At 46.0% G+C, this 118,096-nt stretch overlaps 1 protein-coding gene across 2 annotated transcripts; it reads right to left on the bottom strand.

The window, feature by feature from the left end:
• Nucleotides 1-27,539: 27,539 nt before the first annotated feature.
• ISM1 (isthmin 1) lies at nucleotides 27,540-117,155 on the bottom strand. Of its 2 annotated transcripts, none has more exons than XM_027976478.3 (6): nucleotides 116,714-117,155; nucleotides 59,563-59,802; nucleotides 50,000-50,264; nucleotides 39,875-40,018; nucleotides 35,391-35,480; nucleotides 27,540-29,248 (listed from the first exon to the last, which is right to left on the bottom strand). In XM_027976478.3, exons 1-6 carry the CDS (start codon nucleotides 116,849-116,851, stop codon nucleotides 28,731-28,733), a joined length of 1,395 nt encoding a protein of 464 aa, XP_027832279.1. In that variant the 5' UTR covers nucleotides 116,852-117,155; the 3' UTR covers nucleotides 27,540-28,730. The 2 variants fall into 2 exon arrangements, with proteins under 2 accessions (XP_027832279.1, XP_060252831.1); XM_060396848.1 differs by lacking the exon at nucleotides 116,714-117,155 and adding an exon at nucleotides 87,057-89,866.
• Nucleotides 117,156-118,096: the final 941 nt, after the last annotated feature.

Genomic DNA, 118,096 nt, shown 5'->3' with positions numbered 1-118,096 from the left:
TCAAAAATAGCTGGCATACCAAAAGGTGACAGAAAACTTATAACAGGTTAAAATAACACACAATAGTACAGCAGTTCCTACAAGTACAAACAAGTTTCAAAAAGCATAGCTGCACTGAAGTGTAACACTGGTGCTCTCTTATTATTATAAAAGCATCTTCAGCGCCCCATTATCTGTAGACATAATATTTAATATTCCTTCACTGTTTCATATATTGCCAAACATATGACCTGAGGTTCCAACAAAATGGGCTTCCCTGGTGACTCAGATGGTAAAGAATCTGCCTGCAATGTGAGAGACCCAGGTTCTATCCCTTGGTAGGGAAGATCTCCTGGAGGAGAAATAGCAACCCACTTCACTTTCACTTTTCACTTTCATGCACTGGAGAAGGAAATGGCAACCTACCCCAGTGTTCTTGCCTGGAGAATCCCAGGGACGGGGGAGCCTGGTGGGCTACCATCTTGGGGTCACACAGGGTTGGACACAACCAAAACAACTTAGCAGCAGCAGCAGCCAGTATTCTTGCCTAAAGAATTCCATGGACAGAGGAGCCTGGTGGGCTACAGTCCATGAAGTCACAAAGAGTCAGCCATGACAGGGACTAACACTTTCACACTTTCACTTTTTACTTTCAATAAACTACTCTGCAATGTTTCACACCCATGAATTTCCATTTCTGACTCATGAATTTCTTACATGGCACACCCTTTCTTGCCATCACAAGTCATCCTTTAGGACCCATTTGGGTTCCATAACATTCTCTCCCTCTCCTTCTGTGTCCCCATGGTACTTGTTTAGCCTTATGCAATAGCACTTGCTGTGTTTTGAGAGGAATTTTGAATTTACACATCTGCCTTGTCTCTCCAGCTGAATCATAAAAACCGAAGAGTGGGGCCATTGCAATGAACTGACGGTATCCCCACAAATCCCACAGGTTGAAACTCTAATCCCAATGTGATGATATTCAGAAGTCAGGCCTTTGGGGAGCAGTTATGTCATGAGGGTGGAGCCCTCATCCATGAGGTTAGTGCCCTTATAAGAAAAGGCCAGAGCCAGCTAGTCTTCTTTCTGCTATGTGAAGATACAAGGAGAAGTTGGCTGACTGCAAACCAAGAAGAAGGCTCTCACCAAAAACCTCATCAAAACTTGCTGGTATCCTCATACTTCAAGACTGCAGAACTGTGAGAAATAAATTTCTGTCATTTATAAGTCACTCGGCCTGTGGTGCATTTGTTAGAGCATCCCAGATTGACTAAGACAGCCATTAAATGTCTTGGCACAGTGCCTTGCCTATAAATGCTCCTGAGTAAATGTTTGTTGAATCCAATCAAAAGTATGATAACTGATGTTTGACATAGTAATCCTTAGTCCTCTAGGAAAGGTCAAATAGGGATCTGAAGACTCTTTTTAAGAAGGTATATGTGTGATGCATTCTTAAAAGATTTCAAAAATAAGAATGAAGCAAAAGCATATTTTTATAATGCATAAAAGGTATATTACCTTTAATTTATCATAAGATTTATTTCTTGTTGGTAGAACAATGAGGTACTGTTTTTCACATGGACTACAATCCAGTTATTTCACTAAGCTGTTTAAGTTTGAACATTATAGCTTACATATGGAATATCAGCTCTGTCTTTTTGAAAGGAGACAGGGTAAAGGGATTGTGACAGGTGGAAAAAAATGTGAATATTTTTGTTTCAGGATGTTTTAGAGAGCGGCTATGTGTTCCTTGACATAACCGACCTGTTCCCAAAATGTTTGGGATCAAACCCTATCTTGCTATGGACTCATGTTGTATTTTCCAAAGTGCTTTTATCTTGCCTTTGGATTGATCTTTGATTAGGTGTGACTCCTGACACATTTGCTTTAAATTTCTTTCTCCTCCCCTGTCAAATGGTTAATGATCTCAGAATGTCACACTGGATTCTGCAGATTTCCCAGGAGTTCAAGTGTGGGGAGAGCAATAAAACAAGTACAAAACAGAGACTCACCCTATTGCTGATTTCGACAACATACAGGCCAGGCCAGCTTCGTGAGCGTGTGACTCAGGCAGCTGCACGGACCTGTGCTCCCAAGGGTCCCACACTTTGCTGAGTGCTCTGCCGTTGCTATGTTGGGCAATCTTAATAATTTTATCTTTTAACCCATGTAAGTGAAGTCTGGGAGGGCAATGGAGCTTGCACGGGAGCAGAAGAGGTGTGTTCAGCATGTGGGTCTGCTGTTTATTCTCATAGAATGTTCGTGATGGCCTGTGAGCACAGAATTCAGGTGTGCTGGTGCTGCATGGGAGTTCAGCAAGACTGGATGCCTGTACGCATGTCTAGGGCATACAGAGCAAGTCAGAGCACTGATATCCTGGGAAGCCACGCTTGCCGTTGAAACCAGAAGCTGCTTAGAATGCAGGAAGGAGGAAACGGCTTTGTAAGAAACATGCATAATCAAGAAATCTATGTTAGTCAACTGCGTGTGCGGAAAATGACATGAAAAGGAGGGAAAAGCTTGGACAATGTATTATTGCTCCTTTTCCTCTCATCCTTCCTAACTCAGCAGTGAGTCCTAAGTGGAGACTGTTAGAACACGAGTGTATGAAGAAGTGAAATTAAAATGTTTGGGTTAGTTTTTGCAGCATCTCCAATGTTCTGATAAGAATGAAATGTATATGCATGTACCAGTCGTGAAATGTAAACTGTGTAATTTGGTGATTCCTTACACAGGTTAAATGCTCTTACATTTACACTTAAAACTGATGGCATGCAAAGATGAGTGGTAAAATTCATGCTACTGACTTAAGATCTCGATTTAATTTTTCTCTACTTCAAATACCATTAAACAGTGAATAAAAAGCACTATGACAAGTCAAGAATTATTGTGGAAGAGAGGGAAAAACTTTATATCTTAGTACCTTTATTGGCACTTTTTTTACCTGCTTTTGGAACAAGGGCCCTACATTTTCATTTTGTACTGAGCTCCCCAAATTATATAGTCAACCCTGTATGCAAGTGTGGATTTTGACAGACAAAAATCATAGGCTAATTCAGTTATTAAGTAAATAAGTTCTATCTCAAAAACTGCAAAGAATACTGTCCGAAGTTGTCCAGGATGGCATAACATTTTTGTGATCTCTAGGGACATGGTGAATGAATGTGCAGTTATGGCCACAGTCCAAGAGAGGATGTAATGTGGGGAAGTGTCTGTGGACCAGCCCATTTGTGGTCAGGAAACATGTTCCAGCCTCATTACCTTCAGTGAGTCCACCAACCATTTGCACCCTGATACCAACCAACTCCAGATGAAGACCAGTGGCCCTTCATTTATTCCACAAATAAGTGCTGGTCATAAACCATTGTATGGTGTACAGGAGAGTCATCATTCTGGTCCTTGTGACATTTACAGACCAGTATCACAGAATGTAAAAAGTAAAGTAAAAAAATAAAGAAAGAAAACTTAAAAGCACAATGGAGCTTCCTATGTACAGGAATTTGTATTCATCATCAGGACTGTCTCTTTGCAAATGATTAAAAAAAAAACAAAACCTCACCTCAAACTGGTTTAAGCAAAAATTTAAGAATCTAAGTTCATATCACCCAAATCCCATGAACTATGAGTGGAGCAGAGGCGATTCTCTAACGGAAAATGGAGGCAGTTTTATCAGAACAGGGGGACTGGATAGTCCACTCTGGACTCTCTCTGAGTTTTTTGTTAATGTAAATCATCGCTCCTGTTCCATGGGAGTATGTGCTTTAAAATGTGAGTATGGTGGCTTTTCGTAAAGCATGAAACTCCTTCATTATCTTGTTATTTGGGGCTATGCCTTGAGTCAGGGGGACATTGACTTGTGGGAAATGTCTATCTGAGATGTGGGAAAATGTCTTGGAACTAAAACTATTCAATCAAAAGCAAGAAGGAAAGTAGAAAAGAAGGATTAAGGAATAAGGACCCAGAAGAGACAAACACAGAGAATTAGAAGATATGTAAAACAACAGAAATGAAAGCCCAGCCTGTCAAAATTGTGGAATGCAGATAGAGCAGATCTCAGATGGGAGTTTAAAGCATTAAATGCTTATACCAGGAAATAGGGAAGGTCTCAAGTCAGTCCAACTTCAAGTCTGGCGTTGTCGCTGAGTGGCGTCTGGCTCTTTTGCGACCCCATGGACTGTATTCCCCCAGGCTCCTCTGTCTATGGGATTCTCCAGGCAAGAATACTGGAGTGGATTGCCATTTCCTCCTCCAGGGGATCTTCCCCATCTAGGGACTGAACCTGAGTCTCCTGCATTGCAGGTATATTCTTTAACACTGAACCACCGGCGAAGGCCAACTTCAAGAAACTAGAAATGAGGGCAAGAAAAACAAACTCAAAGCAACAGAAGCAAGGAAATCCTATAGCTCTGAACAGAACTCAATGACATGGAATGAGAAAAGCAATAGAGAAAATTCATTAAACCAAAATCTGGTTCTTTAAAAAGTTCAATAAAATAAATCAACTCTAGCAAGACTGATAAAAGAAAAAAAAAGGGAGAAGATAAAAATTGCCAGTGTCAGGACTACAAGAGAGGATGTTAATACAGACCCCCACAATCATGAAAAAAGATAATAAGGGAATAGTATCAGCAAGTCAAGGCATTTAAATTCTACAATGTAGATGAAAGGAAGACATTTCTCAAAATCTATAAACTACCAAACTCGCCCAGTTTAAAAAAGACAACTGAATAGTCCCATAACTAGTAAATCAATTGAATCCATAGTTTAAAAGCTTCCACTAAAGAAAATTCCAGGCTTGGATTTTTTTTTTTTTTTTTTGCTGGCATAGTCTACTATGTCTTTGCTGGTGGCTCAGAGGGTAAAGAATCCACCTGCAAGGGAGGAGACCTGGGTTCGATCCCTAGGTTGGGAAGATCTCATGGAAAAGGGACCGGCTTAGCCACTCCAGTATTCTGGCCTGGAGAATTTCAAGGACAGAGGAATCTGGGGGGCTACAGTCCATGGGGTCACAAAGAGTTGGACATGACTGTGTGACTTTCACTAGTTCTATAAAATCTCCTCCAGAAAAAAAGGCAGAGGTAACACTTCTTCTTTTTGATACAGATGGCACAGGGAGCTTTAGTTATTTATTTTTGGCTGTGCTGTGTCTTTGTTGCTGCTCAGTCTTTCCTTTAGGTGCCGTGTGTGGGCTTCTCAGGGCACTGGCTTCTCCTGGTGTGGACCGTGGGCTCTAGGGCGCTCAGACTGTGGTAGTTGCAGCGCCTGGGCTCAGCAGGTGCAGCTCCCAGGCCCCAGAGCACAGGCTCATTAGCTGTGGCACACAGGCTTAGTTGCTCCATGGCATACAGGATCTTCCAGACCCAGGAGTGGAACCTGTGTCTCCTGAATTGACAGGCAGATTCTCTACCACTGAGCCAAGAAAGCCCGAGATGACACTTCTAACTTCATTTTATGAGACCATTACGGTTTTGATACCAACATCAAAGGCATAAGAAATGAAAACTTCAGACCAATATCCCTCATGAATACAGATGCAAAAACCTACCAAAATACCTTTTAAAAATCTACAAAAATATTAGAAAAATCAGATTTAACCACACATAAAGCCAGTTGGGGCTTATCTAGCAAGTGCAAGGTCGATTCAGTATTTAAAAATTAATCAACATCATCCAATGTTTTAATAGTTAAAGGAAGAAAAGCCACATAATCATATCAATAGTTTAGGAAAACATCTGACAAAATTTAATATTCATTCATGATAAACATTCTTAACAAGGAATGAAACCAACATCTCCAACTTGAGAATGATAATTTATTGAAATCCTATAGCTAATATCATATTTAATGGATAAAGACAACATTTTTTCCTATAAGATTGGGAAGGCAAGGATATCTAATCATGTTATCCCTCTTCTGCATCATTCTTGAAGTCCCGGCCGTTGCAATACCAAGAGTGAGAAGTAAGGGCCATTCAGATTGGAAAAGAAAAGATAAAATTGTCCCTATCTGAGATGACATGATAGTCTATGTAGAAAGAACATTTCAAGGTATCACTAAGGAAAAACTCGTAGGACTCAGATTAGAGTTTGACAGGTTATGGGATATAAGTAAGCGCAACCAATCATTTTTCTAAAACTAGCAGTGAACAACTGAACTTTGAAAGAAAAAGTGTTGAATTAGTTTGCCACAGTTGCTATAACAAAATACCACAGACTGGATGGCTTAAACAACAGAAGTCTATTTTCTTGGGATCATGGAGGCTGAGATCAGCGTCTTGAGGGTGTTGGTTTCTTCTGAGGTCTTTCACTCTGGCTTGTCATGGTTGCCTTCCTTCCTGTGTCTTCACATCTCTGTGTGTCTTTGTGTCCCAATCTCCAGTCCTACTGGAGTAGGGCCTGCCCTAAAGACCTCATTTTAACTTATTTTCCTCTTTAAAGACTCTGTGGCAGAAAGCAAAGAGGAATTAACTTGGTGAAGGTGAAAGAGGAGAGTGAAAAAGCTGACTTAAAACTCAACATTCAAAAAATGAAGATCATGGCATCTACTGGCTCAGACAGTAAAACATTTGTCTACAATACGGGAGACCTGGGTTTGATCCCTGGGTCGGGAAGATTCCCTGGAGAAGGAAATGGCAACCCACTCCAGCACTCTTGCCTAGAAAATCCCATGGACAGAGTAGCTTGGTGCAGGCTACTGTCCATGGGGTCGCAAAGAGTTGGGCATGACTGAGCGACTTCACTTTAATCCCATCACTTCATGGCAAATAGATGGGAAAACGATGGAAACAATGATAGACTTCATTTTCTTGGGCTCTAAAATCACTGCTATCATGACTGCAGCCATGAAATAAAAAGATGCTTGCACCTTGAAAGAAAAACTATGACTAATCTAGACAGCATATTAAAAAGCAGAGGCATTACTTTGCCGACAAAGGTCCATCTAGTCAAAGCTGTGTTTTTTCCAGTAGTCATGTATGGATGTGAGAGTTGGACTATAAAGAAAGCCGAGAGCTGAAGAACTGATGCTTTTGAACTGTGGTGCTGGAGACGATTCTTGAGAGTCCCTTGGACTGCAAGGAGATCAAACCAGTCAATCCTAAAGGAAATCAACCAGAAATATTCATTGGAAGGACTGATGCTGAAGCTAAAGCTCCAATACTTTGGCCGCCTGATGCAAAGAAATGACTCCTTAGAAAAGACTGAGTGGGATGGGATGGGAAAGATTGAAGGCAAGAGGAGAAGGGGATGACAGAGGATGAGATGGCTGGATGGTATCACTGACATGATGGACATGAGTTTGAGCAAGCTCTGGGAGTTGGTGATGGGCAGGGAAGCCTGGTGTGCTGCAGTGCATGGGGTTGCAAAGAGTTGGACATGACTGAGCGACTGAACTGGACTGAAAGACTGTCTCTAAGTACAGTCACATTCAGAGATACTGTGAGTTAGGACTTGAACATATGAATGTTGGGGAAACAAAATTAAGCCCATAACAATGACTAACAACAGCTCAGAATAAGGAAATAATTTCTTAATCTAAAAAAAAAATGTGCAAAATCTATATGCTGAAGACTTTAAAATATTACGAAAGAGATCGAACATGTCCTAAATCAATGGAGAGCCATACCACATTCATTGATTGCAAGATTTAGTTCAGTTCAGTTCAGTCGCTCAGTCATGTCCGACTCTTTGTGACCCCATGAATCGCAGCACACCAGGCCTCCCTGTCCATCACCAACTCCTGGAGTTCACTCAGACTCACATCCATCGAGTCAGTGATGCCATCCAGCCATCTCATCCTTGGTCGTCCCCTTCTCCTCCTGCCCCCAATCCCTCCCAGCATCAGAGTCTTTTCCAATGAGTCAACTCTTCACATGAGGTGGCCAAAGTACTGGAGTTTCAGCTTTAGCATCATTCCTTCCAAAGAAATCCCAGGGTTGATCTCCTTCAGAATGGACTGGTTGGATCTCCTTGCAGTCCAAGGGACTCTCAAGAGTCTTCTCCAGCACCACAGTTTATTTATTTTTTGTTTTTATTTTTTTGTGTGTGTGTAATAAAGTTTTATTAAAGTATAAAGGAGATAGAGAAAGCTTTTGACATAGGCATCAGAAGGGAGTAGAAAGAGTACCCGCTTGTTAGTGTTAGCAATGAAGTTATATACTCTCCAGTAAATCCAAAGAATGTCTGGATGTTGTAAAGACCTCACCAGACCTACTCCCATAATTTACATTTTAAGATAACAGAATTAGCCAGAAAGTTTAATCCAGAGACTGTCCTCAGACAGAATACATTGTTGTTATATAATCCTTGTAAAGAACAGGTCTCCTCCCATAATTTACAGAATTAGCCAGAAGGTTTAATCCAGAGACTGTCCTCAGGCAGAATACATTGTTGTTATATAATCCTAAGGAATGTAGAGAAGAAAAAAGTTTGTCCTTTCTTCCTCCTTGAGAATTCCAGACCCCTCTCTCCTTGGGGACCCCTAGACTTCTTATCAGCACCACAGTTTAAAAGCATCAATTCTTTGGCGCTCAGCCTTCTTCACAGTCCAACTCTCACATCCATACATGACCACAGGAAAAACCATAGCCTTGACTAGATGGACCTTAGTCGGTAAAGTAATGTCTCTGCTTTTGAATATACTATCTAGGTTGGTCATCACTTTTCTTCCAAGGAGTAAGTGTCTTTTAATTTCATGGCTTCAGTCACCATCTGCAGTGATTTTGGAGCCCCCCAAAGTAAAGTCTGACACTGTTTCTACTGTTTCCCCATCTATTTCCCATGAAGTGATGGGACCAGATGCCATGATCTTTGTTTTCTAAATGTTGAGCTTTAAGCCAACTTTTTCACTCTCCTCTTTCACTTTCATCAAGAGGCTTTTTAGCTCCTCTTCACTTTCTGCCATAAGGGTGGTGTCATCTGCATATTTGAGGTTATTGATATTTCTCCCGGCAATCTTGATTCCAGCTTGTGTTTCTTCCAACCCAGCGTTTCTCATGATGTACTCTGCATATAAGTTAAATAAGCAGGGTGACAATATACAGCCTTGACGTACTCCTTTTCCTATTTGGAACCAGTCTGTTGTTCCATGTCCAATTCTAACTGTTGCTTCCTGACCTGCATACAGATTTCTCAAGAGACAGGTCAGGTGGTCTGGTATTCCCATCTCTTTCAGAATTTTCCCCAGTTTATTGTGATCCACACAGTCAAAGGCTTTGGCATAGTCAATAAGGCAGAAATAGATGTTTTTCTGGAACTCTCTTGCTTTTTCCATGATCCAGCGGATGTTGGCAATTTGATCTCTGGTTCCTCTGCCTTTTCTAAAACCAGCTTGAACATCAGGGAGTTCACGGTTCACGTATTGCTGAAGCCTGGCTTGGAGAATTTTGAGCATTACTTTACTAGCATGTGAGATGAGTGCAATTGTGCAGTAGTTTAAGCATTCTTTTGCATTGACTTTCTTTGGGATTGGAATGAAAAGTGACCTTTTCCAGTCCTGTGGCCACTGCTGAGTTTTCCAAATTTGCTGGCATATTGAGTGCAGCACTTTCACAGCATCATCTTTCAGGATTTAAAAGAGCTCAACTGGAATTCCATCACCTCCACTAGCTTTGTTCGTAATGATGCTTTCTAAGGCCCACTTGACTTCACATTCCAGGATGTCTGGCTCTAGATGAGTGATCACAACATCATGATTATAAAATGTCACCTGTATGCAAACTGACCTACAGATTTATTGCAATTTTAATAAAAATGCTGTCAGAATTTTTTATAGATAAGGACAAGCTGATTCTACAATGTATATAGAAAGCTAAAGGAATTAGAATAGCCAAAAAAAAAAAAATTCTGTAAAAAGAATAAAGTTAGTGAGCCCAACCTGATTTAATGACTTACCTTAAAGCTACAATAATCAAGACAGTATTGGGGAAAAGATATGCTTACTGAGAAACAAAACAGAATGGAACATCTGTGGATTCTTTACCAGCTGAGCCACAAGGGAAGCCCAAGTGTACTGGAGTGGGGAGCCTATCCCTTCTCCAGCGGATCTTCCTGACCCAGGAATCGAACCTGGGCCTCCTGCACTGCCGCAGATTCTTTACTGACTGAGCTACTAGGGAAGCCCCACAGCACTGGGGGAAAGGATAGGTTTGTTGAGAAACAAAGCAGAATGGAATATCTGGAAAAAGACCTAAACGAGTAAAATCAACTGATTTTTGACAAAGTCGCAAATATAATTAAAGAGAGTTTTTCCAATAAATGACATACTAAGCAAAAAAAGTAAACTTTGACCTAAACCTTATGCTTTATATAAAAAATCAACTCCAAATGAATCACATGGATCTAAATATAAAATTTAAAACCAGACAAAATTTTAAAAGAAAGCAAAAGAGAAAATCTTCCTGACCTGGGATTTGACAAAGATATCTTAGACCTAACATCAGAATGCCAATAGATAGGGAATTCCCTGATGGTCTAGTGGTTAGGACTCCATGCTTTCACTGCTGAGGACTATGCCCCCCCCCCACCCAAACCCACAAAATCCTAATAGATAAAATAATTTAAATTAGCAGTAATTTTTGCCATGCAAAATATACTCAAGAAAATGGAAAGAAAAACTGCATTCTGTGAGGAAATCTGTAAAAATTGCACATCTGACAAATAACTTGTAGCTAGAGTCTATTAAGAACTCTCAAAATTCAACACGAACAAAACAAACAGCCAAATTTAAAATGGGCAAAAGACTTGAAAAGGTAGTCAATTAAAAAAGATATCTGGGAGGCAAATAAACACATGGATAGATGTTCAACGTCACTGACTATCAAGGAATTTCAAACTAAGAACATAATGAGGTACTATTTACCTCTTAAAATGGCTAAAATAAAAATCTGGCAATACCAAGTGTTGATAAGGATGGATGGCAAGTGGAATGCTCATATATTCAGTATTTGCATACTGGTGAGCCTGCAAAACGGTGCAACCAATCTATAAAATCATTCATTCGTTTCTTACAAAGTCAAATTATAGACTTACCATATGACCCAGCTGACCTACTCTTAGATATTTACCCTAGAGAAATCAAATCTTATGTGTCTAAAAAAACTTGTACAAAATTATTTATAACATCTCTTTTCATAACTGACCCAAATGAATATGTCTTTTAATGGATGATGGATAAATTGTGGTATATTAAGACAATGGAATACTACTCAGCAATATAAAAGAATGAAACAATCAAGCTCTCTCTCACATGCACACACACACAAAACAACTTGGATGAATCCCAAAGGCATTATGCCCAGTGAAATAAGCCAGGTGCAAAAGGTAACATGCTGTATGTTTTTATTTACAAGACATTTCATACAGACAAACCTATAGTGATCAGTGATTGATTTCCAGAGGCCAGTAGGGCTGGGGTGGAGGAAGTGACCACAACAAGTGGAAAGAGAATTTTTGTGGGGTTGATGAAATTATTATTTTTTTAATTCATAAAGAAGCTTCTATTTCAAAATGCTGGGGTTGAAGAACAAGGTTTTCTTTCAAGATGAGTGTTGAATACTCCTAAAAAAATTATTTTAATAAGCAGCTCTACAAGCAGCCTATGGCATGTAGAGGAATAGTCATGCCCAAATACCCAGTTCATCAAATGAATTATGAATAAATACATATTAACCGCAAGTCAGGGCTTTGATGCAGGTGGGATTCATTGAAGAGTTGATTATTTTGGATCTGGCTTCTCCTAGAGGGAGCTTTGTCCTCTGATGGCAGAAGGAGTTTTGTCCACGGTCGTATCCCCGGGAACAACCAGATGACTGTTTCAAGAAACAGCTTGAGGAGTGGGATGAGTTACATCATAACCCTCTGCCCCCATCCCTTTTCCCGCAGCAGATCTGTGAATCCCCTCTTGGCATCTAATCTCAGCTCTCTTCTCCCTTGTTCTGGAATCAAAGTGACAGGTTCCTCTCTATTTTATTTATGGAGACAGATATCAGAAGAACAAGCAAGCAAACAAGAGCTCTAAACCTCAAGCACGAGGTTTACACATGTTGCAGATTTGCTTTCTCAGGACAGATGTGCAACCTTGCTTTTCAGAAGGGACCTGAGACCTCTAACCCCTCGCTAAGAACAAAAGATAATTGTCTCGGTTGCGGGATCACATGTGTTTCCCATGAGAAGGGAGACTCTCTGGGGTCACCCTGGCATGGTCGGGCTGTCCTCTGGGCACCCCCTGGTGGTCACTGAGGTGCAGTGTTTCTTTGTTCCTTGCCTCTGGCTGCTCTTTGGCTGGGACCCTCCTATAAAAACGAAGAGAAATATTCTGATTTGTTTCTTTGGAACAGCAAGAAAGAAGTAGCTGACCACCAAGAGAAGCAGCAGCAGAAAAGAAACAAGGTAGCTTCTCATCAGTGGTTTTAAATGTGATCATCAGAGCTAGGAGCCCTTGTGTTTTCTTCAGCTCCGTGAGCAGGACTGTTGGCCCCTGTTAGGCTTTGGCTTTAGTTTTCTCAGCTGGAAAACAGGACATTTAAACTAGATGATTTCTAAGGATGCTTCTGACTTTAAACTTATCTATTATCTAGTATATGTGTAATATATGTTTAGTAGGTGTTTTCTGCAGAAGTGTTGGAAGCCATTTTTGCCACCTGATTTGGCACCTGAGCTGCAAAGAGATCAGTGCCTGGAAAATTGAAGAAAATGGAAAGGCATCGTTTTTAAAATGTATTTATTTTTAACTGGAGGATAATTGCTTTATAATACTGTGTTGCTTTCTGTCATACATCAGCATGAATCAGCCATAAGCGTTCATATATCCCCTCCCTCTTGAGCCTCCCTCCCACCTCCCACCCCAGCCCACCGCTCTGGGTTATCACAGATCACCAGGTCCCCAGCAAATTCCCTCTGGCTGTCTATTTTGCATATGGTAAGGTCCATGTTTCAATGTTACTTTCTCAACTTGTCCCACCCTCTCCTTCCCCCACTGTGTCCTAAGTGTGTCCTTGGAAAGACCTCTTGTAGATATTGGTTTGACCTCCATTTTTCAGCCCTTTCTACCTGTGGCAGCTCACACTTCTGAAGACTTGAAATAGAAGATCATGATTAGGGGATAAAGCCCGTTGAAACTTAGTTTGCTGCTGCTGCTGCTAAGTCGCTTCAGTCGTGTCCGACTCTGCGCAACCCCATAGACGGCAGCCCACCAGTCTCCCCCATCCCTGGGATTCTCTAGGCAAGAACACTGGAGTAGGTTGCCATTGCCTTCTCCAATGCATGAAAGTGAAAAGTGAAAATGAAGTCGCTCAGTCGTATCTGACGCTTAGCGACCCCATGGACTGCAGCCTACCAGGCTCCTCCACCCATGGGATTTTCCAGGCAAGAGTACTGGAGTGGGGTGCCATTGCCTTCAAAAGGCTCTCATCCTGTCATGATTAAAACCTGCAAATCTTCAGAGAGACCGAAGGATGTAAGTCTGAATCCAGCGCTTCTGCTGAAAATAGACAAGACCCTCTTTCCACTCCTTTGAGTTCAGCCCATCATTTTAAGGCTTCATAAGTCCTGAAGTTAGAAATCATATTTTAAAAACATACCTCATATTTACTTATCTCTTACAGGGAGCAAAGCAATTGATCCCTACAGTGTCCTGTGTATTTTTAATCCAGTCACTTAATTGCTCTCACCTTTCATCTCCTTACCTGTGAGTGGGGGCCAGGAAAATCAGACAGCCCACAGGGACATGCTTTGTAAATGGTTCAGTTCAGTTCAGTTGATCAGTTGTATCTGACTCTTTGCAACCCCATGAATCGCAGCACACCAGGCCTCCCTGTCCATCACCATCTCCCAGAGTTCACGCAAACTCACGTCTATTGAGTCAGTGATGCCATCCAGCCATCTCATCCTCTGTCGTCCCCTTCTCCTCCTGCCCCTAATCCCTCCCAGCATCAGGGTCTTTTCCAATGAGTCAACTCTTCGCATGAGGTGGCCAAAGTACTGGAGTTTCAGCTTTAGCATCATTCCTTCCAAAGAACACCCAGGGCTGATCTCCTTTAGAATGGACTGGTTGGATCTCCTTGCAGTCCAAGGCACTTTCAAGAGTCTTCTCCAAGACCACAGTTCAAAAGCATCAATACTTCGGTGCTCAGCTTGCTTTATAGTCCAACTCTCACATCCATACATGACTACTGGAAAAACCATAGCCTTGACTAGACGGACCTTTGTAGGCAAAGTAATGTCTCTGCTTTTGAATATGCTATCTAGGTTGGTCATAACTTTCCTTCCAAGAAGTAAGCATCTTTGAATTTCATGGCTGCAATCACCATCTGCAGTGATTTTGGAGCCCCCCAAAATAAAGGCAAGCACTAATATGTGTTGTTAAAGGTGATTTTACAATAAGACACCGTAGATGGTGCCTGAAGTTGCATTGTTTTCCTACAGAACATCAATCAATTACTTCATATGCTTCTTGGCTTAAAATGATCATTCTTATTTAGTGCAAGTTGTTGTCCTCATTAGAAGAAACAGAAAACATTTCTTGGAGAAAAACGTATCCTAAGAGTAAAAAGCTGATCGCACAGAAACCCAGAAAGGTTCACAAGAAATATTGCGTTTCTCATCAGTTTGGCTATTAAAAAAAAAAAAAAAATTTGTCTGGAGGCGGGGACAGAAGAAAGATTTTCCATTCTTCCATGAGGAAGCCTCCATTTTAGGCTATTGGAGTTGAAGAACTAGGTTTTCTTTCAAGATGAGTGTTACATCCTCTCCTTGAAAACTTTGTTTTAATAATCAATGTTAGGAGCAGTACATGACACGTATAAGAACAATGAGATCCAGAATGATGAGGGCAGTTCGTCACATGAAAACTATGATCAGAATGTAGACATACAGATGAAATAGGAGAATATCTATTTTTAAAATTTTGTTTATTTTCAGTTGTGCTGTGAGGGTTGTCTCTTGTTGCAGGGAGGGGAGACAACTTTCTAGTCTAGCCTGGGCTTCTCACTGCAGCGGCCTCCCTTGCTGCAGGGCACAGGCTTAATTGCTCCGAAGCACATGGGGTCTTCCCGACCGGGGATCGAACCCATGCCTCCTGCACTGGCAAGGGGATTCTTTACCAGTGAGCCACCAGGGAAGCCCGGATAAGATGTTTTATAAGCCTAATGAAGTAAATGACTGAGAGGGCTTCACTTATGACTAGTAACGGATGGAGGGTGCTGCCTCTGTTTCGGAAGAAAAGGATGCAATGATTATCAGCTGTCTTGGGAGAGAAGGTGATGCGCTTTCTCTGTGGTAACGCACTGGAGGGGATCTGAGTTCCATCCTTTCTCTGAGAATCTCTCTCTCTCTCCATTTATAGTGTGGTTCCAATTTCCTGTCCCATTGCCCTGGAGCCCCTCCATTTCTGAGAAATGCGCCCCCTCCCTTTGAACCAGTCTCCTTAGCATCTGTCTTTACAGCAGGCAAGTCTCAGTGGATCTCCTGCTTTATGTGAATACGCCTCCCCCGACCCTGCCCATCCGCTCATCCTCTGGACCAAGGAAGATTTGGGGACCTCAGCTGTGTGTGGCAGTCCGGTTGCTCCCCCCTTAGTGCCTGCTTTTCCCCAGAGCTGTCCTGACACAATGCCTAGCAGCTTGGGGAATATGTTCGGGACAAGTGGCTGGGTACCTTTTGGGGCTCCTTTGATGGCTGGGGGATGCTGAGTGGCAGGACATTTAGGCAGAGAGACGAAATGGTGCCACCTTCCCCTAGAATGCACACCCACTTGTTCCACGGAGCCAGGAAGGACCGTGGCGTTTTCTACCCAGACACTGTCAAATGTTGTGTCTTCCTATGGTAATCCCGGGGACTCTTTTCATCCCAGGGTTTTATTCCAAATGGAATGTTAAGAGAGTTCAGATGCGGAGAGACAGGTCAGGGCGGTGGGGGCGGGGAGAGGTGTGAGCCTGTCCAGATCTGTGGCTTTGCCAGAACTGTTTTTAAGTTGACACAGGGCTAAATAAAAAGCGCCCCGGCTTTGATCTCAGGGACTTCCTGGGTAGACTGTCTGATTAGATAAAGATCACGTATCCACCCCCACCCCCATCATCTTTTAGGCAGTAATCTAAGCTCTGCAGCCAATTCCTTGTCCTGGGCTCCCTGTCTCTTTCTCAAAGGATATCTCTCTCTGTCTCATTGGGTTCCTCCCTGGGTCTTGGGTTTTTCTTTCTGTTTGAGCCGGAAAAGGAGCTTGAGTAAATAGAGTACTTCTTTTCCTTTAATTCTTCTTAAGTTGTTTAGAAACAAAGCAAAAGCTTTGTTTGACAGCCTCATATGGGCCTCGTCTGGCTCTGGGCATCAAAGGGAACTGGTCTCTGTTTGCAACATGGTCAGCTGCTGGGGTGCAGTGACTCGGTAGGTGGAGGGTTTGGAGAGAGAAACACCGTCCGTCTCTGCTCAACCAAGACAACAGAGTGTGAGGGGTGTGGGGGAATCTCTGCTCCATGACTCAGTAACTTAGAGCCGGTCACCCAGGAGATGTGCTGCAAACCATCTTTGATGATGATGAAGTGACTTGCTCTTGCCAGCTCTAAGAAAGCTGCCAGGTTGAAAGTCATCTATGCTGGGTGACACAGCTTCTAGCTTTGTTCAGAGGAGAATCTCTTTGTGACATTAAAAAAGGAGATTTTGCAAAAGGGGATTTGCATTTTTAATATTTTCTTTTTCTTAACTTTCTGTGCTGATAACGATTCTAAGGGACACACTCCCAGTTTACATAATATAAATGTTAACTCATGAAAACTTCGTGACAACCCTGTGAGCAACAAACAGTAACACTTGCTAATCACAGGACCCTAAGCACAGAGCAGTTAAGACTCTAACTCCAAGTCACACAGCCAGTTGTCAGCAGATTAAGGACAGGCGGTCAGGTCCAAGAATCTGACTCTGCTGCCTGCCAACCTCCTAACACACACACTTCGACATTCACTAAGAAAACACACAAGGATAAAAAGGTTATGAATTTATGAATTCAAGAATATTTTAAAATATTTACATACACATGAAAAATAGTCACATTTTTATGTGGGAATCAGTTGAATGTAGCAATTTATTCATCAGTTTCACAAACATTTCTTTGAGAGCCACTCAAGCCCTGGGCTAGGTGCTGGGGTTTGAATGGGGATTGAAATGTAGTAGGTCCCCGTGTTTAACTTAGGCTTCAAGGCACCAGGTCTGGGCCAAGAGACAAACATCACGTTGACATTGCAACATTTCTGAGGATTTTAGATGCTGTGGGGCCAGGCTCTGGAACTTCCTGGAACAGAGTGTTTCTCTACGTGGATCCCAGCAGCCAGCATCACTTTCCTGGAGAGAAGCTCAGCTCCAGGTGGCATGCTGCAGAAGGACCCTGCACCTACCGCTCTCACCTGCAGAGTTTATATGGTCTGTACCCCTGCGAAAGAAGCTGCTAATTTCCTTTACAGTATCTTCTTTATTCATCAGAGAATCCCTATCCTTAAGCTGAGGCACGTGGCTTCCCCACACAAACATGATATCCCTCATCATCTCTTGCAACTAGGTGTGGCTGGACGACCAAGTCCTGGTCAACGGGAAGCAAGGAGATGTGGTGTCTGCAACTTACGGGAAGTTCTGTTTTACTCCTTCCTCTTTGTACTGACAGGAATATGGACATGATGGCTGGAGCTTGGGCAGTCATCTTAGACCATGAAGTGGAAACTGCTCGCAAAGAAATGTAAAATAATGAGACTGAAGGACCTTGGAGTCCATACTTACCTGGGACTATTTACCTCGAGCTGTATTTTTCATAAGAGAGAAATAGATTTCTACCTTATTTAAGCCAATGGTCAGTTGTTTTTCTCTAACCTAATATAGCTAAATCCAATCCTACAAGATAGAGCATCCTTCTTAATTAACATGTGATGTGATTTTATTCAGTTGAATCTTTCTAAAGCTACCTAGTATCTACCCAACGTGCTTTTGGTCTGTTTAAATTAAGCAGAGTTAAGTTCTCTTGTTTTCAGGCTTGAACCCTGACTGGTCCCGTGAGTCTCAAAAGTTCTATTCTTGGGTTGGCAAACACGGGATGATGCTAATTCTTTTAGGGTGAAAATACTTCCTCAAAACAGGCTTCCCAGGTAGATCAGCAGTGAAATGAAAGAATCTGCCTGAAATGCAGGAGTTGCAGGAGACACAGTTTCGATCTCGGGGTTCAGAAGATCCCTTAGGGGAGGGCATGGCAACCCACTCCAATATTCTTGCCTGGAGAATCCCATTGGCAGAACAGCCTGGGTGGCTACAGTCTGTGGGGTTGCAAAGAGTCGGATGCGACTGAAGCGACTTGTCACTCACTCATCTCCTCAAACTAGCTCTACTAGTGAAGCCTGAACTGTCTTGGGAATTCGCTGCATCATCCTAAGGCTTTGTCTTCATTCTTAGAAAAAAAGACAACTTCCTGCTTCCTAGGGCCCTGGAGCCGCTCAGCTGTGCTGGGGTGCATTTGGGGGCTCTCACCGCAGGGCCTGATTAGTAGGGTCAGGGGTCTGAGTCCATTTCAGCAGGAATGGGAGCCCAGGGCCCCTTTCTCTGCAGAGCTACCTGCTGCTCCTTCATCTGCCTCTGACTCTGGGGACATGGGTCACCTCCTTAGAGTAGACTGAACAGAGTCCCTCTCTCCGAATCCTTACATGGGGTTTTCAAAAGGGCCAATGCTTTCCGTGTGATCGGTTCTGGTCAGATAGCTGCCTCCCTCTAAGTCGACCACGTGCCAGGCGCCCTGCTGGGGCTGTAGGCTGGAGGTGACAGGGTGCGATGCCCCCCAGGCCTCTCCCAGGTGAACACAGGGTCTCAGCACCAGCGTCACCCCAGTCAATGGCACGGCTGGCCACCTCCTGCTCTGTGGGTGCGCCCACAACTGCCAAGGGCTGTTAGAATCATGACCTTGCAGGAAGCCTCATAAGTCATCACTGCATTTAGTTTTCCTTCTCAGCTTTTGCTTCCTTTCAGTCCTTAGTTTAAAATATGTCACATATGCAGAAAATGATGTCACAGTTGCACCTTATGCACTTTTCAGGCTTAACCAGTATTAACGTTATGCCATGTGTTGCTGTTAAGTTGCTAAGTCATCTCCAACTCTTTGAGACCCCGTGGACTGCGGCACGCCAGGCTCCTCTGTCCTCCACCATCTCCCAGAGCTTGCTCAAATTCATGACCATTGAATCAGAGATGCTCTCTAACCATCTCATCCACTGCCACCCCCCTTCTTTTGCCTTCAATCTTTCCTAGCATGAGGGGCTTTTCCAGTGAGTCAGTTCTTCGTATTAGGTGGCCAAACTATTAGAGCTTCAGCAACACTCCTTTCAGTGAATATTCAGAGTTGATTTGCTTTAGGGTGAACTGGTTCCATATACTTGCTGTCCAAGTGAGCCTCAAGAGTCTTCTCCAGCACCACAATTCTAAAGCATTAATTCTTTGGCGCTCAGACTTCTTTATGGTTCAACTCTCACATCCATACATGACTACTGGAAAATCCATAGCTTTGACTATATGGACCTTCATCAGCAAACTGATGCCTCTGCTTTTTGATATAGTGTCTAGGTTTTTCATTGCTTTCCTTCCAAGCAGCAGGTATCTTTTAATTTCATGACTGCAGTCACCATCTGCAGTGATTCTGGAGCTCAAGAAAATAAAATCCATCACTGCTTTCACTTTTCCCCCTTCTACTTGCCATGAAGTGATGGGAAGAGACACCATGATCTTAGTTTTTTGAATGTTGAGTTTGAAGCCAGCTTTTCCACTCTTCCCTTTCACCCTCATCAAGTGACGTTTCTCTTCACTCTCTACCATTAGAGCGGCATCATCTGCATATACATGTGCACATTTTAGGTTTTATACTTACATTGCTGCATATTTATGGTTTCTTTTTTTGAAAAAGAAATAAAATATTACCTCTAAAATTTCTTTTCTTCTCCATCCACTCTCTATCACTCAGACCTAGAGGTGACTGTTATCCTGAGGTTTTATTTACCCTTCCCATGCATAATTTAATTCTTTAATTCCCTATGTCAGTGTCCAGTCATAATACAGTAATGTTTTGTGAGTGTTCAAATGATTGAAGACTGTGTAATACTTTACATACCCATTTGTAATTTGCTTTTTTATACATTATATGTTTATGGCACATCTGTGATGCTATGCCTAGCTTTAGATCATTTAATAGTTGGATGGTATTCTATCCTATGTATATAACATGGCTTATTTGTACATTCCTCTACTGGTGGGCAATTTTACTTGTTTCTAATTTTTGATAATATAAAAAAGACCTTCAGGAGGGAAATTGGGGAATTTGCTACATGACAGCTTCAACACTACTAGGGATAGTCAAATTATTCTTGTTTATATCACTGCAACCAGTGGTGATAAAGAGTGTCTGTTTTGTCACTGTCTTGCCAATACTTGATGTTATCAGCCACGTTGTCATAAATAAAGTGTGGCAACTCTGACTTGTTAATTAAAATCGCTCTGACGAGTCATGTCCTCATCAGTCCCCATGGTACCGATCACATTGTATTACAGTCATTTGGGTCAGTCACCCCCGTGGGACGGGGTCCCTGTCCATCTTTTTTCACTTTTCTGGTGCCCAGAATGGCAAATGGTGACTGTCACACCCTTCGTCAGTGCTCAGTACACATGCATTGACTTAAATATGAGAACGAAGAGATCAAGGAACAGAATAGTCGGAGAAGACTTAGTAAAAGGGGTGAAATGAAGATTTGCCCAAGAACTGGAGCCTTCACAAACTCTTGGGTAGAGGGCCAATTAATGTAATCGTTTTGGAAAACTCTGGGCCAGTGTCTGATAGAGCTGTGTACACCCTCTGGCCTACCAAATTCACTCCCAGTAGAAATGTTGTGCGCATGAGCCCCAGTGACATGCCCTGGACTGTTTATAATAGCACTATCTGTAAGAGCTCCCAGCTGGCAATCGCCCACATGCCCACCATTGGGAGAATGGCTAAATAGACATAAGCCATACGAGGCAGTGATGGGCATGCAGGACCTATGGCTGCAAAGAGCAGTGAGGGAAACCCCACAATGCGGTGCGGAGCAAAAGGTGCCACCTCTCAAGGAGCATAAGCTGTGTGCCTTTGCGCTGAAGCTCTGCAGGACTAATCTAGTGCAGAAGTTGCAATACTGATGACTTTTGTGGGAAAGTCAGTTCCTACTGGAAGGGGACACGGAGTGCCCTTAATGTTTTGTTTAGTTATTTCATATTGGGATAAAATTTACATATGATGAGATTCAGTCTCCTTAAGTGCAGAGTTCAGTGAGTTTCGACAAATGCCTACAGTTGTGTAGCCACTACCATGCCCAAGATGTGGGACATTGGCATCGCCACCAAGATCCTCTCATAAACCTCATACTCCACTTTTTGACTTCCGTCACAGGTGTCATGACCGGTGATGGTTCATTTTTGTGAAAATTCACTGAGCTGTGTCCCTATGACATGTGTGCATTTTCCTGGAGGTATGCTTTCGTGTAATAGCATTTGAAGAGCATCTTTGACAAAAGATTGGCTCCAAAATCGGCAGTTGGCTGCAAGATGGCCAGTTTGGTGGCAGAGGGGCTGCAAGAGGAGTGGTCAGAGAAGTGATGGGCTGTGCATTACAGCAAAGCAGAGTACGGGCTGCAAAGAGGGAGGCTGCAGCTTTAACTCAAGCTTCGGGTCCTGCCACTTGCCGCTGGTGAGTGGTGAACCAGCCTTTATCTTTCCAGCATTGGATCCCTGCCCTCCTCTTTTTGCTTCTCCCTTTAAGTGTGTGCTGAGTCACTTCAGTTGTGTCCGACTCTTTGCAACCCCATGGACTGTAGCCTGCCAGGCTCCTCTGTCCATGGGATTCTCCAGCCAAGAATACTGGAGTGGGTTGCCGTGCCCTCCTCAAGGAAATCTTCCCCACCCAAGGATTGAATCTGCGTCTCCTGCATTGCAGGCTGGTTCTTTACCCGCTGAGCCATCTGGGAAGCCCATTTTTCTCTTTATAATATCCTGTAATAGCAGGAGGGAGCCCCCAAAGGTATCTTAGAGGCAGGCTTCTTCTTGGAAGCAATGAAGGACCTTGAAATGTTCTTGTCAGAAAGTCCTACCCTTCCCAGCTGATCAGCACAGGACACTTTGCTCTCTTGCTCTCAGGAATCCTGAGCACATGACTTTAAGTTGGGCCATCTTTGAAAATCTCTTCCTGGTCTTGGCTGGGTGGCTGGCTGGGTGGGACCCAGCCATCCCTGCCTGGGGATGGAAAGTCTCCTCGAGGGCAGGCGCATCAATGGTGTGGGTCTCTCCAGCGTCCCCTTGTGAGACTCTTACCTTAGTTACATTAATAGAGGTTCCAAAGAGAATTTCATCCTGGAGATCCTGAATTATTCTTCTTTTTTTCTTTTTCATTTCCCTTTTAATCTTTTTGGCTTTTCTCTTTCTCCATTTGTTCATCTCTCCAAGATTTAAACCCCCCCCCCACCCCAACAACAAACCTAAACCCCAACCAAGTTGGGATTAAACAGGTGAGGGGTACAGCTAACCAAATTGAACCTCCCTGTCTACTGGTGTAAAATTTTAAAATGGTGCCTTTCAAGATCTGCTACCATTCCTTTTCACTAAGGAATTAAAAGTTTACTTCATTTAGACCATTCCTTTCCATGGCAAATAAACCTAACTTTGAGCCATGACCTTTGCGAAAAAATAAACTTAGGAACTTGCAGAGAAAAAAGAATTCTTTTTCTTCTTTGAAAGTCAGGTTTGAAATTTTTATATCCTTTGAGTCATATTCTTGAAGCTATTGGCTGATTAGTTCAAGAAATGTTACTTTCCCAACTCAAACATGACATTTTGAAAATCATCCATGAATTGCATGCCTCAAGAATGAAAGGTTTTTCTGTGCTGTTTGAAAGTTGTTTTTTTTTTTTTTTCATTTTAAGAGCAATCATGAATATCTATAAGGGCACATTTATGACTCCCAGAACAGATAGAAAATTAGCAAAGCCATAAAATTCTTACCCAGCTTTGCTATTGCAGCTGTGTCTCAGTCCAGTCCCCCACAGATCCCCCTGCTGCTAAAATGGCTAAGGATGATGTTGTTTTTGCCATTACCAGCAAAGCACTGGTCTTTATATGTTGGCTTTTCAAATCTCTACATGAAGATATGAAAAAAAAAGTCTCTATCTAAGCTTTGTTCTTCTGGAGCAACAAAAAGTTTGCTGTTTCCATAAATTTGTTCCTGAAAAGTCTTACCTTCTGATTCTGGAAAAACACCCCACTTCTTCTAATCCTATACAGTAAACCAATGTTTAACCTCAGAAAAGCAACTGGCTGTAAGCTTTCTGCCTTAATTTACACTACTGTATTCAGGATCTGTAGACATGGATGTATGTTTCTGTATATATCCACCCAGTAATTACTGAGGCAAGCCTTTAATTTGTCTGAAACCATGCAGGCATAATGGTGACAACCCACACATTTTTCCATTGGAAATTGTAAATGGAAGACAAAGAAAGAGCCCCAGCTCCTCTCTCCCCACCCCCTCCACTTCCTGGGAAGCTTTTTCATGACTCTTTGTCCATCGGGCCAGAATTAAGTCAACACTCAAGGGGTGTTGATCACTGTCACTCAGGTGCTTAAAGCAGTATTACTCAAAGTGTGGTTGGTCCCTTGAAGCAGGACTTGTCTTTAGTCAGCAAGAAATGAAGTTAAAAATTAAGAAAATGTGTTCAGAAATGTTTAGAGGGATTTGGCAGAATCATTTCCTGCCTGTTGTACCCAATGATACACTAAGTTGCTTCAGTCATGTCCGACTCTTTGTGACCCCATGGACTGCAGGCCGCCAGGCTCCTCTGTCCACAGAATTCTCCAGGCAGGAATACTGGTGTGAGTTGCTGTGCCCTCCTCCAGGGAATCTTTCCTGACCCAGGGGTTGAACCAGCATTTCTTATGTCTCTAGCATTGGCAGGTGGGTTCTTTACCACTAGTGCCACCTGGGAAGCCCCTCGTCGTAAAGACCAGGGGTTTATTTTCATCTCGTAAAAACTACACGGTATGGTATTGAAGTCTGGTAGAGCTTCTATTGGGCTTCCCAGGTGGTGCTAGTGGTAAAGAACCTGCCTGCCATTGCTGGAGATGTAAGAGACACGGATTAGATCCCTGGGTCGGGAAGATCCCTTGGAGGAGGGCACTGCAACCCATTCCAATATTTTTGCCTGGAGAATCCCATGGACAGAGGAGCCTGGTGGCTACAGTCCATAGGGTTGCAAAGAGTTGGACCTGACTGAAGTGACTTAGCATGCATTAGGGCAACCGAGAGAGTCACGCCTTGAAGAAGGAAAGAGCTGGGGTCCTTAGAAGGGAGCCACTTGACCAGAAACATACTTTGTTGGAGGTTTTTGTATTAAGCCATTGTGATTTTGAGGCTTATCTATTACAGCAACTAGCATTAATTTAAATAATGCAACATACACATGTGATCAAAAAACTTATTTTTCTGGCTATCACTTATCATTATCTCAGATCAGGCACTTATTTATTTATCAGCCGTCTCCCCTCCACCAGGAAAACTTGGATTTGTATGCCGCTGCCTCCCTGGCATCTAGAACAATGCCTCGCAACTAGTATATGCTCAGTAATTAATTCTCCAATGATTCAACACCAATGCACAGGGTCCATGACAGGCCCCATGCTAGGAAATTCATATCTCTTATTTCATTCTCCAAACGACTGTTTGAGGAAACTGGAATATGCAGAGACTGATTGAATTATCCAAAGCTACCCAGCTGACAACTGAGGGAGCCAGGACGGGGATCTAGGCAGTCTGACTCGGTCCTCACACTCTTCTGCCCCCATCCCTTGCCTGATGACATCCGCCAGGTACTGAGCCCGAGGCTGGGAGCCAAGGAACGCATGAAACCCTGCATCTGCCCTTAAGGTCTAGCCAACAGCAGTGGTTGACACGGGGCTCAGGTGTAGCAGGGGAAACAGGTTGGTCTCTGTTCTTATCCGTGGGGCAGGCTGTCTTTTAGAAAGTCAGGCTCTGCTGATCACCCAGCCTGAGAATGGGCTGAGATATAGGATTCAGATCCTCTTGTGGAATATGGAAGGACCGGGCAGAGCTGAAGCCAGGCCCTCCGTCACCAACGTGAGACATCCTGAAGGTTGGTGGAGGGACATTTGGCAGATTTGAACAACCTGATCAAAGGCAGAGTGAGCTGGAGCAAAGCCCCTAATCCTGAGTGGTGGGAAGAATTAGAAAGAGAGTTGAGTAGGGGATACAGTTAAGAACATGACTTAGTGATCAGACAGAACGAGCTGCAACCAGCTTTGCCGTGTACACAGCCTCATGAGCTTGGGCAGGTTAGAGCACCTTATTGGGCTTTTTGTGCCATGTCTGTAAAACGGATGTAACCTGCTTAACTCCATGGTAGAGTGATCAGCACAGAGGAACAAAGTGTGTCCTCTGGAAGGGTGGCTGGTATGGTGCCTATCCTTGGATCTGTGGTCCCTGGTCTCAGGGTGGGGAAATCTACTCCTTGGCCACTGAGCTACACAGTTGGAAAGACTTGGAGACTAATGGTGGATGCTTGAATCGGGTCAGGAACCTGCCCAGCTCCTTGGGGGCCTCGTCTTCATCCTTCCCACACACGGCCACCAGAGGGCCTTGGCTCCTCTGTCCAGTGCTGTTGGCTTGCTCAGACACAGCCCCCCAGAGCCCCAGTGGGTTGCTGGAGAAACGGCTCTCTTTCCAAGGATCAGCCAAGGAGCAAGGCCTTCAATGAGAGGTGTTTGTAGTCACTGGTGCTACAGGCGAGGGAGCAGACAGACTACTCTGCGGTGGGCGAAGTTGGCCCTTGAGCACATGATCTGCTTTCCATGAAGCGATTACCCAAGGTTACCCTGGGGCTGGCTTGGGGCCCTTAGTGAATGAGGGACATCTGGATAGAGGCAGATTATAGTTCAGCAAATTTCCAGACGGGATGGCACCGTCTGGATGATGGGTGAGAGGCTAGCAGTGTTCTCAGTAGGTGAAGGGCCCAGGAACCCTCCCCAGCTCCCAATTCACCTCATCTTCTAACTCTCAGTTTATTATGTCAGTAAGGTCTGATGTTAAGAGGCAAGGAGCCCATTGGAAATGTTGCTCATATCAGCTATTCGCACTGTAGTAGGAAAGAGCTTTCATTTTCCATGCTAAGTGAAGTAAAAGTGAGTGTTAGTTGCTCAGTCGTGTCTGATTTTTTGCGACCCCATGGACAGATTCCTCTGTCCAGGGGATTCTCCAGGCCAGAATACTGGAGTGGGTAGCCTTTCCCTTCTCCAGGGGATCTTCCCAACCCAGGGATCGAACCCAGGTCTCCCGCATTGTGGGCGGATTCTTTACCAACTGAGCCACCAGCCCATATAGGAAGCCCATGCTAAATCCTTAACAAAAACACCTTAGACATGGCTCCATAACCTGCCATTCTTATCCCTCTGGCTCATCACTCTAAACATCCCAGTTTTCAGAAATCACCACGCTCTTGCCTGGTTTCTTGCCTCTGCCCGCTGTGTTTCCTTATTCTGAATGCATCCACCTGCTCTCCTTCTAACATTCCTCCCTTGGATCCAGCAGGTACCGCCCTGTTTCCTGCCTCTATTTTCCCAGAAGACTTTCTACTTATCCTTTACAGAACACTTATCAGAGGGGGTGATTGCTGGATGTTTGTGTCTCTCCTCGTCACTAAAACGAGCCTCTCATGTGACTCATCTTCACACACTCTGCTTGAATACCTGTCCTGAGATGCTCACCATCTCGAAGGCGGTACATTCCATTGCAACCAACTCTCTTGGCAAAAGTGGTTTTCCTATTATTAGGAACCACATCTTCCCTGATATGAACCTACTGACCCCAGCAGTTCAGTTGCCTAAAATTCTTTCAAATCGGAATAAAGATTCTCTTCCCATAATTAGGAACAGATCTCAAATATAAATATCCTGAGAGTGGGCAATACCTGTATAACTTATTCTAAAGTACAAATGATAAGAGCTTTTCCATAAAACAAGATCTTACTAAGAGAACCTAAGGGTAGGATTAGGAATATAAGGACATGAAAAATTTGATATAGTAGAGCACTGGGCTAGGAAATGAAAGATGGGCCCAATTTGACTTGTTATTTCTGAGTTTCCTCATTTGGAAAAGGGATCACTTACAGGATGAAGAATTCTATTTATTACTGTAATTGCAAAATTTTGTGTGGAAGTGGTCCATTCACCTGGGCTTGTCTTAAGCCTTTGATTTGGCTTGGCTTTCTCAGAGCTTTCTTAGCTCTGGATGGGCAAAAATTTGCACGTGTGTCAGTGAGCTTCAGTCTCCTGGGGACTGGGTTGATGTTCTTGGTGCCAAAGATGCTGACTCACATCACTCACCATTACATCAATCAATGAGGCTTTTATTCCCGCCTGTTTTGAACCTTCCTCTCCCCTGCCTTGAAACCCTGTTTTACCATGGCTATTTATGGAATTTGTATCATAAATATTTGCAGGTAACACATTTACTGCAGGTAACACATTTTATTATGATTTTATTATATAATCTCTTTTCCTGGAGTTTTGCAAGTAAAGACTACATAAGAACCAACTCTTTATTTGTCCTAAGTTCCACCCTACAGAACCAGGCCAATATTATAATTGCTTGATGCACAAGACTCAGTGACTCAATAAATACTTTACAAAAATAATGTATTTTTTCCTTTCTTAAAACATAAAAAATCAGGATTTTCTAGATGAGTTCCCGTCCTCATTTTTATATTTATTTACTGGAAATATATTGGTGGAGAAAAAAATTGTTAAGATGGTATGAAAATAAAATAGATGAAATGAAGTTCATGTTCTTTTTCCATTTATTTTGCAGTTTTCTTTGGAAAAGTGCTACTCCTTGTTTTTAACTCTGATCTTCCTGTAGCCTTCTGAACCTATTAAGGCATGAACAGAAATTCTACCATTCTGGGGTCTTTTAGTAGAATTACAGCATTGTGCTAATATCATCCTTTATTTTAAAGCTGATTTAAAACTAGGCCTCAGATTTGCTCTCAAAATATCCATCTGCTCCCCCTCTACCCCCTAGCAGTCTGAGGGAAGGGCATTTTGGCAGCTGAGACTTAAGCAAGGTACCTCACTGGCTAACTCACCTTTGGTTTCAGGTTTTCTTATGCTGATATCTTTCTATTGCATTTCTCGTTTTAAAAGAAGTCATTCCTGGAAAATTCCCTTTCTCTTCCACCTCCCTAAGCCTCTTTCTGAACTCTCACGGAAGTGATTAAATAATTTCGGGATGACAACTCCAGAGAAAAGGTTATGCATAAATCACATTCATATTAAATAAGTTATACATAAAACTGCTTATCACGTTTACAATTTCAGTCTCTTTGCCCCATTGCTTCTCTGGGAACCACTGAATCCGAGGTGAGTTGAATTCCACCCACCACGACTTCCAGGTTCTTCTTCCGGCTTCTTTCTTCACATCCTCCTGAGAACGTCCCTTCCTCGGAAGAGATCCAAGGGGACCGTTGACATTGAAGATGGCAACGGTGGCTTCATATGGCAGTTGCGAGGGCCTGGCGCCAAGCCCTCGTGTAACTTACGACAAATGCTCGCGTGGTATATACACCTGTACATGTAAGCTGGCGAGAGCGGCTCTCCGCCGGGCTGCGATTGGCGCGGGGCGTTTGTGTCGGGAACACCAGGGGCGGCGTCTCTTTAATACTCCCTGGCCTCTTGAAACTGCTTGATGTAATCTTCGTCGGAGGGGCTCTCCGTGCACTTCTGTCCGTTGTTGGGAGGCCGAGCCTCGTTATACCTGCTCCAGTCGCCCTTGCAGAGGATCCAGGGCAGGATGTCCACTTTGTAGTGGAGCTCCGCTGAGAACTCGGTGCTGATGAGGTTGGGCGTCCCCGCCCCTTTGCCCCTGGTGATAAGCTGCATGTTGTCGCCGTAGCAACAGTGCTGGGCAGCCAGCGTGGTGCTCTCCAGGGACAACATGGAGCGAATGCAATACCGGGCTGTGGGTTTATAGATCTCCAGCTTCTCCTTGGGCCCGCTGGCGTCCTTCCAGCGGAAGTCCTTGCGCTTGACGCGGTCGAAAATGTCAGCTGTGCTGTAGGCCACCTCGGTGGGGTAGGAGCAGGGGCAGCTGGGCAGGTCGTTGATCACCTTGTGCATGTATTTCTTTAGGAACTCGCTTTTGCAACTCATCCAGCGCTCACAGCTGTCTGTGTCTGAAAAAGGCCACAGAGAAACTTCTCATCAGGTGCAAAACTGGGAGCAGGATGACGTTAAAGTCAACCTCTCCATTCCCCGGGGGGCAGCCCCTGGTGTGGCGAACACACTCACTGTCCTTGAACTTGGGAATTTCTTTGTCCACAAAGTTCTCTGCACCACCAATTCCTTAGTTTATATTATGAAAAAATTTTCAGATACATAGGAGAGAAAATATACAATGACTGCCTAGATGCCATCACCTAGACTCAATCATCATTATATTACCCTCATTAAAATTTTCTTTTGGAAACATATAATATTATTATTCCCAAACTAGTCAATGTTAAAGGAAATCAACCCTGAATATTCATCGGAAGGACTGATGCTGAAGCTCCAATACTTTGGCTACCTGACACGAAGAAACAACTCATTGGAAAAGCCCCTGATGCCGGGAAAGATTGAGGGCAGGAGGAGAAGGGGGTGACAGAGGATGAGATGGTTAGACAAAATCACTGACTCAATGGAAATTCCAGGAGATGGTGGAGGACAGAGGAGCCTGGCCTGCTGCAGACCATGGGGTCCCAAGAGTCGGACATGGTTTAGTGACTGAACAATAATAAGTTTTAGTAGGCATCTACAAAAAAAGGTGTATTTTCTATGGTTTCCTGAATAACCATAAGCCCATTATCTATCACTCATAACTAACTGAACAATAATTCAGAGATCCATTTTGAATCTTCTCTTTAAATGAGCAATGAGTGATAGAAAGTACCTCAAAGTAATATTTGTAAGACTAAGTTATATTCTACCACTCACTGACTTGGAGATCAGTCCTGGGATTTCTTTGGAAGGAATGATGCTAAAGCTGAAACTCCAGTACTTTGGCCACCTCATGCGAAGAGTTGACTCACTGGAAGAGACTCTGATGCTGGGAGGGATTGGGGGCAGGAGGAGAAGGGGACGACCGAGGATGAGATGGCTGGATGGCATCACTGACTCGATGGATGTGAGTCTAAGTGAACTCTGGGAGTTGGTGATGGACAGGGAGGCCTGGCATGCTGCGATTCATGGGGTCGCAAACAGTCGGACACGACTGAGCGACTGAACTTAACTGAACCTCTTAACTGTAGGCAGGAAACAGTAACAATCATTATATGGAAATCTCCATGAAAGATGCCTTAAAGAAGAGGCTGGTGGACCCTGGTTTTAGAGAATTCACCATTTGGCCCAAGGCCACTGACCTGCAGGCTTATAGCCAGAACTTGTCATCAGAGGTGTGTCATGTTTGGCCGTTACAGTATTTAAAAATAATGAATTAATTGCCAATATTTAAGAATTAGTTGATTCTATTTATTCCTGTAGATTCCCTGTTCCATTTGAAAAAACAAAAGATATACTGATGCTGATCATACATTGTTCCCATGGGAACAAGTGGTCCTGTGAATAGGGGACAAGTGGCTACTTCTTGGTCAAGGCAGGAGGTCCCCGGTCTGTCACCTTCCCTGCCTGATCCTGTCCCTGTGGGTGTTCGGTCTGGGTCATTCAGTCGTCAGAGTTTAGGGCTTCTGGGCTGGTTAATGTGTCAGTCTGTGTTTTCCCAAACCCTGAGACAAAGATGCAATGGAGACAGTTCTTTGGGAGGTGATTCTGGGAAACACCAGCAGAGAAGGGAGGCAGGACAGGGAAGCAGGGGGGCAGTGTGGAGTGTGGATCAGACACGTAACCACTGGAGAGACTGGAGCATCTTTTCACAGGACCTGGGAAACCCATTCAGAGTCAGGGTGGACCTTTACCCAAGGTCCGTGATCCTGCAAAACAGCCAAGGTTAAGAAATCTCCCCACTTTTGCACATTTTGGAAAACCACTTACTGTAAGAACCCTCTTCCCCACAGAACATGTAAGTCTCACCGCTGCCCCTGTGTTTTCCTACGACAAAAACAGACACAGGGACTTCCCTGGTGGTCCAGTGGTTAAGACTTGGCACTCCCAAAGCAGGGGACCCAGGTTTGAGACCCGGTCAGGGAACGAGACCCTGCATGCCGTGATTAAACATCCCACATGCTGCAACCAAGACCCTGTGCAGCCAAGTAGAAACAAAACAAAACAAAACCCAGACGTAGATGCTCCAGATTCCCTTTCTTTGCCTGATAAATGATTAGCTAAACTGCTCATCCCCACCGATCAATTAGAGCAAAATGTATCTGAAATAAACTTTAGTGAATATCCTCTCTTTCTTTCAAGTCCCTGAACTTGGGCCTGCCCTCAGCCTGGGCCAGAATACAGCCTTTCTTTAAGGGTGCCTCCCGAAAATAGGTTGGTCTCCCAGTAGAACATTCTCTCATGTCCTGTGTGACTCTGACACTCTTCCATCTCATGTCCCCTCACAGGGTTCTTCCAGCTTTATTTACTCCTCTATCAAAGAAAACTCTTTAGCCCTAACCCTTGAGAGGCTTGCAGGCCTCTAAATCCAGTGTTCTCTCTATCGCGAACAGGCCCCTTGCCCTTTGCACTAAATAATCCTTGGAATACAGTCTTTGAAGAGAGGTATTTTTATTTGGCAGGGGCCTGAGTATCAGTCACTGATTGGGGGCTGCTCCTGGACTTCTGGATGACTGTGCATTTATGGGCTGGTGGGCTCTGGGGGCCAGAACAGGCCCACAGCAGAGACCCCAGGGGCTGCTGGGAGGTAAGGATGTGGCGCGGGGCAGGTTTCCTGCAGCGTCTGGCTCAGGAAGCTGCACTGGGTTGGATGACCCGTATCTCAGGAAACCCTCCATGGTGGAATGCAGGGGTGTGTGGTGGGGAGCAAAAGCAAAAATATCCCACCGGTGTTAAACAATGTCATTTTCTATCAGGGCAAGTCAGGGGGTGCATCCAGGGGTGAGCGGCCCCGGGCTGGCCTGGAGGCTTGGAGGGGCGGCCACAGCTGTCTCGCTCAGAGCTCTGCAAGAAGGCCTCAGGGGTGCTTTGCTGCCTGGTGCCGTGCACCTGCCCTGGGGTTCACATCCAGCTTGTGCTCCCTTGAGGCTGCTCGTGACCCTTGACCCTGCTTCAGCCAGGGAGCTGCATGAGGGGGGACTCCCGGGTGAGGCAGCCTTTGCTGGCTTCCTCATGGGTGTAGGTGAGACTTTCTCCAGCTTCTCGGAGGCCCTTGCCCCCGGTCCTCTCTCCTTCCTTCCCTCCCTTGGCAGGGGTCAGGCCTGCCCCTCCATCTGAAAGCTCTCCCCGCCTCCTCTTGCTCCCACGCCTCTGTCCCTTGCAGGCGGGGGGCTCCCCCAGGGAGGGTTTTGAGTGTCCGATCCCATCTCAGAGGGCTGGACTGGACCCAGACTTCGTCCAAGAGCAGCGAGGAAGGCCAGCCAGGTTGGCGGTAACTGCGGCCCATGGTTAAGCAGAGAGAGTCTGAGGGCAGGGAACACGTTGTTTCCCCGGAGCAGAGGATGCACAGAAGGGAGATCACTGGTGTCAGGACCTGGGGGTCTTCAGTGTGGTTTAGGCCCATTCAGAGGGCACTAGGGAAGCACGGATGGTTTTTGAGCGACAGCAAGCTCTTCAAAGCCAATTGTAAGAGTCCCAGCGAGATGCTTGGCAGGTATGGAGGGTGGGATCAGGAATAGTCAGGATGGTGGGGCTGCCAGGCCTTGGAGGGCTTGGGGGGAGGGAGGGAGGTGTCAGAAGTGACTCCCCACCACTGTCCTGGGTCCTGGGAGGCTGGTGGTGTCAAGAGTGAAAATTGAGCGGTCAGGATTGGGAGCCAGCTTGCAGCTGGAGGGAAATGAGGAAGAGAGATCTGGGGTACCTCTCAGGAGCGTGGGAAAGGCCTGGCCTCAGATGGCATGTGTGGGCGCCTGGGACTGCCTGGGTCAAATCCCGGCTCAAGTACTTAGTAGCTCCGTGACATTGTGCAAGGCATGCTACCTCGGTAGGCTTCAGTTTTCCCATCTCTAAATAAAATGCTGGGGATAAAAACAGCACCCATCTCAAGAAAGTCCCAGGAGGGTTAAACCAGAAGGCAAGCAGACCATACACAGAACAGGGTGGGGAACGCCACCTGCAGGAAGGTGCCAGACTCTGGGGCTCCACCCTGGCGAGCTCCCAAGTGCGCTGCTGCAAGGAAGGGAAGTGTTTCCTGGGAAGCGCAGGTCTGCAGAGCCAGTGGGGGTCCTCCTCAGAGGGCAGGGTTTTCAGAAACACGATTCACAGGGGCTCCAGAAAACAGCTTTGCACTTTCCCTCCAGGGCATAAGGGCATCAAAAGTCAAGTACATACAGGACTTGCATCCATTGACTTATTATTATTTTTTTTGATCAGACTTACACGGAGTATTCAGTGTGAATGTTTTCAGTGCTTTATGAGTATCAACTCATTCAACTTTACAATAGATCTAGGAGGTAAGCACCATTAAAGTATGAAAGTGTTAGCCGCTTAGTTATGTCCAACTCTTTGCAACCCTATGGACCGTAGCCCACCAGGCTCCTCTGTCCATGGAATTCTCCAGGCAAGAATACTGGAGTGGGTTGCCATGCCCTCCTCCAGGGGATCTTACTGGCCCAGGGATCAAGCCCAGGTTTCCTGCATTGCAGGCAGACTCTTTACCATCTGAGGCACCAGGGAAGGCCATACACCGTTACCTTAGACCATTTTTCAGATCAGAAAACTGAGGCAGGAGTCGGTTAAGACATTTGACCTTAGGCTAGTCAAGCTTTTCTCACCCCTGCTGGGCATATTCCATTTGTCCTTCTGTCTCCTCATCTCCCTTTTCCTTGCCCTGGAAGGCTGCCCTGCGTGGGTCTGATTTGTGGACCCCATGAGCCCTACTTTCTGACTTGGGTACGCCGATGGAAGGACCAGGTTGAGTGGCAGAAGAAAGAAGGGGCGAGGTAAGGGTGCTGTCCTTGAGGCTCCTCCCTCCCTGTTAACACGTTGGCTACATCCTTCTGGGAGTCAGGAGTGTGTCCACTCCGCCCAGTGGTTCTGGGACCCTTCCCCTAGGCCCTTTAGTCCAGCGGGTGGTGCGGGCTCCCCACTGTTGCCAGTCCCAGAGTGCTGTACAAGCCCTTCTTGGTTTCCATCCACCTGCTCACACCTTTGCCAACAGATCCTCATCAAATGCTCCTCTGTCACCTGATTTGAGTGTGAACCGTGTCTGTTCCTGCCCGGAACCTGCCTGACATGCCATCCCTTCTCATCCGGTGTGTCCTGAGCTGCCCGGGGGAGGGGGGGTGCACCTGGTCCCATCCCCTGTGAAAGGGCAAAGCAGCTGCCTGCCTGTGGGGCAGGAAACGGGGGGAAGACAGAGTTGCTCTCTGCCCCCAAAGCCTGCCTTGCGGCTTTACTATTTTACGCAAAACTCCCACAACCTTTAAATTTTGGGGATTAAACGCACTGTGTTTGCAAAAGGCTTCTGCTGGTGGCAGCTGGGTGTACATGAAGGACTGTGAGGGAAGTCCTGGGCAACAGAATTTCCAAACTGATGCCAGCTTGGCTGAGGAGAGCAGAAGCGGGCGCAAATGAGAAATGGGGCAGAAGGAATCTTACCTTTCTGCAATATAAAATCACATCCAGAAGCACATGCAGCTATTTTTATACAGCAGGATTTCCCCTTGCTGAGTAGACACTTTTAACTCTGTTTGGACCATGTTTATTGTACTTGCTCTGGCACTTTCTACCAGAGGAGTAGCAGGGTGTTACAAAGGTTTACAGAAAACTCACGTGGTGGGGGGTGGGGGCGGGATTGGGATGGGGAAGGCAAAACGTTGAGGAAGTGCCCTTTCTCTTCCTTCTTCCCCGTGACCCTCTGCTGGGAAACTGACATCATCACTTCTTTATTTCGTTGGGGACACTTGGTGAGGGCTGCGAGAAGAGATTCCATGAGGCCTGAGGCCCCATGATGGGTGAGCCCCACGGCAGGGGCAGGGCGGTCCCACCCGCGTGCCAGGGCGGGTGCAGCAAGGCTGCTGGTCTCTGTCTGTCACTGCAGGAGGCTCCCTTTTGCTTGGTGTATATTTGGCAAGCAAGAAAAAGGCCAACAGCACTGGACCCCATAAGAGGAAGACGCAGTGCTTAAATGGGTCCAAGGATGGCATGGCAAAGGCTAAAGGAATCTCTAAGACACTAAATCAATATTTGGATGGAAAACGAAAAGAAAACTCTTCATACCGACTTCGAACAGTTTGGTGGCATTAAACTCTTCACTTCCTGCAAGCAGACTCACTTCGGTGGCAGCTGTCCTGAAGGTGTCTTCAATTCCTAGACACAGACAAGAGCTCTTTTTTCTCTAGTTATATGGAAAAAGTCACCCCCCTGCCCCCGCCCCAGCCCCACTGGCAAATAAAAAAACAAATACACATGAACAAAGCCTTTTTTGTACTCATTACTACTCATGGGCAGAAACCTGCCAACAGAGGAAACAGTAAAAAGCAGGTATAGAGCATAAAATATATTAAAACCCCAGATACCATTTGCGGCATGAAATCAGATCCAAATGTGCCTGAATGTCCTAAGGAGCTCATTCCCTGGTCCCAGGAGTGGGGTTTTGGGTGGTGCTAGACACACATCAGGATGTGTGTTTGTCTGGAGGTGTCAGGCTGGCAAAGTGAGCCAGAGACTGGAGAGTGTGTTGGTGTTGTGTGTTGTTGTTTAGTCACTAACTTGCGTGTGACTCTTTTGAAGCCCCATGGATTGTAGCCTGCCAAACTCCTCTCCCCATGGGATTTCCCAGGCAACAACACTAGAGCGGATTGCCATTTCCTTCCCCAGGGAATCTTCTTGACCTAGGAATCAAACCCATGTCCCCTACATTGGCTGGCAAATTCTTATCCACTGTGCCACTGTGCCACAAGTTAACAACTTGTCTAGTGGTTAACACTGGTCTTAAGGACTGACTCACTGGGGTTCAAGTGAGTGACTTGGGTAAGCCCAAGAACCTCTGGGTGATTCACTTTTCACATCCATAAATAGGGAGAACCAACAACCCTCCTCAGAGCCTTGGATGAATTAAATGAGTTATGCATAAAGAAAGCACTTAGCGTAAGAAGCAGTAAGTGTTAGCTGACATTTTCTCCTTGAATATTTATCTAGCTCATTCTGAGGTAAAAGACCCATTTCTTGTATGTTGGGACTTTCAGCACCGCTGATGATACTGCAAAAGAATAAACTGGGGGAGGGATGGATTGGGAGTTTGGGATTAACAGATGTAAACGATTATATATAGGACGGATAAACAACAAGGTTCTACTGTATAGCACAGGGAACTATATCCAATACCCTATGATTAAACCATAATGGAAAATAATATGAAAAAGAATGTAGTATAAATATGTATATATATGTATGTATAACTGAATCACTTTGCCATACAACATTGTAATTCAACTATACTTGAATAAAATAAATATTAAAAAGTTCAAAACAAAAAAATTCAATGTTAAAAAAAGAATATGCTGGGTTTGTCATTACTTGCTCTGAGCCACGGAACCTAGTTTGCCTCACGTTTCCAGGCTCCCTGCCCTACTCAAATGACCATCCGCACCCAAGCTTCCTTTGCAAAGGGGAATCCCACGCAAGCGGAAGCAGTCAGGAGAGGAAGGAACAGCGGAATGTGGCCTATTTGTTAGAGAACTTTGGCTGTCCTGCTAGGTGTGCGTTGATTTCGTTTAAGGGGTTCTCTCTGATTTTATGTGAGGCCCTTCGAGCTTATTTGTATGGTCAGCCTAGGGGACAGATTTTTACAGTGTCATCACCACCAGATCAGGGAGACTGCCTGGCCCTTAAGTCTTTCCAGTGAGGCTGAGAAGACATCAGGAAAGGAAAGAGATGGTGCAAAAGAAGATCCTTCATGTTCAAGGGAGCCCTGCAAAGCTGGGGGAGTCAGGAACAGAAAGGCAGAAAGGATGGAAGCCAGGTCAGACGAGAAGGAAATGTATGAACGGGGCTGCTGGCCATGCTGCTTTCAGCAGTGAGAGAAAACATTCAAAATGGGAGGAGAGGCGATATCTGCTACCAAGTTATCTAGGTCCACTGTTTTGTGTCTGCATGCCAACTCTGGAGGAGAAAGCAACAGGCAAGCTGCCAAGCCCTGACATGAAATGCTGTCTGTATTCACGTGTGCCTGAGCCCAGTACCCTTCACCCTGGTGGTGGTGGAAGAATTTAATCGTTAAGAACACGGATTCTTGAATCAGACTGCCTAGATTCAAATTCCCAGCTGGACCACTTGCTTCTTCTGCGACTCTAGACAAATTAGCCCATGCGTCCCAGTTTCCACAGCTGCCAAATGAACACCATCATCAGTGTTTAGTTCATGACATTATTGTTGGAATTAGACGAAATAACACATGCAAAGACCTTAGAAGTTTGCTTGATACTGAAATACTCAAAAAGCTCTACTCTTCATGACCTTCCGCATCATCTTTTTTCTTCTTCATCTTCCCAATCTTTACCTTCATTTTCTTTCGCTTCATCTTGTCTTCATCTTCTTTCCCTCTCCCGCTCCTCTTCACTTTCTTCCTGCCTTCCTCCTCTTCTTCCTTCTCGTTATTTGTTGGTTTATTTCTACCCATCCCACCAGACTTCTAACTGTTTCATTGTGACGAGTATGGGAAAGATCAGGACGAACCTCTTGATGGAAATTGATCAAGCACTTTCGGAAATCCATCCGCACGGCTGAGGCGGTCCGGAGCTGCCTTTTCTCATGCATCAGCCCCGTCTTCTGCGCATGCCCGTCTGTTACCACGCGCATGCCCGTCTGTTACCACGCGCATGCCCGTCTGTTACCACGCGCATGCCCAATCTGATCGTCTCTCTCCGCAGGAAACCCTTTGCTCCCCCACATTTTTCTTGTAAATCTCAGCCTTGTGGTTTGAGAACAAAGTTTCCAGGGGTAGCAAAAGGAAGTCTGGGGTGTGGGGAATCAAATGTTCTGTTTCTGAAATTTCTTTCAGAGGAAACCGTTTGGAAAGTGTGATTTCTTGGAAGAGCCTGAGGTAGTATTTTAGGCTGGTTTTCTACCTGTCTGTAGGGAACATGGTACGTGGAAAACCACAGACCAGGAGTTGATAAACTCTTAGGTAAAGTGTCAGAAAGTATTTTAGGCTTTGTAGGCCCACTCCAGTGCTCTTGCCTGGAAAATCCCATGGATGGAGGAGCCTGGTAGGCTGCCGTCCACGGGGTTGCAAAGAGTCGGACACGACTGAGCAACTTCACTTTCACTTTTTACTTCCATGCATTGGAGAAGGAAATGGCAACCTACTCCAGTGTTCTTGCCTGGAGAATCCCAGGGACGGGGGAGCCTGGTGGGCTGCCATCTTTGGGGTCGCCCAGAGTCGGACACGACTGAAGAGACTTAGCAGCAGCAGCAGCAGCAGCAGCAGGCTACATATGGTCTTTTAAAAATTGAAGTATAGTTGATTTACAATGTTGCGTTAGTTTCAGATGTACAGCGAAGTGATATATGTGTATATAAAATGATAAGAATATATATTTGGTATCATATGTATATCATATATTCTTTTTCATATTCTTTTTCATATTCTTTTCCATTATAGGTTATTACAAAATATAATAGTATAATTCGCTGTGCTATACAGTAGGTCCTTGTTGTTTATTTTATATATAGTAGGATATATCTGTTAATCCTGAACTCCTAATTTACCCCTTCCTCACTTGTTTCCCTCTTGGCAACTGTAAGTTTGTTTTCTATGTCCATGAATCTATTTACATTTTGTAAATAAATTCATTTCACATTCAGACTTGGTTGCATATCCTTCCTCCTCTTCCTCTCTCTTCACAGCCCTTTAAAAACGTGTGGGCCATACAGAAACAAGACTAGACAGCGGTTTGGCAATACTACTACAGTCACAATTGTTTTCTACTCCAATATGGCCTCTCACTAAGTTTGCAACTATTAGTTAAGTTTAAAAAAACATGGACGATGCAGTTTAAAGCAATAATTAAATGCCAAGGTGCCCCAATTTGCTCCCTCTGGAACTTTCAGCAACTCTCAGGCTAATGCATGGTTTTTCTTCGGATGGCTGTTAAGCCTCTGATTCTGGCTTCCTTATTAGCCCATGAACATCCATCTTCATGTGTCTCTTTAAGGTACAACCAATTCCACATCAAAGGACCAAGTTAACCAGAATCACGCCTTAAATTAAGTACATGGGAGCATTGTCTTCTAGGTCATGTTTACTGAAATTGCATATCAGGCTCAGAAAATCCATCTTTTTATCCTCCAAGCTCATTGTCTCTTGTCCCAGTCTGGTCAGAATTCTCATTAGGAAAATGGTTGTCTTGTAAATAGTCAATTTCTATAAGTTTTTAAATTTTTTTTAAAAATTTTTTTATAAGTTTTTAAATAGAAGCTATAACCTTACCCAGACTCACAGAGACAAAGAACAAACTAGTGGTGAGCAGTGGGGAGGGTGAGGAGGGGCGCCATAGGGCTGGGATGTTGGTGGGGTGTACAAACTCTCGGGTGTAAGATAAGCTACAGAGATGTATTATACAGCACGTGGAATATAGCCAATATTTTGTTGTAACTGTAAATGGAGTATAACACTTGGAAATTGTATAACAAAATAGAAAATAGAACAAAAAGGAAAAGCTTCTCCGGGAACGTAGAGCCACACCCCTGAGCGCACCCACCTGGGCAGTTGGGACGGTCACACGTCCTCGATTCGGTGGTGGTACACGCATAGCCACAAGACCTGGTCCGTTTCTGGTTGCCATTCCCACAGGTGACACTGCAAACAGACCAGAGGCTCCAGTCGCCCTCACCGTCTGTGGAATCTGGAAGGGAGCAGGGAGATGGTCACCAGCCTTGCCCAAAGAACCCTCACAGCCCCCATCCGGCTGCCTGCGAACTGCCCACTTGCAGCATCCCCACTGTTGGAGGGGACCAGGTGCCAGCCAGAGGCGAAAAGTTATGGCCCCAGTGCTCATTTCAGGGATTAGCTTCATGATGCAGGGCCTCTCTCTGAGGTTCTGACCCCTAGAAGATGCCTGTGTGTGTGCATGCTCAGTCAAATCTGACTCTTTGAGACCCTGTGGACTGTAGCCTGCCAGGTTCCTCTATCCATGGGAAGAATACTGGAGTGGGTTGCCGTGTCCTCCTCCAAGGGATCTTCCTGACCCAGGGACCAAATCCAAGTCTCCTGTGGCTCCCGCACTGCATGCAGATGCTTTACCACTGAGCCCCTGGGGAAGCCCAGAAGATGTCTGAAACTGAAAGTCACTCAGATGTGTCTGACTCTTTGCCACCCCATGGATTATACAGTCCATGGAACTCTCCAGGCCAGAGTACTGGAGTGGGTAGCCTTTCCCTTCTCCAGGCAATCTTTCCAATCCGGGATCAAACCCAGGTCTCCCGCATTGGGAGATTCTTTACCGTTGAGCCACCAGGGAAACCCAGAAGATGCTTAGTAAGTGCTTATTGAAAATGTACACATCCACAGAGCATGGGACCATGCAGTAATACGGTAAAGATTTTCCAAAATGACAGCCATCAGTTCCTTCACATGCACAGAGAGGAGTCACATGAAGGGCCCCAAAACACTCCACACGGGAATAAAGCCTTCTTGGACCTTCCAGACACTTCTCAAGGGACAGCTAAATGCAGCTGATGCCATTGGCACTGGAGGAGCTGCCCAGTGGAGCCCTGCCTGAAGTTCTGAGTCACAGAATTGTGAGAAGGATACACTGCTAATGTTTTAGTCACCAAGTTTGGAATGGTTGTTATGCAGCAGTAGATAACTGATGTATGCTTAGTTGCAGTCTGACTCTTTTGCGACACCATGGACTGTAGCCCGCCAGGTTCCTCTGTCCATGGGGATACTGGAGCAGGTTGCCATGCTCCCCTCCAGGGGAACTTCCCAACCCAGGGATCAAACCCAGGTCTCCCTCATTGCAGGCAGATTTTTACCAGCTAAGCCACCAGGGAAGCCCAGATAACTGATACATAACGGTAGAGCTAGATGGTTCTTTGAGGTCATCACTCAACATCCATCCAACAAATACTCTATTATGTGCCAGGTCCAATTCTGGGTATATGAGATATATCATTAAATAAAACTTGCAAGGATCTCTGCCCTGTGGTACTAATAGTTTTGTGAGAAGAGTCAGATGATCAAAAAACACACGCAAAAATGACTAAATTATACAGTGTATCAGAAATCAGTGAGGGGTAAGGAAAAAGGAGAAATGAACCAGACTGGGGGCTTGAGGGCCATGAGAGAGGTTGGTATGTTATCTAGACTAACTTGCTCTTTTCATTTTTTAATTTAAAAAAAATTAGAAAAAAATTTTTTGGCCACACTGCTCGGCATGTGGGATCTTAGTTCCCTGAGCAGGCATCAAATCCACACTCCCTGCCTTGGAAGCCTGGAGTCTTAACCACTGGACCACCAGGGAATTCACCTGATTTCCTCTTTTTTAAGAGTAAGGAAACTAAGTCCTGGAGTGCTTGGGTGACCCACTCAAGGGGAACGGGAAGAGAAAGGAAAGTGTGGGCCCCGGTGCTAAGTGCTTTTGCTCGAAAGCCTGCAGCATCTCCCTCTGAACTGTTTTTTCCCGCTTTATCCAAATCTTCCTCCAGCCTTGGGGCCTCTGCCAGTGCCAAGCATGCAGCCCCAGTCATTTGCCTCGCAGGGTAGGGTCCTGCTCCGCTCGGAACAGGTCTCGGTGATTGTCATTACGTAGGCCTGGCAAGAATGCGGTCCACACATGTTTCTACCTGAACTGTGGGACCCGTGCCAGACTCCCAGGCTGTTGTTTACAGTGTGTTCACTCTCAGGCAAACCCAGGGCCACTGACTTTAGCCCATTGTTAAGAGTCGGTGGGGGCAGTCCTAATCCTTTCCCCTAACCCACGGTTGAGGGTCCAGCCACACCTCACCTGCCCCCGAGGGCCCCATCCCTTTCTCCTGACTCCCTCAAAGGGGTTTTTCCGAATTTTGATTTCCTTCTAAGACATGATTTTCCAACAACATGGCCAAGCAGATGTTTGAAACTCCTGCCTCGTGCAAGGGAGGCAAGTCTGCTTCCCCTCCCACCCTGGCTGCCTCCATCTCTCCATCTCCTCCTGAACATCAGTGCAGGGGAACCCGAGAGATCGCTGAGCAGGGGGCCGGGGCTGGCACCTCCCAGGCCTCTTGGTAACTCGCCAAGAACACAAAGGACGTGCCTGAAACAATCACATGCTTGCACTCCTGTCGGTGGGTGTATCCGTGTGTTACATGCACGCAGGAACACACTCAGCACCTCCCGTGTGACTCTTCCTGGGGTCTGATTTGTTAAAAGGAACAACCACCACCACAAAAAGTCACCAGTCAAGATGATACTGTCTTCAGACTCATAAAAAGGGGGCAATGGGTAAGTCAGAGAAAGCTTATTAATTCATAGAGGAAGAGTTGCTGTCCACTGTGGGGTGGGTCTCAGCCTAAGACACAATCCAGGTGATTGATGCCAAGAGGTATCCCGCTTGGCTCAGCAGAAGCAAAGGGGCCTCAACCACCCAGAATTCTCTGGCAGTACGTCCTCCCTGGTATAATAAGAGGGAGAGCTAGCTTGGGGGAATATTGTCTCTGAATGTTGAGATTTTAGCATTAAACATACCATCTTGGAATCTCTGCCTGAGGTAATTTCTTATGTTGGTTTTTTTTTTAATCTAAATTATTGAATGTTAGTACTGTATCAAATTATGTGAAAGATGATTCCATAATTCTCTGGGTACCCACCCCCTTTCATACCCACGCCAGCCCTGGGCCACTGACTTGCTCTGCTGCTGCTGCTGCTAAGTCGCTTCAGTCGTGTGTGACTCTGTGTGACCCCAGAGACGGCAGCCCACCAGGCTCCCCCATCCCTGGGATTCTCCAGGCAAGAACACTGGAGTGGGTTGCCATTTCCTTCTCCAACACGTGAAAGTGAAAAGTGAAAATGAAGCCGCTTAGCCGTGTCCGATTCCTAGTGACCCCGTGGACTGCAGCCTACCAGGCTTCTCCATCCATGGGATTTGCCAGGCAAGAGTGCTGGAGTGGGCTGCCACTGCCTGCTCCGTGACTTGCTCTGGCCCCTGAAAAAACAGCAAACATGATGTAACACAGAGGCTAGAAAAGTGCCAGCGCCTCAGGGCTTGCCTTGTCCCTGAGGGAACTCTTCCACCGCCACGTGAAGAGCCTGGGTGAGTCTGGAAGGCATGGGGCCAGAGGGGGAGAGGCCCACCGGTCCCTGCACCCCAGCTGGCCAGCAGGGACCCCATCATCGGGAATGAGGCCATGCTGGAGCACACAGCCCCAGCCAAGTCAGCCCAGAGCAGAACAACGGTGCAGACAGCCTGTAGACTCTCTCAGAGACATTTGCGCTTTTAAGCCAGTAAGTTTTAGATTGCTGTTGTTTAGTCGCTCAGTCGTGTCCAACTCTTTTGCGACCCTATGGACTGTATCCTGCTGGGCTCCTCTGTCCACGGGATTTCCCAGGCAAGAATACTAGAGTCGATTGCCAATTCCTTCTCCAGGGGATCTTCCCGACCCAGGGATCGAACCTGCATCTCCTGCATTGCAGATGGATTTTCTTTTCTTTCTTTCTTTCTTTTTTTTTTTTTTTTTTTTTTACTGTTGAGCAGTTTCTAAAGTAGCAAGAATGGGAACTTCCCTGGTAGTGCAGTGGTTAAGAATCCACCTGTCAATGCAGGGAATGTGGGTTTGATACCTGGCCGGGGAACTAAGATCCCACATGCCACAGGGCAGCTAAGACCCAACACAGCCAAAAAATAAATACACTATTTTTAATTCTTAAAAGAAAACAATAAAGTAGCAATAGCTGTCACAGATACACCAGAACAACCTTTCCTATGAATGCTCTCTGAATGGCTTGGAGACTCTGGAACCATGAAGGATTTATTACTTCAGTAAGTGGATTTCTCCATGGCTTAAGAATAATAAAAAAAAAAAGCTACCAAAGCCATTTATTTTCCAAACACTTCTTTACACTGGGCCCCCAAAGTTAGACATGGAACATCGATATCCCCACATGGCTGATCATTCCTATTGGCCTAGAAAGGAAGTGAAACAAAAAGTCGGCATGTCAGTCCACTTGCCAGAAGTGTCTAGAGCACACAGCCCTGGAGGAGCATCCCAGCCAAGCCCCTCCTCCCAGGGATTTCTATTGTTTAATGTATTTGAAGGACAGAAAGGGAATTTCTGATGTAGGGAAGGTGACAAAGCTCTGAGGGCAGTCTTCCTTTCTGCAATAATAAAATAAGCCTGTTTTCATTGGCTTACCTACTAGGGAGCATCGCTGAGAGCAGAAGATGAACTTGAGCAGCAGTAATTACAAGGACGGCAATAAAGACAGCAGAATAGTCCCTGTGAACGTTTATGTGAGGCTGTGGCAGCCCTGTCTGTGACATCAAAGAGCTGAGTGAGGGCAGAGAACAATCCACAGGGCAGTGGGCTGGGAGCTGGGCTTCCAGGATGTCATTTGAAATTGTAAAGTGGTCATTATATACTTTCAGGGCACTCGAGTTCTGTGGTCCAGTTACAGTATTTGGGCAACTGAAGTGACTTGAGTCTTGGCTCAGCCACTGGCAAACCTCCACCACTAATCCTAGCTAGACGATTGTGACTGCCAATTATTGAAGCCCTGCCTTAACCAGCGGCTCTGTCTAAGCACCCTGATTGAACCGCTGTAATAACCCTGCAAGGTAGGTGGAAACACTCACCTTTTATGGATAAGGACACTGAGGCTCAGCGAGGTTAAGGTGCTTGATTAAGGTCACACAGCTCAAACTTGGTGGGCTGGGATGAGATCTCAGATCTGCCTGCTCTGGCCATATCCTGCTCTATATCCTGATATTCCAGCAGCTTTGATTCTGGCCCAAACAGCCCTTCCTTAAGATACCTATTGTGTGTGTGTGCTTAGTCACTCAGTCATGTCTGACTCACTCCTCTGTCCATGGAATTCACCAGGCAAGAATACTGGAGTGGGTAGCCATTCCTTTCTCCAGGGGATCTTCTCAAGCCAGGGATTAATCCCGGGTCTTTGGCATTGCAGGTGGATTCTTTACCATCTGAGCCACCAGAGAAGACCAAGATACCCATTAATGTGGCTATAATTCAACAAGACAAAGAAAAACCTTTCCAAAAAAATCACCGTGAAATCTATTAAAACAGGACCACAATCTGTCAGAGAATTGCAAAGAATTGACTGCCCGCCCAAATTACACTTCGCTGTGTTCATCTGATTGCATTATCAGTTTGCTTAGAGCAATCTTGGGGATGGTATACTATTAATTGACAGAAAGATACTTATTTGGACCCTTTCTTTGCCCTGGGTGACAACTTAAGTATCTCAAACACACAGAGGCCAAAGGTGAGCTGACTCATGGTCATTACATGCTTCCACCATCAAAAATTAGGTCTATCGTTTGTTGTTTTTCCAGTGGTCATGTATGGATGTGAGAGTTGGACTATAAAGAAAGCCGAACATTGAAGAACTGATGCTTTTGAACTGTGGTGTTGGAGAAGACTCTTGCGAGTCTCTTGGACTACAAGGAGATCCAACCAGTCCATTCTAGAGGAGATCAGTCCTGGGTGTTCATTGGAAGGACTGATGCTAAAGCTGAAACTCGAATACTTTGGCCACCTGATGTGAAGAGCTGACTCATTTTAAAAGACCCTGATGCTGGGAAAGATTGAGGGCAGGAGGAGAAGGGGACGACAGAGGATGAGATGGCTGGATGGCATCACCGACTCGGTGATGGACAGGGAGGCCTGGTGTGCTGCAGTTCATGGGGTAGCTAAGAGTCGCACACGACTGAGCGACTGAACTGAACTTTGTTGTGTATTTTATAATTTATTCTAAAGACACTGTTACATTCTACTTATTTCACCAAGGATTTTCTGAAATACTCTGGCTGCCGACATTTGCATTCTTATTAAAAACCCTAACTTCACATATTTGCGATTGATAGCCTCCACTAAGCCCAGTTCCTATGGTAACTGTAGCTGGCCTCAGACAGGGCAGCAAGTGCAAAGTCCCAGTGATGGGTGCTGCTTTGACACTGCATGAACCTCACCTTCCTGGGCTGAATGTTCTCTCCTTGTATCCTCCCCAGCCCCCGACACAGGGATAAACACTTAGAAATTGCGCTATGCTTTCTTGCTGATTGAAATAAAAGGGGACTTCGCTCATCTGATCCTGTAAATAATTCTGGAATCTGTATATTCCCGTCAGCCATACTGAGAAGCAGTAATGATTCATCCACATTGCAAATGCTACCGAGTGACTGTAGCTTGTAAGCTACACACTTACAATCTTGCTTCTCAAAGCGTGGTCTGAGGACCAGCAGGGTCGGCTTCACCAGGTCGCCCGCCCCTTTTCTTCATCTGTGGCTTCAGGTGCAGCATTTACCAAGTTGCCCAGGTGATTTGTGTGTGCATAAAGGTCTCAGAAGCACTGCTTTAGGGGTTCCATAAAGGGACCAGATTTTCTTTATAAAGTAGGAATCCTGATGTCTGGGGCTTCCCTTGTGGCTCAAACAGTAAAGAATTTGCCTGCAATGCGGGAGTGTGTGTGTCTGTGAGTTGCTCACTCATGTCTGACTCTTTGCGACCCCATGGTCTGTTCATGGAATTCTCTAGGCAAGAATACTTGCCTAGGAAATCCCATAGACAGAGGAGCCTGGCAGGCTACAGTCCATGGGGTTGCAATGAGTCAGACATGACTGAACCACAGTTTAATGATGGCAGTGTTACTAAAAGAGACCTCACAGTCATCACGATGGAAGTCTCTCTATGACCCAGGGATGCTGTAAGATGCAGACAGGGTACCGCCCCCTCCCCAGGTATTGTAGATCTAGAAAGCTAGGGTGAAGATAGCTGGGACAGCCACAGTAACTGCTCCAGCAGAGGCAGATTCTACCCTCAAGATGGAAATGGAGGGTGTGTGTGTGGGGGGTTCTTAATGTTCATAAATTCAGCAGAATATATTGTGTAAAAACTTTAGATGAAAAAACTTTCTAAGTGGTGATCATCAAACTTCCATGAGCATAAGAGTCACCTGCTGACCTTGACTAAAAAAAGAAAGAAGCGTACAAAGACTCCAGGTCTCACCCCTGCACATTCCGTGGAAGGATGGCAGTGGCCCTCGATCTGGGCTGCACCCTGGTGTCACTCATGGAGCTTTAAAAATCCCTGATGCCTGGGTCCCACCCCAGAGACTCCAAGTTAACTGATCTCGAAAGAAGTCCAGGCACTGGGATTAAAAAAAATAAATGCCCAGATGAGTATGGGCAACCATACTGAGAAACACTGGTGTGTGGGGCCTCGTGCTTCCAGATCAGGAGCTTCCCAGGTGGCTCAGATAGTATAGAATCTGCCTGCAGTGCAGGAGGCCCAGATTCGACTCCTGGGTCGGGAAGATCCCCTGGAGAAGGGAATGGCTGCCTACTCCAGTATTCTTTCCTGGAGAATCCCATGGATAGTAGTTGCAAAGGGTCGTACATGACTGAGCGACTGACCCTGTCACTTTCATTTTTCCAGTGTGTCTGAGATTAAACAGTCCTGGGGTGGGGTCTAAAAGTCTGCATTTCTATTATGGTCTCTGGGCACGCTGATCTACCGGCCTGGGTACCATACCTGGAGATATGTAGGGAAGGGGCTTGGGCCCAGGATAGGCATTACGTTTTCACAGGCAGTGGATGGATTCTGATGTTGAGGGTCTGAGCCTCCCTCAGAGAGACCATGTTCCACGTGGGCTGGGCAGGCAGGTGAAGCCGCAGTCCTGTGCAGGGTCAGGCCAGCACTCTGGGATCCTTGGCATTTCTCTTGTTCAACAGCTCAGCTCAGCCCTGGACTTCTACTACCATTCCTGTCTTCCAACCTAACTGTCCCTTTATAGACCCACTCTACTGCCCTAAAGGATGCGCTTCCCCCTCCACCCCCAAGAGGCAGAAGAACACAGTGGTGAAGAGGACAGACTCTGTACCTAGACTGTCTAAGATGAATCTTAGGTCAAAGTTGCTTCACTTCTCCAGGCTTCAGTTTCCCCATTTGTAAAGTGGGGTCTCTGCTTCAGTGAGCTGATTAAATGAGCTAATTTTTGAGAGCTGCTATGAAGAGGGACTGTGGAAGGCAACTGCTACCGAAAGGTTGGCTAATGTTCCCAATCCTTCTTGGAAAATAAATTGGACTTCTGGGAAAGGGGAAGGTTTTATGAGCAGTTGGGTGGGGCCTGGGAGCTCTCTTTCTGCTTCTCTAGCGTTTACTGTGTATCTCTACTGTGGTACTCTTTTGCTCCATCCATTAAGTTTTCTCCTTTTGTTCAAAGACAGGTGAGATGCTCTTCAGGGAAGGACCATGTCTTAATCTTTTTTGGATTCCCAGTACCTAGCAGAATGATGGGCAAAAGATGTGTTCAATGTCAGTTGCAACTAAGTGACGTGGTTGGGAAGAAAGTCCTACTCTTTTGGACATTGCTTAGCATCATCTGTTAGCAGGCAGAAATGACTTGCCAATATACAAGTGGTCTTTCTGCTGAAAATGGGGGTAAGGGTGAGGATGCAAATGGTGCAAAACAAGTCATCCTCATAGACCATCTGCTCTTGAACCACAAGGCCATCATCATGGTGGATGTATTTGTAAGCTATCAAACACTCTTATAACATGGGGCACCCTGCCTGATTCTTCATGAAGACTGGCCAGATGCTTTCCAAATCGGTTTCCTCTTCATCTAGTTCACACAGAAAACATTTCCCAGCTTCCCTTGCATCTACATGGGATCATATGACAAAGTCTTGCCAATAGAATCCAGGCAGATTTGTCTTCTCCAGGCTGAGGGGGTTGAAAGCATGAGTGCCTTTTCCAGACTCTGTCTTTCTAATTGTCTGCCAGCCAGAGGCAGAGCATCCAGTGGGTAATTCTCAGGCCCTCGCAGTTGGTGGGGCTTAAAGATGGAAGGAGTCTGGGTCCCCAAATGACTTGGTGGAGCTGCGTCCCTCTGACCCTGTCTTCCATCCCAGCTTAAGTGAGAAATGAACGTGGATTATTTTAAGCCATTGAACATAGAAATAGTTTGTTTTCTCACCTATCCTACTCTAAAACCATGGGAAACTGTAAGTTCCAACTCGGGGTCTTGAAATTTGTTGCTGGAGATGCCTCACTTGTCATGATAACTCGAGACATACATGTCCATGAGGGTTTCAAAGGGCCACTTCACTACCAGTGATAAACATAACATAGTTGCCTGGTCAAAGGAGACAACTGGGCACATCTTTTTCACTAAATGGATGTTCAGTACAGGTTTTTACAGTCAAATACATGAGGAAGTTCGGAGAAGGAAATGGCAAGCCACTTCAGTATTCTTGCCTGGAAATGTCTATGGACAGAGGAGGCTGCTGGGCTCCTGTCCATGTGGTCTCGAAGAGTTGGACATGACTGAGCATTCACACACTATTCGAGGAAGTTATTTCAGTGGTTTTGTCATTAAAAAAAAAAAAAAAAAGAAAGGCAGGACCTGAAAGATCCCTAACTTAAAAAAAATCTTTCCGAGGATAATTGGCATTATTTTAAAATTATAGTATTTCTAGAAAAATGTGGTGAGTGGGGCCTCTTGGGCCTTCTGTGGATGGGGTGGACAGAGTCTGTATGAGGCCTGCCTTGTTGAAGACCCAAAGCCACACACTGTAAACAGGGTTTTGCTTGGCTCCACGTCCACTGGCCTCATCGTCCTCGTTTATTCTCTACACTGATTTTATATTGCTGGGTGGTAAACTCACCATATTCTGGCTGTTCTTTGGTTTCAAATGTCCGGTGGCCCGGGGCCGGACGGTCCCAGCCGCCGGGGGGGCTGAGGAAGTTGCTGTCGTCTGAGGTGCCATCGTACTTGTAGTCTTGGTCACCGCCCTGGGCCCTCGGCAGGGCCAAGGACCTCTGCCACCAGGCCCGCCAGTCGGGGGATGGCACTGACCAGCCGGGTTTATTCTCTGGGTGCTGATCTTTCTCTGCTTCAGAGTCAGGACCATCCACCACCTCTATGGTGACCTGAGGAATTCAAAACAGGCCAGGGTCAAGGAGGAGTCAACAGCCTCCACGCCAGGTGAGCCTCGGGAGAACGTCTAAGAGAGCGGAGGGAAACGCGCCTCCCTTGGGAGGGAAAGCGGAGGCTGCACCGTGACACGGGGGGAGAACCTCCAGGGACGCCCGGAGGAGCTGACGCCCATGGGCCTTGTGTTGGGAGGAAGCAGAGTATCACGGGGCCCCTGATTTACGGATGACTACATTTCTGGGAAGTCTTTAATTCAAGGAGTCAACATGTACCATGAATGGCACAAGAACAGCCCATAAAACGGAACACTTACTGAGAACTAACCATGTACCAGGCACTGTTTTAAAGGCTTTCCATGTATTAATGTACTTAATCCTCACAATGTCTCTATGTTGGTTCTGCTGATCGACCCTCGTGGTTACTGATCTGAAAGGATGTTCTTGCCACTCCTCCCATTCTGGTCTGTGGGTGCTGCACCTCCCACCAAGAGGTGGGGTTTACGCCCCCTCCCTTGCAGTCTGGGCTGGCCTAAAGACTCACAGTAGAGCGTGGTAGGTGTGTCAACGTGACCAGCCACACGAGGTATTGAAGTTTCCATTTGCATGCTCTCAGAAAGTTCCTACCATTACGTATGGAAGCCCAGCCTAGACTACTGTGCACATGACCGTCACGTGATGAGGGAGCCATACAGCAGAGAACAAAGGCTCCCCAAGTCCCTGGAAAGCTCTGAGGCCCCAGTCAGTTGAGCGGGGAGCCATCTTGGGTCTTCCAGGCCAACTGGGTCACCCCAGCTGATAGCACGTAGAGCAGAGACGAGCTCTCCCAGCTGAGCCCTGCTCAAATTCCCGACCCACAGCACTCCGAGCAGTCCAGTGATTGTTGTCTCAAGCTGTTAAATTTCAGAGTAGTGGCTAGACAGCTTCTTACAGACAGAAGAACTGGACACAGAGAAGTTAACAAGCTGCCTAAGGCCACACAGCTAGTAACTGGCAGCCATGGGTATTCAAGCTCCAGCACCTGTACTCTTATGGACTTTGCCAAACTGTCTATCAAAAAGTCAGTCACCTAGGTCCTGTCCCCTCCTGTGACCGGGTGAGCCCAGAGACCACCGATGCCGGTAGGGGCTGGATGCCACAGGTCCTGTAGAGATGTGAGCACAAGGTCCATGCTGTCCCAGCTGTGAGTTTCACTCATCCCTGAAACTGGACCCAGAGCAGACTCCTCCTTAACCCACCCTCAGGGTCAGAGCAGACAGTCCCAGAGTCAAGGTCAGAACTCGCTCTTGGATTTACGGAGCCTCGTTTGGAAGTCACAGGGCTGAAAGAATGCAGCTTCTTGGCTCCGAGAGACAATCAGCATAGAGAAACTTGTTTTAAAAACATAATAAAAGACTCCTTGGGTTCCTCTGGCCATCACACGGCTCTTGCAACAACCCCTGGACGAGTTATGCGCAAATGAATCAGAAACATGCGCTCCGAGTAATCAGCGCAAGATGTACTGGGCAGATGCTCTTCCAGCTTTGCCCTAACTCGACATCTGAGAGACTTGTTGAGATGCTCTGCCAAATTGCACCAGGTCATGCCAATCCCCGAGACAAACAGACCCTTTCTTTTGTCTCAGGAATGGAAAAGTTTGAATTCTACTTTCTTCGACGTTCAAAGGAGGTTGCCCCACTCATGGTGGGCCTAGCTGTGCCCTTGTGCGGTCCAGACACGAGGTCCAGGGTGGTCTTCTACCCCAGTACACTTGGGCTGTGGCAGGCCGAGAGCATCTCCTCTGGTGTGGGATGCCTACGAGGGCACCATTGGCTTGATTCCATACCACCACCATCACCCCAGTCTTGTAAGCATCCCTTGCATGTTTATAAATAATTATGGAACTTTTAGTAATCCCCCAAAAGGACAAAAAGAATAATTACATCATTCATCTTGTATCACTGCTGTTTGCTGGAGGGATGGCTGTTGGAGAGGGACAGTACCCAGGACCTACACTCAACCCTACCAGGACAGAGTGGAAGGCATGCACAGCTGGGTGGCATGGACCTGAGCCAGCAGAGGTTCCATGATGCCCAGCCTTTGAAGACACAACCTTTCTCCTATGTAGTCCCAGCCCCCATGCCTGCAGACAGAACAACTGAGCCGCAACAATTGTCTGCAAGGCTATTAAGGGTCTTGGAGAAGCTGCCAAGAGCCAGGCAAGCCTGCAATTATGGTAATAAGATCAGTCTCTGGGTAGGAGATAAGGGGGAACAGGCTGGACAGTTTTGGTATTCCGTTTGTATCCAGACTGGAGTCAAAGGGATTGCCTAAACAAAACGTGCCCTGCAATTTCTCCAAGCTGGAAATCAAAACAATTCCATGTTTTAAGCTATTACCGTCAATATGATTCTTTTTCCCCCCAAACTGCTGCTTGGATCCAAACAAAACAGATTTGTTGCCTGGCCAGGCAATGAGTAGCAAAATACAAATTTACTCCAAAAACTATTATCGATGACTAACTCATCAGCTTAGAGGTTTCTATTTCCCCTTTCATTTCTAGCCACTGCTCCAACTGAATTAAAAATAACACAAACAAACAAACAAACAAAAAAACCCACACAAAACAAAACCCCCGAAAACCTTAGGATCCACCCTTCCCTCCAGTTAGGAATGTGGAAACCTCGTACTGATAATAAAAGAAGAAATCGAATCTTGAATGTGAAATTTCATAGGCATCCAATTAAAAAGACTTAATGAGCATGATCATGACTTCTCGAACGGGAGGAGGTGGAGGGAGATTAGTTTTACGTTTCCTGTTGCTCTTACTCTCATTTACATGTTCTTTAGCATCAAAGAATCTGCTCATAAAAATGTCTTGAACAACAATCAGTGTGACGAGTTGAAGGTGCGGCAGGGAGCACAGGAGATTTCCAAGCTGACGGAGCTGGATCTTACCTTTCTTTGGCGTCTTCAATACACAGCATTGAAGCCTCTTTAGTATATTTGTTTCTTCTGGATTTTTCCATACCATGAATCAAGACAGTAAAAGAAAAAGAGCTTTTCCAAAAGACCCAAGTCCAACTTCTGGCTGAGTCTTGTCAGATCCAAGAACAGAGAGACTAGAATAGGTGCCAAGTTTGAGAATTCCGTTCGAAATTAGGAAAGGATAAAGTCCTTTGCACTATTACCAGTTTCTTTCTTCCTCTTGAAAGTTCAAACATTTATTAGAAACACACTCTTTAGCACTGAAAAGCCCTTTCCACCGGGAAACTAACACAATTCGTAGTCTAATCAGCAATAATCTAACGACACTGAGAATACAGAAGGCTTGATCTTCGGGACTCAGGAGCATCTTCTAGAATCTTCTAACTTGTTGGCCCTGTTAGAGGACCAACGAGCTTGAGCACTACGGTGACCAGGTAGTTTGGGTTTGTGATTATTTCCCAGAGACTAGGAGAAGCCCTGGGAGTTGAAATGAGTCCTCAAAAGCACAGAGCAGCAAACGGTTAGGCCCCCGATAATGTAACCCTTCTTCCTTGATAAATGCCAAAGAAAGAACACAAAGGACTAGGAAGATATATAATCCCTCCCTCTCAGACCCACTGGTGCTCTCAAAACAACTCTGGCAGCTCCAGGTAAGTGCCGTGAGTGCTTTGAGCCTTACAGCATTCCTGTTCGGGTATCGCTGCTTGTTCTACAAAAGCTAGCCCCATATTTCAGGCAGAGAAACTGGCCTGGAGAATTCACATTCCTGAGGTGAAAAGCAAAGGAGGAGAGCTGCTCTCAAAATGAGATCTCCTGATTCTTAATTATTTTATACTGGTCTCCTCTGTCATTTTCACGCTTGCTGCCATCACCAGCCAGCGTCCACCAATCTGGGGAAGCGCCCGCATCGCTTTGCTGAGTGCTTCCCCTGGATGATCTCATTTAATCCTTGTGCATGATAAGTCGCTTCAGCTGTGTCTGACTCTGTGCGACCCCATGGACTGCAGCCCACCAGGCTCCTCTGTCCATGGGATTCTCCAGGCAAAAATATTGGAGTGGTTGCCATGCCCTCCTCCAGGGAATCTTCCCGACCCAGGGATCTTCTGCAGTGGCAGGCGGGTTCTTTACCAGCAGCACCACCTGGGAAGCCCGTTTAATCTGTACAACCCTACTACTATGGAGTATTGTCCTACAAAAGTACTACACCTACGTTGTTATTCCCATGGTATGGACAAGGAAACTGAGGCATATGGAGGTCAAGTAACCTTCAGCAGCCACAGAGGCCAAGCCTGGTTGACAGAAACGGTGCTGCCGGAGCCCAAAGAGAGGTGGGTGGACTCTGGTTCACGATGGGGACAGCAGGGCCCCCTTGAGAATCTGAACAGTACCAGCTTGTCTCCAGGAGGGTGTGGGTCCATGTCTTGGGAACAGTAATTTCTTGGTTCTTACTTGGCCAGGCCTGCCATCCCAAAAGAATTTTAGGAAGAAAAGAGGTAGGAAAATCAGAAGTAGAAGCGCATACAACACCTCCAGCCTTAGCCAACTCGTCTGATTATATCAAGAGGCCTACAGTCGTGTAACTAAGTCTGTGCAAGGGGAAAAAAGGGCTTTTAGAAGACTATTTTTAAGTCTCCCTCAGTGGAATAAAAGAAAGAAATACATCGGTTGAAATGAATACGAATCTCAGATGGACCCAGAAAAGAGAAATATTTGGTGGTGAATAGCTACTGTGGTAAGGAATTGATGCAGTGAGCCTAATAATGAGTTTATTTTAGAGATTTCTGCATCTGCTATCTGACCATCAGCTGCGGAGCAGAAACCCAGCCAAGGATACTGACGTTCCGCTTGAACTTGTCCTGGGGGATTTACTTTCTTTCCTGAGTGGTTTATTTATTTATTTGTTGCCAAAACCCAACTTCTAGTTTTGTTTTAAATTTAATATGGAGATTGGGTTCAGGAGTTTGAGGCTATTTCTTTCTATTTTGTGCATTGTTGGGCTTCCCCCAACCCACCCCCTACTCACTTCCACAGCCTGAAGCCAGTCTTAAAATGAAGAGCCTGATTCACTTGGGACAGAGGCCACCTGGCTTCAGGGGTTTATTTAAAAAAAAAAAAAAAAAAAAAAAAAGCTCTGAAAAGCTGGGCTTTTTAAAGGATTTCCCTTCCTAAAAGTCAAGAGGCCCAGCTCAGCATTGTCTCTTTGGAAAGGTGTGGGCGGTTTGGTGGTGGTGGGTCGGGGAGAGACTGTGAACCCCAGCCCTGGAGCGTGGGAAGTGCTTGCAGACAAGGGGGCGGTGCTGGGGTGCGGTTCAGAGACAGGGGTATCAAATTCCTGTGTGCTCCCTGCTCCAGGGAGGGCTAGCTGGGTGGGGGCTGGGGGCAGGTTGCCAGAGGGTGAGGGGGAGATGAGGTCAGAGGGCCCGGCAGTGGAAGCCGACCCCTGGTATGCCTTCACCTGTTTGCAGTCCGCTCCCCGGGAAGAGAGGATGGCTCAGGGTGACTGGTGGGGCTATCTGCTTGGCTGCATCAGCTCTGTGTCAAACCAGTGGATTTCAGCAAGACGGTAGAGCTCTGAGGAAGGGGCGAGAGTTGTCAGCATGAAAACCATCACCCCCTTTGAGAAAGCACCTCACCTTTTAAAGGACTACCAGGGAGCCGATTTACTCGTGTGGTGAGGCTTGAGGCCATAGCAGCCAGCTGTGTGTGTGTGTGTGTGTGTGTGTGTGTGTGTGTGTGCACACTCACACACACTTATACTCAGACCTAGGGCTGGAGCTCTCAGGGGTAGCACACATCGGTCTTTCTTTGAGCATCTTTCTGAGCAACCAATGCTCTCCTTTGCTGGCCTTCCCAGAGAGAGAAGGCCAGGAACTCAGCTCAGTATTCCTTTCTTTAGGGCCAACAGGTCATTAGATCAATAAAACACAGGCCCCTCTACTCCTCTGACTGGCCTCAGGCAGTTATCAGACACTGGGCTTGTGCAAAGCGGCAGAGGGATGACCCAAGTGGTCAACGGGCAGCAGGATAGTGCTGGCTTTGGTCTTTTTGGGTCCTTGGGTGTGACGGTATCTGGGTTGGAGCATCTTTTGCTTCAAGTCCATTTTGCCAGGAACGGGTTGCCCTGTTGGAGCAATGGGGAAACCTATACTCTTGGGAGGTATAGTGATCTCTTCTGTACAAAAGGAAACTCCAGAAACATCTAGGGAACTCATAGGAGTGACCTGGTTCCCTTCCCACCCTGTGCTCCAAAGCAGCCCATTCTGAAGTGGCGTGGAGGTGAGCTTCCCATAGGTACTGGGGCGATGCTGAGACCAACAGAAGACAAAACGCTGACTGCTTTGTACCTGTTAGAAGTCTGTACAGACAGGTGGCTGTGGGCTCAGAGGGGACAAGGACGAATGATTTCCACTTTATAAAAACTGTTTCATGAAAGTCCAAGAGGCTTTGTCGGAGGGTCTCGAGAGTGGTCTTCTCGTGATTCAGCCTCCATGTATTCTCTGCTCCCTGGTCTCGCTTTATTATCCTCTCCATCAACTCCAACAGCCCCCTCGCCCCTCAGGAAGCCCAGCGGTACTGTTGCAAAGCTCTCTTCATCTGGCTAAACAGCACAGCTTATGCTGATGAAAAATGGATTGTGAGTTCTGGGGCTTTTCTGAGCTCATGTACAAATCCATCGTGTGGGCTGGCGTGGGCTTAGCATTTCATGGTTGCCTTTTTCTTTTTATGGAAAAGTCATCAGGGTTTCCCAGATCTGAGGATCTCAACTGCCTTTGCATCACTGTTCTTCCTTGACATTTGGGCTAATATTTTAAAAAGACCCAAGTGATGTCTGGGGACTTCCTGACTGATGGACTTATCTGGGAGAGAGAAAGGGGATCCTGATAAATTCTCCTAGAAATTCAGTCCTACGTGGAGCCCATGAACTTGGAAATTTTCCAGTGTGGGGACTTCAGCCCTCTAGTCCCCTGTACCCAGGCCTTTTCTTGTAAGTTTACATTAGTAACTCTTAAATCAATGGCATTAATAGCTCAGTCCTCAGCTTTAAGCTCCACAATGAGATTGCCCATCCCTCCGAAAAAAAAAAGCAAGCCGCAGCAAACCTCAAATTGTTTTGGGCATGGGCTAAGCACCCTTGGGATAAGGATGGTCTGGTCCTACAGCCAAAAAAATCCATCAACGAGGAAAAATCACTTCCTGTCAATGAAGGAGTGATGGGAAGTCACACTGAGCAAGAGTAAGGAGTTATCTATGCCTTTTTTGGTCAGTCTGCACCTCCCCCAAGTGGGTACTGTGTTCTTTATCAGAGAGCCGTGCGGACAGTTCCTGGAGAGAGGACAATGGAGAAAAAGGCCTGTTTTTCTGATTAAGCAGCTGGATTGATACAAGACCTATCAGAAACATGAATCGGTCCTCGCAGTGATTTCAGCACACGGGTTGTCCAAGCCTGACTTCCAGAGCACTGTTCACTTCTGTGCCCTCGTCTCTGCCCCGCCCTAATGGTCAGGTCCCTTCCCAACCTTTCTGTCTATCTGGGTCCGCCTCCCATAGAGCACAGAACTTGTTCTGCTCCGCTTCCACGATCCTTCGGGCACTCTCTTAGGTGGCAGTTGGAATCTTCACACCCAGGTCATTTCCTGGAGGGAAGAGCTTACATTTAAGGTCCGACATTTCTTAACTTCCCAGTAGCTAACACAGCATTTTATACATGGGGAGGTAGGGGACTGGTGGATGTATTATTCTAACTGAGATGTTTTCTTTCTGCCGTGGAAGTCAATTGGAATTTGATGCAGAGAAAGAATAAGGACAAGCTGCCCTTCCCCATCTAGTCGAGGCTATGGTTTTTCAGTGGTCATGTATGGATGTGAGAGCTGGACTATAAAGAAAGCTGAGTGCCAAAGAATTGATGCTTTTGAACCGTGGTGTTGGATAAGATTCTTGCGAGTCCCTGGGATTGCAAGGAGATCCAACCAGTCCATCCTAAAGCAGATCAGCCCTGGGTGTTCATTGGTAGGACTGATGTTGAAGCTAAAACTACAATACTTTGGCCACCTGATGCAAAGAGCTGACTCATTGGAAAAGACCCTGATGCTGGGAAAGATTGAGGGCAGGAGGAGAAGGGGACAGCAAAGGATGAGATGGTTGGATGGCATCACCGACTCAATGGACACGGGTTTGAGTAAATTCTGGGAGTCGGTGATGGACAGGGAGGCCTGGTGTACTGCAGTCCATGAGGTAGCAGAGTCAGACACGACTGAGCGACTGATCTGAACTGAACTGAACTGCCCTTCCCCAAGTGAAAAGACCTGAGGACAAACCTTACCAGTTTGGAAGCCAGCACTTGAGGACAGGGGCTGTGAAGGGGCCAGGTGGCCCAGGGAGATGGGCCTCCCTCCACCACCATGAGGCCCATCTCTGGGGAGAAACAGAGGGAGGGGCAAGTGAAATTCAAAATGAGGAGTTTGTCTCTGACGCACGGACTGGTAGGGTGAGTTTTCTTGGGAGCCTGAAAACCTGTGTTTGAGCCCCAACTACTGTTTACTAGCCATGTGACCTTGGGAAAGCCAACCAAATGGTAAGTTGCTGAGAATTAGTTGCATTATTGATAATATTGGAAGAAGCCAACGTGTTTGGCTTCAACATGTTGGGAGAGTCAAGTCAGATCTGCCTTTGCCTTGTTGAGTAAACTGCTATTTCAGTGCAGATGAGAGTTCTTAATTTCAGTTCCAGGAACCCCTTTCCCTAACCTCCTGTTACTTTCAGCTTCCTCCCACTCCATCCTAGTGGCATGTATTCCTCTGTCTCCTAGGGACTTTTGTTTTTCACTCCCTTCTTATTGAAATTTCTTATCAGTCATTTTACACTTTAGTGCAACTAAAGTGACAGCTGAAATGTTGTTGCCTCCTAAAGGAATTTCTGGAGATCAAGGCAAGGGAGAGAGGCTTTGCCTTCCTGAACGTCTTGGAAATCACATGACGATTTGCTTCATCTACTCACGTGTTAGACTGGCCTTTCCCTATAACTACCATATTTCATCAATTTCAGGGAATATTATTTTGTTTTATTTTTCTATTTCAACAGCTCTGAAATCAGATCTGGATACATTTTATAATCATGGGTGTGTCATACTCTAATTAGCACTGTTTTCTTTTTTCAGTGGTTCAGAAAATGCATCCTACAATCCAGGGTGTTACACAGATGCAATGTAACACCGCTCTGGAAGAGATAACAGGATTCATCAAGAGGCGAAGGGAAAAAGGGAGGTGGGATCGGATCAGGAAACAAAGGCAAAGACTGTTTCATTTTCTTCCACCTTTCAGTTGCACAGCATTACCTGGATATTTGGATTCTGTCCATTGATATCAGCTTTGGAAAGATCTGGAAAGTTGGGTAGGTCAAGGAGAAAGGATCTGGGGCCATCTCTTTGCAATGAAGGGTGCCCAGCCTCTTGCTGGAATTGCTGTCTGGGGAAGGGCTGGTGTCCGGCCTGGTGGTCTGAATGTTCCCCGAGTGCTTCTTTGGATGGAGGAAAGCTAGTTTCTGATGTCAAGGCACTTTCCATGTTGAGGTTATTCTGAAACAAACAAACACATAAATAAACAAATAAACAGGAGAAGCATGATTTAGAAATGCCACCCTTAAAAATTCAAGACGAGGACAATTCTAGGAGTTGAAATTAAGCCAGGGTTGCATTCCCAAATCATTGTTCTTCCCATGGCTTAGTTTTTCCATCTTCAAAAAGCTAAATTATCAGAAAATTTTTCCTAGCTTGCTACTTGGGGATTTTCTGAGGGCTAATGAGTTTGATCCCTGGGTCAGGAAAATGTCCTGGAGGAGGGCATGGCAACCCACTCCAGTATTCTTGCCTAGAGAATCTCATGGACAGAGGAGCCAGGTGGGTTACAGTGTATAGGGTTGCAAAGAGCAGGACACGACTGAAGTGACTTAGCATAGCACAATGTGTTATGGGATATTTATCCAACATCAACATATATGAACATGAAGAGCTTGATGGAGCTTGATGGAGAACAGTTGTTCATTTAGAAATGGAATCAAATTATAGTTTGCTTATCACAGCTTCAACCACTCTGGCTTTAGTTATAACCCCAGTGTCCAGAGTTTGTTTCTTTGGTGTGGGTCAGCAAAGGATCTGAAAATACTTCAGTCAAATCATTGATTATATCCATCCATCCATTCATCCATCTATCCATCCATCATCTTTTCCATCCATCTGCTTATCAACCTACTTAACCTTCTTCCCTCCTTTCCGCCTTCCCTCCTTCCTGCCTTCAGTCATCCACTCATCCATCCTTCCAGTCATCCAGTCAACACGTGTCAACCATGTGCTAGGCATAGGAAAGCCATGAACGAGACAGGCCCTGTTCTACTGGACTGCGCATCTAACCGGGGGCATAAACCACAAATATACACACGAATAGGGTCGGGTCAGAGAAGGTGATTGCTCAGAAGAGAAATAACAGGCAGTAGTCATGGACAACATGATATGGGTGGCTGAGGAAGACCTGTCTGAAAAGGTAGCATGTGCACTGAGACCCAAACAGCTCCAGTCACTGAGCGAAGAACACAGCAGAGGGGTGAGTAAAGCAGACCGTCCTGCGATGCGGATGACTTGGCTCACTTGAGGATCAGAGAGAAGGCCGGTGAGGCTGGGACGGAGTGGAGGTGGGGAGAAGGACCTGAGATGGGGATGGAGAGGTGGGAGACAGCCCAAGAAAAAGTCACACAAAGGCGTTCTCAAATTGAGGGTCTATATCGTGAAAAGCTGCAAGTGTGTTGTTTTTCCAGGCTAGCAAAAAAGGTCTGTGTTTGGTTGTCACTGGGGGAAAATTTTTTCCCCGTGATCAGAGAGTGAGGAAGTTGCTGGACTTCTTTCCCAGAGCAGCTTCTCCGGCTCGCATTCTCCCTGGCCCTCTGGTTGGAAGCTTCCTCCATCCCCTAAGGGGTAGCATTTTCGTGTTTACTGGTGGAGGGTGATGTGGAGATAGAATTTCACCCGCGTCCGGGTCAGTGGTTAATGTTCTTGTTATTCTTGGGCATGTTTGGGGGTTTTGGAGTGGATATCCCAGCACGTTGCTTCCGCATGCCCTCCCTGCCCCTTCTGCCTGCAGCGCCTCTGACCCAGTCAGGGGTTACATCTGGGATCAAAACACTCCTGACTCTGAGCACCCGAGGTCAAGAGTGGGCTGAGGACAGAACACATGCAGTGGATAACCATCTCATTAAACAGCTGACCCGAGGGGCTGGATTTTTCTCTCTCTCTAAGCAGACATGGGATGAGGATAAACTCACTGGTGCAGAGATCACGTCTGTGAATGTTCCCAGAGGCTGAGAAGAGGACCAAGCTAGGAAGAAGCCTGTCTGCTATCTCCTCTTTAAAATGTGCAGTTAGGGAGGGGAGAGCGGCTGCCCTTCACCAGGTCTTTGCCTGCCCTTCCTCTTTGCTCGGTAGATGTGGCCGGGGGCAGAGTCTTTGCACACCTTTCCAGTCACCTCTCTGTCATGCTTTCGTCTCCTGGCATAGCCTCCTAGAGAGAGCTGCCCTGGCATTCCCAGACATTGCTCAATGCAACAGAGGCCAGAAGCATTATGCCCAGCTTGTCCCATCCAGCAAGCAGAGAGAGTGAGAGGCAGGCTGATTCTTTCCTCAACACAAAACTTCTCTATCATGGTCCAGGGCAAGCTCACTGAATGCAATCGTCCTCTTGTTTTTCTCCCTGGATCCCCAATAATGTTAGTGAGGACATCTGACTTCTCGTGGAAAATTTCTTGCAGCAGGTTCTGGGAATCTAATTCTCAGAAAGGGTGCAGGATTTGCTCGCCCACACCTTGAGGGATACCCTGCAAATCCTGCCCTGGCTTCATGGTGGCAACCGGTACACACCGCTCGACTGGGTGAAACAGGGAGCTCCTGAGCCTTCCCTGGCAATCCAGTGGTTGAGAGCTCACCTTCCAGAGAGGGTGAAGTGTATGGAGAGAGTAACAGGGAAACTTACATTACCATATATAACAGACAGCCAGTGGGGATTTGCTCTGTGACTCAGTGAACTCAGACAGGGGCTCTGTGACAACCTAGAGCAGTGGGATCAGGAGGGAGTTGGGAAGGAGGTTCAAGAGGGAAGGGACATAGGTACACACACTTATGGCTGATTTATGTTGATATTTGGCAGAAAATAACAAAATTCTGTAAAGCAATTATCCTCAATGAAAAAATAAATTAAAAAAAAAAAAAGACTTCACCTTCCCATGCAGGGGATGAGGGTTGATCCCTAGTCAGGGAGCTAAGATGTCACATACCTCTTGGCCAAAATAAAAGAAAAAAAATGAAAGAAAGAAACCAAAATGTAAAACAGAAGCCATATTATAACAGATTCAATAAAGAGTAAAAATAGTGCACATTAAAAACAAAATCTTTAAAAGATGGTGCCCCCTTTCCTTTTCCTTGTGATGAATTAAGCAGTCTTTCTACTACAACTCTTGTTTTAGAAGAAGAGATGTTGTTCAGTCGCTCAGTGGTGTCCGACTGTGACCCCAGGGACTGCAGCACGCCAGGCTTCCCTGCCCCTCACCATCTCCCAGAGTTTGCCCAAGTTCATGTTCATTGCTTCCGAGAGAGAGGAAAGGTATTTGGGCTGCATATTTGTCGTTTGGCTTAGCTGGCTGATAAAACAAGGGTGGGGTCTGACGGGTTGCTTGATCTGACTCTGGAATTTCTCCTGGGAGGAGAGGCACACAGTCATCCTGGCTTAGACATGAACTAAGACTCTCTATGGCTGACCGATCCTCCACGGAAAGCAAAGCAGGCAATAAGAAGAATCCCACGCTGTCCCAGCAGGATGGTCCAGAGAACTCAGGGTGGGTTGGGTCTACACTTGAGAAGAGGAATGTAGAGTCAGGGCAACTGGGCTGGACGATCCAGGCCACAAGCGCCTGTGCCGGGAAGATGCGGGCTAAAGTATGCTTTGGCTTGAACTATGCACACAATTGTGGCATCTCTCCATCCTTCCCCAGTCCTTCTCCTCCTGCCTGCCCCCACCTCCCCTCAAACAAGCTCAGCGTTTGCAAAGCATCTAGAAGATGGGAATGGGAAATCATGAAAAGTGCTAATCATGATCTCTGAATATCTGAATTATTCTTGCTTTTCTACAACACATGTTGACCTGGAAACCTCAGCTCCCTCCAAACCTTGGTACACTCTCAAACTGTTCGGAAACTGGAAGCACTCAGGTAGAATATCTGCCTGCCAATGCAAGAGATGTGGGTTTGATCCCTGGGTCTGATCCCTGGGTTGGAAAGATCCCCTGGAGGAAGAAATGGCAACCTATTCCAGTATTCTCACCTGGAAAATTGCATGGACAAGAGGAGCCTGGTGGGCTAGTCCAAGGAGTCACAAAAAGTCAGACATGACTGAGTACGGCACTGATGAGGTAGGAGAAGGGTGCCTTACAATGGCTCACATAAGATGAAGCTCTACTTTATTCAGTCACTAACAAGATTCAGGAGCAACCATTATTTTGATAATCAAGAATCTAGGGCAGGAGACAGTAGACTGGGTCTGCTCACAAGGCAGGAAAACACCGTTTCTTCGTCCTTTCTCAAAGACTCACTACACAGCTTCCTTGCAGAGGCCCCATCTGCAAGACCTCCTTGCAGGGCCAAACTCACTCACTGAGAGTTCACTTAACAATCCTAGCAGAGTGAGGATTCTCACGAAGGGTGGATCTCAAAATGAAGATTTAAACAGTTCGTGTTTCATTCAGCAAAGCAAGCATCCTTCTCTGAAAACGTGAGCTTTGGAGAGTCTGCTCTTTAAGAAATAGTACCACTCTTTCCAAGGAGCTGCCTGATTCATTTGGTTTGAATTCAAGTGACACAAGGGCATCAGTTCAGTTTGGGAAAATACCACTTTGCCCGCAACGTGTCTTTGAGTCGACCTGTGACATCGCTGCAGCTCTAGGAGCAACATGTTCTCTAATTGGAGAGCTGTGACCACTAATAAAGAAATAGAAGAAGTAAAGATAGTGAGTGGCTCACACTCATGCATTGTTCAACTGTGAGGGGAATGACGACGTACGGAGGCCATACTACTCAGCTGCCACTTGACGCTCCCACCTTTGTGCACAGCTCCTGTCCCCCCATTATTCTACAACTTATTTTTTCTATAATTTATTCTTATTTAAAATAGAAATAAGGTAATAATAAAATGCTAACAGTAATAATAAAATAGGCTCCGTGCTCATGTAGCCTGGTGTTTTGCCTTAGATGGCAGTATTATTGTGGCAGATATTGCAATTTCCAATATCCATTCTTCTTTTTTGTAATTCAGGGTTGATTTCAGAAGGCAACACACCTGTCTAAAACTACATTTCCCAGCACCCACTGCAGGTAGGGATGACCATGTGACACAGTTCTACCCAATGACATAAGTAGAAGGTCCCTGATACAACTCATAGGCAGAAGGCAGAGTCAGTTTACCTTTTGCCTCTTTTCTCTCTTCTATTTTCTCCTGCCTGAAGTGTGGATAATACAAGTGTTTGAAGTGAAATGAGGCTGCTGGCATGAGGTTGAAGATATTCTCTAAAGGTGGCTGAATGGCAAGATAGAGGGGCTGAGGTCCCTGATAACACACTAGAGCGTTCATACTAGCCCTGGAATGATGACCTCTGAACTTCTTGCACCCTTGCTACAAACAGTAACATTGACGACAACTGCGGTGCTGGTAGCAATGTTCCCTGTGTGACTCTGATTTGAGAACCATGACCACCAATAAAAAGAGAAAAGCCCTGTTCAGCAAAGTGACTCAGGATTGGGTACCATCCCCAGCTTATGTGGGTACCAACCAAGCATTTAGTGAATCATTCCCAAGACCTTCACGGTGTCAGCCAGGTTACAAGAGCTCAGCCTTGCTGCTGACTTTCCAAATCTGCCCTCTACCACCTCCCTCCTCCTTCCACATATAGAATCTTCTCATTGTTTCAGCAACTGTATTTTACATTTCTCAAACCCGATACTTGCTGGGTAATGTCACATTTCCTTTCATTTGTCTGAAAATCCTATCACTAAATTTCGAGGCGTTTGCCCTCAAATAATCCAGATCTCCTTGGACAAATGACTGATTCCAGAGCTGGGGCGGGGAAGTTGAGGTGAGTTTGGGATGCTCTCCTGTGGCAGGAAGCAAGGAAGACTCAGGGATTAATGGTGCTCCCTCGGAGCAATGCGGGAGCCATCCTGAAGGGCCCTCGGTGCACCAGGAGTCGATACTTTGGGCGTCAAAACACAAAAATCGTCATTGAATGCCATGCATCGCATCTGTGACATTCAATGAACCTACGATGATACTCACAAAACAGAGGAAGCCAGGAAAAGCCATCATCCGCACTCAAGGTAGGGCTTATAAAACTCCTTACTTGGAACATTTGTATTAAAGAGAAATGGAGGATTGCCTGAGGAAATAATGTCTGCACCAAGATTGAACAAATGAGTACCATGAAGCCCATGAAGCAGGTGACGATCACAGAGCAGAGAGGGAGATGGGCCAGTGAACTTGGCGATCCTGGCAAAGGGCACGGAGTGTGCAGACTCCCCGAGGCCTCCCAGGGCCTGGCACTGAGGCCCCAGGGCCATCAGGCTGGAATGGAGTGGGGGTTAGGCTCACTGCCACTCTGCTGTCTTCAGTAAGAGATCACTGAGTAAATAATACAAATGCCAGGCCCAACCCCAGACGTCTGGACCCACCAGCCTTTGGTCTGAAAGCTTTCTCTCCTAGCGTGCTGTGATTTTCCATTCGGCCACCACTTCCCCGGTGGCATCCTCTGGGTCAGCTGGAGGCTTGCTGGCGTTCCATGGGCGGGCATCACCTCCCTGGCTCCCGTCACTAGCTCTGAATGCCCCCAGGAAAGCTCTGCCAAGATGCGCTGAGGAAACCTCTCATCGGCAGCCCCATGTGGTTTCCCAGACGACAGGCCCAGATACTTTGTTCCTCGTGTACCTTCTCCACGGGACATCCCTGGCCCAAGAGCCGGGACGTCTGGCCGCTGCCCTCAGCCATGTCGGGCGGATCCATCCCTTTGGCCTCCATTGTCACCAAGGCGGACCCCCATGGACCACATCGAGGTCAGAGCGCTCACAGCAGAGTCGGCAGCTGCTCATTTAGCACCGGAGTGAGAGAGGCAGGGGTTCTTTGGAGAACCGAGCCCCAGAGCTATTTAGGGCGATCAGCTCCAGGGAGGACAATCAAGGTATGAAAAGGAGCGATGCGTCCAACTTTGGAAAAACCATGCTCAGAATCACTGCCACCTGCCCTGTTCCATAAACCTCAACCAAAGCCCGGTGTGTGAAAACCAGAGCTGATCTGACCACTTCCAGAACCTCAGAAGAGGCACACACTAGTAACAAATTGTGGCTGGCTTGGACAGTTTTAATGCCTATTTTTTTTTTCTTTCTTTCAAGGCTGTGGTAACTATTCCCAGATTAATGCAACCAGGCAGACTTCTTGGAGGCAGACGGGACGGCAAATTTCTGGAGGGCAAAGAACAGGCCGTATCTGCAATCTCAAACCCCACACCCTCCAATTCCAAACGAGCTCGGGGGGTACCCAATAAGTACTAGTTGATGATAATGATGGCCACGGGCCTAGTTAGATGTTGTTTTAATTAGGCTCAGGCTACAGGCCTCATTACCCCTAATGTGGCTTTTATGTGGGATTCTAAAGAAAAAAAAAAATCCAAGAATCTTCTATTGAAGATATTAAAGAAGATATTATTAGCAAGGCTTTTGGTCTCATAGACTTTGAACAACCAACAACAAAGATTATAATTAACGTCACTGCAGCCTCTCTCCTTAAAATATATTAACAATATAGCTAATTAGCAATATGTCCTCATTTGGGCTGGACAGCTGCATATTATTATCGACAATGCTTGTTTCCTTTCTGCAGATTAAAGGCAGCCACGCTGCATCCAGGCATATGGCCACGCTCCTTCCACATTAAAACACTCCGTTTTCTTCTCCCCACGATAAACACACTTGGGGCTTTATCTGTGCCGGGCATCGATTTTTGTCTGGAATGTTTCCACACGTCTAAAAATAAGTTCAAGAATGCCATGGGTGGTATTTCAAAGGGAAGAGCACAAGTTTCCCTGTTTGGGGAGAAAAAAAGGATAAAAGGGCACAGTGATTATCTTTTCACATGACTGGGGGGCGAGCGCTCCCAGGAAGAGAAAATCAAAGGATGAGCAATGTGAATTTCAGGCAGAAAAGCTGCCTTCTCGAGAGGTGGTGGGGGATGCTCGCTTGTTCTTAGGACTCAGGAAGACAGCTGTGAGATGGTGACCACAGGCCTGGCACCAGCTGGTGGTGGAGGCTTGCTCAGCACAGGATGGGAGAGAAGGAACCAGATCTCTGGGGGAAGTCCGCATTGTTGAAGACGCCGACGGTGAGGTTGGCCACCTTCTGCTGGTGCGTGATGGTAATCACACCCCTTCAGGTAGCAGGAGCAGAGCAGACATCCATGGCTGTATGTGACAGCAAGCATGAGCATGCTTTTCCCTTTGCAGGAAAAGACAAACTCCTGGCAGAGGGAAGTGGCCATAACTGTACTTCGATCTTTGCTGTCGGACCCTGAAGATGACCCTGGGAGCTAGTGACCCAGGCACATCATGTTTCAGGAATGCAGGAGTGTCTCATCTTGGTTGGGAATGGAGCCTTCTGTTCAAAGTCTGACTAATAGCTGAGGAATCTTCCATTTTGGGGGCAGAATGTATCAGAGGGCTGTTTACTCTAGGGCTTGGGAGTGACCTCGCCTATGATCCCGGGTGATGCTTTGGAAGGCATGAAGAATGGCTGACTCCTTGCACTTGGGCACGGAGCTGGCTCCAGAGGGGAAGGGGCCACTGATGACAGTCTCCCACCCCCATGCTTCTTTCTTAATTGAAGGCTCTTGGGGCCAGCTGACAAAATGGGAGTCAACGCCCCACTAGCTCGTCTTGGATACTTCTGTAAACAGCTTTGATCTTGAAAATGTGCGGATTATGGGTGATTTTTTAAGTTGTGCTTTCCTCCGCTGCTGGCAAAGAAAGCAGAGGGAGGGCCACCCGGGCCCTGTTTCCTTCATGTCCTATTAGACTAAAGAATGGACAGAAATGGGATGCGAAGTATTCTTTCAAGTCTAAGAAAACATGTAAGAAGCAGAGTCCAAGGCTGGGAAGCCAATTTGGCCAAAGATACCTTCATGCATCATCTGAACCATCTCTGCCAATGGAAGTGGATGGAGAGACTGCGTTTTCCAGAATCCTGCTCTTGGGAGATGGTGACCTTGCTTAGACGAGACACTTGCATAAATAACATCTCTTGAGGTGTGAGATACGCGTGTTGCCCACTCCGCCTGCCCGGCGCCCTTGTAAGCTAAGGGAAGGCCTTGTCTGCTGAGTGCTGAGAGGGGGATTTGAATTTAAGGGCTGAATTTGAACTTGCTCAGGGATCGAGCAACAGGTCAAGCGTGGCCACCAGGGGGCTTCGCCATGCGGAGATCAGCCTCCCCTCTAAGCCAAAGTTGAAGCAAATGTTTGATGAATGTGGATTATTGCGGATTTTTAAAATTGTGCTTTCTCCATTATCTGGGAAGGAAAACAGAGTGGTAAACTCTCCAGATCCTTTTCCAGGACCCAAGCTGCAGAGACATCAAATTATTAGCGTGCCTAAAGGGCCCAGCTGTCTTAAGTCCTCCCATGACCAGAGGAAGAGCACAGAACAGGACAAGGAGACTCCAGAGGTAGAGGCCCCCTGCAGTGATGCAGTGTCTCCTCACATGACAAGGGGGACACCCAAGACCAAGTCAAGGCTGCTGTTCTGCTCTCAGAACCTGGGAGGCAAGTCAAAGGGCAAAGACTGGCAGAGTTCAGACTGGCCTGGGGGTGGGGATGGCCCGAGGGTCCGTTGCCCAGCTATTGTTTTAATTAAGAAGATGGATTTCTCTCAACACCCAAAGTGAAGACCCATCACTGAAACCTACCATGAATTTCTCTGTTCTAAGTACCTGTAAACTAGGTTTCTAGAGGGAACTGGACCTTCACCTTGAAATCCTAGAAAAGGGCTTATGATGTTGAGAAAGGGGCCTGGGCCAGGAGGTCTGAGGCCTGGGTTTCTGTCCTGCCTTGCCCCTACCTAGTTTTGTGAGCTTAGGCGAGTTCTTGTACCTTTGCACCTAGATTGGTAGGGTTTGCGAAAACGTCCGCAGACTCCTGTAACTGTCTATGCCTTGGGTGGTGGTCTGCTACACTGTCTTTGCATTTGGTCACATGACTTACTGAGGCTGATGGACAAGAGTAAGCAGAGATAAATGTATATTGGAGCTCTACTTTTTTTTTTTTTTTAATTGCTCTTTGGAATCCTGAGACCACTATGTGAAGAGGCCTGGGCTAGCGTGTGGGATGAGGACAGATAGGTTAAACAGATAATCTACCCTAGACTAAACAGCCAGCCAATGACTTGTCACACAAATGGAGACTATGTTAGACCATCTGGCCCCAACTGAGCTAATTCAGAGTAGAAAAGCCACCCAGTTGACCCATAGAATCATGAGAAACAGTAAACATTGTGGTTTAAGCTAATGAATTCAGAGTGGTTTGTTACACAGCAGAAGCTAACTGATACAGGGCCTCAGCTATTTCTTCTGTAAAATGGGTATGGCAACATCAGATGAGAACTAGAGAAAAGCTCCCAATCCATCTATCCAACCTCCTAGGAATGGACTCCTCAAGAAACACTTGTCCCAGAAAAAAAATATTTTCTAATGATTAAAGGAAAATAGTCAATACCAAAAGGCTAAAAGCATCAAATTGAGGGTGAGGAAATTAAACAAAAATCTGATGGTTCTAAAGGCAGGCAGTGCAAATGTTATCTTCCTCTGCACCTTCCCCCATCCCTCCACCTGCTGACTCAAAGCTGGGTCAGATCTGCTGAAAAACATCCCCCTGCTGACTGTTTCCATCATTCACAGGGGCTGCTCTGTTCACAGCCCCACAGCCAGGGTTTCAAAGATTCGGAGCTGAGACTTAACAATGCTCCCTCACACTTTCACGATGCACCTGTGTGGCTCTGTTGGCTGCCAGAAACCAGTAATGCTCATTTATTGGGGAACCCCTACTGACACTATAAAGCAATTACAGAGCCATCACAGGCCGATCATGGCCTGAGGTGAAGAGAAAGCTGTACCCACCAGGACCGGTCCCCTTTCCCAGCTGCCTGTACACATTGTTCTTATTTGGACTGCTGTTCTGTCTCCTCCAGGGAAACTGTTTGATCCCTGCTTGGAAAGCTGGCAGCTGATGCGACTGTGGGCCCTGGACTTCGCTTGGCTAATCTTTTTCTATAAATGGATGGAGATCTCTTCTAGTCATAGGTTCACTCAACAGGCATTTTGTGGGCATCTGCTTTGGGCCAGGTGCCGTGAGCCTGTGGTGAGGCAGTTCAGCAGCATATACTTTGTGAGAAGAAATGATCCAAACTTGGAAATAAAGCAAAAGGATAGTTGCGAGTTGATCAGTTCCCAGCAGAGCATAGTATGACAGGCCTGTCCCTGGTTACTTTTCTAGGAGAATGGACCTTCGTTTCACTTATTATTTACTATTGCTTAGGGCTTCCCAGGTGGTGCTAGTGGTAAAGAACCCACCTGCCAATGCAGGAGACAGAAGAGATGTGGTTTGGATCCCTGGGTTGGGAAGATCCCCTGGAGGAGGAAATGGCACCCCAATCCTGTATTCTTGCCTGGGAGGTCCCATGGACAGAGGAGCCTGGTGGGCTACAGTCCATAGGGTGGCAAAGAATAGGACACAACCGAGCAACTGAGCATAAACACACACACACACACACACACACACACACACACACAGAGGCACACACATATGGCTTAGGCTAAAGTTACATGTGAACTTGGAGATTTCCAGCCTGTAGAAATATAATTTATTTTTTGGTCTGGTAGAAACAATAATTTTGTTAAATGTTCTCATCATAAGGGATAAAATTCCAAGTATGTGAGGTGATGGATGTTAACTAAACTTACTGTATTAATCATTGACAAGGTGTCATATCTCAAATCATTATGCTGTATACCTTCAATATACACAATGTTCTATATCAATTATATTTCAACAAAACTGGTGGAAAAACAATAATAATAGGGTCATTGCCCCTCCAAATCTACTCTGTCATGATTTTCTCCACTAACTTTATAAATATCTGTTCCTCACAAGTGCTCAACTGGCACTAGCATCTTCCTAGTTCTCTCATTAGCTAGTTCAATAAAGCTTTGACAAGTATTCATTTTATTATTCATTTAGGACCATGTCACATGTTTGCGGGACCTTAATTCTCTAACCCAGATCAAACCTGGGCCCCCTGCAGTGCAACACATAGTCCTAAACCACTGGACTGCCAAGGAATTCCGGACATGTATCCATTTTACAAGAGACTCTTATGAAAATCATATCTGGACAAGGTTTTGTCTTTAAGACTGCAGCCTCCAGTGGGGAAGTTAAGAAATGCTTGCATGTGAAATGCCAGGGAGAAAGTGGGAAATTCTTTAAGAGGGAAGGAGTTCAACATAAGGAAGTAAAAGCATCCATACTTCTAATTATGATTCTGCAGCTCACCATCTACTGAATCTTTAACAATAACCATTTAAGGTTCTTTCATTTTCTCTAAAAGAGCCTTTTCTGGATACTTGTCTAATGCACTAACAAGAAGAAACAAGTAAGGAGAAGTATGGTCTGTAAGCAGGACTTTTTGTTTCTCCTCTTACTGGAAAGAGCAGAAGGCCAAGCATCAGCTGGCAGAGGGCCCCCACCAGACCACTTTCAGCCACTTTATTGATGTTAACTCCTTGACCCTATATGATTTCTTATTCTGACCCCAGAAAAACAAAGCACTTGCTAGTTTTGTTTTTGATAAAGATCATTCTCCCACTGAAGCTCGGTTAGCTGAGGTTCAAGGAAAGAGAAGACCGAGCTTCTCAGGGGCTTTCTTTTGGGGGTGGTCACGAAAGGGGTGCACCAGAACTCATGCTTACATGCTGCTACTCTCCCCAAGATAAACATCCTGGTAAGAGGGTGTGTCTGTCTGAACCTGGGCAGAAAATGCATGGCATTGAGGTATGTGTGACCTAGGGAGCTTAATGAAAGAACAGCTGACAGATGGGTGGACAAGGAGGCTGGAAACCACCAAAGATGCTGAGGTGTCCAGGGCCGGTAAAGCCAGGGAGATCTTATACCTCCAGGCCTGGAGAGGCAAGGAAAGGGAGCGGTTGCTGATCCCCGATGCGAGGGGTGTGTGTGTGTCTGTACACTGGCCTTACAAAATACTGATGCCTCCCTATTCTTCCTCTCCTCTCTTCCCATGTTTACTGTTGGCCAATTCCAATCAGAAGCTCAAGATCAAGGGAGTCCATTGATATGATACATAGAGATCACGTAGCTGAGGCACACGATAGGATGGGGAAGGCTGAGGGGTCAGTCTAGAGGGGTGAATGGAAGACACTGGGCACACGGGAAGTATCTAGGACAAAACACACTACCACCCAGGCCAGGCCTAGGACGCTATATCTAATCTTCACAACACCCCTTGAAGCAGACATGAGTGCTTGTGTTCCAACGAGGAGGAAATTGAATTTAAGAGGCCTCAGGCTAGCAGAGTAGGCACCGCAACCCTGTTCCTTCCACTGTATGCCGTCCTAATTTCTCTCCCAGGGGTCATCTAGAGTAAGAGAGTCTGCAGCCGCCTTGAATCTCCCATCTTCTCTCACTGCAGCTTCCACTCAGGCAACGGGTTCAAGGGGCCTGCTTTAAGAACACTGGCCAGCAGCATATTGTTGATTTAATTCTCAGCCCTGCTGCCCTACTTTGTTTGCTCTGGGGGTTCTGGCCACATTTTCTTAGGAGAACTATCCAGATACCAGTCCAGCCCAAAGCTGCTTGGCTTGTGTAGGCTGATGCCTTCACAGGGTCAGTAAGTGCTGGCCAACACAAAGAGCTGGTATAACGAGCATGGACTACAACGGATGCTGGCAAACCGATGATGGAAAAAGACAGGAATGAAACGGCACATCATACTTCGTGCAAGCGTTCTGAGGTCTGCAGCAAGTCTTGCGCACGCCCACCTTCAAGCTGTGAACATGCGTGGCCGTCCCTGGATGCCAGCTGCTGTGTTACCCTACTGCACTCTCCAAGGCACTTTAGTGTAAGAGTAAAACCGCTTTATCCTTTATGTTTGTTTGTCTTTTATGTACCTGTCATTTGTGTGAAAAGTATTTAAACCTATTCCAGTACCGTACCCTATAGCCAATTGTGTTAGTTGGGTACCTAGGCTAACTTTGTTGGACTCGGGAACAAATTGGACTTACAAATGCATTCTCGAATGGAATTTGTTCACATAGGAAGCAGGGGACTTTATTTTGGGGAGCCAGATGAGGCAGAGAATGGAGAAAATAGGCCACAAAGAGCAGGGCCCCACACTATTGCTTTGGATATTAGCTTTAGGAGTCATCGCTTTCTTCCTGAGATTTGCTAAGCATCTGGGGTGAGCTTTGAAAGTGACAGGGACTCAAATGGCCATCCACAGCAGAATATATAAGGAAGGTATATGCATAATATAGTCATAGAATGAAACATTATCAGTGAATTTCACAAACATGATGTTGAACAAAGGAAACCAGATAAAACGTATGGTTCTATTTATATAAAGTTCAAAAGCAGGCAAAACTAAGTAATGCTGTTAGAAGTCAGGACAGTGGTGATCCTGGGGATGCTGGTAACCACAAGGGAGCCCTGCGGTGGGGTGGGGGTGGGGGGCAGGCCACAAGAGCCACATTCTGTTTCTTTAAAAAAAATTATTTTTATTTATTGATTTGGCTGCACTGGGTCTTAGCTGCAGCATGCGGTATCTCTAGTTGTGACATGTGAGATCCAGTTCCCTGATCACGGATCGAACCTGGGCCCCTTGCATTGGGAGCATCGAGTCTTAGCCACTGGACCACCAGGGAGGTCCCCACATTCTACTTCTGGAAGCTGGTTACACAACGTGTTCACTTTAGGGAATTTGTTGAACTGGACGTGTATGATGTGTGCTCCCTTCTGTATGCACAAGACTTACCTGCTGAGCGTAAATAACTGCTAGAGACACAAGGGGGAAATAAGGCAGAAAAGGACTCATGGAGAAATGGCACTTGGAAAGGTCACAGAGATTTTTTTAAGATGCCAAACTTTCTGTTACTGCTATTTTCTGAATTATAAAGGATGCAGGAAAATATGTTTTGTTTTTTTTTTTTAACAACAGAGGGCCCCCACCTTGGTCCATTATTTCCCTGTGACCTAGTGTTTTCACCTCTAAAAGGAGGAGCATATCTGAGCACAAGCACTTCTTCTCTCCCTTCCTTTACCTTGATACCTTTTCTCTTGAATGTTTGCTTCTCAGCCCAGCTTCTATCTTCCCTCATCATAACCAGCTACACCTCCACCCCCTTTTCCAGCGGCAGCTCTGTGGTAGTCCTATCCAAACACTCGTTACGGATCATCTCAATCAATGCCTCCCAAAGCTCCCACCGGATGGGTTACCATTATCATCACCCCCATTGTACAGATGAGGAAACTGAAGCTGAGGATGTTATCAAAGTCACTAGCTCCTAAAGGGTCCAGTTGGGGCTGACCATAGCTGCAAAATATGGCTGAGACAGGTGGGGGCTTATTCTGGACCCATGGAGACAAGAGAAAGCAGCTGGCGTTAGCCAAAGTCACAGGGAAGAATGCCAATACTTCTTCCAACTGACCCAGTGTCAAGAAAGGCCAGGAGGGACTTCCTTGGCAGTCCAGTGGTGAAGACCCCGTGCTTCCACCGCAGGGGCTACGGGTTTGGTCCCTGTTGGGGAATCTAAGCTCCTGCATGCCACTCAGCCAAAAAAAAAAAAAAAAAAAAGAGAGGGAGAGAAAATTTCTTGAACTGAATAAAAATGTAAACACAATGTTCAATTAATTTTTTTTTTTTAAACAGTGGCCAGGATACAGAGGGAGATCCTTGATTCTGGCCAGCAGCCTCTCCAAAGACGTCCGACTTCATGGGGGCTGGGGAGGGTGATGCATTCAGCATCAGTTTTAAAGCCATTTTCATACCTACAATCCCACAGGAAAATCCAGCTCGTCCTGAAAACAGTTACACCAGCTCTACCAGGTGGGAGCAGGGTATGAGCTGGGTCTAAGAATTCAGTGCCCTCCTTTTACAGGATGGTGTGCAGGGGATGGCTGGGGAGGGGCCAGCACACAAAAGGGTGTCTGGGCGGGGCCCAGAATGCGAGATCCCTGGGGCTCTTCCGAGGGAACTGGCTGCTCTGGTGGCACGGTCCTGCTGCTCCCTCAGCCCCGCCCCAACAAGTCTCCTGAGACTGAAGCACAAAATGTTAGGCTTTCCCTTTGGAGTTGCTGTCTCAAAATGAATCTGGACCTTGATAAATGCTCTCTGAGTAGACAGATGGATAAAGAAACCAAATTTCAAAGCCCAGTGGGTGTGGGCACAGCCGACTCCCTGCGGTTTCATTCAGGGCCACCATGCCTGTGGTATATACACTGTGCATGGAAAAAAAGAGCCTGGTGGGGGGCAAGCATGGGCTGAAACCAAGCCTGGAGGACATGGTGTCTTCTCCCCTGAGGGGGTGCCTTGCTGTAACTCAGACAGAGGCTAATAGAAGCCCTTGGGTCAAAGGCTTCTGTCTCCTCTACCTGCAAAGCCTTTCCTTCCCTTGGCAACACAGAACACTCCTATGCCTCCTTACAAACCCTATGAAGATACTGCTTTTTCTGTGAAGCCTTCCCTGATGCTCAGCAGAATCAGTCTCTCATTGTTTTCCTCTCTTTTGTATTTTATACATGTACATATGCCTTCAGTCGCTCAGTTGTGTCTGACTCTTTGTGACCCCATGGACTGTAGACTTGCAAGCCTCCTCTGTCCATGGGATTTTCCCGGCAAGCATACTGCTCCTTTTCTTTGTATTTTTATACATTATTAGAACTTTATTCCGGAGAAGGCAATGGCACCCCACTCCAGTACTCTTGCCTGGAAAATCCTATGGACGGAGGAGCCTGGTAGGCTGCAGTCCATGGGGTTGCTAAGAGTCGGATACGACTGAGCGACTTCACTTTCACTTTTCACTTTCATGCATTGGAGAAGGAAATGGCAACCCACTCCAGTGTTCTTGCCTGGAAAATCTCAGGGATGGGGGAGCCTGGTGGGCCGCTGTCTATGGGGTCGCTCAGAGTCGGACACGACTGAAGCGACTTAGCAGCAGCAGTAGCCGAACTTTATTCATTTTTTGTTCAGTGTCTGACTGATACAGGCATGCAAAAACTAACTGAACTGCAAACAGCTGCACAAGGGGTAAATTACATTAGCCACATTAGCTTCTTCAAGTCCATTCATCCTTAGTGAAAGTCACTCAGTCATGTCTGACTCTTTGTGACCCCATGGACTATACAGTCCACGGAATTCTTCAGGCCAGAATACTGGAGTGGTTAGCCATTCCCTTCTCCAGGGGATTGTCCCAACCCAGGGATCGAATCCAGGTCTCCTGCATTGCAGGCAGATTCTTTACCAGCTGAGCCACAAGGGAAGCGCAAGAATACTGGAGTGGGTAGCCTATCCCTTCTCCAGGGGATCTTCCTGGCTCAGGAATTGAACCAGGGTCTCCTGCATTACAGGCAGATTCTTTACCAACTGAGCTATCCGGGAAGCCACCCCGCCCCCCCCCCCCCAAATCAGGCTTTATTTCATAGACCTATCTTATCTTTGGGTGCTCAGTCACTCTTCCGTTTCACCTGACTCTTTGTGACCCCATGGACTGTAGCCCACCAGGCTCCTCTGTCCATGGGATTTTTCAGGCAAGAACACTGGAGTGGATCGCTGTTTCCTCCTCTAGGATCTTCCCAACTCAGGGACTGAACTCGCGTCTCCTGTGTCTCCTGCATAGCAGGTGGATTCTTTGGCCGCTGAGTATTTTGGCTATTTCTAAAATTCCTCTGCCATTGTCCTAGTCCAGGCTACCACTGTCACTCTCTGCCTTTCAAATCTCAGCTTCAATATCACCTCCAGAGACGGAGGACTTCTGCAATCATCAAGGACTGTCCCTCCCCCAAGAAAGTTCCCTTCCATCACTCCGCGTATACCCTTCATACTCTCAGCCACAAGACAAGACGATTCCATATACAAACAAAACTGTCCTATGCAGTCTGTTGTCGGCCCCCATCAGAGCATCAGCTCCTTGAAATGGGGCTTCTGTCTGTGGTGTCGCTTCTGTGTCTGGGCACTTAGCCCAGAGCCTGGCACGTGGTAGGACCTCACTGCTGCCATCTGGATGGATGCATGCATGCATGACTACGTGGACAAGCAGGATTTTAAAGTCTGATAGGCTAGGCACACTTTCCTCACCCTGCGTGGCTGAAACTACAGCTGGGTCCTGGGGCGTGGGGGTGAGGAAGGTCTCTCTGTCTTGGTTCTTGGCATGGTCTCTACTGGCCTAATGACCACATGTCTTGGTATGGTCACCAGCCCCCAAGTCTGTGGAAAACTATGCTGGGGGTGCCAACCGGGACAGCCGTCTGGGTGGGACTGATTCACTGCTCCACACCCAGTCAGCGCGGCGAGGAGCCGCCCTGGAGGAGCCTCTGGGGAGTGCAGGGTTGGGAAGCAGGGGGCGTGGGGAGGGCTGGGAGGGGCAGAAAGGAGATGGGGAAGGAGGAAGCACAGGGTCCCAGGGATGCTGTTCTTTGGAATTCACTTCTGACCCTGAACACTTTCTGAATTTGCTTCTCTTCAATGTCAAATAGTTCTAAGACTATATCAATGTATATCCTTACACATACTGATTCATCAATGCACAGACTTATATGTACATGAATGAATGAATGAAGTCGCTCAGTCGTGTCCGACTCTTTGTGGCCCCATGGACTGTAGCCTACCAGGCTCCTCTGTCCATGGGATTTTCCAGCCAAGAATACTGGAGTTGGTTGCAATTTCCTTCTCCAGGGGATCTTCCCGACCCAGGGATTGAACCCGGGTCTCCTGCATTGCAGGCAGATGCTTTACCCTCTAAGCCACCAGGGAAGTCCTAAGTGTATATAAATATATATTTGTGTGTATAAACATATGTATGTATATAAACATAAAATCTATTTATTTAATATATATACACATATGGATATATGTGTTTCCCTGGTGGCTCAGGGGTAAGGAATCCATTTGCAATGCAAAAAATGCAGGAGACCTGGATTTGATCCCTGGGTCGGGAAGGTCCCCTGGAAGAGGACATGGCAACTCCAGTATTATTGCCTGGGAAATCCCATGGACAGAGGAGCCTGGCAGGCTACAGCTGATGGGTCACAAAGAGTTGGACGTGACTGAGTGACTGAGCACGCATGCATATGGATATGTGTGCTTCAATAGTAATTTCTGTTTTAATTTTTACTTTAATTTTAAAATATCCTAAATAGCCCACTCTTTCCCAACCAAGCTCAGAGAAAAGCTGGTAATAATGTGGTTATCACTTTGACCTACAGGTTCTCAAAGTGTGGTCCTCAGACTGGCACAATCTGGGAGCTTGTTCAAAATGCCGATTCTCAGGCCCCACTGTCACCCTGCAGAATCTGAGTTTCTGGGGTGGGGCCCAGTAGCCTGTGTTTTAACAAGCCCTCCCTGTGTTCCTGATGCAGGCCAACGTCTGAGAAACTCAGCACAAACATAGGTAAGATGAGGAGTGGGTGACTGAGCTGCAGTTAGGAGCTGTTCTCCTGGGGTCACTTTAGCACAAGAAATGAGGTCCAGAAAATGATGGACTCTCAAAGGGCTGGTGCACTTTTCTTAAGGGAGATGTGATCAGGGAAATAGTAAAGGCACCCCAGCTCCAGTTCAGCCTGGGGAGACCCTCTGAGCAGCCAGGGATCTCCCCACAATGAGAACACCGTGAGGAGAAGGGCAGACCCCTCGCCTTCTGGGTTCCTGAGTCAAGTGACACTCACCATGGACAGAGGGGCTGAGGAGATGAAACCCGGAAGACTGGGAGCACCCTGAACGACGAGACTCGCGGCCCGCGTGCCCCAGCCTCCCTGGGCCCCTGCCTCTCCCACTCGCTTGGGCAGCCAGGCCCCAAGTGGGGCCACGGAGCTTTTCCAGCTGATTTCTCTCCCCCACGCTGTGTGGGCTCGTCTTTGAACAGGTCCATGGGGAGGGACAGGCTTGTGTCCAGATGGGCGACTGGGTAAACTTTTCCAGCTCAGAGTGCCTGCAGAGGATTAAACAAGGCCCAGAAGGGGGGCCCCAAGCAGGCGTAATAGAAATTGTCCATCAGCTTATGAAATACGTGGAAGAGAGATGCTGGGTTTGCAAACGGAGTCTCTTTCACCTGAGTGCTCCATGGTGTCCCCAAGCCCCGCCACTGAAAATCCATCTGCAAGGATCAGTTGGAGACTGTGAAACTCCTAACCTGCAGTTTTCCAGGAGATTTAAGCAATGACTCATGGGTGAAGCTGAAGAAGCAAGATCTATCCGTCCCCTACACACACACAGCAGTCACCATCGAAGCCAAATGATCCTTCTGGAAGAACAAGCGTTGGGTCACCAGCTTGCACACCTGCTTCTGATTCTTCAGGGAGACCTTCCAGAAAACAGAAGCCTGATGGATGCCTTCATCTTGGGGGTCTGCAGTCTCCGTAGGCAGCACCCACTGCTGCCAGGAATCCACCCCACAAAAACACTCTTCCAACAAGCCTCGCAGGCCCCAACTGGCAAGGCTCACTAGCAAGCAGAGCTCCACTCAGCTAACAAATCTATTTCTCTTCCGTGACGACACCACGTGTCTGCTTTAAGGCCGACTCTCTCCCCCCCACTCCACACTGCTGCACGTAGAAGGACTGGTTTCTAGATACGGCTAAACCCGTTTTTTTCACCAAATTCTTGGGGATTCAGTCACTGAGAGCTATAAACACCCTCCCCAGAGCCTACAGAAAAGGCACACAGTCGGCAGAAAGTTCTCCAACTTTCTCCAAGCCCATTACACGGGCTTATGAATGGCTTCTTTCAAAACCCTGAGTTTGAAGGCAGGCTCTAAAGGGTCAGGAGACAGTTTGTTACAAGTGGGTCTGCTCCCGCTCTGACCAAAGGAAATAGTTTCTAGCTTTTCCAAAGAGAGAGGAAGCATCTTGTGCCCGGTCCGCGTTCCCTGCCTCCCGCGCACCTCGCTCTCTCTCTGCCAGACCATGATCTCAGGCCTCAAGCTCGCGGAGTAGAAGATCCCAGTCGGGATCCTTGCCCCTGACCCGAGTGGAATTTCGCCCATTCCAGGTCTTGAACAAAGATTCTCCGGCGCACGTTTGATCTCTTCACGCTCCGCTCTCATTACTCCTTCACACTCTCCGTCGCTTGGAAAAATACAAACAGCATGGTTCAGTTTTAAGGTTAAGAACTGACAGTCTCCATAAACACTGTTACAATAAAAGCTGATTCATCCGCTGCCAGCATTCGGCATCTGCAGGAGGGGGACGTGGAAAACCCGAGCGTCAGACAAGAGAACAAGTGCCGAGCGGCCAACTGCGGGGTGCAGGGTGCCCCCACGTCCTGGCTGCCAAAGGCCTGTGCGGATCTATCTCTGGATGATTAAAGCATTACAGGCGAGGGACAGGGAAATTCAGGTAGCAGGGAGCTCAGGTATAAATTCCTGACCTATGAAAGACACAAAGGCATCAATGATCCTACCCCTGTGAGGTCGCAAAAATGAAAAGTGGTCCATGAAGAGGTTATACAGTCATTCTCCGGATGCTGTAAACAGGGAGAAGCAGAGGGTGAAATGGATGGGGGCAAGGTCTTCCTTGAACTTCAGCACCTTCCACCCTCAGTCACCCCAAATATTTAGGTGCTGAAATCACCTCATTCACTGGGATTCATTTTAATGGTGTGTGGGCAGATGAGCGTCAGTATTCTTATTCATTTACTCATTTACTCATGTAATTCCTGAGCGCCAATGACTCCATGCCGAGTGCTGGGAATACAATGGAGGGGAGGCAGGGACAGTCCTTGCCCTCATGGGATTTATAGTCTCCAGCAGGGGTTCCCAAACTTTGCTCACTTCCTGATTTCCAGGTCACGCTGCATGCCATTTAAATCAGGGTGTCTGGGTAGAATCTGGGTACTAGTACTTTTAAAAGACCCCTAGGGGTTCTGATGTATAGCAAAGTTTGGGAACCACATAGGATTTTTAGCTGACTTGCCAGGATTGGCCTGCTCAGTGAGCGTGGAAGCCTGGCCCTTGGCTCACCCCAGCGGCTCCTGCTCAGCTTGTGAAACTCCACAAGCCCAGAAGGACTGCATGGACACATGACCCCACACCTGATATGATAATAGTATAATATATTCGAAAGCCAGGCCATCCCAGAAGCCCTAAGCCCTCTGGTTGCCATATCGATAAGGTCATTTCACGGCATGAGTCCTGGAAGCAGACACCCAGCAGGTTTAAATCACCCAACATCTTTGTTAAGGTTGAAAAAGAGAACTTGCCTCTTAAGCCCTTCCCTTCTGTTCTCTCTGAGCTTTGATACTCAGTTCCCCTCCAAGCAATCAATGGAAATCCATTATAGACTTTCTTGGACCTACTCCTGGATTTTCATCAATTTAGAAAGGAAACATTACATTAAGTCTTTTTTTTTTTTTTTTTCTGGAAGGCTCCAAGAATTTTTAAAAATGAGAATAAAGGAAAAGAGAAAGAAAAGCGGAGTCTGCTTTGAAGTTGCAATGAACACACACAAAACAAAGCGAATGATGGGTCTCGAGAAAAAAGCTCCAGGAGGAGGAGGAGGCTGTGTCCCCGCTTCCCGTCGCATCTTCTTGAGGATGAAGTGGTGCCCACTCAAACCGCCGGGGCCTGCCAGTTGGCCAACTCAGCAGCATTCCACTATAGAGATTAAAACCAACTTTATGATTGTGGTGCAAATAATAAAGAGCCTGGCAGGATTTCCTTCCAAAATGAAAGCTCATTTATTCTCCAAGGTGTATAATTTGGTTGTAAATGTTTCCTTTGGGCCAAAACATCCCAGATTGGGTTTTTGCCTGGAACACATCACTGCTTTGCAGAAGAAAAATGGGCTCCGTGTGGTCCCTCTGCATGCCATTTGGCATGGCCTGCTTTGGCTTCACGTCTAGCCTTGTGGCAGCAGTTTAGGGGGCAGAGGCAGGGATGGGGGATCACTAGGCAGTAGGCTCACGCTGGCTGCACCCATTCCTAAGTCCTGGTGCATCTGTGAAACGGGCTGACTCTCTGCTGGTCCCCACTCAGCCTGTTCCGCTCCCTCTCAGTTGCTGGGAGAGTGGACTAGTCTTAGGGACCCAGTTCCATGTACGAGCTGACTTTTCTTCCAAGTCTTTGTGCCTTATTTTATTGATCTTTTTTTTTAAAAAAAAATCATCCTAAAAATTCTACTCAGCAATGACTAATATTTGGATAAAAGCAAAGCCAGATTCTTTCCAGGGCTCATGGGCTGACCACATGGACTTGAGGCCAGAGTTTGGCCCACAGCATTAAGTCAATCTCACCCAAAAGTAAATAGCTTTTTCTCCTATACAAGCAGATTAAGAGATAACAAGGTTTTCTACCATTTTCAGGTTTATCAACTCTCTTCCCGACATCATATACTTTTAGCCTGCTTTTCATTTGCATCTTAACATTAAAATTCAAAGCTGGTGCTATGCTTTATAGATGAAAATATATATATTCCACAGTTTTTTTTTTCTTTTCCTCCCAAACAGCTGGTAATGCAAAACAGGGAAACATCTTGTGGGATCAAAGAGATGGCATCAGAAGTCATCATGTGACATCCCTTTAGGATATCAGAAATTGTTCCTCTAACTCTGGGATCAGGTGAAGGAAGGGGAAAGAGGTGGGCTGAGAGAGAAAACAAGATTACCCAGGGAACAGGGGCACAGTGGCAGAAATTATAGTGTTACAGGAACCAGCTCCAGGAGTGAAGGTCAATGGTCTCATGTATTTTTTTTTAATGTGGATCATTTTTCAAGTCTTTATTGAATTTATTACAATATTGTTTCTGTTTTATATTTTGTTTATTTTGGCTTCAAGGCATGTGGAATCTTAGCTCCCAACCAAGGATTGAACCCCAACCTCCTGCACTGGAAGGCAAAGTCTCAACCACCGGACTGCCGGGGAAGTCCCAGTCTCGTGTATTTTGAAGTCACCTGCTGGGAAGTGATGGAGCATACTTTCGATCAACTTGAGATGCTAGACCAGGAAATAATGTGCCAGGCAAAAGGTAACAGGAAAAAAAAAAAAAAGCTTCCAGTGATGTGTAGACATCTATTAAGATAAACGATCGACCCACTTGTCAAAATTATATGAAATTTTCTAGTTAGTCATGGCCACGTGAGTCAGCTCACAGCTATACACAGAGCTCATGCTCTGCTTTTTGGATAATCACCAGCTACTGGACATCAGCGGCTTCCCAGGTGGCCCTGGGGGTAAACAGGCTGCCTGCCAATGCAGGAGACATAAGAGATGCAGGTTTGATCCCTGGGTCAGGAAGATCCCCTGGAGGAGGGCATGGTAGCCCACTCCAGTATTCTCGCCTGGAGAATCTCACAGACAGAGGAGCCTTGTGGACTACAGTTGATTGGGTCTCACAGAGTTGGACACATCTGAAGGGACTTAGCATGCAGGCACTCACTGGACATCAGGCCCCTAATTCAAGTGTAGCAGAAAGAAATATTCTTGAAGCAGAACGGAGTGAGGAAATGCTAGAGAATAAAGCTTTCTGATGATTCATGCACAAAATAAAGATTCTAACATGAACTGGGCAGCCACTGTGCCTCAGTCTCCAGGTCACCGCCTGGATAATGCCTAGATAATTCCTAGGACTTATCCAGATAGATAATTCCTCCAACACTTTCAGTCACTGCCATAGGCAGCATGTTGCCCCCCTGCAACTGGGAAAATCAGATCCATACAGTGTCTGGAAACCACAATACTGACACATGATGAAAAAGTGGTAGAGGAAATTCTGACTTTCCTTAGTGTTAGACCCACAAAAGAAAGGGATTCAAACCACGCCTGCTGTGTGAAAGCCAATTTTGCACTGTGGTTAGAGGGTTTTATTCTAGGACACACACATCACACTGCGATAAAAGAGAAGCCAAGAGCCGACTGCTTTTTGAAAACTCTAATTCTTTCCTACTTCACTACCTTATGTCAATACATCTGAGCCTCTGGGGCTGTAAGTCACTTCCTGTGGCGGTCAAGTTTCATCTCCTTGAGAAGCTTTCCATCCTTTTCACAGTTCCCAGGTGCAAAGATGACTTGGCTGAAGTCATTTTGGATGCAGAATGTTGCCCACAGAGGTCTGAACAGTGGGGTTTTAAGAATAATTATCTTTCATGCCTCAGTCCCTCTTGTAAATCCTTCTTCCTCCCACACACTCGTGCACACACACACATCAACACACACACACACACACACACAAGCCACTTTCCTGACAAAAATGCCTGTGATTGCTGCCAAGGCATCTGGCAGAGGGACCCTGGGTCACTAGAACCTCCCTGACCTGTGCAGGCTACAAGCTGCATGATGGGCTCCTTCATCTCAGGGTCGGAAGTGAGTCGGGGACAGCAATAGACACACACAGTGGCATTTAACAACATGATGTTTCCTGACACTGCTTGTTTTGGGTAAGTTGAAATGGTTAATAAGAACAGATCCAGGCCCCCCTCCAGCCCCTGATGGGTCTTTTATTTATTTTAAAAAATCTCTTTTCAATCCCATCCTTTGTCGTGGTTAAGAAAAAAATTCAAAGAGTAGGACATTTATTATAGTGCAAGGGTTGGTGAACGTGAATTGTACCATTAAAAAATCAAGTCAAATTAGGTGGTTTTACATTTAGAAGAAAAAAAAAAACAAATATGAATGGAGAAGTACAAACTGGTCACTTCCTGCTTGTAAACCAGGCCACTGTGAGAACTCAGGGATTTAGTCAGGGCTCTGCTGCTGTCTGCTGTTAGCATGTAAGTAAACCTTCTGGGTCTCAGTTTCCTCATATATAAAATGAAAATAACAATATCCACTCCCCAAATGTGGGAAAGGCATTTTGGAAAGCACATTACTGTAAGACAGTACAGATTTTATTGAACAAGTACTACACGCCAAGGGCTACTGTAGCTGCTGTGAGAAAGGAAAGAGAAGTAAGCTGCCACCCTGTTCTCAAGACTCTTACTCTGATTTGGCAGGCAGAGTGGGGAAGGGATGTGTACATTATATTAGGCTACATTATATTGTGTGCTGAGTCGCTTCAGTTGTGTCTCTTTGCGGCCCCATGGACTATAGCCCGCCAGGCTCCTCTGTCCATGGGATTCTCCAGGCAAGGATACTTGCGTGGGCTGCCACACCCTCCTCCAGGGGATCTTCTTGACCCAGGAATCTAACTTGCATCTCTTACGTCTCCAGCATTGGCAGGTGGGTTCTTTACCACTAGTACCACCTGAGAAGCCCATATTACATATATATAAAATTATATATATATAAACAGTTATGTGTATATTGATATATATATAATTATATAACCATCATGTGGATACATATATCTATATAAAGGGGTGCACTGTACAGACACAGATTAGACCACTAGATAGATAACTGTACATATGTAATCTTCATTTAATGGGTATGCAGTGGGTTTAGACATGAGCCCATTTCTACCTCCACAGCTCACAGGAAAGTTTTTGTGGTTTGTCCAGAATTTTTGCAGCTGGAAAGAGGGAGGAGGCAGTTTCGGGCAGAGCAGAGAAGCAAAACTGCACAGGAGGGCACAAGGACTGGTAAGAGCCTGATTTGGCTGCAAATTCCGCCTATAAAGCAAAGGGCAAGAAAAGCTGATTAATTCCAGATACACAGCCCCTCAATACCAGTTTTGAGGTAAGAAATGGGGGGAACCATTGGGTTTCTTAAGCAAGGAGGGCAACAAATTTAAGAAGATGGAGTTGAGTATTTACTATAGTTTGAAGAGCATAAGAATAGAGAAGCTAGACTTGAAAAGGAGGATTGGGAAAGGAAAGACCCAGGTCACCAAACCGGAGAGCAAAAGGGAACTGTCACCACTGGAACAACAGAAATGGGCAGGGAGCAATGTCCACGTGGCGGGGAATATGAACCCATCCCCTGGAATTCACACCTTTGTGCAGTTCACTCCGTTTGAGTACTGGACAGAACAAGTGACTTGCTTCTAACAAACAGAATAAGGCAAAAGTGATCAGAAGTCACTGTGATTAGGTAGCAGAAATCCACGAGTTTCATCTTGCTAACACTCTCTGGCTGTGATGAAGCCAGCTGCCATATTTGGGCTGCACCATGGAGAGTGGGTTGCCGTTTCCTTCTCCAGGGGATCTTCCCGACCCAGTGATTGAACCCAGGTCTCCTGCATTGCAGGCAGACGCTTTAACCTCTGAGCCACCAGGGAAGCCCTCTATGGAGAAGCCCACATGGCAAGGAGCTGAGGGCACCCTCTGGTTAACAGCCCTGGAGAAAACAGAATCCTGCCAATGACCCAGCTTGGAAGCCAGTCTTCCACCAGCCATGCCTGGAGATGACTACAGCCCTGCCTGATACACTGCATCAGGCTAGGAGAGACCCTGGACCAAGAGTGTTCAATTTCCTGATGCACAGAAATTCTGAGATTATATTAAGCTGCTAAATATTGGAACAGGAGACAAATAATACAGGGAGGAAGATACTTAACTGACCTGGGGATGGTGAGTAACAGATGCTCTCTGAAGTTAAAACCCCAGACTCATGGCCCAAAGTTGTACACACTCATTCTTCTAGGCTTTGTTGATTTTAGAAACTTTTCATAAAAAGGAATCTCTTCACCACCCCTTTCTTTCACTGTTTCCTAGGGCTGATTAAAGAAACATGACTTGATTTTCAACTTCAAGCAACTCAGGGGGGCATTCCAATAGAAAAACGGCAGGAAATTAATGCCATACACACCAGGCCAGGCAGATGCTTCTGAAACTGACACGTAGGTGAAACACACCTTTCCTTTGTCCACCTTTTACCATCCTTTGATTTTGCATTGGTGTTTGCTTTTAGGGGTCTTAAAATGGGAACATATCCTTTTAACAAACAGTGAGTCATCCCAGAAAGGCATGGGGGTTAGTCACTCAGTCATGTCTGACTCTTTGCTAGCCCATGGACTATAGCCTGCCAGACTCCTCTGTCCATCGAATTCTCCAGGCAAGAATACTGGAGTGGGTTGCCATTCCTTTCTCCAGGGGATCTCCCTGACTCAGGGATCGAACCCAAATCTCCTGCATTGCAGGCAGATTCTTTACTATCTGAGCCACCAGGGAAAATCACATGAGCGGCACCAAAATACTCGAATGATAGCTAAAAAACTTGGCCAAGGGATTGTTAAGAAATCTCATTATCTCTTCATTTATGTGTTTTTTTGTTGTTGTTTTTTGAAAAGACTTTTTGATGTGGACCCTTTTTAAAAAAGTCTTTATTGAATTTGTTGCAATATTGCTTCTGTTTCATGCTTTGATTTTCGGGCTACAAGGCATGTGGGATCTAAGTTCCTCGAGCAGGGATCGAACCTGCTACACCTTATCCTGTGGAAGGTGACATTATCACCGCTGGACCACTATGAACATATTTCATTTATGTTTGAATTATGGATGTATTTAGAAAAGTTAATTTTCGTACCTATGAACTGAGAAATGAACCTCAATACAAAACCTTTTATTTTTGTATGAAATATAATTATTTGTAGCTAAATTCTTTTCATCTGCCCTCTTGCTGTGAGAAAAAGAAATTACAGAACCATCTTGCCACATGCTTTGTAGAGCCTGATGATATGTTATATACAAATAAGTAATCACACGCTTTTTAGCAGCTAAGGCTGAGCTTCGCATATGGATCTTCCTTGGCAGTGGAAACAGAGACTCTGTATTTGAACCTGACACTGAGGCAAGATGTGTGGTTGTCTCAGTGCTGAGGGACTGCCACCTGTATGCCAATCAGAGGTGAGCTGTTCTGAATCCCCTCCTGCTCCTGTAGGTGTTTCAGCCTTTGAAAGTGCGAGCGGATCTTTGCATTTAGTCCAGGACTACGGCAAATTTTCCTGTGCCTGAGTTTACCTCTCCTGTCTGTGAGTGAAGGAAAAGAGAAAAGTATCCTCCTTGTGTTTGTTCACGTGTCTGTGCTTGCGCTCAGTCGCTTCGCTCGTGTCCGACTCTTTGCAGCCTGCCAGGCGCCTCTGTCCATGGGATTCTCCAGACAAGAATACTGGAGTGGGTTGCCGTGCCCTCCTCTAGGGGGTTTTCCCAACCCAGGAATCGAATCTGTGTCTCCTGCGTCTCCTGCAATGCAATGCCCCGTGTTTGTTCTTACGTGTCACCATCTAAACCTGGCTAACGGGTCTCTCTTTCACTTGTGGCTAGATTAGCGCCACCTCTTTTGCAGTTGTGGTAATAGATAAACTTTCTCTTCTCAAACACTGTGAGCACTGGGGCTTCTGTCATTCCACTAAAGCAAACATATTATCCAGCTAGTTGAGAAAATAAGTCCATCTTTCCTTCAGACACTGGAATAATTCAGGGAAAGTTGCACCTGCTACTCTTAATGCAAGAATATTTGTGAATTTCTAAGTCCTTCTTCCCTATCATCTGGGTTATAACAAGTCCTACCCAAAATGTGGTTTGCTGATTAGTATCCGGATAAATATTCACAGTGCAAGTAGATGCTGAAGGGTGATAAACGTGACTTTCAAATTCTGGACATGCTTAATTTCTTCCCTGGGTTTTGGCGCTGGGGAAGGACTGGCATTTTCTTTTTTTAGACGCAGGCCTGGTGTTTTGAGAGGTGGTGGGCTGCGTGGCAAGTAACGGTCCATTATGGGTCACATGATAAGGAAACCGAGGGGTGAGGCAGGAAGAAGGCAAACTGATGAACGCACAGGGCCCAGTGTGGTACCTGGAGGTGCACGCACAGAGTGCAGCGGGCGGAAGCCACCATGAGCAATGAGGCAGAGAGGGCCAGCTGTCCTCCAACAACAGGGCCCACCGCTCCCCAGCGGAGGCAGCCCCCTGCCCCGGCCCTAACGAGAATGCATTTTCCAGCCCCCTTGACTCAAGTATGACTGATGGGAGTGGAAGCGATGCGTGTCCCTTCTGAGCTGAGATTGTTGAGGAGACACCAGAGCCTCCGTCAGCTCTTCTCCCTAGTTTTCAAATTCAATGCGATCTGCACTCACCACGTTTCTCCCCATCCTTCAGCCTTCTCTTACTTCTGTTTATTCAACACAGGTTCTATTATTGTAACTATTCCTCTGTAACCCCTGCCCCTCAACTCTCCTTGCCCACTTTGCTCCCTCTGACCTGTTCACCGGCAAAAGTTCAGTTCTGGTTGAACCCAAGGATTTGACTTCTCTAGGTTAGTAGCCAAGCAGATGGGTGATGGGAAAAAATAAAACATCCTGGTTATGGAAACATTGCTGCACTTTGGATTCATGTTCTCAGACCCCTAATGAGCTCTTAGGACTGTTTCAGTGTCCACTGGCCCTTCCTCAGAAGCTCGCCTTCTCCGAAGTTCAAGATGGACTGTTTTGTATCTTCTCTCTCCAAACTTTCCACTTACTGTCCTCACTGCATATTCACTGAGGGGACGAAGTCGTCCCTCAGACGCTCACGCTCACGCTCCCAGCACTAGGTCTGTACACGTAGCTCACCGTCTCCCTCGTCCCAGCTGTCTCAGGGGATGACCACCCCTGCTTCAATCGGAGCCCAGTTCCCACACTCACAGCCTAGCCTTCTCGAGGAATCTAGTCCCCAGTCCTTGCCTCTCAGTCTGGCATCATTAATTTCTCCCTTTCTGTTGGCTCAGGCTCATCAGCATCAAAGATGCCCTGGTATCTCCAATCTTGAAACAAATGAACCAAAACCTCCTCCTTCAGTCCCATATTGGCATGCTCCCCCTTCACAGCAAAACTTCTCTAAGACTTACTTTTAGATTCCATTTCTACTTCCTCATTCCCACACGCTCGTTTATCTGGGAGTTGTTGTTCAGTCGCTCAGTCGTGTCCGACTCTTTGCAACCCCGTGGGCTGCAGCACACCAGGCTCCCCTGCCCTTCACCATCTCCTGGAGCTTGCTCACACTCATGTCCACTGGGTTGGTGGTGCCATCATCCAGGAGAGGCTCCCTCTGTTCCTATAGTACCTCTGAAACAGCATCATCGAGGCACCAGCCACGGTCATGCTCCCCGCTGGCACCTCCGTGTCCTTATCTTTGCTCCTCCGACGGAAGCATTCAACACGAGATCTCTTGCTCGAAGTCACTTTCCTCCCTCAGCTTCTGTGACACAACCCTTGGTTTCCCTTCTACCACTTTGGTCATGACGTTCCAGACTCGGTTCCTGGTCAGTCTGACCCTTTCCCCTGTTCATCATCTTCATTTAGACATCCACAGACATCTCAAATGTCGCATGTCTGATACAGGTCCATCAACATTGACACCATACACTGCCCCCGCCCCCCCTCCCCCCCCATAAAACCAGAAGTTATCTGGGACTCTGAAGTCCAGTCCATCAGCAAATCCTGTTAGTTTTGTGTCAGAACTGTCTCTTCCGTGCATTAGCCATCCACTCCACTCCATCCTGGCCCATGTACCCTCCTCTCTTGCCTGGATTACTTTATGATGAAACCTCTTGACATGTCTGTACCCTTCCTTCCCATTCTCCACAAAGCATACAGAGCCATCACTCAAAGTCACTTTCATGCTTCCTTTCTTGTTAATCTCAAAAGAACAGCCAGATCATTCATCATGACCTACAGGGCCCTGCCTTCTTCTACAAGTTCAGAAACCACTTCTCCCTTACACACGGTCCTTCAGTCTCTTTTCTGCCCCTCATTGTCACGGGTGGGATTCCTCATGCTGGCTCCCTGCACTCGGTCAAGCTGAAGTCTTTCCCACCTTAAGGCTTCAGTATTTGTCATTTTACCTGCCTGAGCTGCTCTCCCCCACCGGGAACAGAAGCTTGTTCTCTAATAATCTCCAGCACCTGGTGCAACCCCTGCATACCAAGGGCACTCAATATGTGAGTCCTGAATGGGTGAATGGAATTGTGGAGCCCTTATTCTGTGGGTGGGTCATGTCCTACACTTACATGTATGTTATTTCATTTACCTGACTGCTACCTGAGAGTCTCTGAAATAAGAAACACAATTCATGTTCACTTAGTTTCCTTTCCACTCCCCTTGACAATCAAACAGCAACTGTAACATCACAGGGTTGAGGCACTTGAAATGGGCATCAGCTCCAATTATCTTTGGCAAAGAAAAACCATGAGACCTCTTAGGGTGCTCAGAAATGTGCTTGTGGGGCTTTGTGAAACAGGACTTGAGGGTCAGTCATCCTGGAATAAGTAGTAAGGAACTGGGCAAGTCCTTCCGTTCTCCGGGGTTTTGATCCCTTGTGTCTAAAAAGAGACATTGGGACTCAGTTTTCAAGGTTTCTCACCAACAGTGACACTCGAGGGTTTCATCTGCAGCCTGCCTTCTAAGCAGAGAGCGTCTCTGTGGCTGCAGGGATGGTGCTGAGCCGGAGGAGCATGCTCAGCCCAGTGAGCAGGTCACTGGGCATGCACGCACCCATGTGCAGTGACGCTCATAAACACGGGCACAGGGGCACGGCTGTAGCAATTCCCTGCCAGCATCTGGCTTTCCTTGGGTCTCAGGAGGAAAGCCGCTGGTAACCCCCCAAGGTCACTCCAGGTGGAACACTTGGGCTTTTGTGGATACCGAGCTTTTCTTCGAAAGGGAGCCTGTGTAGCCTTCAGGCAGCTCCCGGCATCCAGGCGGGCTCCATGGCACTGGCGGGTTTCCACAGCCCTCCTTCCATTGCCATCCTAAGCAGCATGCAGAACCCCAACCCGAAAGAACAATGGACACCCCCTGGAGCCCTCCAAGTAAAGTAAATTGAGTTAATGGTTTGAGCCATCTTGGAGCAACCATTCAGTCAGTACCAGAGGAAAAATGCGTCTCCTTCATTAGAAGGTGGCTTTTTGAAGCTACGATTCTGTCTCTGTTTTCCCCTGTGTTTACAGCCTCATTCTCTGTTCATGGTAGGAAGATGAATTGTGCCCTTCCTGGCCCCACGGCACACGTGTCCCCCTTACTCGGGGCCACATCACTCTGTAATTGAGTTCCCTGGTCACTTTCCTTCTGTTATTCCGCCCTTTCCCAATTTATGAACAAATGGAAGGCCAAGGGTGTGGACATGCACGTCAGGGCTATCCCAGAGCCTCGCACTGGGCAGAGGACACGCAGACTGAAGCCTGTGGTGTGGCGCCCACGTGGGATGGCTCTTCAGGGGGGCAAGCCACTGGGTGCCTTCCAGGGAGCCTGGCTCTCACTCATCACCCCCACCTGCAGTTCAACATGACAGTCACTTTCTTGGGATTCCCCAGCCTCTCCGAATATATCCAGTATCTTCTAGTTGATGCTTACTCCCGCTTACAGGTGAGATCTCCTTTCCAAGGTGTCTTTGGAATCGAGTGTTGGCCTCTGTCAAAGTCTCAGCAGGAACGTCGCAGCCCCTTCACCTGGGTGCTGTGTCTGCCTGAGCGCGCCGGCTGAGGAAACTGGAAGGCAGAGGCTCTTTCTCCAGCCAAGTGTGGCGTGCTGCACTTTTCAAGAGTAATGGATTAAACAGGAGAGGACACTCCAAGCCAGGGCTGACTTGGCCACTCTTCAGAATGCTGTATCCTCTGCAGACTGATTTCCCTGCTGTAATAAGTAATCACATATTGGAAGAATCATTGATGGTTCCATTCAGGCTGGTAATGTTGATTGCAGATGCCTCAGTCTCCGCCACCTGGAGAAAGACTCCAAGTCAAGCCAAAGACATCCTTTACAGTATAAGTCATTTCACGAGTATGCTAGGGAATATTTTCCCTCTTAGAAAGGGAATAAGGTGCTTCATTTTCTGGGAATCATACAAAACAACTCAGTTCTTTCCTCGCCCAGCTCTACCATCTGTAAATGCTAACAACTGCCTGAGATTTCCACACCAGGGCTATGCAAAGAAATGCGGTCCATGTGGATACTGGGGAACTGCACAGAACCAATCCAGGAGCTTAGATTGGCCTCAGTCCTTTAAAAATGTTGACTCCATAAAGGATAACTCTAAACAAGTTAATGAATAATGGGATATGAACTTTGCCATTTTGCCTGACTTGGGGTGAAGTGGCCCTCTCATTTGAGGCAGATCTCCCCTCATTAATGACTTTCCGAAGACCTTGCAGAGCCTAGGGAAAGGGTTGGAGCATAAAAATATAACCTGATGAGTCCAAAAAAAAAAAAAAAAAAAAGCCACCATATTGAATAGAAGGCTCTCAGACCAATGGTTAGACCCTGAGGAGTGTTTGAGCCCACGTAACCACAGTGATGGAATGCCCATCTTGCAGTGCTCTCAAAGATATTCTTTTAAAAATATTTTAAGTTATTGCCTCGCTTTATTGTACATGGTGTCCTATAAAGAAGATATATGTCCACAATTGAGCTTTGAAAGGGGACCATGGGGCCAGTTCCATCTAAAGGGGATGAAGTCAAGCAGTAAATCTGCTGGTCACTCTTTTCACATGGACTGTATCTCAGCCAGCAGTTGGTCTTTGATGTCATGACAATAGTACTGGGCCACGGAGACAGAGCAGGATCCCCCCTGATGCTGAAACTAGTCCACACTCATTAAAACTCGGAGAGCAGCCTGCAGGGCAGGGTACACCAAGGAGAACGGGGAGTGGATTCTGGACTGCCGGTCGCCTTTCCCTGTGAAAAAAGGCCATCTCTCCTACACTGTCTACCGTGCCTGCTGCCTTCTTCACTGTATTTTTTAAAATTAATTACCTAATTAATTTTTATTTTTAGCTATACAGCACAGCTTATAGAATCTTAGTTCCCCTGCCCGGGATCAAACCTGGGCCTTTGTCAGTGAAGGCATGGAATCCCAACCACTGACCCATCAGGGAATTCCCTCTTTACTGTATTGTTAACTGAAGGATGATGTCCATGTAGAGAAATGCATGTCTATAACTACACAGCTCAGTGAGATTTCTCAAAGTGAACACAACCATGTAGCCAACACTCAGACCGAGAAACAATATTAGCAGCAGCCAGATGCCCCCTTCTGTCCCCTTAATGAGGGTGGCTGGTGTTTTCTCTGTTCCAACAGCGTAGATGAGCTTTTCCTGACCATGTAACACTAACAGAATTTTCTTGCATGTACGCTTTTGTGACTGGCTCCTTCCGCGTGACACTACGGTTGTGAAGCTGTGCCTGTTGTGTGCAGCTGTTTGCTCTTCCCCGGTGTGTGCACTTACTGCCTTATTACCCATCCTCCTGTGGACAGGCACTTTGGGTCTTTCCAGTTTGGGGCTATTTTAACTAGTGCTGCTATGAGGATTCTTCTTCAGGTTTTTGAGTCCACGGATAAATACATTTCTGCGGGGATTAGACCCAGGATGGGATCGCTGGGTCAGAGGGTACATATATATTCTGTCTTAGCTGTACTCTGGAAAAACAGTTTTCCAAAGTGTTCCCATCTGTTTGTGTTCCCTGTAGGTGCTCCACATTCTTGCCAGCAGTCTTCAGGTTTTGTCTCCATTTTGCTGTTCTGTGAGATAATATAGTGATTTCGCACTTCTAGTGGTCATTTTTTTTAAAGTTTTATTTGTTTTTCTGTCGAAGCCATCAACCTAGTCAGTGCTCAATTCTGTGACAATCACAAAGTTACTAAGCTATTAAGATCATTGACATGAGACTGGTCACAACCCAACGTTTGGGGAGCAAAGAGAGAAGGGATAGGGTACTACAGAACATATCCAAAGTACGAGACAAGTTCTGTCAGGAGCAAAGCAAAACAAAGGGTAAGATTCACTGGGGGTACAGGGCTGTCAGAGACATGGGAAGGGTGGCAGAGAAAGATCTAGAACCACGGTGGCCCACAAGCTGATTAGATATTAGCCGTGTAATGCCACAACCAGGAAAGGAGGTATGATCCTCCTCTCAACTATGGGAAACACTTAAAAATTCCTGACCACTCTCTCCTCAGAAGACCTTGAGGAAAAGGTCTTTGTGACACACCAAGGAAAGGGAAGAATCTGATTAGTCACAAGGGAAAGAGTCTTCTGGCCAGAAACTGTAATTGGAAAGCAGAATATACAGCTCAGAGAGCTGGCAAAACTCTTGTCCCCAGGTCTGCCTGTTTCTCTTGTTATATCTGAGAAAGGAAGGCAGGAAAGGGTGCCCCTTCGTAAGGGACACCCTACAAAGGTATTGCTGGCTTCGGTTGTTAAAGCCCATGGGTGATGAATAATATATCTGTGGGCACACTCCCACCCCCACCACGAAGCACACGGTTTTAAGCAGTGAAACTGCACAAGAGAGACCAGGCAGAGGAAGATGGAAAGAGAGAAGCGTATGTCTCTTGACTCAGAAATCACTTTTGGTGGAATCCAGTATGGACTGAGCGACCCGTGGCCTTTCCGGGTCTGGTTTCTCAGAGGCAGGATCCTGCAGGCCCCACTCCCTGGTGGCTCAGATGGTAACGAATCCGCCTGCAGTACAGGAGACCTAGGTTCGATCCCTGGGTTGGGAAAATCCCCTGGAGAAGGGCATGACTACCCATTCCAGTGTTCTTGCCTGGAGAATTCCATGGACAGAAGAGCCTGGTGGGCTACAGTCCACATTTCCTCAGCTGCAAAGTGGGAGAGAATCTTCACTGGGCTGTTGTGAGAATTAAAGGTGCAAATACATACAAAGTTGTCATGTATTCTGCTCTTGGCACAGTGTAAATGCTGAAGGTTAGCTTTTATATCACCATCAGCATCATTGTCACCATGTTGGAAGATAAAGTTTAAAAATCAGTATAATTATCCCATTAGGATGTCTATTTTTATTTATTTTTAGGGCTTCACTGGTGGCTTAGAGGGTAAAGCGTCTGCCTGCAATGTGGGAGACCTGGGTTCAACCCCTGAGTTGGGAAGATCCCCTGGAGAAGGCAATGGCACTCCATTCCAGTACTCTTGCCTGGAAAATCCCATGGACGAAGGAGCCTGGGAGGCTACAGTCCATGGGATTACAAAGAGTTGGACATGACTGAGCGACTTCACTTTCAGTCTACTTTTAGATAAGGAGAATGAAATGCACAGAGTTGAAGTGACTTGTCCAGGGTCACGCTGCTCTGTAGCACCAGATTCATGGGATGCTGTGTCCTTATGCACCAAGGATGGTCCTTTCAACGTTATAACCTCTCATGGATACCACTTTTACTATCCCATTTACTGAACAGGACACAGAAGCGCAGAGAAGTGTGAGACTTTTGCTGAAGGCACACACATGAGAAGCAGAGGAAGAACTGAAACAAATCCAAAGCCTTTGGCCACTCTGTTGGGCTTTGTGAAGAGTTTTGGCCAACAGGATGCTGACAGATGTGATCTAAGCAAAGGCTGGAGTGTACTTGTCCTTCGGGCTTGCCTCTGCCTTTCTGTGATTTTTCATCACCATGAGAGGAGTGCAGGGTAGGTAGCCTGCTAGTTGTGTAAGTCTGGGAGATGCAGGAAGAAACCCAGACCCAAGCCTTAGCCTGGAGCCCAGCCTGCCTAGATCTACTGAGCCCCAGTAACCCGCAGACCCACAAGCATGAGAATACATGCTTATTTTTACAGGCCACTGAGGTTTGGGATAGTTTGTTGTGACGCTCAATTGGGCAATAGGTAAATAATATCTGATCTGTCCTGAGTGCTTCTAAGGACTTGCAACTTGCAAGAAAAGCATGCATCTTGACCAGAGCTTCTTAATCTGTAACGAGCATGTGATTCACCAGGGCCCCTGATTAAATTGAAGATCCTGGTTCAGTCATTCTGGGTGGGGCCTGAGATTCTTATTTCCTAATGAGTTCCCAGGAGACACTGTTGCTGCTGCTCCATGCACCACACTGTTGGTGCAAGTGTGGAGAAATCACCCCTAGCTTCTCACCTGTACCTGCAAGTCACAACTGCTCCATGTCCCTTGGGGCAGTGGACGGGCCACCTTATGTGTCAGTAAAGAATAGTCCTTGCCCTCTAGCAAGAATCCTCTGTGGGTTTCTAAGAGTCATCACTCTCCTCATGTCCAGCGTGGCCAGAGGGTCAGCTCATGTTAACATTCCTGCAGCCTTTTTCCTGGGCTAAGCATTAGAAACACTTAATGAGATCTCCCCTTTTGAATTTTGGTCCTTCCTGAAATTCGAAGATTTCCAGCAGTAAACCTGGCTTCCAGTTCATTTTGCTCATAACCAATACCAGATTTCCAAGTCACAATGTAATTGCGTCTCCAGGCAGGAGATACAAATCTATTTCTGGTTCTGTTAACTTCCAGTCAGGCAGGGCATCAGGACAAGAAGATGAAGGGAACATCAAACAGCAGCTTACAGAGGAAGTCAAGCCTCCTGCTAGGAGACTTTTCCAACTGGTTCTTGTCCAGCAACTATTTCTTTCTACCACTGCCATCACCACCAGCAGCAACCATGCTCACCTGGAGGATTGAGCACCCTGAAACTTTTGATTTGGAGAATCCTGAAAAGGTAGGAGAATTCTTTCCAAGGAAACAGTATCTTCTCCTCTTCCTTCAGTTTTCCATAATTATGGATTATACGCTTGTGTATTAGCTGTAGGAAGATACCATCCTGCAACTAAACTTCCAAATTCTCTCGTTTTCTAACAGTGTCCTGGGTTTTATAGATCCTAAACATGTTATGTGAGTGCCTGTAAAAGATTGCCACAATTTCATTATTATTTATTTATTTACTATTTTTTAGGGGAGCATGGGACAAATCGGAATATTAGGATCGACATATATATTACACACATATATATTACGTGTATATATTACACTGACTGCGTGTGTACTCAGTCGCTTCAGTCGTGTCATTTTGTAATGCTATGGACTGTAGCCCACCAGGTTCCTCTGTCCATGGCAATTTTCCAGGCAAGAATACTAGAGTGAATTGTCATGCCCTCCTACAGGGGATCTTCTCAACCCAGGGATTGAAACCTCATTTCTTATATCTCCTGCATTGGGGGGCAAGTTCTTTACCACGAGTGCCACCTGGGAAGCTTATATATATATATACATATATATATATATATATAACAATGTGTAAAACAGATAGCTAGTGAGAACCTGCTATAAGGCACAGGAAACTCATCTTGGTCCTCTGTGACAACATAGAGGGCTGGGATGGGGAAGGGTGGAAAGGAGACCAAGAGGGAGGGGATATTCATATACGTACAGCTTATTTACTTTGTTGCACAGCAGAAACTAACACTATATTGTAACACAATCATATTCCCTCAAAAAAGTTTAAAAAAAGATTGCCACAATTTTAAGTAAGCTAAACATACACCCAGCTAGTCTGCCTCTAAGAATTCATACAAGAGAAATGAAAGCATATGTTCACGATGCAAGGACTTATATCCAAACACTCACAGCATCCTTATTTTAATAGGCCCGAGTTGGAAACAACCTCAACATGCTTCACTGGGTGAGTGGAAAAGCTTATTGTATACACATACCTTGGACTACCAACTGGCAATAAAAGGATCGAACGCTTATGCACCAAACAACATGGATGCATCCCAGAGTCATCATGGTGAGAGCAAAAGAGCACCCCATGCTGTACACTGAGTACCAGTCTGCTTAGGTAAAACTCTAGGAAGTGTAAAACCTGATCCATAGTGACAGAAGGCAGATCAGTGGTGGGGGTTCCTGAGGAATGAAGGAGGAATCCCCAAGGAACACAAAGAAGCTTTCAGAGATGGTAGATTTATTCATCATCTTGATGGTGGTGATGGTTTCACAGGTGTCAACTCCTCTCTGTTCACTTTGAGTATGCACAGTTCATTGTATGCCAACTACACCTTAATAAAACAGTATTTTTAACAAATAATAACACAACTGCCCTTGTCCTCCTTGTTGTCTCCTCATCACAATCTCTAAGAGGTGGCTGGGAGCCAAGGCATGTGCTTTGTTTCCTTGGCTTTGCCATGAATTCTCTCTCTTGATGCTGGTGGGAGTAAGGTAGCACCTGGGTGACCTATGACATCATTTCCAGCCCCCCTCCCCGAGATGCTTCATATAGGTTCTAGCCACACCTTATTATTTTCAAAAATAGAGATGAGGCGTACAGCAGGAAGCAGCCTCTTGAATTCACAGTCGACCTGCCTTTTCCAGGGTCACTTCTGCTGCACATCTGGGATCGAGGTGCTCCAGACTGTGAGTCTGGCAGCCCCGAGCCCCAGACACGAAGCTGAAATTCTCCTGCTCCTTTGACCCTGCCGCGCTGTTCCTTCTGGGGAAGGTGGGCCCAGGAGTGCTGCTGTCTGATGGAGGTGCATCAGCTGGAGACAGTGCTCTGTGTGAGATGACTGGGTTTCCTAAGACGTGCCTGGGTCAGTTCAACAGGAAGGAGGAGTGAACCTGGTGTTTTCACTTCTACTCAGTTTACAGAAACAACTTTCCAGTGACACATGCTGGTCTGTGCCTGGAGAGCTGACGCAAAGCTGCAGGTACCCAGGAACCGTGACCACTACCTTTTTCAGGCATTAGAAGGTGCTCTCACACACCCTTGAGGGCTTCCCAACCATCCTCCCACCTAAAACGGCAAACAAGCGTGGGACGAGGCTCTCCTGAGGAAAACAACAGTCATCTCTCTATACACGAGCCATTCACGTGCTCTGCCTAGGCCTGACCTTTCCCATTCCTATGATTTCGGAACTCCGCTCTTCCCAGCTGCTCTGGAAGGGGATGGCATGGTTTGATTCTGTTGCTGCCACTGTACATGCCTTTCTGAGGTGAACAGACTTCAGCCTGGTTATCAACAGCAGGAAACAGCAGGCACCTCATGGAAACTCCACACTGTACATCTTCCTGCACCTGAAGAAATGGCCGTGATCCCACGGCTGAGGTTTGAGTACTGCTTTGTTTAGTTTGGGGCTTCTCTGGTGGCTCAGAGGTTAAAGCCTCTGCCTGGAATGCGGGAAACCCAGGTTCGATCCCTGGGTCGGGAAGATCCCTTGGAGAAGGAAATGGCAACCCACTCCAATGCTCTTGCCTGGAGAATCCCATGGAGGGAGGAGCCTGGTGGGCTACAGTCCATGCGGTGGCAAAGAGTTGGACACAACTGAGCGACTTCACTTTGTTTAGTTTAGTATCTTCCAGAAGAAAACCCTGAGACAAAGAGCAAGTGGTCCTTGGGAGATATCCCCGGGAAGCTCTGGTAGGAGAAAGGGAAAGAGGGCGGGGAAGGGGAAGAGCCGCAAGGCTACCTGATCAGGTCAGTGAGTGGGACGGGCAGTGAGTGATTGTCCAAGGAGAAGCACAGGCACTGGCACATCTATTTTCTTCGCATTGCACTCCTCCCAACATTTGCACTGGCACACCACAGAAAGAAAGGAATTAAGCTTCATATCTTTTACGTCTAGGGCTTCTTATAACGTTCTTATGGAAGAGTGGTGCAGACAAGGTTTAAATAAAATGCAAAATGAGTTTTTCTTTTTCAGTAACACGCTCCCTTGCTGTTTCTTCAACCTCACTGCATTCAGTCCTGGGAACTAAGTTGACATCCCAGTCCCAGCCCTTGAATAATCTGCCTTTTGAAGAATGAGTACAGACAGTGAGGTACCCTTAGCTGTCACTGAAGAAAGGGGCTTCATCACCACCCTTTCCATTGTGAATCATAGAATCCTGAGCCAAGGTCATATATGTCCGCAGATGAAAGAGAAATAAGAGGATCACATACACCATTAAAACATTGTAAAATTAGATCAGTGAAGACAAGTTAAAAACTGAGATAATCAAACGCGGAGAAGACCTATTAAATAATAACCTTCATGTCCTGCATGAGATGTTTCTTGAAAAGGGAATGAATAGTGGGAAAAGAAGCACAAACATGATATTAAGATGTGTCAGAAAAGATTTAAAGGACACAGCAGAGAAAAAAATATTTGGTCACTGACGGCTGTAAAAATGTACTTGTACAGGCTTCCAGATCAAGATTGCAGAGTAGAAGGACACGTCCTCATCTCCTCCTACGAGAGCACCAAAACTGCAACTAGCTGTTGAACAGCCATCAATAGGAGGACACTGGAACCCACCAGAAAAAAGGTACTCCACATCCCAAGACAAAGAAGAAGCCTCAGTGAGACAATAGGAGGGGTGTAATCACAATAAAATCAAATCCTATACCCACCAGGTGGGCAACCACAGATTAGCGAATAGTCATATCAAAGAAGTTCTTGCACTGTTGTGAACATTTTGAACCCCACGTCAGGCTTCCCAGCCTGGGGATCTGACAAAGGGACTGGGAATCCCCAGCAAATCTGGCCTTGAGGGTGAGCAGAATTTGATTATAGGCCTTCCAGAGGGCTGGGGAACCAGAGACTCCAGTCTTGGAGAGCACAAACAAAAGTTTGCATGCACCAAGACCCAGAGAAGAGGAGCAGTGTCTCCACAAGAGACTGAACCACCACTACCTGCTAGTATTGGAGGGCCTCCTGTGGCCTCCTGTGGGTCGGCAGGGGCTCACCACAGGGATGGGGGTGCTGGAAGATACCCCCTGGCGTAAACCCTCTTGGACTTCACCATTAACCCCACCATAGAGCCAGTAGACCCCAGGGCTTTGATGCCTCAGGCCAAACAACTACCAGGGAGGGAGAGTAACCCTACCCATCAGCAGATAATTGGATTAAAGCTTTACTGAGCAAGGCCCTGCCCACCAGAGCAAGACCCAGTTTTTCCCAACCCCTCCCATCAAGAAGGTTCCACAAGCCTCTTGGCCTCAGCCATCAGAGGGCAGACAGAAGAAGCAAGAAGAAGCACCGTCTCACAAAACATATTACAGAAAGTTAACCATAATGAAAAAGGAGAAAGTTATGTCCCAGATGAAGGGACAAGATAAAATCCCAGAAAAACAACTAAATGAAGTGGAGATAGGCAACCTTCCAAAAAAAGAATTTAGTATAATGATAGTGAAGATGATCCAGGATCTCGGGAAAAGAATGGAGGCAAAGAACGGGAGGGTGCAAGAAATGTTTACCAAAGACCAGAAGAACTAAAGAACAAATAAACAGAGATGAATGATACACTAGTAGGAATCAACAGCAGAAAAACTGAGGCAGAAGAACAGATCAATGACCTGGAGCACAAAATGGTAGAAATCACTGCCACAGCACAAAATACAGAAAAAAGAATGAAAAATGAAGACAGCCTAAGAGACCTCTGGGACAACATTAAAGGCACCAACATTCGCATTATAGGGGTCCCAGAAGGAGAAGAATGAGAGAAAGGGCCTGAGAAAGTATTTGAAGAGATAATAGCTGAAAATTTCCCAAATATGGGAAAGGATATAGTCAACCAAGTTCAAGAAGCACAGAGAGTCCCAGGCAGGATGAACCCAAGGAGGAACACACTGAGACACATAGTAATCAAACTGACAAAAATTAAATACAGAGATAAAATATTAAAAGCAACAAGGGAAAAGTGACAACATACAAGGAAACTCCCATCAGGCTATCAGCTAATTTCTCATCAGAAACTGTACAAACCAGAAGGAAATGGCATGATATATTTAAAGTGATGAAGGGAAGAACCTACGACCAAGAACACTCTACCCAGAAAGACTCTGCTTCTGATGGAGAAATCAAAAGCTTTCCAGATAAGCAAAAGTTAAGAGAATTCAGCACCACCAAACCAGCTTTACAACAAATGCTAAAGGAACTTCTCTAGGCAGGGAACACAAGGAAAAGGAAAAGACCTACAGAAAATAAGACCAAAACAAGAAAACAGTAATAGGATCATACATATCAATCATTACCTTAAGCATAAATGAATTACATGCACCAACCAAAAGACACAGACTGGCTGGGTGGAGGAAAACGTGCATGTATGCACTTCCACTTACCACATCACTCTGCTTGACTCTCCCAAATATTTAGTGATTATTTTATACTGTTAAGTTAATCATGTTTCTGTTATGGCTTGCAATTGTAATTATTTTCTATTTTTTGACTGGCTATTGATTGTGAAAACTGATAAACATCGTTGACTATTGTGATTATGTAACTATTACTCACTTTATACCACTGTATCATGATTGGTCAACAGAAAAATAATAGAACTCTATATCACCAAAACTAGGGTCTAATAGAAAAACCTATAATCACTTTTAAAATCCAGATGCATGTCAGAATTATCATGAAATTTTTTGAAAAATACGAATACTCAGGTATTGCTTTTTTTCGCCAGATATGTTTGTAATGAGCAGTCATGTTTAAAAACAAATGGGCTATATGATGATCGTTTAGCTAGTTTGTTTCACTGTTTCTATTTCAGATTCAGTGCTCCCATTTCATTTATGTTCTCCAATTCCTCCATCTCTTTTTATTTTTGATGTTCTTTCTCAGGACTTCATCAAGTGTAGGAGAAAAGTTTTTGTATACATATATAAATATGGATAATATATATATATTTGAAAATGTGAATTTTTGCCTAACTAAAAAATTATGACAGTTTGATTCTACTTGTTTGACTTAGTCTGAATAGAATGCTAGATTTCTAATTAAAAAATAGATACACAACAAGCAACAAAGGTTTACTGTATAGCACAGGGAACTACAGTTAATATCTTGTAATAATCTATGATGGAAAATAATTTCAAAAATGATATATATGTATTTGTATAACCAAATCACCTTGCTGTGCATCTGAAACATTGTAAGTCAATTATACTTCAATTATATATATATATATATATTATATATATATATTCTTTCTTTTGGAGGCTTTAAAAACACAATAGATTCTTCTTAATTGAATGGATAGTTCTCATGACTTCTGAGCCTCAAAATCAATGCCTTTTAGAACATGGCTGGGAAAGAATGAATAAGGGACTGCACAAATAATAGAACTTTCTTCTGGTTTGTATACCGGAAAATAAAAGAGAAAAATAAAATTACAGTGTTTCAATTCAAGGTGGAGACTGGGTATTTTCATTTACTTACTTTCCTTCTCTAAATTCTACTGAGAAAGAAGATGAAATAGAAGAATAAATTCCCAACAGAATTGGAAAGCTGAGAGGGAGCGTCTACAGAAGAAGGAATGATTTCAGGCAGATATGAAACAGATGGTACCCAGTTGAAAGTGAAACATTACAGAGTTGAGAAAGTGAGAGAAAGATTGCCAGAAGCAGCGAGTTTCTTCAGAGGAATTCCCATAGCAACGTAAAGAATAGAGCCTGCGTCAGTTTCACTAGCAAGTATTAGAAATGAAAACCTATGTCCTGGATTGTGCAAAAAAGTTAACATGATCTTATTTACAGTAACTATCCAAACCACTGGAAACAACCCAAATGACCATCAATGGGGAAATGGATAAATTAATTGTGGGATAGTTATACAATGGAACGCCTCTTAACAATAAAGAAGAGAAACTTACCGGTGTACACAGCAACAAAAATGAATATCAAAAATAATATGTTAAGCAAAACAAACCCAGACACATACACACACACACACACACACACACGCACACCATACAATTCCATCTACGTGAAGATTTAAAAGAGGCAAACTAGTTCTTGGTGATAAGAGTAAGACACTGGTTGCTTATGGGGGGGGTGGGTAAATTGCCTACAAGGGTGCACTAGGAGACTTTTGGGGACGATGGAGATGTTCTGTATCTAATTTTGATAGTGGTTATATAGGTATATGTAATTGTCAAAAATGGAACTGAATCTTTAAGATGCATTCATTTTATTGTATGTAAATTATTCATCGTTAAAAATGTTTTAAATATGTAGAGAGAGGAAAAAGCGAAGGAGGAGAGGAGGGAAGGAGGGAGGGAAGAGAAAAGAAGGGAAGAAAAGAGAAGAAGCTACAGAAGTTGGGTGAAAAGGGTAAGGACAGGAAACGGATAAACAGGGAAAGGACTAGCGCTAGGGTTGCCAAAGCTGGAAGATTAGGCCAAGACGTAAAATGCATTAGAAAAATGCAAAGAGAAAAACATTAGAGATGTGGAAGACCGTTCGATTTTGAAATCCTAATATTAATGTCAAAGTCTACCAGGAGTTCCAGAAGGTGAATACAAGGACATTGGAAATAAGCAAAGAAATTACTAAAGCAACTTTCTCAGGCTGAAGAGAAACTTGAGGATTCAGATTGAAAGCACCCACCACATGCTGAAGAGGACTAACAACAAAGGCCCTAATTTTGAGCACAAGCTAATTAAATTTCTGAGCATTATTAACAAAAAGAAAAACCCTAAAAGCTTCCACTTAAAAAATCACCTTCAAAGAAAAAGCATCAGACTTTTCACTGAAACATGAGATGCTACAAAAAAAACTTGCATTACATCTTCAAAATTCTGAGGGGAAACAAGATAGAAAAAAACTAACAGCCAAATTAGCATTTAAGTGTGAGAAGCACATAAAGATGTACTTAAAATTTTAGAATCTGAGAGTTTATCTTTTTTATTGTTTCTTTTGGCCACACCACACAGCTTTCAGGATCTTAGTCCCCTAACCAGGGGTTATACCCGGGGCCCAGGCAGTGAGATTGCTAAGTCCTAGCCACTAAACCTCCAGGGAGCGCCTAAGAGTTTATCTTTTGATAAAACCTTTCCGAGAGAACTTTTTGAGAATGTATTCCAGCAAAATAAAAGATGAATATATGAAATTCCAGAAGCAGCAGCAGGAGACAAATTTAAAAAAAAAATCTTTAAGTCTAAATAATGATTGGGAGAATTATACTACTGCTAAGAAATTATTCCTAAGACAGCAAAAATGAAAAGTAATGAAAGAAAGAAGGAAGATATTAGAAATGGAAAGAAAAATGAATAACCTAGCACTAAATATTCAGATAATATGATTAAAATTTGAGAGAGATAAGAGAAAGAAATGGCATGTTAGAATCTTGTTTTGGGAAAGTTTAGTGAAAGTCACTCAGTCATGTCCGACTCTTTGTGACCCCCCAGACTGTAGCCCAACAGGCTCCTCTCTCCACGCAATTCTCCAGGCAAGAATACTGGAGTGGGTTGCCATTCCCTTCTCCAGGAATCTTTCCAGTCCAGGGATTGAACCTAAGTCTCCTGCATTGGAGGCAGATTCTTTACTGTCTGAGCCACTAGGGAAAGTTTAGGTTATATTATAAATACTCATTGAGTCTCAACATTGATAGAAAAGTATGATTTCAAATCTATTTGCTAAATGTTAAGAATTGGAGAGATAAACCCTTTCCAAACTTGAGGAATAATAAACTAAGTAAATAATATTTAAATACTTGCTGCTACTGCTGCTAAGTCGCTTCTGTCATGTCCGACTCTGTGTGACCCCATAGACGGCAGCCCACCAGGCTACCCTGTCCCTGGGACTCCCCAGGCAAGAACACTGGAGTGGGTTGCCATTTCCTTCTCCAATGCATGAAAATGGAAAGTGAAAATTGAAAGCGAAGTCGCTCAATCGTGCCTGACTCTAGCGACCCCATGGACTGTAGCCCACCAAGCTCCTCAGTCCATGGGACTTTCCAGGCAAAAGTACTGGAGTGGGGTGCCATTAAATGTTTAAGTGCCAAGCTCTTAACAGAGCACTTACATGCATTCAGTGTTATAATTCTTACAACACAAGGAAATAGTTTTTGTATACCTATTTAACAGATGAGGACATTTAGACCTAGGCTAACTCTCTTGCCAAAGTTCACATAGATAAATTGGAAGGTGGGAGGCAAAATGAAGAAAATTTGAAAACACTTAATAAAACTGAAAACATATCTTCAAATCTATTAGTAATCACAATAAATACAGGTGGGTTACATTCATTGATCTATTACATGACAAAAAAAAACTGGCTATTGGTTATTAATAAGAGATATTTAAACAAAAAGGAGAAAGAAAGCCTGAAAATAAAGGTTGGAAAAAGATACCCAATGAATGGCAAGAGGAAAAAAAATAAGCAAGAGATGCAAAATTACTATCAAAACATGTTGAAAAGTCAATAAAAAGATGTATGAGGAATTTCACCTTGACAAAAATATAACCACCAGGGAATTCCCTGGTGGTCCAGTGGTTAAGACTCTTGCTTTCACTGAGGAGGCCATGAGTTCAATCCCTGGTCTGGAAGGAGAACTAAGATCCTGAAAGCCACTAAACTGCTCCCCCTCACCCCCCCAAAAACCCACCAAAAAAGATGTTTTATCTCCTAACACCATGGATTCTAAACAAATAAAGCAAAACTTCATGGATAATAAGGAGAACAGAAAAATGCACAGTGGTAGGGCCAGAATGTAATTAAATTATTTGAGGAATAAGCAGATTAAGTAAACAATAAGCAAATCAAGATGAAGTGTTTTCACAATATAATTAACCATCATGATTTGATAGGTCTTATAAAGATATTTAGGGGCTTCCCTTGTAGCTCAGTCAGTAAAGAATCTGCCTGCAGCGCAGGAGACCCAGGTTCAATCCCTAGGTTGGGAAGATCCCCTGGAGAAGGGAATGGCAACCCACTCCAGTATCCTTGCCTGGAAAATCCCATGGACAGAGGAGCCTGGTAGACTGCAGTCCATGGGGTCGCAGAGAGTCGGGCATGACTGAGCGACTAACACTAACTAACACTATCACAAAGAACATGTAGTCGTACTTTGGCCACCTCATGCGAAGAGTTGACTCTTTGGAAAAGACTTTGATGCTGGGAGGGATTGAGGGCAGGAGGAGAAGGGGACGACAGAGGATGAGATGGCTGGATGGCATCACTGACTCGATGGACATGAGTCTGAGTGAACTCCGGGAGTTGGTGATAGACAGGGAGGCCTGGTGTGCTGCGATTCATGGGGTCACAAAGAGTCGGACACGACTGAGCGACTGAACTGAACTGAACTGATGCATGTATTATATAAAACTTTATACTGATAGAGTAAAAATCCAATAAAACATATGATATTTGAGAAAGTATAAATGATCAAAAATGACTAGAGAAAAGTTATAGTATCTGATTAGGCTGTTGACCAAGGAATACCATGGAACATTAATCAGTGATCTCAGTCAAAGAGGTGCCAAACCCAAGAGGGCTAACAATGAGTGAATTCTAACAATCTTATAAGAAATAGATAATTCTTATTACTTAAGTGCTAAAGTGAACAAAAAAGGGTTTCTAATGCACACCATGAAACCACAATGATATTACTCCAGAAATGGATATTGCTAGCTCTCATGCATACACCGAGAAAACTGTAAGCGCATATTGCTAAGTATAGCTTTCCTAGATTCTAAAACTAATGAATTGGAGAACATAACAGAAAATAAAATGAAAAATTTACAATAGCAGCCAAACCTTGAAAACAGCTTGTCAAAAGAAATGTGAAAAGAAAGATGAAGAAAGCTGTAAAGCTTCACTCAAGAAATAGAGAAGCTTAAACCATGTCCTGAAAGAGAGGATAATATTATAAAATTTTCAATTCTTTTCAGTTTATCCTCCCCCAAATATATATAGCAATTCTCATTAAAAGCTCAGTGAGTTTTTAAACAAAATAACTCTTAAATCTGTTTGAAAATAGATATTTTATAAGAATTTCTAAGGAAAAATTTTAATCAAAGTATATATTCCCTATTAAAACATACTATGAGACTACATGAAATAAAAGGATACAGGATGCTTGGGGCTGGTGCACCGGGATGATCCAGAGAGATGATATGGAGTGGGAGGTGGGAGGGGGGTTCAGGATTGGGAACTCATGTACACCCGTGGTGGATTCATGTCAATGTATGGCATAACCAATACAGTATTGTAAAGTAAAATAAAGTAAAAATAAAAATTAAAAAAAGTATAGTGTTATATAAAACATTAATAGAAAAATGAATGTCAAGAAACATTTGTTTTTTGTATATGTATATACAAGATATTTGTTTCTTGTATATGTATATATATATATATATATGTATGCATGTATATCCCAGTAATGTATATATGAAAAGTTTAGTATATGTTAAAAATGGTATTTTGTATTAACAAATATAGAATGAAATATTTAAAAAATATGATAGGACAAGTGGCTATTTAACAAACATCAAAGTTTTACCTTTATCTTAAACCCACAAATAACTTCAAAGTAAGTTGTAGTTCTAAACAAGAACAACAAAAACACTAAAAAACACTAGAATAAAATACATTTCAATATTCTGACAATCCTTATTTGAGGAACTCTCTCTTGAGTAAGGCTTGAAAATCCAAAGTTATGTGAGAAATGATCCAGAGTAGATTACACTTAGAATAGAAAGTTTCTGCATGACCAAAGGCAGCATAAACAATGTTAAGAGATGAATACAAGAGTGGTTCAGCATTTGCAGTCTCTGACCTAAAAGGTCAATATGGTCCGCATTTTGCAAAGATAGCCACAGTGACTCCTCCCATCCCTGAACATTGCTGGTCCTCCCATCAAGAGGAGTCAATTTCCGGTCCCTTAGAATCTAAGCTGATTCAGTGATTTGTTTAATCAGTAAAATGAGGCTGAAGTTGAATTGGGCTTCCCTGATAGCTCAGTTGGTAAAGAATCCACCTGCAATGCAGAAGACCCTGGTTCAATTCCTGGGTTGGGAAGATCCCCTGGAGAAGGGAGAAGCTACCCACTCCAGTATTCTTGGCCTTCCCTTGTGGCTTAGCTGGTAAAGAATCCACCTGCAATGTGGGAGACCTGTGTTTGATCCCTGGGCTGGGAAGATCCCATGGAGAAGGGAAAGGCTACCCACTCCAGTATTCTGGCCTGGAGAATTCCATGGACTGTATAGTCTATGGGGTCGAAAGAGTCGGATATGACTGATGACTTTCACTTTCCTATAAAGTTCATCAAGAGGCCTTGCAGTTTCTGCTTTTTCTCTCTGGTTGCTCTGAGTCCACCATGCAAAGATATGCAGGATAACTTCCTTGAGGATGAGGAAAGAGCATAGGTGACAGCAAACACCAACTATCAAACGTATGATTGAGGTCCTCTAGACTACCTAGCCCATGTCAAGCCAACAGAAGGCGATAGCCAGCTGAGTAAGCCTAGGCAAGAGCCGCAGAAGAGCCACCCACAGAGCCCAGGGCAAACTGCTGACATGAACTCACGAGCAAACAAAATGTGGCTGTTTTAAGCCACTGTGTTTTGGGATGATTTATTATGTAGTAATAGTTAAGTTGGAGAAGGCAATGGCACCCCACTCCAGTACTCTTGACTGGAAAATCCCATGGATGGAGGAGCCCGGTGGGCTGCAGTCCATGGGGTCGCTAAGAGTTGGACACGACTGAGCGATTTCACTTTCACTTTTCACTTTCACGCATTGGAGAAGGAAATGGCAACCCACTCCAGTGTTCTTGTCTGGAGAATCCCAGGGACGGTGGAGCCAGTTAGCCATAATTTAAAAAGAATTCCTGAGATAAGAGAACACAGTCTACCTGGAAAATGGGCAAGGCAAGTCACAAAATAAGAAACACAAAGGTTGTTGACTTGAATCAGAGCTGGAGGAGTCTTGTCATGGACTGGAAGAAAAACTCCAGCCTGCCTGGGTCTGAATCCTGGCCCTGCCCATCATGGTTGTATGACCTTGCATAAGTTATTCAAATCTCTGTGGGTCCCAATTTCCTCATCTGTGAAATGAGGATATATATACTATCTATCTCATAGGGTCACTGTAAAGAAACTCAGTAGCATTCAGCTCAGTTCAGTCGCTCAGTCGTGTCCGACTCTTTGCGACCCCATGAATCGCAGAACGCCAGGCCTCCCTGTCCATCACCAACTCCTGGAGTTCACTCAGATTCATGTCCATTGAGTCAGTGATGCCATCCAGCCATCTCATCCTCTGTCGTCCCCTTCTCCTCCTGCCCCCAATCCCTCCCAGCATCAAAGTCTTTTCCAATGAGTCAACTCTTCGCATGATGTGGCCAAAGTACTGGAGTTTCAGCTTTAGCATCATTCCTTCCAAAGAATACCCAGGGCTGATCTCCTTTAGGATGGACTGGTTGGATCTCCTTGCAGTCCAAGGGACTCTCAAGAGTCTTCTCCAACACCACAGTTCAAAAGCATCAATTCTTTGGCGTTCAGCCTTCTTCACAGCCCAACTCTCACATCCATACATGACTACTGGAAAAACCATAGCCTTGACTAGACAGACCTTATTTGGCAAAGAAATGTCTCTGCTTTTGAATATGCTATCTAGGTTGATCATAACTTTTCTTCCAAGGAGTAAGCGTCTTTTAATTTCATGGCTGCAGTCACCATCTGCAGTGATTTTGGAGCCCCCAAAATAAAAGTCTGACACTGTTTCCACTGTTTCCCCATCTATTTCCCATGAAGTGATGGGACCGGATTAAGTACAAATAAATGTTGCTTTTGCTTTTACTGCTATTTATAGCTCAGATCAACTCTTGACTGAAGCAGTGAGTACAAGATACTAAATTGTTTTATTGAAGACAAGTAGATGGATGATGGGGGTTAGAAGTTAGAGAACAAAAACATTTAGTTACACTTCAGAGTTTGGCTTGCTTTAATATTATTGCAAAAATGATTAGTTTGATGATTTCGAATACTTTCTTAAATCACATTGTTTGAATGAATTCTAGATTTACTATGTAAAATCTATAAAAATTCATGATTCTGAACCTGAGCTTTAGTAGAGAAGCACTCATTTGAATTTCCCTTCTGGTTCAGATGGTAAAGAATCTGCCTGCAATGAGGGAGACCTGGGTTTGATCCTTGGGTCAGGAAGATCTTCTGGAGAAGGGAATGGTTACCCACTCCAGTATTCTTGCCTGGAGAATTCCATGGACAGAGGAGCCTGGTGGGCTCTAGTCGATACAGTTGCAAAGAGTCAGACATGACTGAGTGACTGCTGCTGCTGCTAAGTCGCTTCAGTCATGTCCGACTCTGTGTGACCCCATAGATGGCGGCCCACCAGGCTCCTCTGTCCCTGGGATTCTCCCAACAATAATACTAGAGAGGGTTGCCATTTCCTTCTCCAATGCATGCATGCATGCTAAGTCACTTCAGTTGTGTCCGACTCTGTGCGACCCTATGGACAGCCGCCCTCCAGACTCCTCTGTCCACCGGATTCTCTAGGCAAGAATACTGGAGTGGACTGAGTGACTAACATACGTTAAAGCTATACAGTTATTATTATCATTGCCTGTGGTTATTTTGTGGGATATTTTGTCTTCTAGGCTGCTTTTGATTACATATAGTTGTTTTATTACTATTTATCAATTAAAGACATATGAAAGAGCTAATCTGAGTATCTGATCAACATGAGACAAGAAGAGATAAGATTTCATTCAAAAGTGAAAAAACTGATTTTTCTGTGCATTTTTATATAGCTGTTACAGACAACTGTAAAATTTCTTATATTTTAAAATACTGAAAACAGTATAAAGACTAACATTCTTATTTATTATTATATGAGCCACATAACCAATAGAAACAGCATTATGTTACTGCCTCATAACAGCATACCTAACGGTACAGAGAGAGTCACAAAGTCAAAAATATATCTCCTAGTATGTTGAAACTCTGGAGGAGGGCATGGCAACCCACTCCAGTATTTTTGCCTGGAGAATCCCATAGACAGAAGAGCCTGGTGGGCTACAGTCCATGGGGTTGCAAAGAGTTGGACATGACTGAAGTGACTTAGCACAGCATGCTGCTACTGCTGCTGCTAAGTCGCTTCAGTCATGTCCAACTCTGTGCACAGCATAGCATGTTGAAAATGCCAAAAAACAAAACAAAACAAAACCCATGGTTAGTCATGTTTATGTGTGTGTATGTATGAATATATACATAATGAAGATAGATAAATATGTTCATATTTGACACAATAAGACTGTCAAGATGTGTTTGATAATGTAAATTGTTACCCTTTTGTAGCCAGCATAACTTTATCAAGAACTTGGAACACAAATATTCTTCAAAGGTTTTTATACTCATAAGATAACAACAAATTAAGCAGCTTCTGGCTCTGCAACCTCAGGTCAAGTTACCTAACCTTAGTTTTTTCATTTGAAATAGGGATAACAATATTGCTTAACTCATGAGATTTTTGTGAGGATTTAAAAAGAAAACATGTGAGAAGTGCTAAGAATAGCGCATGACACATAAAAGACATTTGACAGATCTTAGCTACTATTGTTGGAGAAGGCAATGGCACCCCACTCCAGTACTCTTGCCTGGAAAATCCCATGGATGGAGGAGCCTGGCGGGCTGCAGTCCATGGGGTCGCGAAGAGTCGGACACGACTGAGCGACTTCCCTTTCACTTTTCACTTTCATGCACTGGAGAAGGAAATGGCAACCCACTCCCAGTGTTCTTGCCTGGAGAATCCTGGGGACGGGGGAGCCTGATGGGCTGCCGTCTATGGGGTCGCACAGAGTCAGACACGACTGAAGCGACTTAGCAGCAGCGGCAGCAGCAGCTACTATTGTTATTCTGACTTCTGTTCTATTCGATGCCCTTGATGTCAGATCTTAAACAAAGGTGCATCTCTTGCAAATGTTCCCAAATATTAAACTGGTGAGAACAAATACTACACTTGACCTTCAACAAATACATGGACACCAAGGGGGAAAAGTGGGGAGGGATGAATTGGGAGATCGAGATGGACATATATCCACTACTCTGTATAAAATAAATAACTAACGAGAGCTTGCTGTGCAGCACGGAACTCTACTCAGTGTGCTATGATGAACTAAATAGGAGGGAAATCCAAAAAGGAGGGGATATATGTGTACATATAGCTGAGTCACTTCACTGTAGAGCAGAAACTAACACAACGCTGAAAACAACTAAAATACCCCAGTTTAAAAAATAATAAATATTCCCCGATATACTACAGTTTGAGTAAATAGAGCTACCATTGTGTCTTTCTGACTCCAACCTCATATTTTAGAATATCTTAAGCAGAGATAAAAATAATGTAACATAAAGACTGATGAACTTTTGGATTGCAAAGGATGGTTTTTAGCAGCTTAAGCTATTCCACAGCCAACACATTTAAGTTCAAATGCAGTTTAAGATGGGTTAAACATCACCAGTAAACATACAGAATATGGTGCCCACAGTTTTGTTTCCAAATATACCTGCTACCAGTGAATTCACATCCCGAACCCTGAAAACCACAGACTAATAAGTGTATTTTGCAGACCTCCTCACTTGGCAGAATACACTCTCTTCAGTTGAATCGTAAAACTTTTGAGAGTCAGAGGACCAAAGGAATAACTTTAATCAGGAAGAATATAAAACTTTCATAATAACAAATTACAAAAGAGAGTAAAATTATAAACTAGACTGTTAAATTCATCAGTCTGCCTGAATAAGTTAATTGAGTGGACAGAATAACCAAACATGATTACAAGATAAGCTGAAAGCTGATGGATTACCAGCTACTTGGGACTCAAGCTACTCCTAGGAGCCTTGTTCTTTCTAAATCTCCCATTTCTTCTGCTCTGCTGGGATAGTTCTTCAGCCCCGGGCTCTTTCCAGAATTTAATCCACTTCCCCTTTGCAGTGGCCACTTCCACCAGCTGCTTCTCTCATCGCCTTAACATTCAAACGGAAAAGGCCAAGCCTAGGTTATTCTAATGATAGCACACACCTCATAAAAAAATCTGCCAAATTTACTTTTCCATAGAACATCATTTTTACAGCATTTCATGAGTCCGTGAGGAAAGAAAGCATCATGTATAGAATATGACTTCCAGAATTCTTGAAGATAATAGGCACTGTTCCCAGTATTACAGTGGGTGGGTGTTCCACCATCTATAGAATGGGGGTGTCTTCAATTTCCCCAAAGAGATTGGGTCAGGCTGTCACTGTACCTGTGTGCCCACAGGAGAAGAGGAGAGGACCTCACAAAATTAGGACATTTTCAGAAATGTTCCCAGGTTAAAAGATGTTCAAAGGTTAAAAGGCTCTGGGGTGCATTCTTTTTCATTCCCGGTTTTACATTCCTGTGTAAAGATCACCTTGCTTTAGTCTACAACACCCTGCCAGAGACAGAACACGGTGCAACAAACCAAGAGTTTGGGATGTGTAAACTTTGCAAGTTTCTTAACCTCTGCACCTCAGTTTTCACATCTATGCAGGGGTGGGGGTGGGGATATTAACAATATACATCATGAACTACATCATTAAATTAGTTCAGTTCTGCAAAGAACTTAAAATTAGCACATGGAAAGCACTCTGGAAGTATTTAAGGGAATTCTTCTCTCTACACTAGGGTTTTTAGGCGACACACTGCATAAAGATGTGAGGGAGGAATTAACAGGGCAATGATCTTAAAACCCTTTGGCAACAATGAATGATGCTTATCTAGACATTGCCAGAGTACAGAGTTTTCAGAGGGGCTGCTTGGAGGAGGAGATTTTAGAAGTGAATTCCTGCTGCCTCCTGGGAAAATCCCTGCTGACTTCTTTACCCATACCCCACGTTGACAGTTGTCAACACCTCTGACAGACCCAAGGAAAGGTGTTTTTCAAGGGAACGGCAGAAAATCCCTACCTGGGCAACCCTTTGTTTGGAAACCGGAGAATCCATTCTGCGTCTGACGCCGGCTATCCCTTCTCTAGTTGTGACCCCCCCCCCCCCCCCCCCCCCCCGCCCCACACACACACACACACTGCGCTGGAGCTGCACAGACCGTCAGAATTCCATTCCTAAGGCGACCTTCAATAGGGGCGGAACGCTGGAAGAAGTCTTTCGCTGTCAACTTTTAAAGCCCCAGGTAACGCCATCTTAAAGTACAACAGGTGGCTTGACTCTGCGCCCTCCGCAGGCTAGGAAGGTGCAAGGTTGGTTCGGGGACCACGTGGGCGACCAGGGATACTTTCTTCAGGGAATTTATTTCCTGACCTTTGGCACTGTTTTCTGAGTTGGCAGATTCAACCGGGTTGGTTCTTCCTCCCAGACCTCGTTTGGGGGTTGTCCTAAGTTGAGGTCTCCTCCCGCTCCTCCCCGCCTCTCAGAATAACATCACTTCGCCTCTGAAGGGCAACCGAAGTCTGAGAGCATCCCAAAGCCAACACATGCGTGCTCCACACTCCTCCGCCCGTCTCACGCTCAGGTACCTGGGGACAGACTCGGAGGAGCGTGCCCCCGGACCTCCGAGGCGGTTCAGCCTCCAAGCACTTAGCCCGCTCCGTCCAGGCTGGAGACGGGTGGCCCCGGCCAAACTACTGCCCAAACAGCTGTTCTTTGGTGGGGCGGGGACCCGCCTCCCCGCCTCTCTCAGGTGCGAGGTCAGCACCCAGCCCCCCGGGTCCCGGCCGCCACGCGCGCCCCTGCCCGGCGGCGCACTCACCTGCAGCGGGGCCCGGCTGGCGTTGGCCGCGGCCGCGTCCGGCCGGTCGGCAGCTCCGGAACCGCGCAGCACCGTGATGTGCAGCGTGAGCAGCAGCAACCCCAGCAGCAGCAGCAGCTCGGCCGCCAGGCGCACCATCCTCCGCAGGCGCGCGGCTTTAGGACCCGGCGCGGCGGGCGGCGGCGGCGGCGGCGGCGGGGGAGGAGGAGTCGGAGCCCGGGAGTCCGGCAGCGCGGCTCCCGCCTCGGCCCCCGCCGGGGCCCCGCTCCCCGAGCCCGCAGCGCTGGCGCTGGCTGCCGCGGGGCGCGCCAGGCCCGGGGAGCAGGAGCCGCCACCGCCGTCCCCGCCGCCGCACCACGGCGGAGCCACGGCGGGGCCGGGGGCGTCCAAGCCGGCGGCGGAGCGAGCCCCGGCGCTCCCCGGCGGGGACGGCGGGCCGCCCGGGGCCCGGGCCGGGCCGGGGCCCACCCTGCGGGCAGCGGGCAGCGGGGGCGGCGGCGGGGCGGGCGCAGCCGAGCCCCCGAGCGCACATGGGCGCCGCAGATGTGGCCGCGGCGCCGCAGCTGGAGCGGGAGCGGCCGCCAGAGGAGCGCGGGGAGCGGGAGGAGGAGGAGAAGGAGGAGGAGGAGGAGGAGGAGGGCTTCAGCGGCGGCCCGCAGTTACCTCCACGCTTGGCTCCCCCGCCCTTGCCGCCCGTAGCCACTCACCCGGCGAGCCACCTCCCCTCCTCCCCGCGCTCCTCCCGGCCGCAGGCCGCGCCGCCCCGCCGCCGAGTCCTCGGGAAAGCCGGCTCCAGGCGGGGGCCCCGGGCGCGCGGGGGCTGTCACTGTGTGGAGGTGACCCGCGAGCCCCTCCGGAGTCCGCGCCCGCCTGCCGGGCTGCGCCGAGCGCGCGCCCCAGCTGCCGAGGTCGCTGCGGCCGGCGAGGGCAGAGCCCCGCGCGCGCCGAGGCTCGGGGCTGTGGGGTGGTGGGGGGTGCCTGGGCGAGGTTGGAAACTTTTATTGACAAGTGGAGTTGGGAGTTGTGGTGATGGAGAACCGAGAGGGCGCCGGCCCCGCCAGGTGTCTGCCGGCGACTGTGCGCCCCTCCCTGCAGCTGGCCCCTGTACGAGGGGGAAGAGACGGGGTCGTTCCAGAAAGGTCTTGACACTCGCTCCCAGACGGTGGGTCGCCCGCTCACCGAGCACCGCTGCTCAGGCGCCGGCGGCGGTGAGTAGAGCTTGGGAAGGGAGGCGAGTCCGATTCGCCGGGCGTCCGTCTGGTCCAGCGCGCAGGTGTCTCGGCAAGAAGCGGCAGGGGTGCGGTGCCCGTGGCTCGGGCGCGCAGGACGGAGGTGGGGCAGTGGGGGCCAGTCTCAGCTCAGGCCGGCGCGGGCCGGGGGGCT

This window comes from Ovis aries, chromosome 13 (assembly GCF_016772045.2).
Source record: "Ovis aries strain OAR_USU_Benz2616 breed Rambouillet chromosome 13, ARS-UI_Ramb_v3.0, whole genome shotgun sequence".
Taxonomy (NCBI): domain Eukaryota; kingdom Metazoa; phylum Chordata; class Mammalia; order Artiodactyla; family Bovidae; genus Ovis; species Ovis aries.
This window is presented reverse-complemented; position numbering and strand designations above follow the sequence as displayed.

Coding starts and splice junctions, on each gene's coding strand:
- ISM1 (XM_027976478.3), bottom strand. CDS start 116,851: ATGGTGCGCCTGGCGGCCGAGCTGCTGCTGCTGCTGGGGTTGCTGCTG. Junction 40,019..49,999: donor CAAAGAACAGCCAGAATATG/GTGAGTTTACCA, acceptor GCTCCCTTCCAG/ATTCCACAGACGGTGAGGGC. Junction 35,481..39,874: donor TGACCGTCCCAACTGCCCAG/GTGGGTGCGCTC, acceptor GTCTGTGTCTAG/GAATTGAAGACACCTTCAGG.